The following is a 144,179-nucleotide window of genomic DNA, read 5'->3' as shown; positions in this document are numbered from 1 at the left end:
TTCTAACTTCTGCAGCTCCGAACTGCCATGGGGCAAGGAGGATTGGACACAGGAGCTTTCCTGAAGCGCTTGTCACCCGGGGCGAGTTGGGGGAGTGGGGAAGGGACGGTTATCTCACTCTTTAGGGCTATGCAAAGCCCGCCTCCCGGTGGAGAGCAGAGAGCGGTTTGGACCCTTTGCTTCCCTTCTCTTGACCTCATTCTGCTTTTATTCCAGGAGTCCGTGTCCTCGGCAAAGCCCCTCATCTTTCTTGGACCCTTGCCCAAATGTTGCCACCCTGAGTCCCAGCCCAACTCAGCACCACGTCCGCCCTGTGCCTCCCTGGAGATCCTCGGGGAAGCGAGAAGGAGGGGTGACCGCAAATTAGTTTTATTCTGAGCTGTCACACAGTGACAACTTGAACGAGTGACTTTTCAAACAAAATAAGACGGATGGCTCCAAACGTCTCCCTTAGACGCAGCCAAACCTTTTCCCGGAGCCTCAGAGGCTACAAAACAGGCTGCCTCCAGAAACCCGGGAGCGGCACGCGCGTCCCTCCTTTGCAGGAGGTTGTAGGAAATGGCAGCCTCCCTCCTCCACCACATCTCCGGATCACGTGGGGTTCGTTGTTTTGCAAGTGCCCACAAGAGCAGATTTCCGTGGGGTTCAATATTGCTTTCAATTCTGTGACAGCTTCCCCAGGAACCCCTTAGGCCTGGTCGCAGGAGGAGCTGCAGTGGTGGTCAACGTCTTCCATTCGTGCCTTCGGTCTTTAGAACGCAGGGTGGTGGTAGTGGGGGTTTTGTGCAACATCAACATCTCTATTTTAAGAATTTGTTCTCTTTTAAATTATAGTCAGAATGGATTTCCCCACCCCTCTCCCAAACAAACCACAGGCCACCCAGATAAGCTGTTTTTGCACATTTTCAGGAAGAAAATAAAATAATACGAATAATGAAACCACGAAATCTTTTGTTTTCGATTGCCCTAATAAGCATCTCCTAACAGAGATTCTGTGGCATTTTTATTTCCCTTCAGCACGAAGGCTCCTCACCAAATAAACTCAGAAAGGCAAGTGAACTTGCCATGCCTATCTCAAGTTCAGGGTTTGGACTTACAAAATTAATTTCTGGTGGCTTCTCTAGCCCCTTGATGCAGATGCTATCCTTTTAAGCTTTTGACTTTCTCCTGGAAAATTTCAATCACTTCCGATCAGCCAGCACTAAGATCTCTCCCTCTCCCTCTCTCCCCCTCCTCCCGCCCTCCAGCTCTCCCGCTCTCCGTCTCTCTTTTATTGCAAGGTTTTCTTCCCCTGCTCCACGCAGCCAGGAGAGAGGTGCTATTTCCAGAGACAGATGGGTGTGTTTGGCTGAGGGTAAGGATACCTGGGGCGACAGACGTAATAAGACCAGTCTTTCGGTGTCAAGCTGAAGGCAAAGGAGCGACAAGTACAACATGGGCAATTGAGGCGCTGGCTGAGGGTTCTGGTGAGCCTTCGGTGTGAGTGTGCGTAGCGGAGGCCTTGAGCCCTCTCCTTTCTAGTGCCACTTCCAGTTTGATTGTGATTCTAATTTGACTGCAAACATTTAGACCTCGGCCTAAGCCCAAACTCACGGTTGTGAAAGAGGTGCATTTACTCCTTACCGAGGCAGCGCCGCGCGCCCTCACCCTCTCTCTTAAGAAATAAGACTCCCCTATCCGCATTCATCCTTTCCAAGGTTTGCGACGCTCCGGGTTGGGTACGGGATGCAGACCCGGGGGAATGCGGGCCCTCGCGGGTTCCCTGAGGTGCCCACAACTCGCATCTGCCGAGATTCAAGGCCCGGAGCGCCGGGCAGATGTGGCAAAAGCGAGGCCCCGAGGCCCGCCGACTCCTTGCTGCGCCGCGAGCCTCCCTTTCTCCGCCAGGCCAGTGGCTGGATTGCAAGTTGCAACTTCGCCCGCGCGCCCCTTGCTCTCCCAGGCCTCGGCTTCCTTGCAATCGCATCGGCGCCATCCAAGGCCTTACTCCCAGCTCCCGGAGGCAAACGCGAAAAGCAAGTCTTTGGAGCGACCCCCGCCGCCCCCTCTACCGCTTCCCCAGGCCCAAGCCTGGCCCCTGCAGGCCCCTCGCCGAGTTCTGAGCCCGCAGACTCCCGCCCTCCTTACTCCCCACTCTTCAGAACCAAGAAAGCAGCAGGAAACCCTGGGCTCGCCGGAGTTCAGGTCATCTCCTGTTTTTTGATGGGCTCAAACTCGGACTAAATGAGCGGATGTGCCTGCGAGATTGGTCTCAAAATAGAAGCGGCCTTAGTATTTTAGGATACTGCAGAAATCCTTATTTCTTCCGGAGAAAAACTCTATAATGACTCCTAGCACTTCCCCTTTCAATATTTGTGCAACTTTATCTCCACCGGCAAGTTGCTCGGGTGACGCAAATCCGCCCTTGTGTATTACAACTACCAAAATAAATGCACGGAAATCAATTCCCTTCTAGCAATGAAAATATAAATATACAGCTGCGACTTTCCCCTTTAATCTTTGCTTTCCGAGCGGCTCCGGGCTGTGGCGAAATGAACTGGCCCAGAGCTATTGAGCCGGGCAGGGAGGTCCTGAGGGCAGAGGCGAGGGCTCCCCAGGGCCTGGTAGCCATGGGGGTTGAGGATCTAACAGGAAAGAAAAGCGCCTGGCTAAAACGAATTAACTTGAGCTTGGTCTACGCAGCGGAGACCCTAACTGTGGCTTCATTTTTTGGGAAAATGTCGCATTGGCTGGGGTTTCTGATCATTCTGACTGCTGTCTTTAATGCTTTCAACTCATCACTTCACTTTTCCTAGTTAGACATAGCCAAAGACGATTTCACCATACTGGGAATGGATAAGATCAGAGAAGGTTCTTTTTATAATTTAACAATATAGCTTATGGGTATTTAGGGTTTAAAAGGGACCTGAATCAGGGGTTTATGCAATGACTGAGGCAAGAGATGCGTTTCACCATCCTTTGGTTCTCCCTGTCTTTGGAGCTTCCATATTTAAATTATCAGTGCAGATTTTTGTCCCAAAACCAGAGTCACAGATCCACACTGAGCATAGGTCAATTATAATGAATGCTGGGCCTTGTATATTACAGGACCATAACTCTGCAAGGGCTTGAACTGGCTATATCTGCTATCTATTTTGCTTTTCTTGTACATTCTGAGCAAAATAATGTGCAAGGCAGATGCTCTGTGGACTTGGGAACCCCTCTCCTCTGAATTTCAAATATTCTTGCAAACATGGTACCTACTGGCTTCAAGAAAAGAGATGGAAATAATTAAATATTTACAATCAGAAAGAAAAAGAAACACAGCTTATCCAGCTACTTGAGAATTCAAGAAATTTACAGCAATGTAGGAATCTGTGTATACTGTGCCTGTCTTCTTGCCAGCTGGAGATTTATGGATCACTGGGCCCAGCAGTCATACTTAGTGGTGGATATGGGAGTTCTGTTCTTTGTGGGTGTCAGACACTAGAGATTAGGACCCTAATGACCCCCCACAGACATATCCCCTACCCACACACACATACTTTGGCCTATTCTAAGTGGGACACAACTCTCTTTTCTTGGAGATCTTAGAGTTATTCCAGAATTTCTGAGTTTTGAGGAAAGTTGGACTTTTCTATGGGGTGGGAAAAGCAAATAATGCAATAGAGCTACAAGCATCCATAGCTATTTGATTTATTCTTTTTCCTTTTCTCCATTTCCCAGATGTGGCAGATTTGCAGGTGGCCAGCTCTCTATTTGGCTGTGGCCCTGCCCTTGAACTTTAGCCATAGGTCTTGCTCTAAAGTTTCAGACAGGCTTTTGGCTCTGATTCCATTTGCCCTTTCCCCTCATAGGGCAATATCTCACATAGGAAATATGTGAGATATTTCCCTTCCCTCACTACTAAGATATACCACTTTACATATATGTACCTCTCTGTCTCTCTCTCTCTCTCTCACACACACACACACACACACACACACACACACACACATATTCTCTGGGAATCTTAGAAACGGTGGGGGGTGGGGAAGGGAAGGCAGGCAGTTTGGGATTTGTTCCTGTTTCAAAGAGCGCTTCTCTGCCTCTCCAAGTCATCCTCTCTACATCCAGCCAAGAAAGACCCCGAATCTCATAAAAACCTACGGCAGAACCCATTTCAGCATGGCACATTATAACAGACTCATATACGTTTGCAATGAAATCATAAGAGTAAAATATGAGAGCCTATCTGTAGCATATATGAGCTTACATACTTCTTTGCATAGGCTTCTGTTTAGTAGCTGTAAATGGTGCTCTCCCACTCCCAACACATTAGCCACTCATCTTGGATTTGTTGCCTGAATTATTGAATCTGAATGGCTGGTTGTTAAGGTAGGAGAAGGAAGAGTAGGTGAAAATCATATATCCAAAACAGGGAGGGATGAAAGGCATTCCCAAAGCAGTATTTCTCTAAACAAACAAATAAACCTTCTTCCCTTTGAGACAGGTTTTCAAGTTAGAGCACAGGTTCTAAGGCCAGAAGACGGACTCAGGCCCAGACTAAAAAGCAGTCATGGGAAGGGATCTTCCGAAGGGAAAGAATCCTGCAGTCAATGAGAGGGATTTTGCAGATAAAGCCAAATGGTTGTTGTCCCCATCTCAGTGGTCCTAATCTGCCCACCAGCACCCACCATAACTGGGACAGCCCTGGATTTAATGACGGACTCCCCCTAGCCCTGTCCCAGCCCACTACACCCAGGCATCTCCCTCCCTGGAGGAGCCCACCTAGTACTGAAAGTTGGTTCTCTGCTGACACCTGCTGGACCATCTCTACCTTGTTTTCTGGCAGTAACCATCCTGTGCCAGCAACATTGTTATGATGAAAGTTGACTCTTCCTTTTGCAAAAATGCAGGTTTCTAAAATTGGCTTTGACTAGCAGCTGTTTCCTTCCATATTGCAACAATATGGGAAGATCTTGTACTATGTGTTTAAAATCACTAGACCCGGCGAGGGAAGCAGTCATGGTTCAGGAATAATACTGTGTACATTTTACAGATCTCAAGGTCAATTCACATTTATTGTCTCACTTCTTTAAAATAGCCAACTGTAGGATACCGACGAGGGATTATTATCCCATTTGACTTTAGGAAGTTGATCCTCAGAAAGGTTAAGTGGCTTGCCCAAGGTGACGTAGTTGGGAAATGGTGTTGGAGGGAACAGAGGCTAGGTTTTCTGGTTCATCAACCAGTACTATACCATTCAGCCAATTTCTTCAGGGAAAATGGTTTATTCAGAGGAAAAACTCTTTGCCCTCAATCAGAATGTGTATTGACTTCAAACAAAGAGCTGGAGAAAAGAAGTATGTCTAACCCAGACATACTACCCTACCCTGAAATTTCTTTCTCTCCTCAGCATTAAATGTGGAGACTTCCTGCCTCCCAGTATCATGCCACTCGTTAAATTCTAATTTGGGCATCTACCCAAATGAGGTCCAAATTTGATTTGGGTAGATGCTCCAAATCAGAATTCAGCGAGTAGCATGATACTGTGTCCAATTCACATCTGCAAATGAAAATAAATCCCTCAGTTGATAATTCAGTTTTGTCTTTGCATTAATAAAAGTAAATCATTTTGACTATTTAAAATATCCAACCAACTAGATAGTTTGCCCAGGAAGGCATTTTTCTAAACCTTCTCACCCACCCTCCTTGCCCTCCATCATAACATCCTGGTCACCTTTTTCCATTGCAACTGGAAAGCAGTATATTTTGGTTGCCATCAAAGCCCTGGCTTCAAACTCTATGACTCTCTGAATGTGAGAATGTCTCTCAGCTTCCAATGCTTCATCTCTCTCTCTAGTATTACCTTCATCTCCCCACCCTACTCTTTTTCCCACAGCAGCCACGTGCAATGGAGATTTCTACAGGAAGCATGACATGTGAGGTGCTCAAGAGGCAGGAACTTAAGAAGCCTGTGAGCAGATTTTAAGAGGTTTCTATGCAGATCCCAGAAGCAGGCATCCTTGACAGCAGGGAGCCTCAAAGCAGACATAGTGTTCCCTGTTATTCTGGTCTGCTGGAAGATAAGAGGCTTTCAGTTGCTCTCCCCACTCCTTTGCTGCTTTTCCCTCCCCCATAACAAATATTATTTTAGTAATCAAGGTCATATAGAATCTTCTGAAATTTCTTAGAATTTTTCAAACTTACTGCCAACCTCCCTGGTTGAGAATTTCCTTTCGTCATGCCTAGATAGAGGGAAATGGTGAGTTCTAGGGCCATGCACTCCGCTAAGCACTTTACAGACATGATTTACAGACATCATATGATTCTAATTTTTTTTATTTTTTATTTTTTTTAGAGATGGGATCTCACTATGTTGCCCAGTCTGGTCTCAAACTCCTAGCATCAAACGATCCTCCCATCTTGGCATCCCAAAGTTCTGGGATTACAGGCATGAGCCACTGGACCTGACCCTCTCTCACGTGCTTCTAAAAACAAGTTCAGGAAGGAGCTGTCATTATTTCCATTTTACTTGGGGGTAAGGGAGGCCTAGAATGGTTAAGTAACTTACCTAAGGTCACAGTAAGTAGGGCACATTGAATTTGAAGCTGCATTTTTTAGCCACTAGGCTCCTTGCTCATTGTTAATGTTTAATTTTTATGTCAACTTGACTTGGCCATGGGATGCCCAGATAAACATGATTCTGGGTGTGTCCATGAGGGTGTTTCTGGATGACATTAACATTTGAGTTGGCAGACTGAGTAAAGCAGATTTCTCTCCCCAGTGTGGGTAGGCCTCATCCAATCCATTGGAGGCCTACATAGAACAAAAAGCTGAGTAAGGAGAATTTACTCTCTCTGCCTGTTTTCAAGCTGAGATATTGGTATTCTCCTGCACTGGGACTGGAATTTACACCATCAGTTCTCCTGATTCTCAGGCCTTCCATCTCAAACTGGAACTACACCATCAGCTCTCCTGGGTCTCCAGCGTGTAGGCAGTAGATCATGAAACTTCTCAGCCTCCATAATTGCTTGAGCAAACTCTATAGTTAGCAGGAGACCCCAGTTTCTGCATGCAGCAATGGCCTGCTGTGTGCACATGACTACCTACCTTTCCTGAAAGCTGAGACCTCACTCTGCTTGGTTTCCTTTTCAGCTCTTCCCAGTTAACTCTCTCAAGGTCAAATAAATTAAAACTGTTAAAAAAAAATGGTGAGGTAGAGGCAGTGACACTTAGCCTCAATCAAATAAATATCCATGGTTGATTCTATGATGAGCAGGAATTGATCATCACAACTCTTCATTATAGTTTGCCTTGAACTATATGTTTAATATGATAATAAGAATTTTTTTTTGAGTCAGGGTCTCACTGTTGTCCGGGCTGGAGTGCAGTGGCACGCTCATGGCTCACTGCAGCCTTGACCTCCTGGGCTCAAGCAATCTGCCCACCTCAGCCTCCCAAGTAGCAGAGACTACAATTATGCAACACCACACCTGGCTAATTTTTTTTTATTTTTTTTATTTTTTATTTTTGTAGAGAAGGGGTTTCACCACATTGCCCAGGCTGGTCTCGAACTCCCGAGCTCAAGTGATCTGCACACCTCAGTCCTGTAAAGTGCTGGGAATGCAAGCATAAGCCACTGTGCCCAACTGAAACATGTTTAATATAATTATTTGATAAACTTGGTTGTAACGTTATTTTTACGTGTTCACTGTGTTATTTTCAATAAATTCCTCTTCTTAATGCTTTCAACATAGGTTCCATTGTGAAAGCAGTTTGGTGTTTGTTTATTTGTTTGTTTGTTTGTTTGTTTGTTGAGAAAGAGTCTTACTCCATCATCCAGGCTGGAGTGCAGTGGCATGATCTCGGCTCACTGCAACCTCTGCCTCCCAGGCTCAATCGATTCTCCTGCCTCAGCCTCCTGAGTAGCTGGGGTTACAGGCGCCTGCCAACACGCCCAGATAATTTTTGTATTTTTAGCAGAGACAAGGTTTCACCATGTTGGCCAGGCTGGTCTTGAACTTCTGACCTCAAATAATCCACCCACCTCGGCCTCCCAAGGTGCTGAGATTATAGGCATGAGCCACCGCACCCAGCCAGCAGTTTGGTTTTTTAAAGCAGGAATACCTCTATAGATTTGTTAAGTTGGGTGTTACTTAAGAAACAGAGAAAAATCTGGGTGTTTACAGGGCTATCATGTGAACGATGTAATTTTAATCCTATGACTGGAGACAGTAATGGGGAATAGGTCTTGGAGAGACTGGGGGAATCTCAAATCCAGACCTAACAACTGTATATAATCCCAGTGGAGAAGTGAGGCATCCAAAGAAGCCCATGTGGCTGCACAGAGGGCTCTTCAGTAGGCTTCAATCTTTAAAAAAGCATGTAGCAAAACAGGAGTTTACAAAGACAAAGTCCAAGAGAGTGGCAGTAACCTCTAAGTGCACTTGCAGAATGCCTGGAGCCCATGGTGAAGTTAGACTTGTAAAGTATGTGACTGGTAGTAAACAGGACTTTTAAATCTATGCCTACACAGAAGGATGAAAAAGTACCAGGTTTCAGTGAACATGATGCAATTGCTGATAACAGAGAGAAGTAAGAATTATCCAACTCTTAGTTTACTTAGATCTTCTTATTCAGAGAGAATGTTTTTGAAATTATAAATAAATTTAAAACAATGAATGTAAATTTGAAGTTTCACTATAGTACATGCTTTTACTGTTCTCTCTTCCTTGAAAGTACTTTTTTGAAAAAGTAGTTGCTTAAAATTAGTTTGGTCCTTGAGAGTTCTGATTTACTACTTTTTAATCCCAAAGTACTAAAAAAACTTTCTAATGTGATCTTAGATTCACTGTTAACTATATCTTTGGGAATTTGTGAGGAATAAGAGAGATGCCAAAACCGAGAGGCAAAAAATAGGCCAAATTTTAAAGGGGTTTTAAACTTCAGATTAGTAAATATATTGTTCCCTGGAAATTTTGGCCTGGAGTATCAAGTACATGAATTGTCTGCTTTTTGAAAGGCTTGGAGGATTCCACTGAAGCAATACAGACTGTTTATAAATAACAAGTTATGTTAAACTAATAACTTTTTTTCTAAAAAGGTTATTAAGTTGATTAATTCATTCATTACATTCACAAATAATTTAATGAGCCAGGTACTACATGCCAGGAGTTCATCTAGACACTGGCAACTGAGTAAAACAAAATAAAACAAAACTTCTGGCTTTCAAGAAGCATGCATTGTAGTGGTGAAGCAGGCAAAAAGTGACCAGATATATGTTAATAGGGAAAAACGCTGGGAGAAAAATAAAGCAGGATAATGGAATTAAGAAGTAAGAGTAATAACACTGGAAAACTGCATTTTGACATAAGCGAAACACTTAACAGTGGCTGCATATTAGACTTTAGGACAAGATGATGAAATATGGATTAATGATGTGATGCTCATTGATTGAATTCTTCAACCTTGACACCCAGTAACTGACATGGACCCAGAGGGGTTGGTTCAGTCTGAGGAATATGCCTCAAACTGTTGCTGGTCCACTCTTGGGCAACACTGGTGTCTGTGATTTAGATGGAGATGTAGAAGGTATTAATATCATACTAAGTATGCAGTGCAACAAAGCTAGGAAGAATAATGGGACAAAGCCGATGGACAAAACAAATCCAGTCCTCTACAAAAGCAACAAGAACACTGGAAATAGAGTCAGCAATCAACTTTTTCAGAACTCTGGAAATTAACCAAAACCTCGTAACAATTTGAAAAGTGTTTGTTCAAGAAAAATGGCAGAATCTTGGTAAGAGTGACAAGATTTATAGCATTTTCACTTACTGTATTCCGATCTCTGTCTCCTCAGTTTTTGTGATAGCTCTGAAAGCCAACAGCTTCACCATCATGGTATCATGAAAATCTGAAAGCCAACAGCTTCACCATCATGGTATCATGAAAACCAGCAGCCTAGCAGTAACTAGAGCCGGGAGGCGGGGGTGGGGGGAATACTTTTGGAGGTACCCAAAAGTCTCATCACCAGAGAACTGTCCCCCTCTTTGATCTCTCTGGCAGTTCTCTGAAGACCCTCACTTGCAGAACTGACCTTTATTTCACCTAACTCAGAGCCCAGGGGCATTGGTCAAAATAATGAGCAACAATTTTCACATTGCAGGTGCCTGTGGCTGCTATAACAGTTGAGGGCAAACAAGAAGTTGACAAAAAAGTTAAAAAGATAGACTGGAGAATAAACTGTCCCGAGGAGGCTTTGTAAAATTCTGACATATTCCTGGGAATTTAGAAGACCATGTACATATGCAGGGCTGTGCAGATGCCACCCAAAACCTAAGGAGGTCCTAATCACTCACCTCTGACTGAAATTGAGGCTATGCAAAGACACACAATAAAGGCTAACATTTAGTTGTAACCTGTTTGCAAGACCATTAAAGTTGCACTCCTAACACATACACAGAGTCTCTTGACAAAGGTGGTAAGAGTTATTGATGCAAGACATAAGGAAATCTCTGTCCAATAATTAGTTGAATGGTAAGCTAACCAAACAGAGACTTCAGTGGCTGCATGTGAAAAAGAACAGTGACTTTACACAGCTAGTTCAGAGAAGTCACTAAACAAACAACTATAATAACAAATAATAAATATAACAAACCCTACTGATGGGTGGGATCTACTTTCCAGAGTTGTCACGTTATATTGTTTAAAATGTTGAGTTAAATACAGACACACACACACACACACACACACACAGGGCATGGTGAAGTGTGCCTGCAGTCCCAGCTACTTGGGAGACTGAGGTGAGAGGGAGGATCCCTTGAGCCCAGGAGTTTGAGACTAGCCTGGGCAACACAACAAGACACCATCTCTAAAACAAATACTGTAAGACAAAGAGGTCGGGTGCGGTGGCTCATGCCGTAATCCCAACACTTTCGGAGGCTAAGGCGGAGGGATCACGAGGTCAGGAGATCCAAACCATCATGGCTAACACGGTGAAACCTCGTCTCTACTAAAAATACAACAACACAAAAAAAATTAGCAGGGCGCGGTGACAGATGCCTGTAGTCCCAGCTACTCAGGAGGATGAGACAGGAGAATCGCTTGAAGACGGGAGGCGGAGCTTACAGTGAGCCGAGATCGCACCACAGCACTCCAGCCTGGGAGAGAGAGTGACATTCCGTCTCAAAACAACAACAGCAGCAGCAACAAAAATGCCCAATACTCAAGCAAATAAAGTAGTCAATAGAAACTGTCCCAAAGAAAGTCCACACATTGAACTTACTATGAAAAGTCTTAAAATCAGTTATTACAAATATGTTCAAAGAACTAAAGGAAAATGTAAGAATGATGTATCACCAAATAAAGAATGTCAATAAAGAAATAGGAATTATTTAAAAGAACAAAATAGAGATTCTGGAGTCAAAAAGTACAATGACTAAAATAAAATATTCATTAGAGGAGCTCAACAGCAGATTTGAGCTGGCAGAATAATAATAATAATAAAGTGGATTTATAGATAGGTCAATAGATGTTATCCAGTCTGAAGAACAGAAATAAAAATGAATGAAGGGAAATCAGCAGGAACTCAGACTTATGGGACATCACCAATTGCACCAACATGTGCATAATGGGGGTCTGAGAAGGAAAGAAATGGCAGAAAGAATATTTGAAGACAAATGACTGAAAACTTCTCAAATTTGATTTTAGGAAAAAAACATTTATCCACACAGCCAATGTAGCCGAAGCTCAGTGAAGTACAAGAGACCTGTACCTAAGCATATCATAATTAAACTGTTGAGAGACAAAGACATTCTTGAAGACAGCAAGTAAGAACCAACTTATCACATAAGAAGAATTCTCAAGCAGATAAACAGCAAATTTCTCATTTCTCTTAGAAACCATGGAAGCCAGAAGACAGTGGGATGGCATATTTAATGTGTAGAAAGAAAAAAAAAGTCAAAAAAATCATACCATAGACACCAAAAATATCCCTCAAAAACAAAATGGAACTTAAAACATTCCTAGGTCAACAAAAACTGAGAGAATCATCACTAGCAGACATGTCCTACAAAAAGAAAAAAAATAGTAAAGGGAGTTCTTCAAGCTGAAATAGAAGGACACTAGATGGTAACTTGAATTCACATGAAAAAATAAAATGCACTGGTAAAAGATTACTGCTTAAAAGATTACTGCATAAAACAATAATTATAAAAGTGTGTTGAGGAGCTTATGATGTATAAAGATGTAATTTGTGGGGTGGAGCAAGATGGCCGAATAGGAACAGTTCCAGTCTCCAGCTCCCAGCGCCTCGCGACACAGAAGACAGGTGATTTCTGCATTTTCAACTGAGGTACTGGGTTCATCTCATTAGGGACTGTCGGACAACCGGTGCTGGTCAGCGTTGCAGCCCGACCAGGGAGAGCTGAAGCAGGGCGAAGCATCACCTCACCTGGGAAGTGCAAGGGGGAAGGGAATCCCTTTTCCTAGCCAGGGTAACTGAGACACACAACACCTGGAAAATCGGGTAACTCCCACCCCAATACTGCGCTTTACCAAGGGTCCTAGCAAACGGGCACACCAGGAGATTATATCCCACACCTGGCCGGGAGGGTCCCACGCCCACGGAGCCTCCCTCATTGCTAGCACAGCAGTCTGCGATCTAATGGCAAGGCAGCAGCAAGGCTGGGGGAGGGGCGCCTGCCATTGCTGAGGCTTAAGTAGGTAAACAAAGCCGCTGGGAAGCTCGAACTGGATGGAGCTCACAGCAGCTCAAGGAAACCTGCCTGTCTCTGTAGCCTCCACCTCTGGGGACAGGGCACAGCTAAACAACAACAACAAAACAAAAACAACAAAAGCAGCAGAAACCTCTGCAGACACAAATGACTCTGTCTGACAGCTTTGAAGGGGCAGTGGATCTCCCAACACGGAGATTGAGATCTGAGAAGGGACAGACTGCCTGCTCAAGTGGGTACCCCTGAGTAGCCTAACTGGGAGACATCCCCCACTAGGGCCAGACCGACACCCCACACCTCACACGGTGGAGTACACACCTGAGAGGAAGCTTCCAAAGCAAGAATCAGACAGGTACACTCGCTGTTCAGCAATATTCTATCTTCTGCAGCCTCTGCTACTGATATCTAAACAGGGTCTAGAGTGGACCTCAAGCAATCTCCAACAGACTTACAGCTGAGGGTCCTGACTGTTAGAAGGAAAACTAACAAACAGGAAGGACACCCACACCAAAACCCCATCAGTACGTCACCATCATCAAAGACCAGAGGCAGATAAAACCACAAAGATGGGGAAAAAGCAAGGCAGAAAAGCTGGAAATTCAAAAAATAAGAGTGCATCTCCCCCTGCAAAGGAGCGCAGCTCATTGCCAGCAACGGATCAAAGCTGGACAGAGAATGACTTTGACGAGATGAGAGAAGAAGGCTTCAGTCCATCAAACTTCTCAGAGCTAAAGAAGGAATTGCGTACCCAGCGCAAAGAAACTAAAAATCTTGAAAAAAGAGTGGAAGAATGGGTAACTAGAATAATTAATGCAGAGAAGGCCATAAACGAATTGACAGAGATGAAAACCATGACACGAGGAATATGTGACAAATGCACAAGCTTCAGTAACTGACTCGATCAACTGGAAGAAAGAGTATCAGCGATTGAGGATCAAATGAACGAAATGAAGCGAGAAGAGAAACCAAAAGAAAAAAGACGAAAAAGAAATGAACAAAGCCTGCAAGAAGTATGGGATTATATAAAAAGACCAAATCTACGTCTGATTGGGGTGCCTGAAAGTGAGGGGGAAAATGGAACCAAGTTGGAAAATACTCTTCAGGATATCATCCAGGAGAACTTCCCCAACCTAGAAGGGCAGGCCAACATTCAAATCCAGGAAATACAGAGAACGCCACAAAGATACTCCTCGAGAAGAGCAACTCCAAGACACATAATTGCCAGATTCACCAAAGTTGAAATGAAGGAAAAAATCTTAAGGGCAGCCAGAGAGAAAGGGCAGGTTACCCACAAAGGGAAGCCCATCAGACTAAAAGCAGATCTCTCGGCAGAAACTCTACAAGCCAGAAGAGAGTGGGGGCCAATATTCAACATTCTTAAAGAAAAGAATTTTCAACCCAGAATTTCATATCCAGCCAAACTAAGTTTCATAAGTGAAGGAGAAACAAAATCCTTTACAGATAAGCAAATGCTTAGAGATTTTGTCACCACCAGGCCTGCCTTACAAGAGACCCTGAAGGAAGCACTAAACATGGAAAGGAACAACTGGTACCAGCCATTGCAAAAACATGCCAAAATGTGAAGACCATCGAGGCTAGGAATAAACTGCATCAACTAACGAGCAAAATAACCAGTTAATATCATAATGGCAGGATCAAGTTCACACATAACAATATTAACCTTAAATGTAAATGGACTAAATGGTCCAATTAAAAGACGCAGACTGGCAAACTGGATAAAGAGTCAAGACTCACCAGTTTGCTGTATTCAGGAGACCCATCTCACATGCAGAGACATACATAGGCTCAAAATAAAGGGATGGAGGAAGATATACCAAGCAAAAGGAGAACAAAAAAAAGCAGCGGTTGCAACACTAGTCTCTGATAAAACAGAATTTAAACCATCAAAGATCAAAAGAGACAAAGAAGGCCATTACATAATGGTAGAGGGATCAATTCAAAAGGAAGAGCTAACTATCCAAAATATATATGCACCCAATACAGGAGCACCCAGATTCATAAAGCAAGTCCTTAGAGACTTACAAAGATACTTAGACTCCCATACAATAATAATGGGAGACTTCAACACCCCACTGTCAACATTAGACAGATCAAAGCAACAAAAAGTTAACAAGGATATCCAGAAATTGAACTCATCTCTGCAGCAAGCAGACCTAATAGACATCTACAGAAATCTCCACCCCAAATCAACAGAAAATACATTCTTCTCAGCACCACATCACACTTATTCCAAAATTGACCACATAATTGGAAGTAAAGCACTCCTCAGCAAATGTACAAGAACAGAAATTATAACAAACTGTCTCTCAGACCACAGTGCAATCAAACTAGATCTCAGGACTAAGAAACTCAATCAAGGCCAGTCCCGCCACTGCACTCCAGCCTGGGCGACAGAGCAAGACTCCGTCTCAAAAAAATAAAATAAAATAAAAAATAAAAAAAAGAAACTCAATCAAAACTGCTCAACTACATGGAAACTGAATAACCTGCTCCTGAATGACTACTGGGTACATAACGAAATGAAGGCAGAAATAAAGATGTTCTTTGAAACCAATGAGAACAAAGATACAACATACCAGAATCTCTGGGACACATTTAGAGCAGTGTGTAGAGGGAAATTTATAGCACTAAATGCCCATAAGAGAAAGCAGGAAAGATCTAAAATTGACACTCTAACATCACAATTAAAAGAACTAGAGAAGCAAGAGCAAACACATTCAAAAGCTAGCAGAAGACAAGAAATAACTAAGATCAGAGCAGAACTGAAGGAGATAGAGACATAAAAAAACCTCCAAAAAATCAATGAATCCAGGAGTTGGTTTTTTGAAAAGATCAACAAAATTGATAGACCGCTAGCAAGACTAATAAAGAAGAAAAGAGAGAAGAATCAAATCGACGCAATTAAAAATGATAAAGGGGATATCACCACCGACCCCACAGAAATACAAACTACTATCAGAGAATACTATAAACACCTCTATGCAAATAAACTAGAAAATCTAGAAGAAATGGATAATTTCCTGGACACTTACACCCTCCCAAGACTAAACCAGGAAGAAGCTGAATCCCTGAATAGACCAATAGCAGGCTCTGAAAGTGAGGCAATAATTAATAGCCTACCAACCAAAAAAAGTCCAGGACCAGATGGATTCACAGCTGAATTCTACCAGAGGTAGAAGGAGGAGCTGGTACCATTCCTTCTGAAACTATTCCAATCAATAGAAAAAGAGGGAATCCTCCCTAACTCATTTTATGAGGCCAACATCATCCTGATACTAAAGCCTGGCAGAAACACAACAAAAAATGATAATTTTAGACCAATATCCCTGATGAACATCGATGCAAATATCCTCAATAAAATACTGGAAAACCGGATCCAGCAGCATATCAAAAAGCTTATACACCATGATCAAGTTGGCTTCATCCCTGCGATGCAAGGCTGGTTCAACACATGCAAATCAATAAATGTAATCCAGCATATAAACAGAACCAAAGACAAGAACCACTTGATTATCTCAATAGATGCAGAAAAGGCCTTTGACAAAATTCAACAGCCCTTCATGCTAAAAACTCTCAATAAGTTCATATTGATGGAACATATCTCAAAATAATAAGAGCCATTTATGACAAACCCACAGCCAATATCATACTGAATGGGCAAAAACTGGAAAAATTCCCTTTGAAAACTGGCACAAGACAGAGATGCCCTCTCTCACCACTCCTATTCAACATAGTGTTGGAAGTTCTGGCTAGGGCAATCAGGCAAGAGAAAGAAATAAAGGGTATTCAGTTAGGAAAAGAAGAAGTCAAATTGTCCCTGTTTGCAGATGACATGACTGTATATTTAGAAAACCCCATTGTCTCAGCCCAAAATCTCCTTAAGCTGATAAGCAACTTCAGCAAAGTCTCAGGATACAAAATTAATGTGCAAAAATCACAAGCATTCTTATACACCAGTAACAGACAAACAGAGAGCCAAATCATGAATGAACTTCCATTCACAATTGCTTCAAAGAGAATAAAATACCCAGGAATCCAACTTACAAGGGATGTAAAGGACCTCTTTAAGGAGAACTACAAACCACTGCTCAGTGAAATAAAAGAGGGCACAAACAAATGGAAGAACAGTCCATGCTCATGGATAGGAAGAATCAACATCGTGAAAATGGCCATACTGCCCAAGGTAACTTATAGATTCAATGCTGTCCCCATCAAGCTACCAATGAGTTTCTTCACAGAATTGGAAAAAACTACTTAAAGTTCATATGGAACCAAAAAACAGCCCGCATTGCCAAGACAATCCTAAGACAAAAGAACAAAGCTGGAGGCATCACGCTACCTGACTTCAAACTATACTACAAGGCTACAGTAACCAAAACAGCATGGTACTGGTACCAAAACACAGATATAGACCAATGGAACAGAACAGAGTCCTCAGAAATAATACCACACATCTACAGCCATCTGATCTTTGACAAACCTGAGAAAAACAAGAAATGGGGAAAGGATTCCCTATTTAATAAATGGTGCTGGGAAAATTGGCTAGCCATAAGTAGAAAGCTGAAACTGGATCCTTTTCTTATGCCTTATACGAAAATTAATTCAAGATGGATTAGAGACTTAAATGTTAGACCTAAAACCATAAAAACCCTAGAAGAAAACCTAGGGAATAGCATTCAGGACATAGGCATGGTCAAGGACTTTATGTCTAAAACACCAAAAGCAACAGCAACAAAAGCCAAAATTGACAAATGGGATCTCATTAAACTAAAGAGCTTCTGCACAGCAAAAGAAACTACCATCAGAGTGAACAGGCAACCTACAGAATGGGAGAAAAGTTTTGCAATCTACTCATCTGACAAAGGGCTAATATCCAGAACCTACAAAGAACTCAAACAAATTTACAAGAAGAAAACAAACAACCCCATCAAAAAGTGGGCAAAGGATATGAACAGACATTTCTCAAAAGAAGACATTCATACAGCCAACAGACACATGAAAAAATGCTCAGCATCACTGGTCATCAGAAAAATGCAAATCAAAACCACAATGAGATACCATCTCACACCAGTTAGAATGGCAATCATTAAAAAGGCAGGAAACAACAGGTGCTGGAGAGGATGTGGAGAAATAGGAACACTTTTACACTGTTGGTGGGATTGTAAACTAGTTCAACCACTACGGAAAACAGTATGGTGATTCCTCAAGGATCTAGAACTAGAAGTACCATATGACCCAGCCATCCCATTACTGGGTATATACCCAAAGGATTATAAATCATGCTGCTATAAAGACACATGCACACGTATGTTTATTGCAGCACTATTCACAATAGCAAAGACTTGGAATCAACCCAAATGTCCATCAGTGACAGACTGGATTAAGAAAATGTGGCACATATACACCATGGAATACTATGCAGCCTTAAAAAAGAATGAGTTTGTGTCCTTTGTAGGGACATGGATGCAGCTGGAAACCATCATTCTCAGCAAACTATCACAGGAACAGAAAACCAAACACCACATGTTCTCACTCATAGGTGGGAACCGAACAATGAGATCACTTGGACTCGGGAAGGGGAACATCACACACCAGGGCCTATCATGGGGAGGGGGGAGGGGGGAGGGATTGCACTGGGAGTTATACCTGATTTAAATGACGAGTTGATGGGTGCTGACAGGTTGATGGGTGCAGCACACCAACATGGCACAAGTATACATACGTAACAAACCTGCACATTATGCACATGTACCCTAGAACTTAAAGTATAATAATAATAATAATAAAAGATGTAATTTGTATGATGATAATACCACAAAGGAGAGCTATATAGGAGCAAAGTTTTGGTACACTATTGAAAATTAAGTTAATTTGTAAAATTAAGTAATTAAGAAAATTACTTAATTGAATTAAGTAAATTCAAATGAGATTGTTACAAATTAAGATGCTAATTGTAAACAAATATACATATGAAAGACATGATAATATAACTTAAGATGTTATACTAGAAAACATCTAAAACAAAATAAGACACTAATGGAGGAATAGAGGAACAAAAACAACATGAGACATGTAGAAAACAACAAAATGCAGGTATAAATCTTACCTTATCTTGGCCGGGCGCGGTGGCTCAAGCCTGTAATCCCAGCACTTTGGGAGGCCGAGACGGGCGGATCACGAGGTCAGGAGATCGAGACCATCCTGGCTAACACGGTGAAACCCCGTCTCTATTAAGAAATACAAAAAACTAGCCGGGCGAGGTGGCGGGCGCCTGTAGTCCCAGGTACTCGGAGGCTGAGGCCGGAGAATGGCGTAAACCCGGGAGGCGGAGCTTGCAGTGAGCTGAGATCCGGCCACAGCACTCCAGCCTGGGTGACAGAGCGAGACTCCGTCTCAAAAAAAAAAAAAAAAAAAAAAAAAATCTTACCTTATCTTAGTTACATTAAATGTAAATGGATTACATACTCCAATAAAGAAGTAAAAATTGGCACAATGGATTTTTAAAAATTGATCCAACTATGCTATCTACAAAAGACACACTTGAGTTTTAAAGACACAAAAAGATTGAAAGTAAAAACGAGAAAAGATATAGCATGAAAACAATATCAAAATTAACATCACACAAAATAGAAGTTGAAACAAAAATTATTACTAGAACCAAAGTGAAACAGTTTATTATGAGTAAGAGGTCAATTCATCAAGAAGATATAATTATAATCATATATGCACAACAACAGAGCTCCAAACCACACGTAGCAAAAATTGGCAGAATTGCAAGAAAAAATAGATAATTAAACAATAACAGCTGGAGACTTCAATATCCCACTTTTAATAATGAATAGAATAGCTGGACCAAAGATCCATGAGAAAATTAAAGACTGGAATATTCCACACCATAATTCAATCAGACTCAACACATTTCTATGAAACACTTCACCCAACAACAGCAGAATATATGTGTGCTTCTCAAGTGCACATGAAACGCCCTCCAGACTAGATCACATGTTAAGCCATAAAATATGTCTAGAAAATTTTGAAAGGATTTAAGTCATAAAAAGCATACTCTCCAACCACATGAAATTAGAAATTAACAACAGAAAGAAGTTGGAAAATTCACTACTATGTGAAAATTAAACAATATACTCCTAAGTAATCAATGGGTCAAAAAAGTAATCACAAAGGAAACTAGATAATATTTTAAGGTGAATAAAAAATGTATACACAACAAACCAAAATTTCCAAAATTTAACCAAAGCACTGCTTAGATGGAAATGTATAGGTAAACACCTATTTTTTTTTTTAAAGAAATCTCTTAAAAGCAAATCTTTCACCTGAAGATCCTGAAGAATAAAAGAGCAAAGCAAGCTAAATCCAAAGTAAGTAGAATGAAGAAAATAATAAACATTAAAGTACAAATAAGTAAATTAGGGGATCGAGAAACAATAGAGAAAATTAATCAAACCGAGTTTGACTCTACAAAAAAATAAAGTTGATTAACCTTTAGCTACACTGACCAGGAAAACAAGAGAAAAGACTCAAATTACTAATATCAGGAATGAGATATTACTGCTAACTTTACAGAAATAAAAAGAATTATGAATACAACGAACAACTGTATGCCAACAAATTAAACAAAATAGATGAAATGGGCAGATTTCTGGAAAAACACAACTACGAAAACTGACTCAAGAAGAAACAGAATATTTGAGTAGACACATAATGAATAAAGAGCTTGAATTAGTAATTAAAACACTTCCCACAAAAAATCTTGCCACAAAGTTAAGCATCAGAGAGCTTCACAGGTGAATTCTGCCAAATGCTTAAAGAAGCATTAACACTAGTCCTTCACAAACTCTTAAAAAAATAAAAGAAGAGGTTATACTTCCCAGTTCATTCTATGAGGCCAGTATTTTTATATCAAAATCAGACAAAGATGTCACAATAAAAGAAAATTATACAATATTTCCTATGAATATAGATGTAAAAATCCTCAACAAAATACCAGCAAATTTAATCCAGCAACACATAAATGAGATTACACACTATTCCCAAGTGAGATGCCTCCCAGGAATGCAAGGTTGTTACCACATACTAAAATTAAACAAATAATACACCTCCTTAACAGAATAATGGAAAAAACCCACACAATTATTTCAATAGCTAGAACAGCCTTGAAAAACACAAAGTTAGAGTGCTCACACTTCCTGAATGATTTTAAATCTTACTGCAAAGCTACAGAAATCAAGACAGTGTGGAACTGGCATGAAGACAGACATATTAATGAATACAATAGAATTGAGAGTACAGAAATAGAACCTTACACTGATCAATAGATTTCTTACAATATTTGCAGGTCAATTTAATGAGGAAAGAATGATCCTTTTAATAAATGGTGTGTGATAACTGGATATTTACATGCAAAAGCATGAAGCTGTTGCCCTACCTCACACCATATATACAAATTAATTAAAAATGGATCATTGACCTAAATATAAACAAAAAAAACTATAAAACTATTAGAAGAAAACATAGCAGTAAATCTTTGTGATTTTGTATTAAGCATTGATTTTTTATACATTCATCAAAATGCAATAAAAAATAGACAAATTGGACTTTATCAAAACTAAAACTTCTGTGTTTCAAGAGATATCATTAATAAAATGAAAGACAACCTATCATTGCTGTGAAGATAGCTGAATAGGAACAGCTCCAGTCTGCAGCTCCCAGCAAGACTGATGCAGAAGGCAGGTGATTTTTGCATTTCCAACTGAGGTACCTGGTTCTTCTCATTGGGACTGGTTGGACAGTGGGTGCAGCCCCACGGAGGGCAAGTCGAAGCAGGGTGGGGTGTCGCCTCACCTGGGAAGCACAAGGGATCGGGGCAAAGGGTCAGGGGATTTCCCGTTCCTAGCCAAGGGAAGCCATGAGAGACTATACTGGGAGGAACAGTGCACTCTGGCCCAGATACTGCACTTTTCCCACAGTCTTCACATGCAGCAGACCAGGAGATTCCCTCTGGTGCCTGGCTCAGGGGGTCCCATCCCCACAGAGCCCAGCAAGCTAATATCCACTGGCTTGAAATTTTTGCTGCTAACACAGCATTCTGAGGTTGACCTGGGACACTAAAGCTTGGTGTGGGGAGGGGTGTCTGCCACTGCTGAGGCTTGAGTAGGCAGTTTTACACTCACAGTGTAAACAAAGCTGCAAGGAAGTTCAAACTGAGCAGAGCCCATTGCAGCTCAGCAAGTCCACTGCAGCCAGACTGCCTCTCTACGCAGGGCATCTCTGAAAAAAAGGCAGCAGCCCCAATCAGGGACTTATAGATAAAACACCCATCTCCCTGGGACAGAGAAACTGGGGGAAGGGGCAGCTGTGGGCACAGCTTCAGCAGACTTAAACGTCCCTGCCTGACAGTTCTTAAGAGAGCAGCAGATACCCTGGCACAGCATTCAAGCTCTAATAAGGGATAGGGTGCCTTCTCAAGTGGGTCCCTGACCCATGTGTGTCCTAACTGGGAGACACCTCCCAGTAGGGGTGGACACACACCTCATACAAGAGAGCTCTTACTGGCATCTGGTGAGTGCCCTCTGGGACGAAGCTTCCAGAGGAAGGAACAGGCAGCAATCTTTGCTGTTCTGCAGCCTCCACTGGTGATACCCAGGCAATTGGTCTGGAGTGGACCTCCAGCAAATTCCAGCAGACCTACAGAAGAGGGGCCTGACTGTTAGAATGAAAACTAACAAACAGAAAGGAATAGTAGCAAAATCAGCAAAAAGGATGTCCACTCATAGACCTCATCCAAAGGTCACCAACATCAAAAACCAAAGGTAGATAAATCCACAAAGAGGGGGAGAAATAAGCACAAAGGGCTCAAAACGCCAAAAACTTGAATGCCTCTTCTACTCCAAAGGAACACAACTCCTCACCAGCAAGGGAACAAAACTGGATGGAGAATGAGTTTGACAAATTGACAGAAGTAGACTTCAGAAGGTGGGTAATAACAAACTCCTCTGAGCTAAAGGAGCATGTTCTAACCCAATGCAAGAAAGCTAAGAACCTTAAAAAATGGTTAGATGAATTGCTAACTAGAATAACCAGTTTAGAGAAGACCATAAATGACCTTATGGAACTGAAAAACACAGCATGAGAACTTCGTGAAGCATACAAAAGTATCAATAGCCAAATCGATCAAGCAGAAGAAAGGATATCAGAGATTGAAGATCAACTCAATGAAATAAAGTGAGAAGACAAGATTAGAGAAAAAAGAGTGAAAAGAAATGAACAAAGCCTCCAAGAAATATGGGACTATCTGAAAAGACCAAATCTACATTTGATTGTTGTACCTGAAAGTAACAGGGAGAATAGAATCAAGTTGGAAAACACTCTTCAGAATATTATCCAAGAGAACGTCCCCAACCTAACAAGGCAGACCAAGATTCAAATTCAGGAAATACAGAGAACACCACAAAGATATTCCTCAAGAAGAGCAACCCCAAGACACATAATTGTCAGATGCACCATAATTTTTCCTTCAAGTGAAGGAAAAAATGTTAAGGGCAGCTAGAGAGAAAGGTCAGATTACCCACAAAGGGAAGTTCATCAGACTAACAGCGGATCTCTCTGCAGAACCCCTACAAGTCAGAAGAGAGTGGGGGCCAATATTCAACATTCTTTAAAAAAAGAATTTTCAACCCAGAATTTCATATCCAGCCAAGCTGAGCTTCATAAGAGAAGGAGAAATAAAATCCTTTACAGACAAGTAAATGCTGAGAGATTTTGTCACCACCAGGCCTGCCTTACAAGAGACCCTGAAGGAAGCACTAAACATGGAAAGGAACAACCAGTATCAGCCACTGAAAAAACATACCAAATTGTAAAGACTATTGATGTTATGAAGAAACTGCATCAAGTAACTGGCGAAATAACCAGCTAGCATCATAATGACCGGATCAAATTCACACATAATAATATTAACCATGTAAATGGGCTAAATGCTCCAATTAAAAGACACAGACTGGAAAATTGGATAGAGTCAAGACTCATCAGTATGATGTATTCAGGAGACCCATCCCATGTGCAGCGACACACAGAGGCTCAAAATAAAGGGATGGAGGAATATTTGCCAAGCAAATGGAAAGCAAAAAAAGCAGAGGTTGCAATCCTAGTCTCTGATAAAACAGACTTTAATCCAACAAAGATCAAAAGAGACAAAGAAGGGCATTACATAATGGTAAAGGGATCAATGCAACAAGAAGAGCTAACTATCCTAAATAAACTATCCTAAATATATATTCACCCAATACAGGAGCACCCAGATTCATAAAGCAAGTTCTTAGAGACATACAGAGACTTAGACTCCCATACAATATTAGTGAGAGAATTTAACACCTCACTGTCAACACTAGACAGATCAACGTGACAGAAAATTAACCATGATATCCAGGACTTGAACTCAGCTCCAGACCAAGTGGACCTAATAGACATCTACAGACTCTCCACCCCAAATCAACAGAAAATACATTTTTCTCAGCACCATATCACACTTATTCTAATCACACAATTGGAAGTAAAACACTCCTCAGCAAATGCAAAAGAACGGAAATCATAACAAAGTCTCAGACCACAGTGTAATCAAATTAGAACTCAGGATTAACAAACTCATTCAAAACCGCACAACTACATGGAAACTGAACAACTTGCTCCTGAATGACTATTGGGTAAATAACGAAATGAAGGCAGAAATAAAGATGTTCTTTGAAACCAATGAGAACAAAGACACAACGTACCAGAATCTCTGGGACACATTTAAAGCAGTGTGTAGAGGGAAATTTACAGCACTAAATGCCCACAAGAGAAAGCAGGAAATACCTAAAATCAACACCCTAACATCACAATTAAAAGAGCTAGAGAAGGAAGAGCAAACAAATTCAAAAGCTAGCAGAAGACAAGAAAAAACTAAGATCAGAGCAGAAATGAAGGAGATAGAGACACAAAAAATCAATGAATCCAGGTTGGTTTTTTGAAAAGATCAACAAAATAGATGGCCAGCTAGCTAGACTAATGAAGAAAAGAGAGAAGAATCAAATAGATGCAATAAAAAATGAAAAAGGGTGTGTCACCACCAATTCCACAGATGTACAAACTACCACCCAGGAATACTATAAACACCTCTAAGCAAATAAACTAGAAAATCTAGAAGAAATGGATAAATTCCTGGACATATACACTCTCCCAAGACTAAACCAGGAATAAGTTGAATCACTGAATAGACCAAGAACACATTCTGAAATTGAGGCAGTAATTAATAGCCTACCAACCAAAAAAAGTCTAGGACCAGATTCACAGCTGACTTCTACCAGATGTACAAAGAGATGCTGGTACCTTTCCTTCTGAAATTATTCCAATCAATAGAAAAAAGGAAATCCTTCTTAACTCATTTTATGAGGCCAGCATCATCCTGATACCAAAACCTGGCAGAGACACAATAAAAAAATAAATAAATTTCAGACCAATATCCCTGATGAACATCGATATGAAAATCCTAAATAAAATACTAGCAAACTGAATCCAGCAGCACATCAAAAAGCTTATCCACCATGATCAAGTTGGCTTCATCCCTGAGATTCAAGGCTGGTTCAACATATGCAAATCAATAAACGTAATTCATCACACAAACAGAACCAATGACAAAAACCAGATGATTATCTCAACAGATGCAGAAAAGGCCTTCAACAAAATTCCCATCAAGCTACCACTGACTTTCTTCATAGAATTGGAAAAAACTACTCTAAATTTCATACGCAACCAAAAAAGAGCTCGCATTGTCATGACAATCGTAAGCAAAAAGAACAAAGCTGGAGGCATTATGTTACCTTACTTCAAACTATACTACAAGGCTACAGTAACCAAAACAGCATGGTACTGGTACCAAAACAGATATATAAACCAATGGAACAGAACAGAGGCCTCAGAAATACTGCCACACATCTGCAACCATCTCATCTTTGACAAACCTGACAAAAACAAGCAATGAGGAAAGGATACCCTATTTAACAAATGGTGTTGGGGAAACTGGCTAGCCATATGCAGAAAACTGAAACTGGACCCCTTCCTTATATCTTATACAAAAATTAACTCAAGATGGATTAAAGATTTAAATGTAAGACCTAAAACCATAAAAACCCTAGAAGAAAACCTAGGCAATACCATTCAGGATATAGGCTTGGGGAAAACCTAGGCAATACCATTCAGGATATAGGCTTGGGCAAAGACTTCATGACTAAAGCAACAAAAGCAATGGAAACAAAAGCCAGAATTCACAAATGGGGTCTAATTAAACTAAAGAGCTTCTGCACAGCAAAAGAAACTATCATCAGAGTGAACAGGAAACCTACAGAATGGAAGAAAATTTTTGCAATCTATCCATCTGACAAAGGACTAATATCCAGAATCTACAAAGAACTTAAATAAATTTACAAGAAAAAAACAAACAACTCCATCGAAAACTGGGTGAAGGATATGAATAGACAATTCTCAAAAGAAGACATTTATGCAGCCGAGAGACTTATGAAAAAAATGCTCATCATCACTGGTCATTAGAGAAATGCACATCAAAACCACAATGAGATACATCTCACGCCAGTTAGAACAGTGATCATTAAAAAGTCAGGAAATAACAAATACTGGAGAGGTTGTGGAAAAATAGGAACTCTTTTACACTGTTGGTGGGAGTGTAAACTAGTTCGACCATTGTGGAAGACAGTGTGGCGATTCCTCAAGGATCTAGAACTAGAAATACCATTTGACCTAGTGATCCCATTACTGGGTATATACCCAAAGGATTATAAATCATTCTACTATAAAGACACATGCACACGTATGTTTATTGTGGCACTGTTCATAATAGCAAAGACATGGAACCAATCCAAATGCCCATCAATGATAGACTGGATAAAGAAATGTGGCATATATATACCATGGAATACTATGCAGCCATAAAAAGGATGAGTTCTTGTCCTTTGCAGGGACATGGATGAAACTGGAAACCATCATTCTCAGCAAACTAACACCAGAACAGAAAACCAAACTAACACAAGAACAGAAAACCAAACACTCACTCATAAGTGGGAGCTGAACAATGAGAACACATGGACACAGGGAGGGGAACATCACATACCGGGTCCTGTCGTGGGGTGGGAGGGTTAGGGGAGGGATAGCATTAGGAGAAATACCTAATGTAGTTGACGGGTTGATGGGTGCAGCAGATCACCATGGCACCATTGCACATATATGTAGCAAACCTCCACATTTGCACATGTAACCCAGAACTTAAAGTATAATTAAAAAAAAAAAGAAAAGAAAGACAACCTATGAAAGGAAAAAAAATATTTGCAAATTATATGTGAGACAAAGGACTTGTATAAAAAATAAATAAAGACAGACTAATAAAAAAAGAAAAGAACCACATAAAATCAGAGATGTAAAAGGAGACATTACAACTCATACCGCAGAAACTCAAAAAGATCATTAGTGACTAGTATTAGTAAATACATGCCAATAACTGGAAAATCTAGGAGAAATGAATAAATTCCTAGATACATACAACTTACCAAGACTGAACCATGAAGAAATCCAAAACTTTAAAAAACTAATAACAAGACCAAAGTCATAATAAAAAGTCTCCCGGGAAAGAAATTCATGGGATCCAATGGCTTCACTCCTGAATTCTACCAAATATTTAAGGAAGACTTCCCACCAGTCTTACTCAAACTATTCTGAAAAATAAATAAGAAGGGAATACTTCCAAACTCATTCTATGAGGCTGGTATTACCCTGATATCAAAACCAGACGAAGTCATATCAATAAAAGAAAACTACAGGTCAATATATCAGATGAGTATTGATGCAAAAATTCTCAACAAAATATTTGCAAACTGATTTCAACAATACATTTAAAAGATCATTTACGATGACCAAGTGGTATTTATCCCTGGGATTCAAGAATGGTTCAACATATGTAAATCAGCCAATTTGATACATCATATCAATGGAACAAAGGAAAAAAACACATAATTACACTGGATGCTGAAAAAGCTTTTAATAAAATTCAACATCACTTTATGATAAAAATTCTCAAAAAAAAAAAAGATATAGAAGGGACATACCTCAACATAATAAAAGCCATATAAGACCCATAGCTAGTGTCATACTGAATGAGGAAAAACTAAAAGTCTTTCCTCTAGAATCTGGAACATGACAAGGATAGACACTTTGACTAGTGTTATTCAACACAGTACTGGAAGTCCTAGCTAGAGCAATCAGACAAGAGAATAATACAGGGCATCAAAATTAGAAATGAAGAAGTTAAATTACTCTTGTTTGCAGATGATATGATCTTATATTTGGAAAAACCTAAAGACTCCACCAAAAAACTATGAGAACTGATAAATTCAGTAAATTTTCAGAATCAACAAAATCAACATACAAAAATCAGTAGCTTTTCTACATGCCAACAGTGAACAATCTGAAAAAAAAAATTTAAAGTAATCCCATTTACAATAGGCACATATAAAATTAAATACCTAGGAATTAACTTAAAGAAGTGAAAGATCTCTATAATAAAAACTTTTAAAATACTGATAAAAGAAATTGAAGAAGACACCAAAAACTTGAAAGATTTTCCATATTCATGGATTGGAAGAAACAATACTAATAAAATGTCCATACTACCCAGAGCAATCTACAGATTCAATGCAGTCCCTATCAAAATACCAATGAAATTCTTCACAGAAATAGAAAAAACAAAGAACAAAACTGATGGAATCAGAGAACCTAATTTCAAATTATACTACAGAGCTATAATAACCAATGCGGCCTGGTATTGGCATAGAGACAGACACATAGATCAATGGAACAGAATAAAGAATTCAGAAACAAATCTACACACCTACAGTGAACTCATTTTCAAAAAAGGTGCCAAGAGCATACACCGGGAAAAAGACATTCTCTTCAATAAATGGTGCTGCAAAAACTGGATATCCATATGCGGAAGAATAAAACTAGACCCCTTGCTCTCACCATAGACACAAATCAAATCAAAATGGATTAAAGACTTCAATCTAAGACCTTACACTATGAAACTATTACAAGAAAACATTGAGGAAGCTCTCCAGGACATTGGTCTGGGCAAAAATTTCTTTGAGTAATACCCCACAATCACAGGCAACCAAAGCCAAAATGGACAAATGGTATCACATCAAGTTAAAAAGCTTCTGCACAGCAAAGGAAATGATCAACAAAGTGAAGAGACAACCTATAGAATGGGAGAAAATATTTGCAAACTACCCATCTGACAAGGCATCAATAACCAGAATACATAAGGAGCTCAGACAACTCTACAGGAAAAAAAAAAATCTAATATCTGATTTAAAATGGACAAAAGATCTGAATATGTATTTCCCAAAAGAAGAGATATAAATGCCAAACAGGCATATAAAAGGGTGCTTAACATCACTAATCATCAGAGAAATGCAAATCAAAACTACAGTGAGATATCATCTCACCCTAGTTAAAATGGCTTTTTTCAAAAGACAGGCAATAACCAGTAAGAAATGGGGGTGCCCCTGTGTAAAGAAAGCTACCGAAGCCTTACATTTGCACCTTAGCCTCAATAGCTAGTAACCCTAGAGAAGCAGCTTGTTGGAGCTCATCTGCAACTCCTGACTCTCAGGAGAAAGGTGGGTTTTAACCCAAAATTATGAGTGAGCTGTTGACTCCAAAATGTACTTGGGAGAAAGGCCAAGCAAGAGGTCATGGGTCAACTAAGCATTACCAAGCAGAAAACACAGTGCACTGCTTTTCTTTTAGTTTTTGTCTTTTCTTTGCTACACCTTTTACTATTTCCTTTTGGCTTAGAATGTAAAATCGATTGTTAAAATTTTGTTCTGAATAAATATTTATTTTTTGTATTGCTAAAAAAATGACAGGCAGTAACAATGCTGGCAAGGATGTGGAGAAAAGGGAACCCTCCTACACCATTGGTGGGAATGTAAATTAGTACAACCACTATGGAGAACAGTTTGGAGGTCCCTCAAATAACTAAAAATAGAACTATCATTTGATCCAGCAATCCCACTGCTGGTTATATACTCACAAAAAGACATCAGTGTACCAAAAAGATATCTGCACTCCCTTGTTTGTTGCAGCACTGTTCACAATAGCTAAAATTTGGAAGCAACCTAAGTGTCCATCAACAGATGAATGAATAAAAAACATGTGGCACTTATACACAATGGAGTACTATTCAGTCATCACAAAGAATGAGATTCTATCATTTGTAGCAACATGGATGGAACTGGAGGTGATTGTGCTAAGTGAAATAAGCCAGGCACAGAAAGCAAATGTCACAAGTTCTCACTTATATGTGGGATCTAAAAGCCAAAACAATTGAACTCATTGACATAGACGGTAGAAAGATGGTTACCAGAGGCTGGAAAGGGTAGCAGGAGGGTGAGTGGGAAATGAGGATGGTTAATGGGTATTTAAAAAATAGAGGCCGGGCATGGTGGCTCATGCCTGTAATCTCAGCACTTTGGGAGGCCGAGGCAGGTGAGGATCAACTGAGGTCGAGAGTTCGAGACCAGCCTGACCAACATGGAGAAACCCCGTCTCTACTAAAAATACAAAATTAGCCGGGTGTGGAGGCACACGCCTGTAATCCCAGCAACTCCGGAGGCTGAGGCAGGAGAATCGCTTGAACCCAGGAGGTGGAGGTTGCGGTGAGCTGAGATTGCACCACTGCACTCCAGCCTGGGCAACAGGAGTGAAACTCTGTCTCAAAAAAAAAAATATTGAAAGAAAGAATTAGACACAGTATTTGATAGCACAACAGGGTAACTATAGACAATAATAATTTAACTGTACATTTAAAAAAACTAAAAGGTTAAATTGGATTGTTTGTAACACAAAGGATACGTGCTTGGTAAATGGATACCTCATTTTACTTGATGTGATTGTTATGCATTGCACGTCTGTACATGTCAGGTACTCCATAAATACATACACCTATTATGTACCCACAGAAATTAAAAATTAGAAAAAGATTACATAAAGAACTCTTACAACTCAACAATAAAAAGGTAAACAATCAAATTTAAAAATGAACAAAGGATTATTTTCTCCAAAGACCATTTCTCCAAAGATATACATATAACCAATAATTATACAAAAATGTGTTCAACATCATTAGTCACTAGGGAAATATAAATCAAAACCACAGTGAGTCAACTGTGTGACATCCCTGAAAGCATAATGTTTCTTTCTCCTCATTTTGTTGCATTTGTACATATTGTATTCACTGTTTAGAGCATCCTTCACCTCACCCCATACTCTGTGTTCCTTGCTATATCCTGCTTGTCTTCAGAATTCATCCCACATGACTTCTCCTTATGGAAGCCTTCCCTGACTCACTCCTTATTTAATTTATACTGGGATAGTTCCTCTGAAGTCCCAGAGAAATCTGTATTTACCTTGGTCACATCCCCTAGCATACTATGTTGTTGTTGCCCTAACTTACACACTCCTAGTTAAGAGTCCTTTCCAGCAGAGGCTCTTATTCATTCTGCATCCTTCATACCCAGTACCTGGACTGACAAAGAGTGATGCTTAGTAAATTGTTGTTCAATGACTTATTGAGCCATTAGTCCCATCAAAGTGATAAAAAAAAAATGGAGTTGGCACCCCCCAAAAAAACAAAAACAAAACTGACTGCATTAAAAACATTGAGTGAAAAAGTGATTTCCTGGATTATACACTGACCAACCCATCAGATAAATTTCTACAAAAATGGGAGAACAACAAAAATATGGAGGGCCCAGGAAATAACACAGAATATGGACAGAAACACTTGCAGTTCAAAAATGGTGATTAAGAAGCAAGCTGGCTTCATTCCTCCCCCTGTTCACCCCCCAGAAAACAAAAGACAAATATATAGCACCAAGATTGTCACCAGTAATATCTCAGAACCCAAACATGAGGATGAAACAGTTCCCAGGGCCACAGAGAAATGAAAAAATCTCTGAGCAAATGGTAAGAAAATGAGACTTCCCTATCCATGACACTCGTCCTCCCAACCTGCCCAGCACCAAATGCACGGAAAATTTCCCAAGACTCACGGTTTCTACACTGGAAAAAAAGCGAGATCAAGATGGACAACAGATTCCATACCATCTTGAGTTCCCTGGCAGAACACCTGCCCTGCCTCATCCCACAGGAAGAACCAGGAAAGCCTGAAGTGGGAAATATCCCTGAAGACAGTCAGAGACTAAAAGAGGAGGCAAGACTACCATCTCCAGTCTGGGAAACTTGGCTCTGTAACTCATCCAAAGGAGATGCTAAATCAGAGTGGCTGTTCACCAGTAACATGCTGTAGGAGATTTGTTCCATAACTGTCCTGGGCACAAACCCCTAACCAGCCTTCCCACACTACTGGGATATACCATTTGATACTGCAATTCAGCACTGGCAGTACTCTGTTTATTTACTAAAACTCAGGCAAACTGGGTTTAAGGCACCATGACTGGTGCCAGAAAAGAGGCAGTGACCTAGAATTAAATAAAGGAAGGGGAAAAAGAAGGAAGGAAGGAAGGAAGGAAGGAAGGAAGGAAGGAAGGAAGGAAGGAAGGGAGGAAGGGAGGAAGGGAGGAAGGGAGGAAGGGAGGAAGGGAGGAAGGGAGGAAGGGAGGGAATTAACAGAAAAATTGCAAAGAATCGCTATGCAAATGTATATCATAAAAACCAGAACAAGGTGAGAGGTGACAATGTGCTAGCAGCCCTCACTCTCAGCACCCCCTCCGCCTCAGTGTCCACTCTGACGGCGCTTAAGGAGCCCTTCAGCCCGCCATGGCACCCTGGGAGACCCTCTCTGGGCTAGCTGAGGCCGGAGCCCCCTCCCTCTGCTTGCCAGGTGTGGAGGGAGAGGCGCCGGCGGAACCGGGGTGACAATGTGCTAGCAGCCCTCACTCTCAGCGTCCCCTTGGCCTCAGCGTCCACTCTGGCGGCGCCTGAGGAGCCCTTCAGCCCGCCACCGCCATGGCACCATAGCAGCCCCTCTCTGGGCTGGCTGAGGCCGGAGCCCCCTCCCTCTGCTTGCCGGGAGGTGTGGAGGGAGAGGCGCGGGCGGGAACGGGGACTGGGGGCTGCGTGCTGCGCTCGCTGGCCGGTGTTAGTTCCGGCGGGCGCGGGCGTGGGCTCGGCAGGCCCCGCACACAGAGCGGCCGGCGGTGCCGCTTAGCACCCGGGCCAGCAGCTGCGGAGGTTGTGCCGGGTACCCCAGCAGTGCCGGCCTGCTGGCGCCGCACTCAAAGTCTCGCTGGGCCCTAGCTGCCTCCCTGCCTGTGGGGCAGGGCTCGGGACCTGCAGCCCGCCGTGTCTGAGCTCCTCCTGCTCCCGCGCAGCCTGAGCCTCCCCGACAGGCGCCGCCCCCTGCTCCGTGGCACCTGGTCCCATCCACAGCCCATGGGCTGAGGAGAGCAGGCGTTGCTGGGGACTGGCAGGCAGATCCGCCTGCAACCCCCGTGTAGGATCCACTGGGTGAAGCCAGCTGGGCTCCTGAACCGGATGGGGACTTGGAGAACTTTTGTATCTAGCTGGAGGATTGTATGTGCATCAATCAGTACTTTGTGACTCTGTGTCTAGTTCAAGGATTGTAAATGCACCAATCAGCACTCTGTCTACCTCAGGGTTTGTAAACACACCAATCAGCACTCTGTGTCTAGCCCAAGGTTTGTGAATGTACCAATTGGTACTCTGTATCTAGCTAACCTAGTGGAGACTTGGAGAACCAGCACTCTGTGACTCTGTCTAGCTCCAGGATTGTAAATGCACCAATCAGCACTTTGTATCTAGCTCAGGGTTTGTAAATGCACCAATCAGCACTCTGTGTCTAGCTCAAGGTTTGTAAATACACCAACTGGTACTCTGTATCTAGCTAACTAGCACTCTGTGACTCTGTGTCTAGCTCAAAGATTGTAAATGCACCAGTTAGCACTCTGTCAAAACGGACCAATCAGCTCTCTGTAAAGTGGACCAATCAACTCTCTGTAAAATGGACCAATCAGCAGGATGTGGGTAGGGCCAGATAAGGGAATAAAAGCAGGCTGCCCCAGCCAGCCAGCGGTAACCCACTGGGGTGGCATTCCACGCTGTGGAAGCTTTGTCCTTTTGCTCTGCAATAAATCTTGCTGCTGCTCACTCTTTGGGTCCACGCTGCCTTTATGAACTGTAACACTCACCGCAAAGGTCTGCAGCTTCACTCCTGAAGCCAGCGAGACCATGAACCCACCGGGAAGAACAAACAACTCCAGACATGTTGCTTTTAAGAGCTATAACTCTCACCAGCAGCTTCACTCCTGACAGGGAGATCAGGAACCCACCAGAAGGAAGAAGCTCCAGACACATCTGAATGTCTGAAGGAAAAAACTCTGGACATACCATCTTTAATGAACAGGCAGTTCTCAAAAGAAGACATTTATGCAGATAAGAGACACATGAAAAATGCTCATCATTACTCGCCACCAGAGAAATACAAATATCAAAACCACATTGAGATATCATCTCACACCAGTTAGAATGGCAATCATTAAAAAGGCAGGAAACAACAGGTGCTGGAGAGGATGTGGAGAAATAGGAACACTTTTACACTGTTGGTGGGACTGTAAACTAGTTCAACCATTGTAGAAGACAGTAGGGCGATTCCTCAAGGATCTAGAACTAGAAATACCATTTGACCCAGCCATCCCATTACTGGGTATATACCCAAAGAATTATAAATCATGCTGCTATAAAGACACATGCACACGTATGTTTATTGAGGCATTATTCACAATAGCAAAGACTTGGAACCAACCCAAATGTCCATCAATGACAGACTGGACTAAGAAAATGTGGCACATATATACCATGGAATACTATGCAGCCATAAAAAAGAATGAGTTCATGTCCTTTGTAGGGACATGGAAGCAGCTAGAAACCATCATTCTCAGCAAACTATCACAAGAACAGAAAACCAAACACTGCTTGTTCTCACTCATAGGTGGGCATTGAACAATGAGAACACTTGGACACAGGAAGGGGAACATCACACACCAGGGCCGGTTGTGGGGTGGGGGGAGGGGGGAAGGATAGCATTAGGAGATATACCTAATGTACATGACGAGTTACTGGGTGCAGCACACCAACATGGCACATGTATACATATGTAACAAACCTGCACGTTGTGTACACATACCCTAGAACATAAAGTATAATAAAAAAAAAAGAAAGCTTATTCAAAGAAATAATAATAGAAAATTTTTCAAAACTTAAGAAAGAGATAAATATCCAGGTACTAGAGGATCAGAGAACACCAAAGAGATTCTACTTGAGAAAGACTACTCAAAGGCACATAAAAATCAAACTGTCAAGGTCAAGGAGAAAATCCTAAAAATAGCAAGAGAAAATAAACAAATAACATATAAAGAGTCTTCAATTTCTCAGATGACAGATTTCTCAATGGAAACCATATAGGCCAGGAGGACATGAGATATGTTCAGAGTGCTCAAAGAAAAATACTGGTATCCAAGAATATTGTATCCAGCAAACATAACTTTCACATATGAAGGAGAAATAAAAGTCTTTCCCACACAAACAAAATGGAAAGAATTCACAATCAACAAATTCATCTTACAACAAATGTTAAACGGATGCTAGAAACAGTGGCTTATGCCTGTAATCCCAGCACTTTGGGAGGCCAATGTGGGCTGATCATGAGGTCAGGAGATCAAGACCATCCTGGCCAACATGGTGAAACCCCATCTCCACTAAAAATATAAAAATTAGCCAGGTGTGGTGGTGCACACTTGTAGTCCCAGCTACTCAGGAGGCTGAGGCAGGAGAATCCCTTGAACCCAGGAGGCGGAGGTTGCAGTGAGCCAAGATTGCACCACTGCACTTCAGCCTAGGCAATAAGAGCAGAAAAGAAAGAAAAAAAAGAAGTAAAGGAATCTCCTCAAACAAGCTGAAAGCACAAAAAGCACTGAAGTCCAAAAAGGAAACACATGAAAATATAAAATCCACTGGTAAAATTAAGGACACAGACAAATCCAGAATACTCCAATACAGTAATTTGGTATACAATCCACTCATAGCTCTTGTATGAAGCCCACAAGACAAATATATCAAAAATAATAACACCTACAGCAACCTGTTAAGAGATAGGCAACATAAGAATATGTAAATAAAGACAATATAAAGTCAAAATATAGAGGTCCCCACATTTGCAGTTAACATGTTGGAGAGTTTTTTCATTTTTTCTTGATTTGTTTGTTTCTATTCTTTTCTTTGTAATCTAAGTTGTCATCTCTTTAAAATAACTTGTTATGTCTATAAGATCCTTTTAGTAAGCCTCATGATAACCACAATGTGAAAACCTATAATAGATTCATTTTTTAAAAGAAAAGAAACAAATGAAAACATACTACCAGAGAAAATAACCAAAAAGGAAGACAATAAGAAGAGAAAAGCCACAAAACAACCAGAAAACAAGCAACAAAATGACAGTAGTAAATCCTTACTGCCCAATAAAAATACTGACTTAGACTCCAATTTTCCAATTAAAAGCCATAAAATGGCTAAATGGATAAAGAAACATGACCCAAATATGTGCTAACTACAAGAAACCCACTTCACCTATAATGACATGCATAGACTGACTGAAAGTGAAAGAGTGAAAAAAGATATTGTGTGCTACTTGACACCAAAACAGAACAGGAACAGGTATACTTACATTGTGCAAAACAGACTACAAGTCCAAGAGACAAAGGTCACCATATATGGTAAAAGAGACAATTCAGCAAGAGAATATAAATGGAAAATCTATGTATGATAAAGGAGACAATTCACCAAGAGAATATATCCATGCACCCAACATAGGAGCTCCCAAGTACATAAAGCAAACATTAATAGATCTAAAGGGAGAGATAGATTTCAACACAATAATAGTATACAACTTCAACAACTCACTCTTAGTAATGGACATATCATCCAACGGAAAATCAACAAAGAAAATCAGAGTTAAACTACACACTAGAGCAAATAAGCCTGACAATAACAGATACTTTAACCCAATGACTGCAGGATACACATTCTTTTCATCAGCACAGGGGACATTCTGAAGAACAGACCATATCTTAGGCTACAAAACAAGTCTCAACAAATTCAAAAAAGTAGAAATCATATCAAGTATTTTTTCTTATCTTAATAAAATAAAATTAGAAATCAATAATAAAAGGAACCTCAGTAAATGTACAAACATATGAAAATTAAACAACATGCTCTTGAAGAACAAAAGGTTCAATTACAAAATTTTTAAATTTATTGGAACAATGAAAATGGAAACATAACATATCAAAATATAGAATGCAGCAAAAGCAATAGCAAGAAGGAATTTTATAGCAATAAAAGCCTATGTCAAAAAAGCAGAAAGACTTCAAATAAATAACCTAACAATGCACTAAAAGAACTAGAAAAGCAAGAGCAAACCAAACTCAAGATTAATAGAAGGGAAAGCCGGGCGCGGTGGCTCAAGCCTGTAATCCCAGCACTTTGGGAGGCCGAGACGGGCGGATCACGAGGTCAGGAGATCGAGACCATCCTGGCTAATATGGTGAAACCCCGTCTCTACTAAAAAATACAAAAAACTAGCCGGGCGAGGTGGTGGGCGCCTGTAGTCCCAGCTACTCGGGAGGCTGAGGCAGGAGAATGGCGTAAACCCGGGAGGCGGAGCTTGCAGTGAGCTGAGATCCGGCCACTGCACTCCAGCCTGGGCCACAAAGCGAGACTCCGTCTCAAAAAAAAAAAAAAAAAAAAATAGAAGGGAAAAAATACTAAAGATGAGAGTAAAAAATAAATGAAATTGAGACTAAAAAAACAGAGGACAAACAAAATTAAAAGTCTATTTTTTGAAAAGATAAAAATGACAAACCTTTAGCCAGACTAAGGAAAAAGAAAAGACCCAAATAAATAAAATCATAAATGAAAAAGGAGACATGATAGCTGAGAATACAGAAATACAAAGACCATTAGAGATTATTATGAACTACCATAGAGTAATAAATTGGAAAACCTAGAAGAACTGGATACACTCCTGGACACATAAAACCTACTAAGATTGAACCATGAAGAAAGAGAAAACCTCAGCAAACTAATAACAAGTAATGAGATAGAAGCCTTAATTTAAAAAAAGGTTTCCCATCAAAGAAAAGCCCAGGCTAGGCATGGTGGCTCATGCATGTTATCCCAGCAGTTTGGGAGGCCAAGGCAGGAGGATCATTTAAGGCCAAGAGCTCAAGACCAGCATGCACAGCACAGCAAGAACCCGTCTCTACAAAAAATAAAAATTAAAAAAAAAATAGCTGTATGTGGTGGTGCATGCCTGTAGTCCTAGCTACTTGGGAAGCTGAGACAGGAGGATCACTTCAACCAAGGAATTCCAGGCTGCAGTGAGCTATAATCACACCACTGCACTCCAGCCTGGGCAAAAGAGCAATGACTTGTCTCTATTTAAAAAAAAATTTTTTTAAAGCCATGACCTGATGGCTTTATTACCAAATTCAACCAAACATTTAAAGAAAATCTAATACCAATTCTATTCAAATTCTTCACAAAATGTCGAAGAGGAGGGAATCCTTCTAAACTCATTCTGTGAGGCCGGCATTACCCTGATACTAAAATGATACTAAAATCAGACAAAGACACAAAAAGAAAGAAAACTGTAGACTAATATTACTGATAAAAATAGATGCAAAAATTCTCAACAAAAACTACCAAACTGAATTCAGCAACTTATCAAAAAGAACATTCACTGTGATCAAGTGGGAGTCATCCCAGGGATACAAGAACGGCTCCACACATGCAAATCAATAAATAAAATACATCACATTAACAGAACCAAGAACTAAAACCATGTAGTCATTTCAATAGATGCTGAAAAAGTATTTAATAAAATTCAGCATCCTTTTATGAGAAAAAACCCACAAACTGGGTATAGAAGGAACATATCTCAAAGTAATTAAGGTCACAGTGACAAATCCACAGTTGACTGATCATACTGAACAGGCAAAAATTGAAAGCCCATACTTTAAGATCTGCAGCAAGTCAAGGATGTCAACTTTCACCACTTTTATTCAACATAGTACTGGAAATCCTGGCCAAAGCAAATAGGCAAAAGATAAAAATAAAGCATATTTAAATTGAGAGAAAGAAGTCACATTAGCCTTGTTGACAGTTGACATAATCTTATACTTAGAAAATCCTAAAGACTCCACCAAAAAAGGATTAGCACTGATTAACAAATTCAGTAAAGTTGCAGGATGCAAAACCAACATACAAAAATCAGTAGCACTTATATACCCCAGAAATCAAGAAAGTAATTCCATTTACAATAGCTACAAAGAATATAAAATACTTAGGACTCAATCTAATCAAAGAAGTAAAGATCTCTACAAGAAAAACTATAAAATACTGAAGAAAGAAATGGAAAAGGAAATGCAAAAATGGAAAGACATTCCAGTTTATGGGTTGGAAGAATTAGAATTGTTAAAAATGACAATTCTACTCAAAGCAATTTACCAATTCAATGCAATCTCTATCAAAAAATCAATGACATTTTTCACAAAAAATATAAAAAAGAATCCTAAAATTTATATGGACCCACAGAAGACCCCCAATACCCAAAGCAATCCTGAGTGAAAAAACGAAAGCTGGAAGCATCACACTACCTGATTTCAAAATAAACTACAAAGCTATAGTAAGTAAATCATCATGGTATTGGCATAAAAACAGGTATGTAGACCAATGGAACAGAATAAAGAACCTAGATATATATTCACTCATTTATGGCCAACTCATTTTCAACAAAAGTGCCCACAATATACAATGAGGCAAGGACAGTTTCTTCAATATATGGTGCTGGGAAAACTGAATAACCATATGTAGAAGAAAAAAACTAGACCCCTATCTCTCCCCATATACAAAACTCAAACAAAATGGATTAAAGACTTAAATCTAAGACTTGAAACTATAAAAATACTCAAAGAAAATATTGGGGAAATGCTCCATGGCATTGATCTGGGCAAAGATTATTTGTGTAAGACCTCAAAAGCACAGGCAACTAAAGCAAAAATCAACAAATAGGATTATCAAGCTAAAAAGCTTCTGCACAGCAAAGGAAATAATCAACAAAGTGAAGACATAACCCACATAATGGGAGAAAATATTTGAAAACTATCCATCTGACAAGGGATTGAATAGCCAGAATATATAAAGACCTCAAACAATACAGTAGCAAAAAAAAAAAAAAAAAAAAAAATTCAATTTTTAAATGGGTAACAGACCTAAACACAAATATCTCAAAAGAAAACATACAAATGGCCAACAGGTATATGAAAAAATGCTTAGCATCCCTAATTATCAGATAAATGCAAACCAAAACCACAATATGATATCATCTTACCCCAGTTAAAATGGCTTTTTTCAAAAATACAAGGAATAATGAATGCTAGCAAGAATGTGGAGAAATGGGAACTCTCATACACTGTGTTTGGAAATGTAAATTAGTACAGCTAGTATAACAATTGTATGGAGTTTCCTCACAAAACTAAAAATAGAACTACTATATGATACAGCAATTCCACTACTGGGTATATATCTAAAAGAAATGAAATCAGTATATTGAAGAGATGTTTGAACTGTTACGTCTATTGCAGCATTATTCACAATAACCAAAATATGGAATCAACCTAAGTGCCCATCAGTGAATGAATGGATAAAAAAAGTGGTATATGTAAACAGTGGAATGCTATTCAACCATAAAAAGAATGAAATTCTGTCATTTGCAGCAACATGGATGGAACTGAAGGTCATTATGTGAAGTGAAGTGAAGTCAGTCAAGCACAGAAAGACAAATATCACATGTTCTTGGAAAGGTGGTGAGTAGGAGGGGATGAAGAAAGGTTGATTAATGAGTATAAATAAGCAGTTTGATAGAGGAAATAAGACCTAGTGTTTGATAGGTGAGTAGCGTGACTACAGTTTACAGTAACCCATTGTATATTTCAAAGAGCTATAAGAGAATAATCTGAATGTTGTTAGCATAAAGAAAAGACAAATATTTGAGGTGATGGATACCCTAATTACACTGATTTGGTCTTCACAAATTGTATAAAGGTATTACATTACCACAGGTACATCCATATGTATATCCATTATGTAATCCACAAACAAATAAAATATTTTAAAAAGAAGGTGGAAGATCTAGATTCCTTTCCACTTAAGTAAGGAAAGATAAACAGTTGGCAATGTTTTGCCTGATAAGAGGAGTGAAAACTATGCACATGTTTAATAGCCCATTCTACTTGACCATATATTTGAAAAAGTGTCCTGTATGAAAGAGAGTACACTGATTCAGGTTTTGAGATTAGGGGAGTAGCGACAAGGAGTAAGGTAACCATCAATGGAACAAATGAGAGAAAGATAATATGAAAGTAGTTTTTATTCCAGTAAACTTAAAAAAAAAAAATTTTAACACTAAAGTGAACTTCTGTGATTTTCCTGTCACAAAAAGATATTTAATGGTAAGAATAGCAGCTAAATAGTAATTATTCCAGTACAAGCACTGCATCAAATCCTTTACTTGTGTTGTAATTTAATCCTAGCAATATTTTATGCAAAACACACCAGAAATCATCTTTACTGATACTTTTTTTATTTTTGTTTTTTGAGATGGAGTCTCACTCTGTCTCCCAGGCTGGAGTGCAGTGGTACGATCTCAGCTCACTGCAGCCTCCAATTGCCAGGTTCCAGCGATTCTCCTGCCTCAGCCTCCAGAGTAGCTGGGATTACAGGCATGCACCACCACATCCAGCTAATTTTTGTATTTTTAGCAGAAATGGAGTTTCACCATGTTGGCCAGGCTGGTCTTGAACTCCTGACCTCAGGAGATCCGCCCGCCTTGGCCTCCCAAAGTGCTGGGATTACAGGCGTGAGCCACCACAACTGGCCAATACTTTATTTAAATAAATATTTGACAACATCTATCCAGTTTAATGTATTCTACAAAAGAAATCCCAAGGACACAAAATATTTTCCTTTTAAAATGGTTTAATATATGCACACATAATGTTTTATGTTTTATTTTCTTTTTTATCTTTAATTTTGTTATTGCTATTATTCCTAAGTTGAATACTTTCATTATTTTTCAATCTTTTATTTTCTAAGAAAAATGCATTTTAAAACTGCAAAATTTCTTCTGAGTATTGCTTTGACTATGTCCCATTTGTTTTGATAAGAGTCCTCATAATTTATTTCTAAATAGTTTTGTTTTGCATTTATACCAAGAACGTAGAGGAATATTTTACACTTCCAAGTGGACAGATTTACATATGTGTGTTTATGTGGCTAGCACTTTCGATAATTTCCATTTTTATTGCATTGCACTTGGAGAATGCAACTTGTATGACCCCATTTACTTTGGAATTTGTTGATATTTTCTCTGTGGCTCAACATATGAACTGATTGTGTAAATTTCGGTATTTTTTTTAAATGTGTTGTCTCTGTTGAATACCAAGTTTTACATATATCTATGAGATATGTGTATGTTATTCAAATGCTATTATTATATAATACCTTCTTTTTGTGATTTAGTCTTAATTTTTATGCATCATTAAGTTCTCCTTATATTTCTATCAGTTTTGTATATTTTGAAGTTGTTAGATTCATGAAGTTAAGTGACTTCTTAGTGAACTCTACTTTTTTTTTTTTTTGAGATGGAGTTTCACTCTTGTTGCCCAGGCTGGAGTTCAGTGGCACCATCTCAGCTCACTGCAACCTCTGCCTCCTGTGTTCAAGCGATTCTCCTGCCTTGGCATCCCGAGTAGCTGGGATTACAGGCACCCACCATGCCCGGCTAATTTTTGTATTTTTAGTAGAGATGGGGGTTTCACCATTTTGGCCAGGCTAGTCTTGAACTCCTGACCTCGTGATCCGCCTGCCTTGGCCTCCCAAAGTGCTAGAATTACAGGCGTGAGCCACCACATCCGGCCATGAACTATACTTTTAATCAATATAAATATGTCTCATTTTTCCTTTTATGCATTTGGCCTTAAATTCCATTTTATTTTATATTGATACTCTAATACCAGCTTATTTAAACTTAACTTTAAATTTTTGAATAGTGTTATATTCACAGAGTTCAACCTTGAAAATGTACAAAAGCTATCTAAAGAAGTAGACTTTTCATTCTGGTATCCCCCAGACACAGAATTTCTCTCCCAAGACACAGTGTTATCTGTATGTTGAATATATATCTGGATTGGGGTTTGGGCAGGGAAAGCAGACATGTGCTTGAGCCACCATCTTGATTCAGACTGTGAATATTATTCCAGTGGTGTGAATGCAGCTAGAATACATTCTCTTGCATCAGCCTAGAGTTGCAAATTCACATGTTGGGCCCAAGGAGAATGTCTTGTGGTCTATCTTAGGCCCTGTGGTCTAGGGAAGCCATTCTGTATTCCGCAACCTACGCCATTTTCTAGCTTGGTGATGGGGAAGGGAAATAGGAAGGCGGGAGTCGCGGTAGAATCCGGGAGGTGTTGACATGGATTTGGGCCCTGAAATTATCCATTTTGAAGAAATTTATTTCTTGAAATACCCACTCATGAGAGACTTTCTGATGTTTCAAGACTATTAGGTTCAACAAAAATCAACCAATCAACAGTTTTGACTGATACTATTGTCTCGATGTGGATAAGCCTTATAGACACAAGCTGGTTTCTCCTCCTGAGGAGCTTAAAATTTAGAGGGGGCTAAAAGTATTCAGAAAACAAGTAATAACATGAGGAGACATAAAACCAAATGTATGCCTCAGGATCATCCTTTTGGTCTCAGAAAAGCGGTAAATTCACAGAACTCCTATATACATATGTGAGTAATATATATCTCTATATATCTCTCTCGTTAAATGGAGCATTATTTCCTGCTGGCTGTTCTTTGCACATAGCATTTGAAAAACAGCCCCATGATGTTAAAGGGAATCACACCCAAAGTTTGATTTGTATTAGCTGGCCATGGACAGTTGTACCACAGATGAAGAATTAACTCCTCTCTTTCATTTATCATTTTCTTATTTTTTCCTCATTCTTGATCTGATCCAGTCTTCCTTTTATCTCTCTCCCCATCCCTTTTCTTTCTTTCTTCACTATCCTTCTTCCACTACTTCTGATGAAGTATTCTCAACAAGCATTCTGAACAAACCCTCCTCTGTGGGCCTCCCCCCTGAGAAATTAGGTGGCTGTGTCAATGCCTCTGATGCCTATTTTTACACTCGTGTTTGTCCGGAGTCTGACGTGGTTTATCACAGTCTCTCCAAAGGCCTATTGTTCAGCACTTCAAGAAGAATGTTGTTATATTGACTGTTAGTGCGTCAGCCCGGCTCTCTCTGGAGGAGCTCTTGGATGAAATTAGATAATTTCCATTAGGAGACCGTGCATTATTAGTCCCCGGTGCCAAACTAGAGAATGAGCCAAGATGACTATTTCTGGCCAGGCTCACCCCAGGAAGGAACCTTCTTGGCTTTAATGGGATTTTGCTATTGTTGGTTGCCTTCTGTTTGACACCAGGCCAGCCCAGGGTTGAAAATTGTTTAGAAAGCTGCATGAAATATAATAGAGCCCCAGCCATTTGCTGAGGCACATTCCTGCACAATGTTTATTTTGAAGAAGGGAAAAAAATATATTGTCCTTGGCAGACAACAATTAAAAAAAAAGAAAGAAAGAAAGCAGTAACTTGAATCTCTGACCATATGCTTCTTGTTGCCAGTTGTGTTTAAAAACTCCCTGCTGGTATCAGAGAATTTCACACTAAAGTGATAAATCTTTTGTAATATTTATAAGCATCTTCACTACAGACCCAGGAAGATATTTGAAGTCATCAGGACTTTCAAGTTTGAGGCTGTTTTAAATGGGTGGATGATGAGGAGGGGAGGACTGAAAGAATATTCCAGGCTCACAGTGGTCCCAGTCTGGGCCCCAGATGTCGAGTTTACAAAAATCCCTCTGCCCTTCTCTCTGGTAAAAAAAACCTTTCTCACCCAATTCTAGGATCTGAGCCTTCGTGAGCTGGTTGTGTTCTGAGCAGAGTTAATCAATAAAGTGGTGGAGGATGGTAGAAATAAAACTCTTATTCAGTATTAATGACATTCTAAGGATCGGATTTCGATCAGAGTTGTGGTGGGAGTTTTAGGGCTTTTTGATTCAATAAAAGATGGCTCATCATGAGAGTTGACTATAGGGCAAAAGTTGTCTCTATTTTGGCACTGCTATGGCAAGAAATGCCTAGGAATATTGAAATGTTGGACACCTTTGAATGAGATTGAAAACTGCTTTCCCTAAATTGCTTTCTTACAATCGTGCTTAGTGTTGCAGGCTTAGCCTTCTTTTATTGTCCAGTCCCTTTGGCGCTAAGTGTGCATGCAAGAAAATGGTAAACAGAACAAGACAAAACAAAACCTAAGGTGGGGTCTCAATAGACAATCCTTGAAAAAGCAATTAAAATGTATTTATAAGAATTCCTTCGCTGAATTAAAATGCTGTTTCCCAAGACTGTTTAAAGATATAATCTTCAAGTCAAGAAGCCAATTCCATCAATTGACATTTAGATGTCTTCTGACTTGTTTCCTCTCAATTATTAGGCTTTAGCCTTGGCCGTTTCCTCTTTAGTTCTTTCAATAAATAATATGCACAACTAAGTCTTGACTGTCAACAACAATGGGGGAGAGGGGAAGCAGAGATAATTAAAAGATAATCACCAAAGCTAACCACCAAATCAACTTTAGACATAAATGTCATCCTTTTCCCATGAAATCTTTCATCAGAAATGCTGACCCATGGGCCAAAACTCACTGATGGGTGGTGTGTGACCCCTGCACAAGAGGAAAAGGAGACAGGCAATTCCAAAATGCATGTGGCTCATATATAGACTCTCCTCTGGCCCTGCCTAGATAACTAGGTCCTGTTTTAGCCTAAAGGAGACCAAAGCATCCACGGTGCTAGGAATGAGTTTCACATGGCAGACAGAATTCTAAGATGATTCTCAAATTCTTGCCCCATGGCAGGTGGAATTCTAAGACGATCCTCAAATTCTTGCTCTATGGTGTACTTGCTATACATAATTCCCTCCCTATGAGTGTGGACGAGTCCTATGAATAGGGTGGGATATCATTCCTGTGATTAGTCTACACTATATTTCAAAAAATGAAGAGAGTTTGCAGATGTAATTGAGGTCCCAAAAAATTTGATTTTGAGTGAACCAAAAACAAGGTTATCTTGCAAAGGTTTGACTTAATCAAATCAAAGTCAAATCAAATTAAAGGAGGCATGTGTCCTTCCTCAGGAAAGAGGCACTGCCTTAGTCCCTTGGAGCTGTTATGGCAAAGTACCACAGACAGAGTGATTTGTAAACAATAGAAACGTATTTCTCACAGTTCTGGAGTCTGGAAGTCCAAAATCAGAGTGCCAGCATGGTTAGGTTCTGGTGAGGGCTCTCTTCCTGTTTTGTAGACAGCTACCTTCTCAAATGACAGAAAGAGAGCTAAAGAGCTCTCTGGAGTTCCTTTTATAGAGGCACTAATCCCATTAATGAGGGCTCCATCCTCATGGCCTAATAACCTCTCAAAGGCCACATCTCCTAATACGATCACATTGAGGGTTAGGATTTCAACATACAGATCTGGGGGAGACCACAAACATTCAGTCCATAACAGATGCTCTCCTGCAGCTCTTAAAAAGCAAACAGCCATGCTGTCAACTGCCTCTGGAGGGAGGCAGCATCTAGGAGTTGAGGACCTTGGTCCTACCCTAGGGAGGAACTGAATTCTGCCAATACCCTACATGAGCTTGGAAGTAGATCCCAAGCTCCAGATGAAAATGCAGCTGACCAACACGTTGTGCCTTGTGAGATTCTGAGCAGAGGACATAGTTAAGCCATGCCCAGATGCTTGAATGATGAAACCATGAGATGGTAATGTATGTTGTTTTACACCACTAAACTTGCTGTAATTTGTTACACTGCTATGATAGATAACTAATAACAACCACCCTGGGGACAACGTGACCAGTTCCGAAGGTCTGAAAGCTCTGAGTCTGTTGATGCTGCAGGGCTCCAGTTGGCAGTTTATCTGTTGGGTTAAACCTACAGGGGGCTGGAGGCTTTTCAGAGACCGTGCCTGAGATCTCTCAATTGCCTTCAGATGGACATGGCTGGTTGCCTGGGTTTCCTGAGGTCTTGAGGAAGCATTAGCTATTTTCTACCTGAAGCAGCCTTGCAGAGAGTGGAAATGACACACCATGAGGCCACACCAGTCTGGGAAGGAAAGTGCCTTTTGATATTTATTAACCATGTAACTTGGTCAAGTCATTTAAGCTCTTGGAATCTCAGATGTGTCAAAGGGAGATAATATAATTTTTAGAGTTATTTATAGAAGTAAATAAATAATCTGTATGAAACACCTAACCCAGAGACTGGAATATAACATGAATTTTCTTTAAACTTAGCTTAAGTGTTGTCAGACAGCCTTAGTTCAATTCTGCCTCTGCTGCTTGCCAGTATGTTACTTAACTGCTCTCCGCTTCCATATGATCGTGAATAAAATGAAAATCACATTTGTACTTATTGTATACAGTTGTAAGTATTAAATAAAATAATTCAAGTAAAGCACTTATCATCTGCATGGCACATAGTAATGTTAATCTGTGTAGTTATTATCCCTTCGCTCCCAATGCCCAAACTGGAATTCTTCACTTCCTCTTCCATAGTCTCATGAACTTTGAATTTCTAAGATAGCACTTCTCATATTCTCAGATACCTGTATTGTAAGAAGTTGCATGCATTTCTTTCTCTCCCACTCTACCTTTCACTTTATGAGGCAGGAGCCATAACTGATTTATTTCTGCAATCTACCCAGAGCCTTGTCTATTACCTTCCATGTAGCAGATGATCAAAAGCATTAACTTGACTGAAATTTGAATTAAATTGAACAGAGCTAATGGCAGATAGGTGCTGCTTATGCACCCCAAGAAACACCAGTGACCTTGCAGAATCATTTGGTCTTTTATTCTTGGTAGATCAAGTTGGATCAGATCAATCTGTCCCTAGCTTTGGTTGAAATATCCCTACATAAAGAGTTGTTCATATCATTCATCAATGGACCAAATGAGCATTTATTTTCTGGGAGATATACATCTATAGCATCTAGTACATGCTTTGATGGTACAAACCAAGAGGCAGAAGTCAGATTCCTCTTCTCAGAAACCTCCATGATAATGCAGGGAACAGTCTCCTAGTCCAAAACTCCTTTTGCTCTAATGTTGCCCCTGCCCCAGCTCTGTTCATACCTTCTCCTCTGAACTCAGGAGAGACTCCCCAAAACAGCTGCTCGCCATCCTCAGCCACACGACCCTCACATAATTAAGACCCGTTACTGAATCACCCTCAGCCCTTGCCTCACTTAGGTTCTGCCTGGAAAACAAGGATATTGATGATGACCTGCCTGGTAGGGTGACTGTGAGAAATAACTCATTAAAATGGCTGCACAGTGCAATGAAAAGGCCAGAGAGTAAGATCAAGCAGCTCTCCCTGGCACTCCATTCATTTTCAAGGGAAAACAATTCCGGATCAGAGCTATAAAAAGAATGCCAAAGATAAAGCGAGCCTCTCTCCCCACCTCAGGTTATTTGTTTTCAGTGAGGACCCAGGCACTTGCCTGCCTCCTTTTCAGCCTTTATCACAGCACATTTCTCATCTGTTCTTTTATTCATGCTGGGTCATTTTCATTGTCTCCTGCTCAGAAATGTTTGATAAGAATCTAGCTGAGTGGCATTAGGAAAATCCGCTGCTCAACAAAGGAACCTGCCATTGTGACCCACGCACTTCAAAGCTCTCACAATATCTTATTTTTATTGTTTCTTTATGTTTTTCAAAAGTACGAACAATGTGGTTTGCATCCTAGACCATCTGTGAGAAAATATATTTCTCATTAGTTGGATCCTGAACTGCCAGTGACTAAAGAAAATGTATAGTAATTCATGTTAAGGTTTGTAAAAGTGCTTAATAAACTTTTTTCTTCAAAGTACAATAGCACTGATTAGGTACTTGGGTAGAAACCCAAGAGTCAAGATGTCACAGCTAGATTGCTCCTGAGTTAATTTAGCATATCTTTATTAATTCAATATAACTGAGAGTGTAACAAATGCAAAGTATTATGATAGGCCTGAGGAGAGCAGGAAGAGCCTATGCTTTTCATAGGAAGGGCCTGACATGTCTATCAAGTATTACAGAAAAGAGACCAATGAATGGTATGGACAGGCTTCACAATTATGAGGATTACTCTAAACAGTGCACAGGGCTAGTTTAACAGATCAAGTTAGTCAAAACAAAATTGATAATACATTACAGAGAATAGGAATTAAAGGAAATTCTCCAAATAGCAAGGAGGCATAAACTGAAAGGAAATGGTAAAGTGGCTCCTGTGATTTGTTCATAGAAGTAGAATTAATTGGGCAAACTCAGCAAAAGGTAGTTATTCTGAACTTTCCTCAGCTCAAATACCATCCTTGGCCTTCTCCAGTGATATACTAACACTTACTCACTGGGGTTAGTTTCCTGGACTATAAGGTGAGATCAGAGGATGTTCCTAGTTCCTATCTCATTCAAACTATTTTCCCAGCATCTAGCAAGGTGCCTGGTGCACAGGCAAGTATGTGTTTTATGAATGAATCAAATGAAACCCTGAGACTAAATGGCATCTTGAAAGGGACTCCACGTTATGTTTCCTTTCTTCCACCAACTCCTGTTTTTGGGACACCAGTGGCAAATATTTAACTTAATCATATTTTTCTGTCCATGTCATATCGTCATCATCATCCCTTGCAAGGCTCCTTTCTTATGTTATTTTCCTTTATTATTTTCTCCTTTTATTCTTCCAGACTGACTTTCATTCATTTCTCTCCCATAAGCCCCTACTCCTGGTTATCTAATTTATGTTCTTAGTTAGGTCCATACCTGTAAATATCATGATATTATTGCATATATGTGATTAATGTACACAAATAGTATTTACCTGTGGATCTCGTTATATTCATTACTTTTTCATGCAAAAATATATTTTTGAGATTTAGTCATGTTGTCCTTTGCAGATAGATAGATTGATTGATAAGATAGATGACAGATAGATAGATAGATACATACATACATACATACATAAATACATAAATTTAAAAATTCTGACTCCTGCATTGTATTCCATTATTTGTGCCTGACATCTTATAACTATTCCTTCCTTGGGAAGAGACTTATGGTTGCCTTTAACTACTCACTATTTCAACTGCCTCTACTAAACAATCTTTTCCCTGTGGATTTTGTTGGTAACTTATAATTTTGATACAATTTCAAATTTAAAGAAAAGTTGAAAGAATAGTGCAAGAAATGCCCATATACTCTTTACCTAGATTTATTAATCATTTAATATTTTGCCCCATTTACTTCATTACTTCCTATTTCTATCTATTTATATGTATGCACTTTTAATCATTTGAGAGTAAACTGGATATAGCAGCCCCTTTATCCCTAAATATTTCAATGTTTATTTCCTTAAAAACACAAACATTCTTTTATATGTCACAGTTCCATTACCAAAATCTGGATATTTAACACTGACATAATACAATACTATTATGTAATCTACATTGTATATTCAAATGGTAACATTTGTCCAAGTACTGGGCACAGAGCTATTCTGCTCTCCCAAACCAGTATCCAGTCCAGGATTATGCACTGTGCTGTATTGGCTTATCTCTTTAACCTCCTTTAATTTGGAACAGTTTCTCAGCCTTTTTTCTTCACCTTGACTCTTCTGAAGAGGACAGATCAGTTATTTTGTAGAATATTCTTCAGTTTGGGTTTATCTAAAGTTTCTTGATGTAAGGTGACAACTGCCATATTTCTCCACTGTAAGGGTAGTATTTTCGCCTTTGTGACTAATAAGTAATATTTTGCAAGATCCTTTGAGACAATGTAAATGTTCTTTTCTTCCCTAAATTTTCACTCTTCCGTTTTAGCACCCATTGATAATTTTCTAACTCCAACATTCCTTCTATTGTAAGGAAGAGCTTGTTCTTTACCCATTTTTATTTATTTATTCATTGACTGATAATATCAATATAGATTGATGGATTTTCATTTTGTTGAATGAGTTTAATTTATTACTATTCAATTATAAAATTATAATAGATTTGGTCAGTGACAGCCACTTCAGGTTAGCTCCAATATGGTTTTAACATATCCTCATTACTGGACAAGCACTTCCTGACTTTTTGGCACAAACAAGATGTTCTAGGCTCATTGTTGACCTCTGCCCCAGTCCTGGAATTGGCCTTTTCTCCAAAGAACTCTGATTTCTTTTAATGGAAGGTGGTATTTAGAAACCAAGATCTGGGCATTAGATAGAATCATTGCCACTGATGTGGCATGGCTTTTAGGTCTTTTCAAGTGATGGTGGCTAGGAAATACATATAATATGTAATGTATTTTATTACACTGATGTTCAGACTGATACCACTAATCTCAATTCAACAACACAGGGTACATTCTACTCATCCTTCTTGCTGTGTTTGTAACTCCAACAATGGGAAATCTGGCTCCCATTATCCTCAATCTTTTTGCTCTTTTGCTAACCATTACTACTTCAATAAGCAAACTTCATAAGTTTAATGTTTGCTTACAGTTCTTTTTCATATACAATCTTTAGAAGTGAAATGCACAGATCTTAAGTGTGCAATCTGATGAGTAATGGCAAATGAAATCACCCATCCAACCACACAGCTATCAAGATATAAGGCATTTCCATGATCCCAGAAAGTTCTTTTGTCAACCACCTTCCCACTAGCAGCCATTTCTTATATTTTATTTTTTTCACCGTAGATTTTTGTCTGTTTTCCTGTTCTTGGCCTCATATAAATGGGATCATAAAGTATCTATTCCTTTTTGTTTTGCCTCTTGCTCAGCATGTCTGAGACATTGATCCACGTTGTTGTGTGTGCTAACAGTTCTTTCCTTTGTATTGTTCAGTAGTGTACCATTGTATGACCATACCACATTGATCTATCTATTCTTCTATTCATAGACATTGGTTTCCAGTTATTGTCTATTATGAATAAAGTTGCTATAAACATTCTTGTAAAGTCTTTTTGTGGACTTACGTTTCACTTCATTAATCTTCCAAAATAACCAATTTTTTATTTTGTTAGTTGTCTCTATTATTTTTCTATTTTCTATGTGATTGATTTCTTCTCTTATCCCTAGCATTTCTTTCTTTATATTTACTCTGGGTTTAATTGTTCTTCTTTTTCTAGTTGCATAAGTAGAAACTTGGGTTTTATATGGCCTCCCAAAGGGCTGGGATTACAGGCATGAACCACCGCACCCAAATGACTGATTGTTTTTTAGCATTCCATTTTATCTCCTCTACTGGCTACTTAGCTTTGCCTCTTTGCAAAAAAATTTGCTAAACAAATTTTTTGTTTAGTAGTTGTTCTAGGGATTGTATATGCATCCTTAACTTATTACTTAGGGCTAATATTGCATGAAATATAAGAGCATTGCAACAGTATAATTCCATATGTCCACTTCCAGCCTTTGTGCTATTGTTACATACATATTATATCTCAATACATTATAAACCCCCAAAAAGAGTACTATAAGTTTTGCTTTAAACAGTCATATATTTTAAAGAAATGAAAGGAAGAAAAAATATTTTCATCCTGCTGAACTCTTTATTTCAACTATTATATTTTTTCTACCCTGTATTTCCATTTGGCTCCTATTCGTAATTTATATCTGCTTCATGTTTCCAACATCCTTTATTAGAACTTTGAAAATATTTATTACATTTATTTATATTCCTGTTCTTCCCAGACCCTTAATTCTGCTTCCTCTGGTGTATGTCATTCAGTTTTTGGCCTTTCTTTCCTGATGCCTGTGTTCCTCAGAATTCTCTTTTTTTTCCTTCTTAAATCCTATCAGCTACCTTTACGGTTAGTATATACCTTGGAGGAGAGTCAAATGCCTAGATTGTATAGCCTCCAAGTGAGTTGGGAAAGGGGCACGCCTCTAAGCACTTCAGGGTGATGTTGCATTCCGCTGTAATTCCTGGGTATGTAGTCATGCCCAGAACCTCCACTCAGGCACTGCTCTCTTCAGAGGCTGTCTTTCTCGGTGGTAATCTCTAAGCCCAAAGCATCAGCAGGACATTGCTTTCATATGTCATACTGCTCTTATATTTCATGCAATATTAGTTCTAAGTGATAAGTTAAGGATGCATATGCAATCCCTAGAACAACTGCTAAAAAAATAATAATAATAATACAAAGCGGTAAGTAAAGGAGGTAGAGGAGGTAAAATGGAATGTTAAAAAGGTTTTAGTAAGGGAATCCTCAGAGTGGCCTGTCCAGCAAACCTCTATTTACTATCCTACTCAGGATCTAGGATCTTATTCTGTTGCCTTTGAGAAGCACAACTATTTTCCTGTCCTGTAGGGTCAATGTGGTGGGCAGTGATCCACCCAAATAAACATGAAGGAAAGATAGAAACCAACTGGCAAGCACTTTTCAGGCACAACTCTAGTGTGTTAGTCAAGGTTCTCCAGAGAAACAAAACCAACAGGAGACTAACTGGCTCACAGGATTATAGGGGCTGGCCAAGAAGTCTCAAGGTCAGTAGTCAGCAATTGAAGACCCAGGAGAGCTGAAGTGTCATGAACAGTCTGAGTTCAAAGACCTGAGAACCAGGAGAGTTGATGGCATAAATTCCAGCCTGAAAACTGGCAGGCTCAAAGCCCAGGAAGAGCCGATGTTTTAGTTCAAATCCAAAGGTAGAAAAAGACTGATGTTCCTGCTCAAATAGTCTGGCAGAAGAATTTTCCCCTTTCTCAGTCTTTTTGTTTTAGCCAAGCCTTCAACTGATTAGATGAGGCCCACCATATTAGGAAAGGCAATCTGCATTACTCAGTCTACTAATTCAAATGCCAACCTTATCCAGAAACATCCTCACAGACAAACCCAGGATAATGTTTGATCAAATGTCAGGGCATCCTTGGTCCAGCCAAGCGGACAGAAAATTACTCATCACACCCAAAGTGTCTGTGACATTTTGCCCTCCCCCACTCTCACCCTTACCATGTCTCCCACCCTCACCATGAAAATCTCTACAGTTTTTCTCTTTGTTTTCAGGATCTGGCAACTTCCTCTCACTTTAAGATTGGGCTTTGGGAGGAAGCCAATATCCTGTGCTAGTTCACCACCTTTTTTAAAACTAGAAGCTTTCAAAGCATTTAATTTCTACCTGATATAGGAAACTCCTAATTGTAGGATTACTCTAAGACATTTCTTTAAAAGGTACAGAAGACTCATTAGCAGTTTTCCAACCTATCTGACCTGAAAGAAATATAAGACGAAAGCACCAACTTGTAATTAATCAAGTTGTGTCTGCCTGGTTTTCTGTGGGTGTGTTTTGTTTTTAATAAATGGCTGCTAATAGTTGAAATTCAATATACTAGCCATAAAAGAAATGTGACAGGTCATGAGCCAAAAGAAGTTAACTATAGGAAGTGGAAATTTTGAATAAGACAATGAGATTCAGTGAGTGATAAATATAGTATATCATGTGAGCTTTTAGTCCCAGAAGAAAATCATTTTATAGACTTAAAAGTTATTGATGGTGCCAGATTTCCCTTCCCCTGAGGGAGCACTTCCCAGCCTTTCATCCAAACCTTCCCTTGCTCCACACCCTCCACTCCTTTTCCTAGTGGGTTTCTGAAGTCCCAGTTAGAGAATGCTGCAGGGTGAACAGAGAGGCGCAGTGTGTCAGCCTAAAAAACAAATCCAGAGAAATCTGCCAAGCATCAAAGTGCTGTTAAAACCTGGAGCTGCACTCTGGTGTGGTCAGTTTGTGTTTTATGTTGCATTTCAAGATGTTTGGAGTCGCCCCTTGGTTCTTGAAGAAGAGGGAAGTAGATGAGATTTCCACTGCACTATTACTCATTCCTTTGTCCTGTGGAGAGCAGAGTTATGGCTACTGTTGCAGAAGGAGGCATGATTATGTTTACTTATATATTTCCTTGTGTTTTTCTTCCTACCAGACCAGGTGGTCTCAGAAGAGGCGACTGGTTGCCAGGATGCACAGTCTGTGAAACCCAGAAGTAACTCTGGAGATCCTCCAATTCTCTCTCACTTTACAGTGGAGGAAACCGAGGCCCAGATGGAGTCAGTAGTTTACTTGAGATCTCACAGTTGCAGAAGTGAACTAGAAGCCAGGTGATCTGATTCCTAAACCAATGGATTTTTCATTACGCTGAGACTTCACTTTAAGATTTTCCTTTAAGTCCTTTAAGACTTTAACCTGTTACATGAGAGTATGTTATTCATCTTGATTTGTTTGGGTTTTTTGTTTGTTTATTTGTTTGTTTTTTTGAGATGGAGTTTTGCTCTTGTTGCCCAGGCTGGAATGTAAATGGCGTGATCTCAACATACTGCAACCTCTGCCTCCCAGGTTCAAGCGATTCTCCTGCCTCAGCCTCCCGAGTAGCTGGGATTACAGGCACCCGCCACCACGCCTGACTAATTTTTTTGTATTTTTAGTAGAGACGGAGTTTCAACACGTTGGTCAGGCTGGTCTCAAACTCCTGACCTCAGGTGATCCGCCCACCTCAGCCTCCCAAAGTGCTGGGATTACAGGCATGAGCCACCATGCCCAGGCTTTGATTTTTTTTTTTTTTTTAATGAATTAATGGCCTTGGCTTACAGAAGTAATGCTTTTATTCCTATTTATTTCTACAGTTTGCTCCTTTAAATTATTCCTTTATTGGTGGTGGGGAAGTTACTGGGTAGAAATAAAGTAGCCTAATTTGAAACGACTAGCCTTAGCTTTTATTTTTTGATGCAAGGGTTTATAAAGCCAGAGTTGAGGAAAAGCTAGAGATGGGGCACAGAGACCTGCCTGTGCTTTCCCAACCCTGAACGACACAGTCAGTGGGCTGTTCACTCAGTTGTCAGCCTATGTGCTTTCCTAGAGCTACTGTAATGTGTCAAGTTGTGTACAATGCTGGGCATATAAAACTAGACTATATGATTTCATTCTTTAGGCAGCTGAGAAGACACAGTCCAAGGCATCAATTTCTTGCCAGCATGTTACATGCCATAATGGAAGTATACACAGGTGCTGTGGAAGCAAAAGAGAGACACCTAGCCCAGGAGACATTGATTATATCACACTATCGTTGTCATTTACACATGTGTTGGGTCTTAGTTATTTATTCTCCCCAACATCCTACATAATACCAGCTCATGGTAGTTGACAAATAATTGTTAAATGGAAAGAATGTATAGCTAAGCATTACAGATTTTGTAAATTCAGTCTAGAATCAGAAAGGACCCAGTACTTTGCTTACACCCACAGGTAGCCAACCGGCAGCCACAGGCCTGAATCTGATCCACTGTCTTCTGCTCATGCCATGGTTTCTGTTAAATAAATTAAAAATGCTAATTTCCAGCTTCTTGTGTAAGATCAGAATATCTGAAAACACTTTATGCTTATTCCAAAATGACTTCAACTGTTGGAGCTAAGTAGAACTTAGAGCCTATAATGATTAATTTTATATGTTGATTTGACTGGGCTAAGGGGTGCCCAGATGGCTGGGAAAACAATATTTCTGGGTGTGTCAGTGAGGGCATTTCTGGAACAGGTGTGAATCAGTAGACTGAGTAAAGATGATCCACCTTCACCAACGTGAATAGGCATCATCCAGCCCATTGAGGGATCAAATAAAGCAAAAAGGCAGAGGAAGGGTGAATTCTGTCTTCCAGAGCTGGGACATCTTCCCTTAGATACCAGAGCTCCTGATTCTCAAGCCTTTGGACTTTGGGACTTATACCATCCATTCTCCTTGATCGTATGCCTTTGGATTCAGACTTAATTACGTCACTGGCTTTCCTGTTTCTCCAGCTTGCAGACAGCAGATAGTGGGTCTTCTAGGCCTCCATAATTGCATGAGCCAACTCCCATAATAAATCTTTTTACATATCTATCCAATGGGTTCCATCTCTCTGGAGAATGCTGACTAACACAGATCCCCTTCGATTAAGCACGAGCCCTGAGTTGGCCATTGTCCTACCTGTCATAATGAGAGAACTCTTCTCATTTGTGTTATGGGTCCTGGAGGCATTTGATTATTGGTCTGGACATTCACAGGAAAGCCATGTAGGAAATGCAAGCATACCCAGGAAAACTAGGAGAGAATTCCTGGAGTTCTAAGGTCTTGTAGAAGTGCAGTGTCAATGAATGCAGAATTGAGCCAAGCTGGAGAGAGGAAGGCTGGCCTGCAGGAGAAGAGATCCTTTACTGGTACCTGAATTGGCTCCTGCCAAGGTTATCTCTCCCAGTGAGGAAGCTATGCCTCTAGTTTCTCTCCTGAAAAGGGAGATTTTCAATCAACCCTGGCTTTTCATAAACGACTTGGGGCTGCTGGCTGAATAGCCTGTTGTTGGGGTTCACCCATGGGGATCTGCAAGGAAGCCTGAATCTTCTGATCCATCCAACCCCTCTTTTTACACTTGAAGAAACTGAGGCTGAGAGAGGGGAAGTGACTTGGCCAAGGCCACACAGCAAGGTCAAGATCCAAGACTAAAACCAATTGTTTCTCTGTTTTGCTTATTACTACAGCACAGAAATAAAGAAAAAGGGAATGGGAGAGAAGAGGTAGGTGTGGGGAGGCGATATGAAAACATGGAACAAGTGCTCTGCTTTTAGAATAACTAGAACCTTGAGCCCAGAAGATTTCTTTTCTTTTAATAAATAAATGTTTTACAGTCTTACTTCTGTGGTTGGTGGGGGAAAAAAGTCCTTCAAGTCCCCAAGGAATGTTAGGAAAACCTCCATTAGATTCTAGTCTTCAAATCTGAGTCATAATAACTATAATAAACTCTGAGAGTGTTTCCTTAGGGTTTCTCTTTTAGGGTGGCGAGGAGGCAGCAAAAAGAATAGGCAAGTTTTCACAAGAAAAACTTGTAAATAGGCAAGTATAACAAGAAAATGTATAAACTGGGATGGCTTCACCATTAGGCACAGCCCAATTGTGCTTATGTGTCTAGTCAAGAAACTCTATCTCGAGTTCCAGGGGAAGAAGGTGTTGGGGATGAGGGAGTAGGATTGGGTTGGGGGTAGTAGACTACATAAGGCCTCATGCTCCTTCCCATGGAGGGGATGTGTGATGGTTAATATTAGGTGTCAACTTGATTAGATTGAAGGATGCAAACTGTTGTTCCTGGGTGTGTCTGTGAGGGTGTTGCCAAAGGATATTAATTTTGAGTCAGTGGACTAGGAGAGGCAGATCCACCCTCAATCTGGGCGGGCACCATCTAATCAGCTGCCAGCACAGCCAGAATAAAAGCAGGCAGAGGAACATGGAAGGAGTAGATTTGCAGAGTTTTCCGGCTTTCATCGTTCTCTCATGCTGGATGCTTCCTGCTCTTGAACAACAGACTCCAAGTTCTTCAGGTTTTGGACTCTTGGATTTACACTAGCAGTTTGGTGGGGGCTCTGGGGCCTTCAGAAGGCTTCTCCGTCAGTTTCCCTACTTTTGAGGTTTGGGGACTCGGACTGGTTTCCCTGCTCTTCAGCTTGCAGATAGCCTATTGTGGGACTTCACCTTGTGATCATGTAAGTCAATACCACTTAATCAGCTACCCCTCATTTATAATCTGTCCTATTAGTTCTGTCCCTCTAGAGAAACCTGACTAATATAGCATGTATATGTGCTGTTCCCTTTGCTTGGAATGCTTGTCCCCACTCTGACCCTAAGCACCACCGCATGCTTCCTTCCCAGAGCTCAGGCGGTTATCCTCCAGGGCTCTGCTGAAATGTTCCTGGGCACCCCGCACTCTACTTCACAGCACTCATCACATTTGTCACTTGTGTAATTTGTTGCTTATCCCAGGCTTCTGTATTACATGATAAGCTCCATTAATGACCGTGGTGTCTGCCTTGGTTTTGTTCATGATGAGCACAGTGCCTGGCCCACAGTACCAGTTCACTAAGTATTTAGCAAAGCGCTTTATGAGGTCATCCCTGGCTCCAGCACCTCACAATCTTTATGGTGACTGTTTAGAGGGCAGCTAAGCAGAAAAAAAAGTTTTCAACAAGGCTGTTTCTGGCCTGTTTTCCCTCTTAGTACTACATGGCAAGTCACATCTCCAAACTGAGGAGTGTGCCTGAAGAGTCAGGTCTGACAGAGAGAGGACTTATTGCCCTAGGTTTAAACAAGCAATCTCGACACAACTTCCAAAGGCACTGGCTGCTTGGAAGAAGTGAGTCCCTTGGGTCATTCCCTTCACTATTGTGGACTCATGGCTGAGCAGGACAGAAATGTTACACAGGTGGACTGAGAACAAAATGATTTCAGATATGGGAGCCCCAAAGTGGCATCCCAAGGACAGGTGCTCAGAATTACAGGACTTGGTTTTCTGTTGAGCTATTTCTGTCTTGGATAATTATAGCATGAGCTCTTGGCCAGTGGTGGGAATTAATCAATTTTAATTCTCCCATAAAGATTCTGTTAAGTAAAAGAAAACCATTCGCAAACTGGAGTTCTCTGAGTTATCGGTAACAACTTACTTTGCACACACCTCATAGCACACTGGTTAATAGCCCCCACCAAATAACTAATATTTAGGCACTGTGCAAATGTATGCAAAGTGCTTTCACGTATTATGTTATTAAATCTTCCCAACATCACAGTTAGGTATTAGCACCATCTTACCTATTTTGTGGATATCCAAACAGAGGTCTTCAAAAGTTAGAAAATCTGCACAGTCACAGAGCCAGTGGAGCCACAGCTGAGGCATGGACAGGCTCCTCTCCTACCACCTGCCAGGCCCCTCTTGCCCAGCTCATGAGGTCCAAAGTTTTCTCAACAAACTGCTTGATGTCGATGTTGGAACCCGGAGCATTGCCCTGCAGCAGAAAGGCAGGCCTGGACAATAGCATGTCAGCATGGGGCCAATCTGATAATTTCCAGTTGGGGTCTAAGAAAAAGAAAAGCTCTCCACATGCCAACAACATTGTTATTAAGCTCTCTTGACCCAGCTACCCAACAGTGACCCTAAACATTTGGTCTCTCCAGTGTGTGTATGGGGGTAGGGGACAGCTGGGCATGAAGCCTTGTACACTTTGCACTTGGAGAGGTAGGGACAGGGGTCTAAATTAACGGAAACCTTGCCCAGGGGCTGGCTTTGGGAAGCATGCCCTGCAGCCATGTGGAAGTTCACTGCATTAAGGTGAATTACACCAGGAGGGGTGAGTACAGGACAAGGAAGTACAAGTCGGGCCTGCTTTTCAAAATCACCCTGCAGGCTGTTGTCCCCAGAAGATCAACCTCAGGGGAGACCAGAGTCCTAGACACAAAACAAAAGAGTAATAAGGGAGGAAGCAAATGAAGTTGCTTATCTCATTTATTTATTTTTCTCTCCCATTTCCGCCTATGCTCCTCCAACTGAACTCCCCCTAGTCTCTGGTTTCCTGGCCGCTATCTGGCCAATAACCTCCACATTAGCATCCCCAGCCCCTCTGTGCCCCCTGTAATCTCTTCTCCAGGCCCTGCTGAGGACTGTATTTACCACCACACAGGATTTCCGTAGGTGATAACAGCAGGGCCTGGTTGGCTTTTCCCTCTGTTCAGAGCCAACCCTCGGCTTCTTGTGGTGTCGTCTTACAGCAAGGGAAGAATCTTAATTTCTCCCAAGAATGTGACTTTCTTTAAATGTCTTACCTACACCCAACAACTAAGCAAGCCTCTTGATGAGCAGCCCCTCACTCTCCCACTCTCAACACTGTGGATTGAGAATTTACATTTTTTTAAAAATGCAGGGCACAGTGGCTTATGCCTATAATCCCAGCACTTTGTGAAGCTGAGATTGGAGAATTGTTTGAGGCCACAAGTTTGAGACCAGCCTGGCCAACACAGGGAGACTCTATCTCCATAAAAAAATTTTAAAAATTAGCCAGGCATGGTGACACGCCCCACGTGCTACTTGGGAGGCTGAGGTGGGGGGATTGCTTAAGCCCAGGAGGTTGAGGCTGCAGTGAGCTTTGGTGACACCACTGCACTGCAGTATCCTGGGCAACAGAGCAGGACCCTGTCTCTAAAAAAAAAATAATAATGAAAGATAAATGTAAAACTCTGGTCTGTTCTGCTCTGTGTGTGTATGGTGCCCCACATGGAGAGCCAAGAGACATAAGAGGTGCTGAGGTGAATTTCCAAGGCAGGTCACTCACTTGCAAACCTCTAGTCTGAGGATCGGATTGTGGGACAGACCTCCAGAATCGACCCCTCCAGGACTCTAACAGGCATCGTCAATCCAGGTCCCCACAGGTAGGGGACCCCTGATGGCCATTCTCACAGAACGTGTCTACACCCTACCACATTCGCTCACCCCAGGCTGCTAGCTTTTCACTCAAAAACGTATGTGCCTTACAGGGTGATGTGTTCTGTTTTTCAGCTTCCTACTAATGTGTAATGCACATTCAGACAAGTACACAAGTCGCAAGCTCCATACATTTCCACAAAGTGAACAAACTTGGGTCATCAGCACCAGATCAATAACAGAGTATTTCCCATGGCCAGAAGCCCTTGTCTGAACCCTGGCCCCATCACTGCCCACCTCCTTCCCACCCAGTGTAACCACTGTCCCGACTTTGAGCACCACACATCAGGCTTGCCTTCTGGGGATCACTTTTCAGAAACTGATTCCAGAGATGCACAGAAAAGACTTCACTTTTTCGTCATCAACAATGCCTGAGGTTGGGAAGGCTTATGGAGCCTGATCTGGGTGTTCTATGTTACTTTTAACTGTCAAGATCCCTAACTCCTTAACACCACATAAACCAGAGGAATCTTAGGGACAGGATTATCTCAGAGAGAAACACAGCGGTGGGCAGCTGGCCAAGTGTGGAGGAAAGTGAGATGAGATCAACAAGGTGAAGGCATTGTCTAGAGGCAGGAGTTGCAAGAGGTCGGGGCCCCCAGGGACAGACTGCAAAGAAGGCAGGAAACTTAAATATATGCTCATATTTTTACCAAAGGGAGAGAGAAAAGAATTCCAACCCCTTCCTGCAGTCTTCATCCCATCATTGTCTCTTTCCATTTCTTCCCCATTCTAGAGACACTAGTGTAAGCAAAGCCACACCCATTGCAAAATAGAAATATAATGTGGGACACATGTAATTTTTTATTGCAGTAAAAGATACATAACATAAAATTTACTATTAGTGGCATGTAGTGCATTCACAATATTGTGTAACTGACACCACTATCTAGTTCCAGAACGTTTTAATCATCACAAAGGAAACCCCGTACCAATTACACAATCATTTTCCATTCTCAAAACCATGGTTAGATGCCACAAAGAAGGTGGCAATGCCGAAGTTATATGAGTGTACAGGCCTCCTCCATGCTTGTCAAGGGGAATGCTAACCTTCTCTTCTTTATACAACACTCATATATGTAATTTAAAATTTTTTAGTAACCACATTAACAGGTGAAAAGAGACAGACGAAGTTAATTCTAATGCTTTCTTTAACCCAATATTATACAAGCTATTATCATTTCACATGTAATCATTATTAAAAAATTACTAAAATAGGTAACGTTTTCACTTGTACTGAGTCTTTGAAATCGGGTGTGTATTTTCCACACACAGTGCATCTTAATTTGTACTGGCCATGTGCCAAACACTCAATGACCACACATGGTTAATGGCTACCATGTCAGACAGTGTAGCTCTAAACAATTCATAAGATGCTATCAACATCCTAAATCATCTAAAGATTCTAGGCTATGGTTTCAATACAAATTTTATCAATTTTAATTAATGACATTTTAAATGGAAAAATTAATATTAATTTTAACATAGGCTGGGCACAGTGGTTCAAACCTGTAATCCCACAGCATTTTGGGAGGCCGAGGCAGGTGGATCACTTGAGCACAGGAGTTCAAGAACAGCCTGGGCAACATAAAAAATCCTCATCTCCACAAAAAATATAAAATTTAGCCAGGCAGGGCTGGGTCCCAGCTACTCATGAGGCTGAGGTGGGAGGATGGCTTGAGTCCTGGAGGCGGAGGTTGCAGTGAGCTGATATTGCACCATGGCACTCCAGCCTGGGTGACAGAGTGAGATCCTGTCTCAGAAAAGAAATTTAATATAAATTTACTTTCTAATTATCAAAAATAAAATATTTGGAAGCTACAGAAAGAAAAAGTAGCTGTAAGTCCTAAAACAAGGGCTAATCACTTTTTAGCACCAGGTGTGTTAGGACTTCTTTGTGGTTCTTTGCTCATCATATAGCAAATAAAAACTAAATCCCAACACAGCCACTCACCCTGAGACAAACATGCAGACGTCCAAAGGGTCATGACTGTCAGCACACAAGGCCAGGCAGGGTGACATCTGAGGACAGTGGCAGGTTTGTCCCATGGCCTGACAACCCTCCTATTTCATCAGCAATTTTCTAGCAAACCAGGAGCTTGCACCGACCAAATCTAGAAACCTGGACTCAGCCTAGCATCATGGGAAGCTGCCCTGGAAGTTTTAGGGGATGTAGTTGGTCCGTTCCACCAGGGCCTTGTGGAAGATACATCTAGAATGGTCACACCTTTGCACCTCTGCAACCATGTGCCTAAGTGTCCCAAATCCGCCACCACCAGAGCTCCCTCCCTTGTGCTGCCTGGTGCTTATCGGGGTGTCCATGAAGGCTCCCTTTATCAGGAAGTCTTTAAAAGAAGGGGAAATGTCCCTTTTATTGAGGACTCAGGTGGGAAGAGGAGTGAAGGCAGTGGATGAATTCACTGCCCTTTCAAAACTCCTTCCAACCTCCAGATCTTTCCAGCATCCTCTCTCACACACATTTGGACCTAAGCTTAAAAATATGACCTGCGTAATGAGGAGGTGAGTTAACTAGTTTGTATCTAACAGCCTTTCCAACCCAAACATTCCAGGGTGCTAGGATGCCATTCATTCCTCCACCTAACAGACATACACACATACACACAGAAATCCATACACTTTGCCTGAGTCTCCAGTTTTACCCCATAGAGAAGCACACAAAGGAATGAGAATACGTCTCCTCAGCCCTGCTAACTCACAGGAAACACACAGATGGCTAAAAAGAAGCACTGTTATTTAGCATCCATGCTCAGAAAGAAGGAAATCTAGCAGAAACCAGAGCTGATATCCAAGAATGCAAAAACATTTTTTGGGGGATGCTTCATGCCACAATGCCCCAAGTCGGAAAAAAAACCGCACCATTTCATATGTTTATAACAACATCTGATTTAATATTATACAGTTTTGCTTCATCACAAACCAGAACAAATACTGTCAGATTTATTACATCCTTCTATTCTGAGACTTAAGTAATCATAGTTAGTAATGGAGCCATTCCACAGCTTAAGGAAAAGCTTTACAATTCTTTGGGACCTAGGATTCCTGAGAGGCAGGTTATTTTCTAGAAGAATTTAAGGTTTTAAAGCTCTCAACGGAGCTTGAAATTCATCCTTTCCATTTCACATGAAAAGAGTTTCCTCTGAAGCTTGGCTGGGAGGGAGGAAAAGAGGAAAACGAGTTGGCACAGACTCCCACTGAGCTCTTAGAGAATGGGGCCATCATTCGTCAACATTCTCAGTCTTTACCTTGCCTTTCTTTAAAAAGAAAGAAAGAAGAGGAAAAGAGGAAGAGAGAAAGAAGAAAGAAAAGAAGAAGGAAGGAAGGAAGGAGAATGAGAGAAAGAAAGAAAGAAAGAAAGAAAGAAAGAAAGAAAGAAAGAAAGAAAGAAAGAAAGAAAGAAAGAAAGAAAGAAAGAAAGAAGGAAAGAAAGAAAGAAAGATGGAAGGAAGGAAGGAAGGAGAAAAAGAAAATACCATTGATACTCATGCTTTTAAAATTGTTAATGCTGTATTTGGGACCCCCTTATTTGTTGATTCACTAAAAGAAACTAAATGATTTTTATAAGGAGATTAAATTTTCTTACAAAAGATGCTTTCTCATTTACTCCCCCACACATGCATGCCCACAAGGTCATTTGTTACATGATTTGTGCACAATTGTTAGGCCCCAAGCATTGCCTCTGCTTGATTGACAAATTCAGGATTTGTTAATGATGTGGTCATTGACTCTGTTGCATGGAGGCTCAGATTGTAGGTTTGGTGCCTTCAGAGATTTGTTCCCTTTCAGGCATACACCGTCCTCTGCTGTATCCAAAAGTGGGGCTGTGGTCCCCTGAGGGCTGGGAGCGGTATGTTTGGATCAGTGTGACCCTATCACCCAAAATGAGCACATCTATGCTTAGCCATGAAGTATTCTAATGGGTTCCATTTTTCTCAGAAAGCCAGAATTTGTTACTCCAGTATTCCTTTACATACCACTAAGAAGAATGTTAACATTAATGTGGGATGAGTAGGGGTGATGGAAACTTGGTCTACAGAAAATCAAGTAAAAGTTTAGAACAGCTTAGAGCCTTTATAAAAATGAAAAATTCTAGGTTCCATTGCAGAACTACTAAATCAGGATATCTGAGAATCTACCCATGGTAGATTCTACCCATGGTTCACAGGTGATTCAAATACACACACCAGTCTTAAAGGTCCTTTCAGTATTTGGGACCCCCTTATTTGTTTCAAATGACCCCCCTTGTTTCAAAACAAGATTGTAGGATCAAACTAGTTTCCGGATGAAGGTACTACCACTCTTTGAATTCATTCTTGCCAACTTATTTTGTAGCATTGCCAGAAGGCAAGAGCCTTGAGTTCTAATTCAAGCCCATCACCTGTAATGTGGACAAGTTACTTAACCTCCCCAAAGCTCAGTGACATGCGTTATGCATTCAGGAGAGTGATGATACGTAAGGAGCTTACAAAAGACTTTCACATCCATCCTATCTCACTGGGTCATCAGTAAGATCTAATCGTGTAGAGTGGATGAAGGTGCACTGCAGGTCATGGCACTTTACAAATGCAAGGTACATTTAGAATATGGTCCTATTGGGTTTTGTTTGTGGGTTTTAGTTTTATTTTGTTTTGTTTTGAGATCAAAATATCTGCTTTATTTCTGATAAAAATTCCATTGCTTTTGTATTCCTAAACTGCATCCTCCAGCCTACGTTTTATCAATAATACTGAATCCCAATACTGAATTTATCTCCCCAGCCTTAGGCAAAACTGGAGAACTACAGGTATCTCCCAACTAGGGAAGGGTCTTTTCTACCAAAATCACCACTTGGACTAAAGGGTCCAGGGTCCTAGAACCTTGAAGGCAGCAAGAGCCCAAGTAGGAAAGAGAAGGAGAAAGAGCAGAGCTCAAACTCCCTACTTCCAAATTTACCAATCAGATCTCCCCGAAACAAGAGAGTGTGAGGGGGCAGAGAGGGGCCAAGACTAAGGAATGTCTCTTCATTTGGACATATTAGGGATAAGTGTGATTATAACACATTTGTTATAGCTAAGTTATCTGTATCCCCAGATTCCTCAACTTTTTGTTCTTTGAGCCCATTGTGCTTACACATTTTGCCCAGTCATATATATATATATAAAATAGGGATAGCATCTTCAGAGAGGGAATCAACTCCTACCCCCATCTCCAGTGTCACTTGCATGTAGATCTTTCTAGAAAGGTACTGTTTTTGCCCCATAAGGTTCTGAGATGGGCCAGTACAGTACATTATGTTCTTCAAGGCCTTTCTGTAGTCAAGATAAAAATTGTCGATCCTTTTCTATTTTCCATCGCAAACTATGTCTAGACATCATACTGACCAACAGAACCTATCAGACTGTGCAGCAAAGTCAAGCTATATCACAAAGGTACCTCAACAATAAAATGACAATAAGATGCTCTAGATCTGAACATAAACCCCCTCAACACCAAATTACCAAGGAGTCTGTAGTACAAAATTAAATTCCAAGTTAAGAGCCAAAGAAGGCAAAATGAGAAATTAAAAATCTGAAGTTAAATTATCTCTCAAGTTCAAAAACATTACATTGCAATTTCTTATTCTTTTTGGTGTCAGCAAGAAGAGTTCTGAATGGGCTACGTGGGATTGGTGTTCTTTCAGCAGCAGTAGCCTAGTATGACTTTCCAGGAAGGGACTTTAGAGTTGGGATTAATGCAACTCCAAGTCTCTGAAGTGTTGCACTCTTTTACATTATTTTTTAACTGTGGTAAAATATACATAACATAAAATGTACCACCATAACTTCTTTTTTTATTCTTTTCAAGAAAGGGCCTCACTCTACCACCCAGGCTGGAGTGCAGTGGTGTGATCATAGCTCACTGTAACCCGTGAACTCCTTGGCTCAAGCTATTCACCCACCTCAGCCTTCCAAGTAGCTAGGGCTAAAGGCATGCACCACCATGCCTGGCTAATACTTTCATTTTTTGTAGACATAGGGTCTCCCTATGTTGCCCAGGCTGGTCTTGAACTCCTGACCTCAAGTGATCCTCTTGCCTTGGCCACCATAACCATTTTTTTTAAGTGTACAGCTCAGGAGTATTAAGCACATTCACTTTGTTTTGCAACCAGTCTCTGGAACTCTTTTCATCTTGCAAAACTGACTCTCTATATCCATGAAACAACTACTCCTTATTCTCCACTCCCCCATCCACTGGCAACTAGCATTCTACTTTTTGTTTCTATTTTATATCTAGAACAGTGTGACTGCTCTAGGTACCTTATATTAGTGGAATCATATAGTATTTGTCTTTATATGACTAGCTTATTTCACTTAGCGTAATGTCCTCAGGGTTCATCCATGTTATAGCATGTGTCAGAATTTTGCTCCTTTTCAAGGCTGAATAATATTCCATTGTATGTATAGGCTACACTTTGTTTATCCATTCATCTGTCAGTGGACCTGGGCTGTTTCTATTTTTTTTTTTTTTTTTTTTTTTTTTCTATTGTAAATAATGCTGCTATGAACATGGGTGCATGTACCTCACTTTTTAAACTGCTCAAGAAGTTCAAACAACACAGGAGATGATCACAGCACAAAATTAGAAAATAATCCAGTCCCCAGTCCCAGATAATTTATCCAGGCAAAACTCATTCCTAAAGCCCAATATTTGGTGGTGTCAAAAACGACAGCAGATTCAGAAGGAAAAATTGCTTTACGAGATTCTTCAAAGGGAAAAAGGGTAAATGGTTTTAATTGAAGTGCTTTTCATTCATTGCCAGGTGACCATAATCCTTGGAGAGGCTAATTATGGCACTATTTTTTTTGTTTTGTTTGTTTGTTTTTTACCATATCTGGGGGAAATGAACTCATTCCTGTAAACAGTCTGCTCTGACAGTAGCATTTGAGACATTGCTGCTTTAAATGCATTTTCATGGTTCAAAATAAAAGCACTATTAAATAGTTCTTCAATAAGGATTTATTTTCTCCCTAAGAAGCTTAAAATGTGGACACCACGAATAATGACCAAAGCTGCTGAGTATGGCATAACAAAGAGAAAACAAAGCACTCATCCTGTCCTCCAGATCATGCCCAGAACACTGTCTGCCGACATGTGGCTTGCCAACTGGAATGATGCAAATGTCAGACCCACATCTGTGGAAAGGGGGCTTGTCCCACAGGAAGCAAGCTATTGGGGAATGGGGAGAATGATATAATTAGAAATTTAAGACACAGTATAACTCAGAAAAATGTTGGCTGGGCAGCACATTGCTAAGACTTGAAATCTTTATTTTGTTCTCTTTTCAAAAGCCCTGTGAGCATAATGAGAAGAATATGGCTTTAAGAACTGAGATTCACCCCATCAGGCATTAATGGTGTCCAGAAACTATGTGAACAATCTTACTTGACATCCCCAAGACGTTTATATCTGTCCAGTGCAAAATCAGAGGGGGGAACATGTTAATTTTCTCAGCCTTTTGATAGCACATGTACAAGATCTCTTAGCCCCACAAAAAGCTCCAAATATATTCTCTAGGACTTCAACTGCCTTAAAATATAGACTTGCATTTATCTTGGCCACATTAATGAGATCTGTTTGACCAATACATTTATATTTATGATGACTAAGGGCAGATTATGGTTGTTAAAATTTGTCCTTGGGACATGAAAACACTCCTCTGTCATTAATACATTTTGTAATATAAACTATGATGTCAGGTCAACATAAAGGGTAAAAACGTTCCTAAAGTATGCACACATCATTTTTTAAAGCAATTGAGCCTAATGGAATAACAAAGGTCATCATAACAAACCATTACAGCCTTGGTCTTGGCAACTCTGGCCACAGAAGAACCTCCAAGAAACGATCATCATTTCTCCAATGTTATGGCATCCAGACGACAGGAATGGCTCGCAAATGAGTCATACGGGCTCAGATTCGCGGTAGCTATGTGAGCGCTGGACGATCAATTATTCATGTGTTTACAAAGAGCTTTCCTGGTTGATGTTAACCAGAGCTGCCTGCAACGAAGAGCTCTCCAGCTGTCCTCGGCCGTCCTGGGCCTCGGACTAACAAGCGGCTTTAATTGCTGGGCAGGTCATGTGGAAGGTACTCCTCCCCTAGACCCAGTAAATTCAATCTCTCTGAGACTTTATTAGGTGTAAAAATGTTAATCAGAAACAATTATGACAATAATACTTTATTTACAGTACTCCCAGTAAATTCTAAAGAGGGAGACAGAAGTTAGACTTAACTTAGTTCCCACAGGGATCCACCAGGATTGGAGACTGACCAATACCAGGTCAGGGATTGGTAGAAGGCATAACAAATGCCAGGGAAGGGGAGGGACTAGGGGTTGTGGGTTTCACAAGGAAGATAAGAGGAAGAGCAGTCTAGAATGCTCTCTGAAGGTAAAGGGGATGACTGAGGACCAGCAAGGGTGAATGCACTAGATTGGCCAACAAATAGTCAAATGTGAGTGAACTTGACCTGCCCATCAAAACTGGTCTTGGAAGAGGCTGAATGGGAAGTCACTTCTCAGTCCTTTTTGTTACTTTACACAACCTACAGCCTGTCCGGGAAGAATAACAATATAATTAAGGCAATTCTTCTCTCTGAGCCAGGCTATAGTGCATGGGAGCAGGTGCCCCACCACCCAATTCCTCAGCTGTGTTTGGAGGGACAGCAGGGTTATCGTCAGAGCTGTGGCCCAAGCCTCTTCCTTTGAAGAGAGTGTGGTCAGAGCAGACTAAGGGATGCCTAAGGGACTTTTTTATTATCCCAATTCCAAGAACATTTGTGGTACTGAGCCAGATTCTTCCTCTTGTTTGAAATTGGGTAACCTTAGATATCATCATAATTCATTTATCCATTCAGAGAAAGTGGTTGAAGCAAACAATCTCTGTTCTTGCAGATAGCAAAGCACAGTAGTGCTTTGTGCAGACATAGGTAGAGTCAGGGCCATAGGACCCCTGAGGTAATTCTGCTTTATATGGTGGAAGGCAACACTAGTTGAGAGGAGTTGCAATAGAAAGGAAGAGCTAGGGCCAGGTGTGGTGGCTTACACCTGTAATCCCAGCACTTTGGGAGGCCGAGGCAGGCAGATCACGAGATCAAGAGATTGAGACCATCCTGAACAACATGGTGAAACTCTGTCTCTACTAAAAATACAAAAATTAGCTAGGTGTGGTGGTGTGCACCTGTAGTCCCAGTGAGAGGTGAAGCCAGCTGGACTTCCTGGGTCGAGTGGGGACTTGGAAAACTTTTCCGTCTAGCTAGAGGATTGTAAATGCACCAATCAGCACTCTTTAAAATGGAACAATCAGCACTCTGTAAAATGGGCCAATCAGCACTCTGTAAAATGCAGCAATCAGCAGGACAAATAAGGGAATAAAAGGTGGCCACCCCAGCCAGCAGTGGCAACCCATTTGGGTCCCCTTCCATGCTGTGGAAACTTTGTTCTTTCACTCTTCACAATAAATCTTGCTGCTGCTCATTTTGGGTCCATGGCACCTTTAAGAGTTGTAACACTCACTGCGAAGGTCCACAGCTTCATTCTTGAAATCAGCGAGACCAAGAACCCACCAGAAGGAACCAACTCTGGACACACCAGCTACTTGGGAGGCTGAGGCAGGAGAATTGCTTGAACCTGGGAAGCGGAGGCTGCAGTGAGCTGAGATCGCACCACTGCACTCCAGCCTGGCAACAGAGTGAGACACTGTTAAAAAAGAGAAGAGAAGAGAAGAGAAGAGAAGAGAAGAGAAGAGAAGAGAAGAGAAGAGAAGAGAAGAGAAGAGAAGAGAAGAGAAAAGAGAAGGAAAGGAAGGAAGGAAAGAAAGAAAGGAGAAGCTAGCAGAAGAGAAACAGGGCACCCCTCCCTGTGAATGAAGCATCCTGGAGCACTTTCGTCACGGGTATTGTTGTAATTTACATCACAGGTATTGCTGTAAGAGCAAGATTAGAGAGAGTCTGGGTTCCCTTCCTTCACCCTGATCCACCCTATCCATCCAAAAATGCACGTTTAGAAAATGAACCCAAAGAAAGAGAGTACTTCCCCCAAGGCCTACAACAGGAGAGCTGGTCTAAGACACTTCTCCACACCTCATTAACCTATCAAGTCCCAGTTCCATCCTTTTACCCCAGCAAGAGGGACAAGGGAGAGGACAAGGGGCAGTGTCCCAAGAGAGAACTCCTTCACATGGCAGGAACTTTTAACTCCTTCAGTCTTCCCATGAGTGCACCCCTCCTGCTAATTGGGATTCCTTGGCTTGCTGGCATTCTGCCTAGAGATCAGAGGATCATTTCTCAAAAGACAGTCAAAACCAGACTTTTGGGAAGGGCAGCATTAAACACAGATGCCTTCACGAAGGTCTCTCCAGAGCCTTCTGCCTCTGAAGAGAAGGGAGGCACAAAGGACTTTCCAAACTTATTGACCCATGAAATTGTTTTTAGGAGCATCCCTAAAGGCAAACTTTCAGAATTCCATGGACCAATAAAACACTGGGAAATGAAGTGTTAGGGTGTGGTAGCAACACTCCGATTATACCCACAAACAAGGTCTGGTCTGAGAGCCACTCTGTCACTTTCAAGGAACTTTAATGTATCTGTTCTCCACCATCATGGGTTGGTTTAATTTGATACACTCTCAGAATGCTGGGAGCACTTGCCTGGAGTTTTAGCCTGCCATCACTGTTGGTGACAGCCTCACAAATGGTTTCCCAAAGTCTCATTTGGCTAATCTAATTTACCTAACCTCCCCCATGCACTCTTACCAAATTGGCAGACCTCCACAAGCTCATCTCTTCACCCTGCCCTGTTATCAGTAACGGGAGAAGGAGGGGATGAGTATTTCTCCCTGTAGGACAACTGCCTAAATTCCATAAGCCCCCCACCAATTTCTTTCTGCCTTCGTGTGTATCAGTTGCTGCTCTGGTCTTTTGGTTGCAAGTTTCTAACATTTTCTGCAGAAGAGTCACAAAAGCAAGCCTTTAGGTAGCCCCTCTCGAGCCTGGCCCACATTGTCCTTTTCAAGACCTCCAGCTCCGAATCTGTGATTCTCTATTGCGGCTGCAGCATAAGTTGCCACACAGAGAAGACGCCTACCGAGGGTGAATATTTTGGCCTGACCACAAACGTCTGTCATTCACTATTGTAAGATGTGAAAGTCTGGGATGGCCTACATTCCTGATCCTACATTTCAAGTGGAATAGTGTGCAAATGCTCAGTATCCAAAATAAATGGGACATCAGCTTTGTCTCTGGCATTAACCAACTCATTAAATATAAAATAAACACAAGTAAATGGCCTTTAAATCTCACTGACAGAAAGCTTGGCAACTACTCTGAGATTCTAGAGGTCACTGGAACTTCTCTCTTCAAACACGAATCTTCCTCACACTGTGAGGCACAGAAGGACAGGTCTGCCTCCTGTGGGTTTCGGGGTGCTCCCTTCCATGTGGGAGCTGCCCTGCAGAGCTAGCTACCCCAAGAGCCTGTCCATGGAGAATGATGGTTACTGCCTGAAGTATGGCCTTTGGCACTGATCAGCCGCGGAGAAATGGCTGTTAGTTCTTACAAGTGATTAGAAATTCAGGACTAAGGCTTTTACTTGCCACTAATTATAAATACCTAGGAAGAGCCACCAAACCTGACCTTGGGTTTCTGATTGCTCCCTACCTATTGGCTATTCCCAGAGAGCCAATATTCACATGGTTTCCTAAATCCTGTGTACACTCACTCTCCCACGGGTCCCCCGGTCCCATTAGTAATGCTACTTGCTGAACACTTCGCTTTGTCTCAATCTGTCTCAACATCAACTGGACTTGTTGGGGAAGGTGATGGCTCAGGTTCTCTGGATAAATGATGTAATTATTCACCTCATGCCAAGCATGCACAAAACAAATTGTAATAACTCTCCAACCAGAAAACAAGCACATGCACCTCTTTGCTCAGAACTTTACTTCAGAGCTCAGCTAGATTTCAGCAATTACTGACCTCTTTTATATAATCAAAGTGAAAAATGCACTGCTTTTGGTAAAAAGCATGTTGACTTGATAGTCCTTCAAAGGTGGGTGCTTGCCTGGGAGGCTATGGGTGAGCAGCTCCGTTATGCAGAAGACGCAGCTGTGGTCAGGCATCAGAATTATTGGCTTTGCCCATTCACCTCAGTCAGCTTTCTTTTTTTTCCCCCCTTTTTCTTTCTTAGAGATAGGATCTCACTCTGTCACTCAGGCTGGAGTGTAGTGGTGCAATCATAGCTCACTGCAGCCTCAACCTCCCGCTCCTGGGCTCAACCAATCCTTCTGCTTCATCCTCCCAAGTAGCCATAGCCAGGACCGTAGGCATGCGCCACCACACCCAGTGCATTTTAAAATTTTTTTTGTAGAGACAAGATCCCATTATATTGTCTGGGCTGGTCTCAAACTCCTGGGCTCAAGCCATTCTCTCACCTTGGACTTCCAAAGTGCTGGGATTATAGGCATAAGTCCCTGTGCCCAGGCTCAGTAAGCTTTCACAGTCTAACTTTATGCCAAGAAGTTAGTAAGATCTGAAACTAGTCAAAGTAGCTTCCATTTATTCACAGTTTTAAAAACATTTTTCAAGTTTAGTCAACTTCCCAATACAATCAAAGGACAAAATGGCAATAAAAAATATACTTCATCAGATCTTAGAGTTATGCAATCAGTTAAAAAAGTAGATATTGGGTTTTAAACAACTGACATACGCTTTCCTTTTCCCCCTTTAAAGGTTTTCAGTATCCATTTGAAATCACTGAATCACTTTTCTTCTCCTCCACAGACTTCAGAACTTTTTCACCCAGAACTGGAGAAGGAGCACTCAGTCATTAGCTGAGGGGAATGGCAAGGATCCAGGGGTCCTCCGTGACTACACAACCACCCTCCTGAGCACCTTTAGGAAATCCAATGCTGTCTGAGAAGCAGCGGGGCCAGATCCAGATCTATGGAAAATTAATATCTGAAGTGCTTCCTGAAGGTCACCTCAGTCTTCATGCCATTTCAAAAGCTAGCCCGGGGCTTCAGAAGAAAAGGCAAGTGACATTCCAGCCATATTTGGGGAGCTATTTAATTTTCATTGCATACCTCATGCACAGGGGTAATAACACATTCTAGGACATTCTTCTGGCCTACCCACTCTTCCTCTTTCTCTTCTTCTCTTTCCCTCATGAGTGGTAGTGACAGGATGGAAGTCTGCACTCTTGGTAGATAAATGGCAAAGCAGGAGAAAGAACTATTCCATAATCAGTTAAACAGGGAGTTTTCAGAATCCTGTCTTGTCACTTAAGTGTCTTACTGAAAGCCTACTAAGTTATCAAGACTATATTTCTTTGCTTTGTGCACTGGGACATTGAAGCATTGAGACACGAGAAGTCCAAAAGAGGAAAAATGTGAAAATCACAAATTTAAAGAAAATGTTGAGGTCTCAGTTCTGAAACACCATGCTTCAAGTGTTGTCATTTTTGAGAACATTTTTTAAAGGCATCTAATATTCCAGGACATACAGCTCCCATTACTGGCCCAGCAGGTACACAGGGTCTCCCACTTTGATGGTCCCTGGGTTTTCCAGCACAAAATACTGCCCAAAGAGTGGTGATTTTCCATATAACTTTCGTTCTGAAGGGTCACACTGGCGATAACTGCAATAGGAAAAGATCATGATGAGTCACAGCCAAGCGGACGCAAGAGCTCAACCAGAACGTGGCTTCCATCCCACACAGGGCCTCCACATGCACAGATTGAGAGGGCACCATCCTGTCAAAGCTCAACAGAACAACGCCTCCTGGAACGGGGCAGTGAACAGCCTGCCCAGCAAACAACTACAGAAGCATAAGCAATGGCCACATCCCCACATCTTTTCTCTACATTCATGTTCCCCCTTTCAGCATCAAGACATTAGATACTTGGCCGGGCGCAGTGGCTCATGCCTGTAATCCCAGCACTTTGGGAGGCTGAGGCGGGCAGATCACAAGGTCAGGAGATCCTGGCTAACACAGTGAAACCCCATCTCTACTAAAACTACAAAAAATTAGCGCGGTGTGGTGGCAGGCGCCTGTGATCCCAGCTACTCAGGAGGCTGAGGCAGGAGAATGCCATGAACCCAGGAGGTGGAGCTTGCAGTGAGCCGAGATTGTGCCACTGTGCTCCAACCTGGGCGACAGAGTGAAATTCCATCTCAAAAAACAAAAAAAAAAATTAGATACTCAATGTGTCTAGACATACTTTATCATCTTTCTTTGCCCTAGGCGTCTTTTCTCCTGTCTCCTCCATGTCTGTCACCTGAACCACTATCCTAGTCATCAGTTGGGCTGGGAGCCCATCCTTTACACCACTGTCCTCCCTTCCCACAGCCTGTCCACAGCTGACCAGTTCCAAGGTTCTTCCTGTACAACATTATTTGACTTGGCTTGCTTTTCCTCATTCCTACCATCAAGATCTTGCTTCCAGCATGCTCAGATTATCGTAATAACTTCTTAACCAATCTTTCTTCCTCGTTCTCTACCTGTTTTCAATTCATTGTTGACACTGCACTATATCACTGTTGTAATTGTATTCTGGTCTTATCATTCCTAGGCTCGAAAACCTTCCATGGCTCCCCAATGCCTAAAGAATAACATTCCAACTATTCAGCCTGGTGTGTAGGGCTCTACCTGGCCCCAGCCTGCTTTTTCCAACCTGTTGCCATCTGCTCCTTACTTGCACCTCTGCAGCTCTCTGCTGGATTTCACCTTGCTCTGCATTTTACTGACTCGGTGAGCCCTCTGTGATTCCTGTGGGATGCCCCTCCTCCAAGTCCCCATGCTTTACAATTATACCTGCCTCAAGGCCCAACTCAAACACCACATCTCCCGGGAAGGAAGCCCAGGTTCCCCCAGCCACGAGTAATTCCCCTCCTCAATTCTCTTTGCCCCTCCAACACTCACATGTCTTGTCCTGTAATGTCAGGGCACAAGTTTGACTCTACAAGGCAGAGTCCCTGGAGAACAGGAACTGTGATTAATGCCCTTGTACTGCTCATGCCCAATGCTGGGCCTCCTACGTCGCCTGTGACCCAGCATTGTTTGCTGGCTGGATTAGTATGCTCACGAGTAAAACCATCTGTCAGAGACAGTATAAATATGAATATTTTTGTCCAGCAGCAAATGAAAGAAGCCACAGGGAGAGGGCACATGAGCAGATGTGTGGCACTCACATGGCAAGATTCCCCTACCTTCCCCACTAGGAAGAAGTTAACCTTCAGTTTTTTATTTAATCTAACCCTAATTTTACATCATTTTTATATTTAAAACATTTTTAGATAAATCATTTATTTTATTCTGCCTTGCTTAAAAAAAAGTGACTGCAACAACTTGGTTGTAATGTTGTTCTTCAAATCAGAAACGGCAAAGGAGAAAACAGAGAGTCAAATCTAGAACCTCCTTCTGGAGACCCACAGCTCCTTCCCCAGACTGTAAACATCCTGTGGGCAGCATTGCGTCCACTCTGTTCTCTGTTGCATTCTCATGGCCTGGAACAGTGCCTCATACATATGCTGTAACCACTCAAAAAAAAATGTTGGTTGAACAATGAATGAACAAATGAATGAAAATGACGAGCTGCTGATGCAGGCTTCCCTGCCTTGCCAAGATAATTTCCTCTCTCTGTAATCAGGTTTCTGCAATGCCTTTGGACCTGACAAACCAGACATCTCTCCTAGCCTGGCTCTCCTCTGTCAGCATGCGACACCCACGACATTCTGGGATCTATGTGTCAGAGGGTGACCTCTTCAGGAACAGGCGACACATCAGCTGCTTGTATGGCTTGGGATTTCCGTGGCTGCCAAGCTCTGTAGTCTAGAGTCCAGGCTCTCATTATCTTGGGGAGAAATTGAGAGTTGGAATTCTGTGCACCACACATGGATAGTCTATAAGGAACTTTACACTTGTTATCTCTTTTAATCCTTACAAACTGCCTATGTGCGAATTTGTCTTTTCTCCATTTTACAGTTAAGTCTCAGGGGAGTAACAGACTTGCCTGAGATCACAGATCTAAGGGATCCAGCTGGGGCCAGAGCCCAGGCCTGGCTGACTTCAGAGTCTGGTGGACTCTTCCCACCCAGGATGTAACCCTGCCTGGTCATCAACATCCTCCTGAGTACAACCGCCGGCCTGAGAAGAACTGAGGGGCCTCACAATATAGTCATCTACACCAATTTCTAGCCACTTACAGTTTTCACCTATCCCTTCCTGCCAACCACACACATACACACTCACTCCCTCACCAGGTAATGAGGAGCAGAGGACCATAAAGAGCGGCTGCCCCTCCCGGCACAGCCTCCCTAAACTGCACAGGTCGGGGTGAGGGAGTTGCTTTGTCAAAGTGCAGGTGTGGTCACCGGCTCACAGGTGGCGGTCCACTCCACTGTCTAGGCGTAGAAGCGGGAAGAGCTATGGGAGTGGAGAAGGGGTTCTCGGCGGGCCGGCCTGCCAGGGCTTTCCTACAGCTGCCTGGTTTTGCTGCAGACTCTCACCGCCCCCTGCACCACCTCCTCCTGCTGCTGCCGCTGCTGCTGCTGCTGCTGAAGCCCGCCTCCAGGCTGTGTGAAGACTCAACGAGGTCACTAGCGGCCCTTACTGGCACTAAGAGGTATTGCAAGCAGTCTATGGATTCGTGTGCACACCAAGTTCAACCGACTGAAAGAAAATAGTGTTGTTTCATACATGGGCCTTCTACGATTTTTTTAATATATGACTTTTCATATATGTATTCCTGTTGGTATTAATAAATTAAAACTCATTTAAAATCTTCCTTAGTGCACTTTCTCCTTAAATGAATACAAAACATGACTATTCTAATGAGCAGGAAGCCCAAGACACTTTATTTAGCTTAAACCGAGGACTCCATTATTTACAAGGTGCAATGTAAATAGAAACAGTTTGTTACCTTTAAAGTGCTGTGCGCCACAGAGGGCTGCTCCTTGTTTACACTGCCTGGTTTACTCATACACTGGTCAACGTCCAGGCCATGACTCCAGGCAGAGTCTCTGGTCACTGCCCAATCCCACCACTGGTGTTCATGGGACCATAAGTCACCAGGGGCAGAAGCCATTCCTGAGGCCTCATGACTGCCTATCTCTACGGCCAGGTTAAGAATTAAACAGCATTGTTAATCCCAACACTTTGGGAAGCCAAGGCAGACACGTCAGCTGAGGTCAGGACTTTGAGACCAGCCTGGTCGACATGGTGAAACCCTGTCTCTACTAAAAATACAAAAATTAGCCAGGCATAGTGGCGCATGCCTGTAATCCCAGCTACTTGGGAGGCCAAGGCATGAGAATTGCTTGAACCCTGGAGGCGGAGGTTGCAGGGAGCCGAGATTACTCCACTGCACTCCAGCCTGGGTGACAGAGTGAGACTCTGTCTCAAAAAATAAGTAAATAAATAAATAAAATAAAATAAAATAAAAGAATTAGCATCGTGAACGTTCCCAGGAGAGGTGCCACACTGAACTTACAGAGGCTGGCTGTTGGGCAAGTTCGTGTTCGGTTTCATTTAAAGCAGCCTCTGAGTATAGGAAGAAGTGTGGTCAAGCTTCTCCTCCTCTCAGAAAGTGTCAAGTTTATAAATGGAGACTCTCAATGAACGCAGCTTACATGGTCATTGTGCACAGTATTCTATCACCTATAAAAATCCTATATCTTACATTATTCCAGTCTACCAGAAGAGGTATTACAAGTCCAGTTTATACCAATAAAGAAACTGTGACTTGAAGAGCCTAAGCAACTTGCCAGTGTCACACAATTAGGAGGTGACAGAGCCAGACAGGTGGAGGGTCTGTCTCCTCCCTTGGAGTTACCACTGCTATATCTTCCGTGTTTTGCTCAGCAGAGCACAGCCTGACACAAGTGGCTGCTGGCAAATGTCATTGCAGTCACAGTATTCGTGCATCCAGCAAAACCTTTTTTTTTTTTTTTTTTTTTTTTTGAGTCCCCATGCAGTAATTGTGCTATATTCTTTCCATTAGGGGCAAGATGTCATGGAAGCAACAATGGCAGACTCCAGCCATTCCTTCAACCATGGGGATTAGTGTGTACGTCACTTTCCCTTAAGCAAGAAAAGAAAAATTCCATTTTCCTATTTTCCTGTTAGCAGACAGGCCTCCACTGTGCCGCCCACTGTGAGCATTTTACAGACAAAGGCTCCCCTATGCCTCTGTATTTCTTTTTCTCGCACTGCTGTGCCACCCCGGGCTCTGCCTGTGGATGACTAACATCAGGAGGCAGGGCTGGGCAGGCAGAGAGGTCTCCCAGCTGAGCGCTTGCATTCCAGAAGCAACCCCAGCCATGGGACCATGAGTACCCAGAGGCAGAAAGCGGTGTGGCTCTGAGCAACCTGCCCAACAGCGGAGAGGCTGTGGACACCACTGTTTGCTTCCCTTCCCATGATTTATGCGATGCGGCCAGGCCTTTCTCTTCCCGATTTATGACCACCTGTCTTGGGAAGAACATAAATTAAACATCCATGGCAATTTAAATCTCAGTAAGAGATAGGAGAAGACACCTAGGCTGGCCGCACTGTCTCCTGGGGTATTAGAAGCAATTAGGGCTGGATTGTTGGGCTGCACAAAGCCTGCAGAAGATCAGGGGGGTGTGCTGGCTCCTTACGCCCCCCGCCTTCCCACCCTCACTCTGTGTTTAGGGTCAATTATCCTCCTTCTATAAACACAGGCTCCCAGTGGAGGAAGGGGGGCCCTGAAGATGCAGAGAACGAGCCCAAACACGTGAAGTGCTTTGCGGAGGCCGTTTCTGCAAGAGCATAAACCTTCTAAATCCAGAGGGAAGGATGCCCCACACCGAGCAACTGGGGGGAGAGAGAGAACAAGATGGACAAAAAAGGATGACAGCCAATTCCCCAAGCCACTTGGCTGATTTACACAGAACCATCTATTTCTGTCTTGCCTCCCTTATTTTATAGGGAAGAACACTCAGGGCCTGAGTGGGGGTGGGGGCAGGAGCACAGCAGTTGGTGTGCTGCAGATCCTGGTCTCCTGACTCCCAGCCCAGGATCTTCCCTCTGGCCCTCCCTGCTTTCTGCCCCTAGTAGCTCCTCTGTGGCCATGGAAAACAGGAAGACTGAGTTCTGGTTTGTTCTGATGGTGAGTGTGCACATTTCACAGAATAGCTATAACCCTGCTCTTCTCATCAATGTTCTGTCACACATAGTGACATTTCCCCCAAAATTTTACTATGAAAATTCTCAAACAGGCAATTGGTAAAATAATTTTACAGCAAATACCCATTTACTCACTGCTTGAATTCTGAGCTTAACACTTGACTATATATATATATATATATATATTCTTGACTATATTTATTCTTGACTATATATATATATATATAAAACACTTGACTATATATATCTGTCATCCAAACTGGAGTGCAGTGGCACAGTCTCAGCTCACTACAACCTCCACCTCTCGGGTTCAAATGATTCTCCTGCCTCAGCCTCCTGAGTAGCTGCAACTACAAGTGACCGCCACCATGCCCAGCTAAGTTTTGTATTTTTAGCAGAGACAGGGTTTCACTATGTTGCCCAGGTCTCGAACTCCTGACCTCAAGTGATCCACCAGCCTCAGCCTCCCAAAGTGCTGGGATTACAGGCATGAGCCATCGTGCCTGGCCTTGACTATACTTTCTTTATCACATATATATCTATTCATCAATCCACTGTATTCTCTCAGGCTGGTCTGTAGCCCTCCTCTTTGAAAGTTGCTGTAAATCACACCCAACGCTGTTGGAGTCAGGTAGAGACCAGCCACTTGCTATCCACCTCAAAGATTCCTTGAGTCCCACAAACCCCCTTCTCCGTAACTCCCTCCACCCACCCTGTTTGACTTCCCTGCTGACCACTGTATCCCTGCCAGGTGGCTTAGGCCCTCAAGGCCACCTGCTAACCTTGCTGCAGCCTGGCCCACACCCTGGGACTCATCTCCTATAGGATGACAGGTGCTAGCCAGAGAAGTCAGGCCATAGCCTCATGCTGAGGAGTGAGGTGACAGCAGGGATGACACCCCTCCAGCCCAGGGCTTCAGCTTGCCCAGAGAGGGGGTCAGATCTGGGACAGTAGAATTGTCAGGGAGGGATTGGGGCTGATCAAAGAAGACTGAATCGTTGGCCCCCAAAAAGGCATGAGGTTGGTGAAAAGTGGAAGGAAAGGGAGGCAGGGAGCCTCACGTTATAGAGAATGAGTCCTGCTCCACAAAGGCCAGTGCAACCTCTCTGTCATGCGCTCGTTCACGATGGTTTTGATACAAGATAGTCGCGTCTCAACTGCATTCCTTCTTCAAGGTTCCCAGGGCCCTCCCTTCTACAAGTTATACCTGGGGATGCCAAGTTAGGACCAAAGCCAAAGAAGGGTCTCAGGGACTGTAGAGATGAGGCCTGACACCTGGCCTGTAACTCAGTATTCAATGTCAAAGGAACCAATAAAGAGAAGCACCCTTAGTTCATTTTCAGTTTCAGCAATTTCCTGGGTCCCAAATTTGGCAGATAACAGCACTGAAGTGCTTGGATACTAAACTGTTATTGGTGTTGTTTTCACAAAAGTAATGCAGAGTAATTATAGAAAGTTTAGAGACTACATATAAGAATAACCCTTTTCCATAATTCTATCACTGAACCAAAACAGCATCTCCATTTTGCTTCATCTCCTTTCAGCCTTTTATCTACTCATGTGCATTTATGTTTTTTAAAAAGTAAAATCAAATAAAAATAAAAAGTAAATAGTGCTATTTTATAATCAACTTTGTAAAATCAACATGGCATCCTGACTATATATACAATTTAAAATGATTCTCGGTACTGTGCCTTTCACTTAAAATTTACCCTTAAGAAATTTTAAAGTAAACATAAAAGTAGAATAGTGCAATAAACCTCCCCATAATTATCACTCAGATTCTATTTATGAAGATTGTGACACATTTTTAAAATGTACTCATCTATCCTTTTTTTCTTTTTGCTAAAATAATATATAGCATATAGCAAGTTCCAGATGTCACATCACTTCACTCCTACACACATACTTCAAGCAGCGTCTCTAAAATATATTGACATTTCTAATATAACCACAATGCCACTAGGACACCTAGTACATTTTTTGGTATCATCTAATACTCAGCCCATAATAAAATTTGTCAAAATACATAAGCAATTTTTAAACATCGATTTATTTGAATTATGATTTCTAAATGAAAGATAAAAGTATTTATTTAAGCACACATGTTGGTGCTCAAAACACCAGCGAATGTTTCCCAAATGATCTCTTTGATGGGACCCCCTTGAGCTTCAAGACTATGTGTGTGGTGTTTTCACTGCTTCCTCTTATAAACATTAAGCAACAAATATTGCTTCTGTTCCAGGCACCTAAACCCGAGGATGAGCCCCGTCTGCCCAGTCCTACCTCTTCAGTGTTTCCAGCGGCTCCTTCCTGCTCATGACGCTGGTGTCTGGGTCCACTGTGGTTAAAATGCATCTGGAGACACATACAGAACATCATAAGGGGGACAGAGCAGAGTGGCCTTATCCCCACCCCCACCCCACAGGGACAGGAAAGCGCCTTACCTGGAACAAGCCATCAACCTTTTCAGTTCCACGTCACCAATAAGAAGCTCGTCCCAAGAATCCTAGGAAACAAAGCGCAAACTCCCATGAGCACCTCCAGGCCCCGCCCCTGACACGTGTGTAGAGACTTCCCAGGAGCGCCCGCACCTAATGATGTCACCCACATCAGCGATGGCAGCCTTCTGTTCTCCCCCAGCCCTGCTCTGCCAAGCCATACCCACACACCTTCGCGTTCCCTCTCTCTGGCTTTCACATGCCAGTTCATTCCCCTGAGATGAGATTTCTCTCTCCTCTCACTTGTAACTGTCGTGGAAACTCACCTCGCTCAGGGAGGCTCCCTGATGATCCCACTTGACTCCTGGTGGGGGTTGGGGTGCACAAAGTGGATGGGGTGGGTGAAAGTGGGGAGGGGGACAGAAGGGGACATTACTCATTACTTCAGTTCGTATCAGATCCTTTCGTGCCTGCCTGAAGTTATATGGCTCAAGAGCCTGAAGTCATTGAGTACGTGCATGTCTCGCCGGCCAGATACGGACACATCAGGAGCAGGGCCAGCAGCCTCATTCCTCTTTGATTTTTGCTGGAGCATTTACGAAGCACTGAAGCCAGGGGAGCTCTGCAGGCATCGCCTGTGGGCTGGGTCAGCGGAGCCTACTTTCCACAACAAACCGCATTAGTGGACCAAGGCCCTCCAATCTAGCAGCCGAGATAGGCCATCCATACATGGAATTCTAAAGATCAATATTCTGTTTTTAAATGCCACAAATATTCACAAAAAGCACTCCAAGGCAGCATGTTGTGTGTTGGTTTCACTGTGCAGGCAATACTCACTGTGGGGATTTAGAGGCACAGCTCTCCGGGCTGGTCTGGTTAGAGGAAGTTTTATGGAATAGGTAAGATAAGTGCTGAGTCTAAAAGGGCAGAGAATTTGAGAGGCACAAAAGAAGGGTAAGGGGACTCCAGGCAGAGGGGACAGCAATAAGAAGGAAGGGCGCTGAGGAGGCAAAGTTCATTTGATTATAGTCCTGACCTTCTTACCCTCGGAGAGAATTGCCCGCCACACAAGGGCAAAAGGCAAAGACCTGGAGTTAGAAAGCAAACTGCCTTGTCCTTGGTTGAGGATGAGCTGAGGGACAGAGTTTCAAGCTCAGAATTTTAACTCCAATAGTGTGTGTTATTCTTGATATATATGACACCGGGGTTTTGTTCTGTCATAAATCATAAAACGCGTCTCAGGTGCATATTTTCAACAGTCCAGAAAACTGGGCACAGCGGATTAGCACAGCCACAGCCTGTCCTGCGAACATTTCTCCACAAGGAGGCACTGTGGTCACAAAAAACACATAAAAAGAGTATAAAAGGAGAAAAACAAGGGTTCCACTTAGGAAATTAAGTTCTTATTAATTAAAGAAATATTTCCAGAGCCCCTTCTATGTCCAGTAAAAACTACTGGGGATTGAGTCATAAGCACTGATGAGCCCAGGAAAGTCTTCCTACAGCACCTGGAGGTGACCAGTTCAAACAGGACAAGCATGGCATGGGAGAGGCTCAGAGCACACCATAGCTTCAGAGACCGGAGGGAGCTCTTTGAGGTCCTGCCATCACAGCAGGCTTCCCAGGGGAGAGGGCTTTTAATCCAGGCTTTCAGAGAATGTCAAGAGTTTTAAGTAGGGAAGGGAGTAAGAGTCTCAGTGACCAGGAGACATCAGTTTGCAGTTTGGAGCTTTCACTGGTGATATGGTTTGGTTGTGTCCCCATCCAAATCTCATCTTGAATTGTAGCTCCCATAATCTCCATATGTCATGGGAGGGATCCAGTGGGAGATAATTGAATCATGGGGGCGGGTCTTTCCAGTGCTTTTCTTGTGATAGTGAATAAATCTCACAAGATCTGATGGTTTTATAAAGGGCAGTTCCCCTGCACGCATTCTCTCGCCTGCCACCATGTGAGACATGCCTTTGCTTCTCCTCTGACTTTTGCCATGATTGTGAGGCCTCCCCAGCCATGTGGAACTGAGTCCATTAAGCCTCTCTATCTTTATAAATTACCCAGTCTCGGGTATTTCTTCATAGCAGTATGAAAATGAACTAATACAGTTGGTAATAAAGGCTGGAAAAGCAGACTGTGGCAAGGTTACAGAGGAATGTAATGATTGAGTGGGAAGTGTGGACCTTTGTGACATGGAGAACCACTAAAGGCTTCTGAGCAAGGCAGCAACACTGATGTTTTGTCACAAACTTTTAGAGAGGGAGAGATCACGCTGATCAGCTCTGGGAGGCTTGGCTGTGGCAATATTCAGGAGGGAGCACTTAGTGGTCCAAACTTAAGGTAACAAACGTTGGATCTGGCTGGTGGTTGAGAATAGAAAGGGGAGCCGATGTGGCTGGGGCTGGGAGGAACACAGCAGAGGGAGGAGCCAGGGCTGACTGTCACCTTCCCAGACTGGGTGAAAGAAAAAAATGAGCTGCCTGGATAGAAACAGCGAAGTTAACAGAAGGAGTTTGGGGACCAGGCACGGTGGCTCATGCCTGTAATCCTAGCACTTTGTGAGGCCAAGGCGGGTGGATCACCTGAGGTCAGGAGTTCGAGACCAGCCTGGCCAACATGGCAAAACTCCTTCTATATTAAAAATACAAAAATTAGCTGGGCGTGGTGGCACATGCCTGTAATCCCAGCTACTCAGGAGGCTGAGGCAGGAGAATCGCTTGAACCCAGGAGGCAGAGGTTGCAGTGAGCTGAGATCACACCACTGCACTCCGGCCTGGGTGACAGAGCAAGACTCTGTTTCAAAAAAGAAAGAAAGAATGAGTTTGGGGAGGTGGGGTGAGGGTGTAGGGGCTGGAGTGTGAGCACCTAAGTCTGAGTTTCTCTGTCAACCAACAGAGAGTTGGAACTGTGACACGGCACTCCAGAGGGGGTCCGGGTGGACATTTGAGGGACCTACATCAGGTGACAGAGGGTGATGCTGCAGGAGAGTGTGATCACCAAGGAGGGGAGAGAAAAGGGTCAAGGCCAGAACTTTTGGAAGTAAGGAATGAGGACAAACAGCAGAGAAGTAAGGGCAGTGCAGCCAAAGGAGAAACGTTTCAGTAAGTAGTGCCCATGGGTCCTCAGGGTGGGGTGGCAGCGACTGAAAAAGTCACTGACTGTGGCAGGTGGGGTGGATGTCTCCACTGTGGCTCTGGGGAGAAATGAGGCATAAGAAATGAGTGTGGGGAGTGCCGATGATGAAGGGAGGCAGAGAAAAGCCACAGTTGCTGAGAAAGTAGGTTCTGAGATGCACTGTGGGTCTGCTTTCCAGAAAATTCCGTGCAGGTCCTCAGCCTTCCTCCATGCTAGCCTGCTCTCTCAGCTGCACCCTGGCCCCACCTGCTCTAATCCTTCTCCAGGCTCCTGGCAGAAGCAAATATGTACCATGCAAATCAGATTCAGTCACTCTCTGGCTAAAAATTCTTCCCAGACTCCCCAAAACCAGACACCACATACCTGTGCTCTCAGCTCCCCTCCTCTCCTGAGCCCCAGTGCTGCGAGATGACCATTCTCTCACACCTTCATAGCCCTGTGTATGCACCCCTGCCTCAGTGCTCCCCCTTCTCCTGGATAATACTTATCCGGTCATTCATTTAACAGATAAGTAGTGCACACCTACTGTGTGCCAGGGGCTCTCCTAGGGGCTGGAGATAAAGAGCTTGCATAGGGGAAACAGACAATACACTAAAACCTGAGTACACACGGCTTGTTAGGTGGGGTGTGTGCTGTGGGGGTCTGGATGAGTGGGGTCAGTGAAGACTGCAGCAGGGGACTGAAAGAGGCACTGGAGTGAGCCATGAGGCCTGTGAGGGAAGGTATGCCAGGCAGAGGACCCAGCCAGGACACAGAGAAAAGGCCAGTATGGCTGGGGCAGAATGAGACAGCAGAGGGGAGTGAGAGGAGAAGGGGCTGGGAGCTGGCGGGGTGTCATGTTGGGCCTTCAAGGCCATCCATAAGGATCCCATCTTTTACTTGAAGAAAGGTGGAGAACTGTGAGAGGGCTTTGAGCTGAAGAATCACATGATGTTACTTACATCAACAGGGTTACTTTGACAGATGTGCTGAGAACAGCCCATGGATGGTGGCAGGGCTGGGTCAAGAGTGGGGCAGGAAGGCCAGTGAACCCAGGCTATTGCAGCACCAGTGGTGACTACATCCAGGCAGGGAGGGGTGTGGGGAGGAGGGCCCAGCCATAAAGATTTGTCAACTGTAGGAACTTGGGATATGAGACAAAGAGAAGAACAAAGGGTGGTTCGCAGTTTGGGGCCTGAGCCAGCAGAAGTCAGGGCTGCTGTGTGCTGAGATGGGCGAGACTGGGCACAGCAGGCTTTAGGGTGGAAACCTGACCCTCAATTTCAGACATCCTGACATTGGATTAGACATCCACATGGAGCTATGGAGAAGCAGGGGAAAGCTCTGGCAGAAGGATATAGTTAGGAGTCCTCAGGGCAGATGAGGTTTTGAAAATGAAAGAAAGAAAGAAAAGAAAGGAAAGAAAGGAAAGAAAGAAAGAAAAGAAAGAAAAGAAAGAAAGGAAGGAAGGAAGGAAGGAAGGAAGGAAAGAAGGAAGGAAGGAAGGGAGGGGAGGGAGGGGAGGGAGGGGAGGGAGGGAAGGGAGGGAAGGGAGGGAAGGGAGGGAAGGGAAGGAAGGAAAAAGGAAGGAAGGAAAGAAGGAAGGAAGGAAGGAACAGATCAGAAAAGTGAGTGCAGACAAATGAGAAAGGTTCTGAGACCAGAGCCCTGGGTGCCCCACGCTTCAGCTCACCCCACAATGCAGGTGTTAGTCACGTCCCCAGGTCTGGCTGCTCACCACCCTCCTGGCCATGTCTTACTGGACTGTGACTGCTTGTTCACTATCTGACCACCCTGAGCTCCTCAGGAGAAGCAAATGCATTTCTTCAACTCTTGTTCTCAGGTGTCTATTCACAGCGCACACCACACAGGGGCAGCAACCCACTAGATGATGGGTGAATTACTAGATACAAGGCCGGCTCAGCCACCATTGTGTTACCGCCCAACTTCACATACAGAATGTTCTCAATTAGGAAACTCTCAGAGATAGAGAGAGAGATGCGGGTTTTTAAAGTAAGATTCAATTGAAAGAAATCTCCGAGATCTGAAGTTCTACTCTGGGCCGTCTCCTCCTCTCCTCTCATCCGAATCTTACTGTCACAGAATTTTGGAGTGGAAATGGCTTCAGTATGACCCTCGGTGCACAGATCACACCAGGGGAAAGAAAGCTTAAAGCCGATCATAGGGAGAAAGCTGGGGGGTCTGAGCCAAACTCCCAGGAATGAAACTCTTCCTTACCTTTCTGTGGTACTTAATGTCCTAGAACTTTTCCACAAATTGTCATCGACCTTGATTCTCACAGCTCCCATCAGGCGAGGGAGTCATTGGAATTGCCCATGTTTTACAACTGCAAGAAGCAGAGGCCTCGGCAGGTTCGGTGACCTGTTCAGGCTTGTGTGGTCACTTGCTGAAGCAGGCAGAGTGGAATCCAGCTGTCCCAGCCCCACGGATATGCCCTAGAATTCTCAGGGTTCCTCTGGCCTTGTACAATTGGGGTTCAAAACCCAGCCCCTCCTTGCTGTGGTATAGCCTAGGGCAGGCCACCTCACCTCCCCAAGCCTCTCTCTTCTCTCCTGTAAGATAGGAATAATAGCTTTACCCTGCTGGGCTCTGTGAGGCATAGAAGAGACAACATACTTAAGTGAAACACAAGTGTTTATTCAAAACCCTCCCCACTCATTTCTCTTTTCCTGAGAAGGAATGTTCTCAGGAAAAATGACTCTCCTAGCCATAGCTAGTGGAAGATGAATATCAAGGACATGGTCAAAGGCAACCAAACAGAGATTATTTTCCTGTTGTCTGAGTCAGGCTGGCCCATTGTGCACAGAAGCAGGACAGGCAGCGCTCCCTTGTCACAAAGAAGCACTGAGAGACGCCCAACCCAGGACCGTGGGGGATACGCACACAGTCCACCTGCCTCACACTAGGAAGTTCTCTGCCATCTTTAGAAGAAACGCTACCCTTGGAAGGTGGGAGCCAAGAGTATTTTATATAAAGCATTAGCAGTGGATTTGGGAGTACTTTCATTATCCTCCATCGATTGATACTGCATTTATACACCTCATAAATTACATTATCCAAATTGATCCTTCAACAGACCTTTAAGGTAACCCTAGGCAGAAATACGATTATCTCATCATTCAGGCAAGGTAAGTGGGACATAGCAGTGCTGCTCAAAGTCATGCAGAAGCCAGCACAGAAGCTGAAACCAGCCCTCACATCCTCTTGTTTGAATGTGGGAACCAAATTCATATATTATTTCTCTTTCAGCACAGCTTTGCCTCCGTACAGCAAAAGTGAAGAACAGAATTGGTTCCTCTGAGTATAAAAGGTTAAAACTCAATTGCTTTGACTCCATTTTTCCCTGTTATGGAGGAAATGGGCAAACGTAAGAACCACTATATTGTCCCTTTTACCTCTCCCTTCTCAACATAAACATGAGGCACAACAAGAGCTCCTGAATTCCTAGCTGGGGGTCAGGGCTTCTGTTGAGTATCCACAGCTGGTGGCCACTCCCCAAGCCTCTAGGCCACCAACCTCTGCCTTCATGGAAGCCCAGGGAGAGAATCAGGTTAAACAGCCAAAGGCTATTTATTACAAAGTAAATTTGCTGCCATAATCCTGCGGAATCCCGGACACCAAGCCTCAGGGCTATTCAAGCTAAGTCACCACGCAGACATCTGAGGGCAGATGGAAGGTGGCACTGCAGGCGTTTTAGGGCAGTGCCATCAAGCCCAGGGGCAACAACCTCTCCCAACCCTCACCCAGCAGCCTTGCGGTAAATGCCTGTCTTCTCCAAGAGAGCCATCTACTAAACAGGAAGACCATCCTTCGACAAGACAGGAGCACACACTTTCTTTGTTCCACGGCCCACACAGATCATGTAGTCTGTGCAAGAAAATTTGACTCAACCATGAACCTGTCAACTCAGAATTCTCCTTAGAAGCCACAGATACTGAACTGCTTCCTTGATGACAGTCTCTGACCCATCAATATTTGTATCCTCCACACAGAAGTCTGCACTTATTAGGTGAATAAATCTAAAAATCAAATTGTTATGTATTACAGAGTTGATAAATAATGCACCCTTCAGAATAATCTAATCCAATGTCAAAGACTTTCATACCTTAAAAAAGAAGTCAAATCCAAGGAAAGATGCAAAGGGGCATAGCGTTACCTCTGCATAGACATCGCATCCTGAAATTACAATATTGGGCCTGAAGTTGGTTGCTTTAACTTTCTTCTCTAGCCTGGAGTTGAGATCCGCTAGCGACGCCTCAGAAAGGATCATGAATGGGCTGGTGTCTGAGTAAGCAATCTGATAGGGAAATACACATTGTTATAACACATGGCACACCAACTTTTCAGTGGCTAGGTGTGCCTCGCTCCTAGACATACCCTCCGTGCTCCACCCCACCCCACACACAATCTTTCAAAGTAGTTCTCTTATTCTTGTAATAGAAGTCACAGTGACTCAGAAGCTTTAAATAGCCTTGAGACAGCAGAAACTGCATGGTGGAATGAAGGGAACAAGGACTCAGAATCCATCCTAAGCTGCCACAAGGCATGTGCCCTTGGGGACATCACTGCACCTTTCTAAGTCTCCAGTTTCTCGAATGTTTAATAAGTTGGTTGAGTTTGATGACCTCATTATGTTTGATTTAAATGCTCACTAATTCCATGAACACTTATTTTTATGCAACTTACAAATTAATATTTATGTTGACCATAATTTATGCATTTGCTTGTTTGTTTATTTATATATTTTGAGACAGGGTCTCTTTGTAGCCCGGGCTGCAATGCAATGGCGCCACCACAGGTCACTGCAGCCTCAACTCTCTGGGCTCAAGCAATCCTCCCACCTCAGCCTCCTTAGCAGCAAGGACTACAGCATAATTTCTTTTTTATGCGCATGGTAAAAGCAGTATATGGTGCTACCAACCCTGCTTTTATGATGAATCCTTAGAGCTTTATGCCATTAAGGCTGATCATTTGAGTCTGTGTATCTCCACACCCATGCCAACTCACATAGCTGGAATCTGACATACAACTGCAAACTAAAAATTCTGGACTCCACGTGCAATTACAGAATGGAATGAAAAAAAAAAAAAAACACTGGTGCAGGACAGTTTTGAAACCCTACTGGCATCAGAATGCTTACACAAATAGGAAGGTAGATGCTCAAGGGCAAAAATTCAAGAGTCCCCCAAATGAAGAAACAAATGATGCTTCCAAGGGAAGGGCTTTATTTCTGCCTACTGCTTGTGGTCTAAGCTACCAGAGGGCTGCCCCGAAAACAAGAGAGCCGAGGTCATCAGAGATGCCACCTGAGCCCGCCGGGCTGGGGGTGACTGCTTTCTACCAATAGAGGCAGCAGAACCTCTCACCTGGTCCTTGGGTCGGAACAAGTCTGCTATTTGGTGAGGATGTCTCGGTCGCATGTGAGGCTCGAAGTGCACCAGGCGGTAGGACTGTGACTTCAGGAAGCTGGTTATCCACTGGGCGGCGGCCTCACCACAGTCTCTGCCCTCAATCTCCAGGCCATGGACTCTGCAGGGGTGGCAGGAACAAAGGGCAGACATGTCTTTGAAAATCCATGCACCCTAATATGTGCCAGTTATATCAGAAAAGCTGCTTCTAGCTGTAACATTACTGTCATATCTTAATTACCAGAAGATGTAATTTTAGTGCTGGCTCTGACTCCAAACCTGCGTCAGCCCACATGAAAGTGAAAGCACCCCTTTAAGCTTTGCTTTCCCCATTTTAAAAAATCAAGTTTTGTACAACTGTGTCTCCCTACCTGGAAGGAATGCAGGGAGGATGAAATGAAATCATATATTTGAAAATGTACTGAGTTCTCCAGAAGAAAACTAATGTATCAGTGTAAACTTAGAATTACTGCAAAATCTAGTTCACCCAGCTGAATAGCGACCAGAAATCTTTATTCACAGGCCTGGCTATACTTTGCCAGTATAGTAACAGCAACAATATGAAAATGTTCTATAAAGTCTAAAACATTACAGATAATAACTTTATATATAACAAACATTAACAGTAATAGTCTATTTATTTTATAATAACAATAATAATCTACTAGATTTGATGGCAAGTTATAACTTTGTAGGATTTGAAGTTCCTACTCTCCAGCACATAGCCATGTGCAGGGCTGTTCGGCGTTATATGAATTTCACAGCTATAGAGAGGAAAATAAATGCTATGGTGTAGGCCAGCGTTTCACAAAGTGCAGGACCATTGCCACTGCTGGCATTCAAGATAACTGCAGATGGCACCTGGGTATAGCATTAAATAACAGTGAATTGCACAGAGAGAAATTTCCGTTTAGTGGTAATAAATCTTTACCTTTTAGCAACACTTGATAATCACCTCTTCTAACAAAGAAAGAACACACCTTAGGTCCAGAGACCTCTGTAGGCAACAGTTTCTAGCTAGAATTTAGTAATGTTTTAGCATATTGAGTGTTTGTTAATTTCTGGCAAATTATATAGGTAGCAATATAAAATTTGTATACAGGTAGCCATATAAGGTTTATAGGTAGCCACATAAATTTATATATAAACCCATATATATAAATTATATAGGTAGTCATATAAAGCCATATACCTGGCAAATGATATAGGTAGCTATATAAAGTTTCTTTTTTAAATAAATGTGTTTAAGATTAGTTTTTAAGCTGAATCAATTTAAAGAAAAACATTAAATAAATAAGAGCACAGGTGGTTTATGGTTTGGCCTACTGTCATGGTGGTGTTATGCAAATGCTGGAAGTTTGAGAAAGCTTAGTGGATCAAGTAAATCTACTTGGCTGGGCATTCCATTTCCACAAATGACTAGCTCCATGACCTTGGTGATAGTTTCTTATTCTGAGACTCAGTTTCTTCATCAATAAAATGGGGGTAGGAGCACAACTTTGTTGTGAGGATTAGGAACAATCTGTAAGAAGCCCCCAAACAATTCTTAGGACTGGGATGTGCTCAGTAGGCGGTAATGACCTAGGGTCCTCCAACCAAGTTATTTCAAGCTATCTTTGTATAGTTAGTCCACAAATCAAACATTTAATCAAACAAAAGCATCCATTCTCTAATAATAATGTACAAATGGATTTTTATATTGTGAAATAATATAGAGTATAGTATCCTATATGTTTTTATATAATTTTATTTTATTGCTTTATATCTAAAATGAGAAATCATTACTAACAGTGTCTGGGTTACATAAAGCAGTGGGATTAGTGTATTCAAAGGTTTCATAAATGTTTAAAAACTTCAGAAGTGTAACACTCATGTAGAAAAGTGCACTGCTGTAGTATATGACTTGATACCTTTTCGCACACTGTCACCCCACCCATTCTAAATTAACTTCCTGAGAATCAGAGGGCTGAAATATGCACCCAAGGCCTATGAAGTAATGAGAACATTTACAAAGACCAGGAGTGTTTGTGTTACCCTTTTCTGGATCAAGATGAAAAATAAATAAAATGAATAAAATAAATGTACCCAAATTTATACACCCAAATGGATATTACCTTTCAGAGCAGTCACCTTGGGAAGTAATCATTCTAACCTATTATTAATCATATCTACTTATTACTACTTTTAAGCCTAACCTCACTTTTTAACCAAAAAAAAAAAAAAATGGTCCTATCATTTTCTTATTCACAGGGTTTAGCTCCAAACAATTTTTTACTTTTCCCCAAAAATCAAATTCACCAGTTCTAGAACTGAGTGTATGTGAAGGGCTTAGCGTCTGTGTGTGTGTGCAGTTTAATGTCTGAAATGCTGATTTCAGAAGCATCTTGTGAAATGCCAGCATTACCAAATATCTAGGTATGGAGACAGCCTTGAAGGTCATTGCCTTGTTAGACGCCTCTTTGCTGGTGCCTAAGAAAAAAAAAAAAAATCAACCTCCTTTCTCCAGAGTCAAACCCTTACAGCTCACCAAGGTACCCTTTCAGTCTCAACTTGCCATTCGGCAGCCCAGGGCTTCCCTTAGTTGCTTTTACAGGAGGGTGTGAGGGCGCACAGCAGAGGATGTAAACAGGAAGGCTGCTTTGACTCCTCAGGGCTTCAGTTCGCAATAATTATTTTTACAAAGTCAAAACATTTGCATCTATCTTGGGCCATTTAGGCATCTGCCCTGTTAATCTGACACTGATTTCCATTGCAACCTCTATTTCTAGATCCTGGGGTTGAGGTTCATAATCACCCAGAACTTGAGGCCTTTCAGCGAGTAGAATTTGTTCTGCCTTCTTCCTGCTCCTCCCATGTTTGTCCTGAGTTCTCACTGGCCTCTGCTGTATCTTGGCCCCAGCACTCCACCTGTACACTGTCCCAAAGAGTGCAAGCAAAGAATTAAAATAAAATTCCAGATGCTTCTATAACCTTTGACCCTTTGACAAAGATAACGTAGGCATGGCTTGAGATGGTTTGAGGTTTGAGGCCGTTTGCCTGAATAATCCACAGCAAAAGTCCCTAATTCTCTGTATCTTATTAGTAGCAGGCAAGGCACGTGAGAAGATCAAGTAACATCTTCAACCATGAAAACAGGTGTACTGCCTGTGATCACGACCTTCTGAAAGTGACCCCAGAGCCCCAAGAACTCATCAGAAATCTTTAAGAAACTGTGGGCTGAGGTTACAACTTCCTCATAAGAGAATAGGTTGGGCTGTCAAAAGAAACCTGAGTCCAGAAGATCCTTGGAATCTTTGGATGAAGAGTCTGTATACTACCGTAGCATGTCTAAGCCTTTTCAGTTTGCAATTTCCAAGCATGCCCTTGTTTAGTCTTTTGGGCATGGACCAAATGCCCATATGGGACTGTGAAAAAAGTTTCGAAACAATTTCAAATGAATTGAAAATTAAACAAAAAATTAACTGTAAGAAAATATGGGTAAATATCTAACCATGGCAAATAAACACAAATCATGACATGGATAAACATGAAATACAAATTGCAATATAAATATTTAAAATCTTACCTCATTCAGGGAAAAATGCAAATTAAAGTAACAAGAAATTATCGTTTTTGCTCATAAAAATGGCAAAATATTTTTTAATATAATGGTTACAATGGAATTGGTGAAACCACTCTGCAAACAATTTAGCAAGATGTATCAAAAGCCTGCAGGATCCATATTCTTATTTCAAACAAAACCACTGCTAGAATTTTTTCCTAAGAAAACAACAAATGATATAAACAAAGATTTATGCCAAGATACTCATCACATTCTTCTTAATATCTGGAAAAAAATTAAGACAATCAAAATGTTTAATCATGGGGCATGTTAAAATGCATTAGAGGACACCCACACAATGAAATATTATGCCAACATGAAAAATGGTATCCTTAAAGATTTTTTAACAATATGAAAAAATACTCAACTTTATCAGTTTAAGTATATAAACAATATGAAAGGATTTTTTGTATTATTTCCATTTGTTTTCTAAGTAACAGGCATAGAGACAGAAAGAAAATATGCCACAATATTAATTACAGTTATCACAGATTTTGTTTCTTTTTTTTTTGGTATTTCCCAATTTTTCAACAATGAATATGTACCACTTTTTTTAATCTGAAAAACCACCAATTTCAATAAAAGTATATTATCATATTTAAAACTAAAATGTAGAAATTATATCAGTGTTGCATTTTGTGAACTTTTCTGGGTCTTTAGACATTTTTCAGATAACTACATTTTTTGAGGTGATACTACTTTTTTATGATAGGCTATAAACTACATGTAACATTCGCAGTGCATTTTTATTCCAAATGCAGAAACTATAACAAGAATATAACTAGACCAACTTTAATTTTGCCGTAATGAGATAAGAAATCAACTCTAGACATGACTGCTTAGAGGCAAAGCTAGTTTTCCTAGAATTGCTTCGCTGCAGCCCTTCTGATGTTGAGGGAAGGGCTTCTGTACACAACACCCTCCTGGGCTGCATCCCCAGCCTCATTCTGACACTGACCGCTGAGCAGCCACTGGCTGGATCACTCTTCTAGCTAGAGCTGTTCTTTTCTATTTTGGTTCTTTCATTAGAACTAAATCTTATGGGTCACATAGCCATTTGCAACTCCTTTCCTAACTCAGATTTGGAAGGTACCCAGTTTTTCCAAGCCAAGTAGAAAAAGTTCTATGAGAATACGTAGATCGAATCTCACCTCTGCTAGGACACTCGCCCCCACCACTCCTACCCCATTTTTGTGCTTGATCTTTGGGTGCTGTTATTTTTCTCTTGTTGACATGACAATATGCTTTTGTTCTCATGGGTTTCTACATAGCACTTTCAATGTGTTGTTGTCATCTCAACAACACAAGTTTCTGAAGCTGCTTCCTTCTTTCTCCTTCTTTTAGATCTTCATAATGTTGAAGACTTGGTTTTACATATGGTACACACACAATCAACAGTTCATTATTGATATGTTTCTCAGGATTCCCTCTAGAGTTTACGCTTTCTCAAAATTGCATGACTATTCATTCATGCAAGGGCTACGACCTGCCCTTTCCTTACCTGCACTTGCGCACTGCATTTGTGGTGGGCGTTTTGATGGGCAGTAGTAGATCCTTTGTGTAGGCTGCACTGAGAGTCAGGGTGTCACCATCACAGGTCAGGGAAATCAGGACCAGGCGAGGCTCCTGGCGAGCGGTAACCATGTTTCCCTCCTGGTTGATCACAAGCCAAAACCTGCCATTTTCAAAACACAGGATATATGTGAACTAGTATGACAGGAAGCCAGACTCTGGAGGAGCTCCAATTAGACACTGTTGTCATCTTTGACTTCTTCCCCATAAGCCTGGTGTGTGTGAGTTTGAGAGTGTGTGTCTGTCTGTCTTAAACATCAGCACACAGGACTCAGTCTGTCACTTAATTTCAAAGGGTTTAATAACCACTCAAGCATCCAACATATCTAGAGAACAGTTTGAGCTCTTTGATGGCACAGAAATCAAAGATGTTAATTATATTTTCATCTCAATCTCTAGAAAGCCTGAACGCTTTCATTAAACATGCTCCAAGCAGATGACAAGAATCTATTTTACAGAAAGACTTTAAGGGCAGGAGGAAACACAGTGCCTGGCATCCGGTAGGCAATGGGCTCTCATCGGCGGAAACAGGAGGGCTGTTGCTCATATTGTTCACAGAGCATGCAGTTTAGCTGAGCAACATGCATTGCCACTTATACTCTGCCAGTTCCAGCCCCCCACCTTTAAAAACTTTTTATGTTCCAATATTCAGTGCTGTCCATTCTGCAATTTGCTAAACTAGACAGTATTTTTTTCTCTGGCCCAGTATTCCTGGTCTACAGGTACTTCCTAGAAAAAAAGATAAATGGAGACATAAGGGCAATAGAAAGAGCCATTTCCAGAACAAGAACAATACGTTTTTGTAGGTTGTCTCTCAGCTACCAAAGAAACAAAACATATTGTCATTTCAATCCTTTCAGTACATGCTAATCAAATGATTACAGTTATAGAAGTGAGCATGTGCTTTTGAGATTTCCAGACATAAGAAAAAAATATGGCTGGTACTTTAGGTCGTTCAATATATTTCTTGCATCACTTCCAGCAGGTTATCATGGCTGAGCTGTTCAGCTACACTAGAAAAATATGCTCAGTATAAGCCCTTTCCCTAACTGCCCTTTTATCAGACTTCGTTTCTGCACAGACAGAGGCCTGCCCTGCCCCAAATCCTTGGGACCAGCAGGTGAATATTCTCCCTAATATTCTTCCTGGTAATGGCAGTTTAGATCTTTCTAAAATGCAAATCTAACTTTAAGACCCCCTCATTCAAAATCCCTCCACGGTTCCTGCTTTCAGGATAAAGCCAACTCCCAAGCAAGGGCATGCACAGCCCTTCATGATCCAGCTGCTGCTCCAGCCATTCTTACCTCCCGAGGTCTTCACACAGGCCAGTCTTTTATACATTTTTTTTAATTGCAGTAAAATAGATATAAAACATAAAATACCTAGCATACTCCTATGTACAGACCCAAAAGAACTGAAAACAGGAACTCAAACAGATATTTGTGTATCAATCTTTATTGCAGCTTTATTCAAAATGCTAAAAAAGTAGTAACAGCCCAAGTGTCCATCAACAGAGAATGGAATTTTTTAAATGTGATTTTAACCATTTTGAAGTATGCGATTCAGTGGCAGGAAGTACATTCACAGTGTTGTGCAACCATCAGCACTATTTGCAAAACCTTTTCATCACCCCAAACAGAAACTCTGTACCAGTTAAGCAATAACTCCTCATTTTCCCCTTCCCCCTGCCCCCAGTAACATCTAATCCACTTTGTCTCTATAAATTTATCTACTAGACATTTCATATAATCAGAATCATGCAATATTTGTCCTTTTGTGTCTAGCTTATTTCAATTAGCGTTATGTTTTCCAGGGCCATCCATGTTGTAGCACATATCAGAACTTCATTCCTTTTCATGGCTGAATAGTATTCCATTGCATGTATATATCACATTTTGTTTATCCACTCATCCATCAATGGACACTTAGTTGTTTCCACCTTTTGACTACTGTGAGTAACATCATAATGAAGGTTCCACACTCAATGCTGCAAAGAACATTCACCCTATTTATGTCACAGTTCCTTTTGGTAAATACCTTAGAGTAAGTTTGTCCAACCCATGGCCCGTGGGCCACATGTGGCCTAAGATAGCTTTGAATGCAGCCCAACACAAATTGATAAACTTTCTTAAAACATTATGAGATTTTTTTGTGATTTTTTTTTTTTAACTCATCAGCTATTGTTAGTGTTAGTGTATTTTGTGTGTGGCCCAAGACAATTCTTCTTCCGATGTGGCCCAGGGAAATTTAAAGATTGGACAACCCGGCACAGACTGTGCCAGCCTTTCCCCAGCATACACCATCCTCTCAAGCCAAGTGCCTTTGCCCAGCTTATTCTCTCTCTGGAAAGTTCTTCTCCCAACTTACTTGCCCAGCAAGTTCTGAATTATTTTCCGGTTTTCAGTTCAAGCTGTTACTTCCTCTCTGAAGTTGTCCCTGATGGCTCCAGCCAGCTTCCAGCACTGCAACCTCTATGCTGGCACGCTGGCACGTGTCACAACCTCTGTTTAGTTGGTTATCACCTAGGACTGTAAGCCAGTGTTGGCTTCTCTTGATCACACTTTCTGGGAGTGTGTGTTGAACGAAAATAAAGAATTTATCATAGTGTCTGGTACAAAGGCCAGCTCTTCTTATCATCTATTGTAATATGAGCTCAAAAACTGCTTTTTGAATCTACGTAGTAAAATTCCAGGGCCCTTTGCCTCTCGGGCCTACAAAAACTAATTCAGTAAATTCTACCACTTTTCAGAGTCTACTATACAAAACATGGATTTTTTTTTTTTTTTTTAGACGGAGTGTTTCTGTCGCCCAGGCTGGAGTGCAGTGATGCGATCTCCGCTCACTGCAAGCTCCTCCTCCCAGATTCACGCCATTCTCCTGTTTCAGCCTCCTGAGTAGCTGGGACTACAGGAGCCTGCCACCAAGCCTAGCTAATTTTTTGTATTTTTTAGTAGAGACGGAGTTTCACCGTGTTAGCCAGGATGGTCTCGATCTCCCGACCTCGTGATCTGCCCACCTCGGCCCCCCAAAGTGCTAGGATTACAGGCCTGAGCCACCGCGGCTGGCCCAAAACATGGAATATTTAGGATCCTTGGTTTTCTTCCTGAAGCAAAGATGCATGTATCACTAACGTTTCAACTATGTCATGAATTGCCCTCTGTCTTGGGAGCTGGTAGGAAAAAGGTTACAGCTCCCATGAGTCCTGTGTTACTTGCTGAGCTGCGAGGGCTTCTCTGGAAAGGAGTTTCAAGTGCAGCCTCACAATGAGACCCGGGGCTGGTCTGAAGCCAGACCCTAAAGAGGACAAAGCCGCCAGCTCCCGGGTTTTGCAGCCTTTGCTGAACCCCAGGAATCCACGCAGCTCTCAGAACCCAGACAGAACATTAACAAGATCACTCTTTACAAAGCCCCAGTGTGCTAAAGAAAATAAGAGTCCTGATTCCTCTGCTGTGTGGCTCTGAACTCAGCTTCTTTATCCACAAGGGTGCTTGAGACAATTGGGGAAAATAGCATCTGCAATGCCACCCCCGCCTTTTTTTTTTTTTTTTTTTTTTTTAACTTAGTCTCCCTCTGTCGCCCAGGCTGGAGTGCAGTGGCATAATCTTGGCTCACTGCAACCTCCACCTCCCGGGTTCAAGCGATTCTCCTGCCTCAGCCTCCTGAGTAACTGGGATTACAGGTGCGCGCCACCATGCCCGGCTAATTTTTTTTTTTTCTCTTAGTAGAGATGGGGTTTCACCATGTTGGTCAGGCTGGTCTCGAACTCCTGACCTCAGGTGATCCACCCGCCTCGGCCTCCCGAAGTGCTGGGATTACAAGCGTGAGCCACCGCGCCTGAAGGTATTCCTTGAACTGCAGTCATTACTATTATGAGCCCCGCCTTGGTGCGCTCTTGGAGGGCTGGACTCTACAGTTTCAGCTTTCCCCAAGATCTCAAGAAAGTCACTGAAAATAAAGCTACTGGGAACCAATCTCTTTAAGCTAGCCACCTCCACTAAATGGAGATTAAGAAGTTTGCTCACTGGCAGACACCTGGGAGCGATACCACACCTCAGCAGGAGCACATGACGCCAAAGAGCCAGTGAGAGGTGGAAATCCGCCCAACCCGGGAAAACGGGTCCGTGTGCTCAGAGTCCCAGAGCCCCGGGATCTGATGCTGGGGGCTGAGGGTTCCTTTTTCTCTTTGGCCTTTTCTCATCCAACTCCCAGTTTCTTTGTAATAGGAGGAAGGACCTGTTAGCAGACTCTGCAGACCTCCCCTGCACTCCTCCCTTCTCAGACCCTTGCCCGAGGCGGATCAGCGCTGCCCCGCGCCCGCGCTCGGCCGTACCTGTCCCGCAGGTTGCCGCTGCGCAGCCCCATGGCAGTGCACTCGGCCTCGCTCACTGGCACCCCCTTGCAGGATTTCACAGGGTAGATCCAGAGCTGCGCCACTGTGCCCACCTGCTGCAGCAGCCGCCGGCGCTGCGTGGGCCATGCGCGGCGCCAGGCGACAGCCCCCAGCGCCACCGCGGTCAGTCCCAGCACGGCGACCCCGAGCCACCCGGGCCGGGGCTGAGCGAGGAGGACAAAGCCGGCCAGCGCGGAGGAACCGGCGGCGCCCATGGCTGGCTTCTCCGCGAGGTGCCGGCGGCAAGGCCGCAGCGCGCTGGTAGCCCCGGGCAGCTGGGGGAAGGTGCGGCCTTTGGCCCTGAGCCCAAAGGGTGGGCAGTTCCCAAACCCTTCCGGGCCAATCAGAGCAGTGCGTCCTTTTGGGGGGCGGCGCGGGGAGTGGGAGGTGGCTGCTCAGCTTCCACTTGGTCTGCGCCCCATGGCTTCTGCAACCTTCCGTCGCCTGCAGCTCAGGGCGCCGTGCCCTCCCCCACGATCTCTGCAAGTGACCAGTTTATTTACTTACGTATTTATGGGGTTATTTGACCTAAAATAAACAATAGACAACATTTGCAGGACAAAGCGTGATTTTGAAATTAAAAATCAGACAGCGGGCAGCAGCTTCTCCCAGGAATAGTAGAGAGCGGGTTGGCCCTGCCTGGCCTGCGCAGTGTCCAGCTCTCTGCTGCGGCCGCCGTCCCCGCAGGCTGCCCAGGGTTTAGGGAGGTTCCAAAGAGTAGGGGTCTGGTGGAGGAGGATGCTACCAGGCCCTCTGCGCAAGCGAGACAAGGCCAGAGTTCTCCCAGCGGCAGTTCGGAGGGGCAATGGGCGTCTGAGAGCGCCTTCTACGCTCCCGGCGGGGAGCCTCAGCTGCAGCTGCATTGGCAAGGCCTTGGCTCAGAAGTTCAGCACTGCACAAGGTCCCCAGGCTGCTTCTGGCGGGAGGGAATGTCACCTGGTCCTGCAGGCACTCACCTCAGTCACTTGTCACTTCCAAATCAGGTTATATTCCAGTCAACAATATCAGCACACCCGAACAGCATGGTTTAGGAGTCAGGCTCCTGTTTGATGTACCAAGCTATCAAAGGAAAAAATTACTCAAACGCTTATTAAAAAGGTAAGGAAGACTATTCACGGCTATTGTAACAGGGGCATCACAATAGGGGAAAGAGATTAGGCTCAGCTCTGTATTACAGCGAAGACTGCTGGGGGTTTATAGCCAAAGAGCAAAGTTCCTGGGGGTCAGTGAATGAAAAATCTCTAAGAGGAGACATCAAGTGTAGAGGATTCTTGATAAACCCACTTAACAGGATTCTACTGAACTAGGCAAGGACTTACACACTGAGGGTGACAGATGAGGAATCTGAGCAGATATCAAGGATGATCAGATATCAAGGATGGGAGAATACTCTGGAAACTGACTAAGCAGGATTCTTGCTAAACTGGGCTCTGCAGGGAGTAGGGTGGCAAGGTCAAGGCCTCACGAAGAAAAGGGCTCAGAGGAGACTGAAGTTTGGTCGAGAGCCTGTGTCATCCGCAGCTCAGCCATGGTCCCCTGAGCCAGGAGTGTACATTTCAAGACTCAGCCAGAATTGTCCATGCAGGGCAAGGGTGCCTTGGAAGAGAGAAGCGGGAGTTCGCCAAGAGAAAAGAACAACCCTCTCCTCCAGATGGCAACTCACTGCAGAGCAGTTCCATGCTCAGGGAGGCTCTGTCTTTACTGGCCTGAACACTTATCTGTCCTGCTTTTCTGCTCTCTTCTCTTCTCTTCCAACCCCAGGTCACACCCTGTCTGTAAAGGACACAGCTCCGCAGGACGTACCACTTGATCCTCCTCGGAAAGGCAGCTCCGGGGCACCAAATATGTGTTTCTGTTTATCTCCCTCCTGAATTCCTCTTTGAAAATTTAAGAGGAAAAAATGGCTCCCCTATTTTAATGGTTGACTTTAAAGTTCTGATTCTTCCATTTCATCACTTCCAGAATTTACCCAGGGCTACAGCTCACTTACCCCTTTTTTTTTTTTTTTTTTTTTTTTTGAGACGGAGTCTTGCTCTGTCGCCGAGACTGGAGTGCAGTGGCCGGATCTCGGCTCACTGCAAGCTCCGCCTCCCGGGTTTACGCCATTCTCCTGCCTCAGCCTCCCGAGTAGCTGGGACTACAGGCACCTGCCACCTCGCCCGGCTATTTTTTTGTATTTTTTACTAGAGACGGGGTTTCACCGTGTTAGCCAGGATGGTCTCGATCTCCTGACCTCGTGATCCGCCCGTCTCGGCCTCCCAAAGTGCTGGGATTACAGGCTTGAGCCACCGCGCCCGGCCTCACTTACCACTTTTACCTCATAGGGTGCGGAGGATGGTGGTGAATTTCAGTCCCAGAACCCAGCAAAGGAAAATGGAGGAGGAGGGAACAACCACTCCTCACTGACCACTAGGAAGGCCCCTTGCGGACACTGGCCATCCTGCCACAGACAGGACACCGGTGTGCCTGCAGCTCACAATGCCCTCGCCCCCTGCCAATGACAGAAGCCAGTGTTTGTGGAGTCAGATTGTGTCTCTGGAGGCAATCAGAAAGGGTAAGGAAAAATAAATTGCAGTGACTCAAATTCTAATATAAAGAGAGAAGCCCAGGAAGAAGACTCATAAATACCAAAGATAAAGCAGGATTGAGATTCACGTTTATTAGTTACAAAGAAACCATAAAATTGTAAGTAGGTGAATTCATCCATATACTATTTCAGTGAATATTTTTGCTTAAGATCATACCAAAGTAGTTCGTTTTTTTTGTTACAAAAAAATTATTTGCATTGAAAAAAATACGTTCATGCTGTCTTCCTTGCGATCCTACCCTCAAAATTCCATCCTCTTTTAAAGGTCCTCTTCTTTATCTTACTTGGAATTCCAGGTGGTGTATCTGGCAGTTACACACAAACAGATTACTTTTATATGGCTTAACAAAGGTGTAATAGAATATTAAAACTAAGTCTATAAGAGAATTTCCATACTCAAGTACAGCCCAGATTCCATAATGCTAGAGCACATGAGTGAAAAGTCAACAGGACTCAATGGCCACGTAAAGACCAATATTAGGCATTTGTGAGTGTGGTATCATGTGTCCTGCACATCAGGTAATCCTGATAGGTAATAAAAGGAACACATTTTAAAAACATTTTTGCAGCTTTTTAGTTGATTCATTAAACTTACTTTATTCATCAAAAAGTCAGGAAGTAAAAGCATAATAGCCATGATAACATTCAAAATAGCATTTTTGATGATGTTAATTATTTTTAAAGCCTTCAGTACCTAAAATTTATACATATACCTTCATATTCCCACCTTTAATACTTTCCTTGCATTAACCTGGAGCATACACAACTTTGAAAAGTCAAAAATCGAGATTGTTTTCCAGGGTAAAAATAGTTGAAGGCTGGATAATAAGGATTTGCTGAGGTATTGCTGCCGCTGTTGTTAAGATCTCAGTCAATCCCTCCTGGGTGCTGAAGCCTGAATAAATAATAAGAATCTCTGGTTATTTGGTTATTTATCCTACTGTTCATAAATACTTCAAACTCCCACAAAACAGTCACTTATTGAGGTTATACATATAAATGTATGGTGCAGTGCTGTGCAGAAAGCATGGCCTATTAGCTCTAATTCACATCAGCTCCCAGACCGTACATCAGCTGACTTAGCTGAGCCTTTGTTTCTCATTCATAAAATGCCTATTATCATATCTATCTCACAGAGATCCTCTCACAGATAAAGATTACACAAGGCCTTCTGGGAAGCAGACACAATTGGAAATTGAGGCTGAGTAAACCACAGATGTTCGTTGCCTCCATCCACTGCAAAACAGGATCTGGTTAGATGAGTTTGTGACCAAGTGACATGGAAAACCCTCAGTTGTTAAGGTATCTCACAGCCACTGGGCTCCCTCAGATGCAGAGAACACGTGAAAGCCCTTGGCTCACACATTGATCCAGGTCCAGTCAATCATGACTGGAACAGCAGGACACAGGATCAGTTTCACTCAAGCTAGATGGCTCAGGCTTGGGTCCACTCTTCCCAAATGGGGCTTTTAGAAATGCCAGGCACTTAGGAGCTTCACAGTTTCCTCTCTAGTATTAATACTTATTATATTTCATCAAATCCAAGATATACCAATTGTAAAATGCACCATTATTTTATGCATCACTGATTCACTGATAATTTTATGCATCACTGATATTTTTCAAAAGGCACCCTGAATGTTATAAGAAGCTGACTGATATCAGAGATGTTAGAATAGGTCTCAGAACTGATGAAATATGGTAATGGTTATGCAAATACCTAGTCATAATAGTAGTCAATAGAGGTGTAGTTCCTTTTTGCCCACTTCAAGGGAAAAGCCTGTGTCATGTTTATATCCACTATGGAACCTAAGACTGGATCATGATGGAATGATGGCAATAAAAAACATAACTAATATTTACTGAGCACTTTATTTGTGTTGCAATGCTGAAACTTTATATGAATTAATACTCAAGATAACTTGTGTTGGTTGTTTTGGTAAGTGCTATTATTCCCACTTTGCAGATAAGGGTACTGAGACTTAAAGAGAAGTTAAACATCTCATTCAACTTAGGAAGATGCTTGGATTACCAACCCAAGTCTATCTAATGCTAGATCTAGACCTTCTAAGCCACTATGTTACCCTGTCCTTGAGGACGGTCAGGTTGTGGATGTCAGGACTGCAAGGGCAAGTAACACACGTGAGAAGCTCAGGCCAGAAACAGAGAGAAGGATGGTCAAGAGTTTTGGAGATGAGGTGACCTTAAGAACTGGGTCATGGATTTTATGAGACAACTTGCTTAAAATCTCCAACTTGAGGTCTTCTGACCAACTTTCTCATTCCTTTAATTTGGGAGTTAGGCTTTTGCCTCCAGGAGTCAGGGCTGTATTGGACACGATGAAATCAATGTGAGAACATTATTGTCTAACTCATGATTCAGGACCCAGTCACCTTGATGCACTGATTTTTTTTTTCAAACTTCAATTATACTTTAAAACTACATTTGATAAAAAGCATCCAATTTAAACATTTTCCCAAGTTGATGTTGAATAATTTAAACATTTCCTCTTCTGAGACAGAAAAAATAAATACAAAACTCTTGAGAATCAGTCACCTTCATTTCCCTATTCCTTAATGATGTTCTGTAATAAGCTGTGAACATATACCTGTCTTTCTGCTGAGCCTCTTCCATCAGCATTTTACCATTAAATGGGAAATAGGGGTGGAGAAGGCTGAGGTAGGAGTACACAGATTACTGCAGGGAACAGAAATTAAGGGCATTGTCCAACTCCAAAGATCAGAATACAAAACTGCTTATTCTCGCAAGAATTAAAGCAGCATAACATTAAAAAAAACAAACAAACAAAAAAACACACACACAAGAAAATGCAGCAATGGCTCCAAGACAGTGTATTCAGAAGCAAAGCTGACCTTTTACCATATCACCCTAGTGGATCCGTCGCTACACCATCCGATACACGGGGTCACCAACTCTCAGGCTTCCAATTTTTTCCACTGAATAATAGATCCCAAAAAGCGGAGACAACTTGTATAATTCCCTCTCAGAAGGATCGCACAGGCGGTAGCTGAAACAAGCAAAAATTCAATCATCAGACACAAGAAGGAAATAATAATCGAAATATTCTCAATAGAACTCAAGTTTGCCTTCCAATTTATTTATAAATACACAGCAAACCTTTTCTAAAATGTTGACAGAGAAGTCTGTGGACAATTAGTCAAACTGCAAATAATTCTAGCTTTTCTAGAAGTATCCTGAAAGTCTATGCAATTTCTCCATGGCTTCAGTTTCAGGCCAAAAAGAAAAAACGTATGTGTACGTATAAAATAAATACTTCGTCTATATGGGTACCTTCGACTTCACAACTCATTGAAACAAATGCCCCGAAAACACAAAATGGAATGGCCCTGAACTCTACAAATCTTCTGTTTAGTACATTTAAGCACCATGCTTTCAACCCCCTCCCGGTTTATAAGCCCAAAGCTGTGGTTCACTGGTGAGCAAAATTTCAGACAGACATGCAGTTGTCAGGTGGGTCTGGACTACTGCAGAAGTTAGTCTTTTCCCATTGTCCTGTCTAAAAAACACAATAAATTTCACAGCATCTTAAATAATTATCACTACATCTAATAGAATTGTAAATCTGAAAGCATCATGAAATAACCTCTTCTCTAAGCTAAACCCATTGGAAACAATCCACAAAACAGAGGAAAGAGAAACAAAATAGAATATAGCTCCAAAGAATGTTAAGCCTAAATTACTATCTTCATTGGGAACTAAAGTCAGCCAAACTTCTTTAAATAACAAAACAAGAGAAATCGTTAGCATAAAAGAAGTTCCTCAATAAAAAATCTCTGACAATTCATTACATTCATTTTTTTCTAATATTTCATTATGCAGTTTCAATTATTCTCATATTCCTTGATATTGATTCTAATGAAGGAATTTGAGTTGCAATAAACATGATTAAATAAAGTGTTTGAGGCCTAAATTTGGAAAGGCACATATAAATATTATTAAAAATTGATATGAGAGATATTAAAATTTCAAAATGTAGTATTATACAATTAAAAGTTTATCAAAGCTGGGCACGGTGGCTCATGCCTGTAATCCCAGCATGTTGGGAGGCAGGCGAATCACTGAGGCAAGGAATTTGAGACTAGCCTGGCCAATATGGTGAAACGCTGTCTCTACTAAAAATACAATAATCACCCAGGCATGGTGGCACACACCTGTCGTCCCAGCTACTCAGGAGGCTGAGGTTGGAGAATCACTGGAACCCAGAAAGCAGAGGTTGCAGTGAGCTAAAACCAAGCCACCGCACTCCAGCCTGGGGGAAAGAATGAGATTCCTCTCAAAAAAAAAAAAAAAAAAAAAAAAAAAAAAAGAGTTTATCCAAGGCACTAGAGTATCCATCCGCGAAAAGAGAGAAAGCAACAGTGCTCTCATTAACCAATAGACACAATTCAGTCAGAAGGTAGAGTGGAAGGTGCTCCAGAGAGAAAGGTCATATCTTCCCTAAAGCAGACATAGGTAGTTCTTCCCTAAACCCATAGGTAGTTCTGGGGTGGAGATAATATTTAAAATACACTGGCCGTGGTGGTATTCTACCTCTTCAGGGTGTCCAGTGGCTCTTTCCTGTCTATGACTCCAGTGTCTGGGTCCACCGTGGTCAAAATACACCTGTCATGCAATAACCAAGGGTTAGGTGATGGTTAGGAACCAATGGGTAGGCCACACCACAGTCCTGGGGTCTAGCAAGGTTCATTACCTGGGGCATGCCATTATCTTTTTCACTTCTACACTGCCAATTAGGAGTTCATCCCAGGTATCCTAAAAGAGAAAGTTATCTTTTAAATGGAGGCTTCATTAGTCTCTGAGTCTGTTTATTCTTTGGCTCATATTAAGTATGAAACTATTATAGCAGAAGAAAGCAGCACAAGGTGACACCAAGAAATATCTCCCAGAAGACTCAAAGGGAGGCAGCATACTGGCAAGCTCAGGTCCACCTCTTGACTCCCAGTCTCAAAATCCTGATTCCATCATCACAGGGATGATAGATCTTCTATACGGTGCAGTTTGCCATGAGAGTCATAAATTAACAGAAAAGTCAATGTGTGGATATACAATGAGAAATGTATAACTTGCAAGACAAGCCCACACTTTCCTTATAGCGAAGCTGCAGTGGAACCCAAGTTACAATCTGAAAGTTCTTTGAAGAGTGGGGACATCACCCAAGAGAAGGCAGTCATGATTCACACATTCAATGCTGCCACCTCCACAGACAGGCAGCCTGCTAATGGGGTCTTGATCCCACTGCCACTGACTGTGCCTTGCCTTCCCACCCTTGAATGTGGGCACCGCCAACACTTGCCTCAGGGATGAACTCAATCCTCACAACTTTGAGGGAGGCGCTATCATGAGCCCCATTTTACCCAAAGAAATGGAGAACTAGAGAGAGACAAAATTATCTCAAGGTCACACCAGAGGATGTAAAGCAGCTGGGTTTGAAATCTTTCTGATTCCGAAGGTAGGACTTTGAACCACCTAGCTTTTAACCATATATATTTTTATATGTGCACACACACATATACAGAAATATATATGAGGGATACGGAGATTGTATTATATATATAATATGATTTCTTTTTATACACACACACACACATACATATACATATATAAGGTGGTTATGTGGATTATATTGTAGGGAGGCAAAATAGCACCTCTACCCTCTTAGGGTTTTTCGGCTGGGCCTGATAATTGAATTGACATAAGACAGATCAACAGGAGAAATGTACACATATTTGTTGAATATAACCTTTATGTGGCACAGGAACCTTCATGACAAAATGAAGATGCAATTAGAGTTGAACACTTATATACAGAACTGGGCAAAGATGTGGCAGGACTAGGGTACTTAACGGAGTAGAGAGGGACAGGGAAGATGAGGATTGGTTTGACAGAGTTTGTACAGATTTCCCTCGGCCTCAACTTTCTGTCCTTGATAATAAGCATGACATTTTCCTTCTGGTACTGGGAGACACCTTTTACACAGGAATTTCATCTCCTGCTTGTAAGAAACAGAAGGAAGGGCAGAGGGATCCTCTTGCGCCTCTTTTTTTCAAGTGTCCTTAACTCAAAAAAGTCAATATGCTGGAGCGGCATGTTGGGGGTCATGTGATCTTAACTCCTTCAATATTACATATACATATATAATATGATACATGATATGGTTTGGGTCTGTGTCCCCACCAAATCTTATGTCAGATTGTAATCCCTTTTGTTGGAGGTGTGACCTGGCAGGAGGGAATTCAGTTATGGGGGTGGATCTTTCATGAATGGTTTAGCTCCATCGCCTTGGTGCTGTTCGTTCTCGCAATAGTGAGCGAGCTCTTGCGAGATCCGGTTGCTTAAAAGTGTCTGGCACGTCCCCTTAGCTCTCTTGCTCCTGCTTCTGCCATGTAGGAAGCTGGACCCCGTTTGTTTTCCACCATGACTGGAAGCTTTCTGAGTCCTCCCCAGAAGCAGAAGCTGCTCTGTACCCTGTACAGACTGCAGAACCATGAACCGCTTTTCTTTCTTTTTTTTTTTTTTGAGGCAGAGTCTCACTCTGTTGACCAGGCTGGAGTTCAGTGATTCAATCTCGGCTCTCCGCCTCCCAGATTTAAGCGATTCAAGTGCCTCAGCCTCCTGAGCAGCTGGGCTTACAGGCACGTACCACCGCGCCCGGCTAATTTTTGTATTTTTAGTACAGATGGGGTTTTGTCATGTTGGCCAGGCTGGTCTCGAACTCCTAACCTCAGGTGATCTGCTCCCCTCGGCCTCCCAAACTGCTGGGATTACAGGGTGTAAACTACCGCGCCCAGCCTAAACCTCTTTTCTTCATAAATTATCCAGTCTCAGGTATTTTTTTATAGCAATGTGAGAACAAACTAATACATATATCCAGGTAGATTACAACTTTTTGATTTTACGATGCGTTTATTGGGAGGTAACCCCATGGTAAGTCAAGAAGCATCTGCACACACAGGAGGGGTGTATGTAGAGCTATATAAAGGTTGCAGGCCCCTCCGTGAATAGGGAGGCCATCTGTATTCTTTATCTGTAAGGCACCATGCCTGTCTCTGCTGATACCTACTGATTTAAGGTTTGAATTTCACAGAGCAATCCTCTCTCCAGGTCTCAAGGTAGGAGGCATCGGGATACGGGGCCTCACTGCTGCCTCCGTAAATCAACAGCATAGACTGTGAGTCTAAGGAATTTGGAGAAAAAATCGTCTCAAGTTAGGAACCAAAGAAACCTATTCCTACTTACCTGGCTGCTTCGCTTGTGCAGGAGGCATAAGAAGTCTGAAGTCTCTGCAGGAGGCAGAGCAGGGCGGCGGGTAGGGGCTAACCCCATAACTTTTCCCCTTATACCACTGATGACTAGGCCATGTCTGGTCCTCCTTCAGCGGCAAGCCAGCCCTTCCAACCCCCTCCCGTGCCTACAGTGGTGCTTCAGCAATGCAAATGGTTCTCTAGTACCTACTGGGTCTTCAAAACTCAGAAATCTCCTACAGGGCATGACCACAGCTACAGACTGAAGTAAGGAGGTCTCCATGGATGCACTGGGTTCTAAATCGTCCTTTAGAAAACTGCTGCTTTGTGGAAATAAACGCCACGTTCCAACTAACCAGTTGAGGATAACTGTGTGTACACATCGTGGGTAAGGAATGGAATCGCCATGTCCTACTCAGGACTTATTACAAGCACTCCTAGCCAGTAACTTATTGCGCAAAACTGCAAGACAACCACAGCTGGTGGCTAACCTCCTGGCAGATCGTGACCTCCGATGGAGTGTGACCCAGGAAGGCAGCTACTGTACTGGAAAGTGAGGACTCATGGGAACGCTGGCCTAAAAGGCGGCCAGGAAGCCTGAACACCTTTCACCACACGAGGGCGCTGCGGACACAGGAATGGAAGCCGACCCAGCCGCCTTGTGCTGAAAGCACCCAGGCTCTCCAAGTATCTTCGGTTCACTTTTTGTTTTTTTCTTTCATGAGTGCTGATGAATTTAAGATTTCCAAGCCACATAACGGTGGCAATTCGGCGTCGTTATTATGATAGAAAGCAGGCACAAATTCAGTTAGTCATCTATTCTCACTGTTAGACAACCGCAAGGCCCCGTTTGGAAGAGCAAATTGTCTGGGTTCGTTAAGAATCGTCTGCAGCACCCACAGATGCCAGCTCTAGTTACTTCCTAAAATAGTAATCACCACATATAATCATATATATTCTAACCCTAATCTGATCATTGTCAGCATTTTGGCGTAAAGCATTATTTGCAATTTAAAAAAAAAACCCTATGCTAATTAAGTTTAAATGCAATTATTAATTCAGTTATTAAAAATGATACATTTTATACTATTAAAATAAATTTAATAACGCATGGAGTTAAAATTTCCATTATATTCTACTAGACATACATAACAGTGAAATAAGCTGTTTGGTAAGTTCCAGTGTTTCCTCAAAGGAAGACACACACGTGACCAACAAGCATATGAAAAAATGCTCAATATCACTGATCACTAGGGAAATGCAAATCAAAACCACAATGAGCTACCATCTCACACCAGTCAGAATGGCTATTACTAAAAAATCAAAAAATAACAGGTGCTGGCGAGGCTGTGGAGAAAAGGGAAGGTTTACATACTGTTGGTGGGAATGTAAATTGGTTCAACCACCGTGGAAAGCAATCTGGGGATTTCTCAAAGAACTTAAAACAGAAACGTCATTCAACCCAGCAATCCCATTATTGGGTATACACCCAAAGCAATACAAAGCATTCTACCACAAAGACACACGCACACGTATATTCATCACAGCACTGTTCACAACAGCAAACACATGGAATCAACCTATCAACAGTGGACTGGATAAAGAAAATGTGGTATACATACACTATGGAATACTATGCAGCCATTTAAAAAAAAAAAAAAAAACACGAGATTATGTCCTTTGCAGCAACATACATAGAGCTGGAGGCCATTATTCGGAAAGAATTACTGCAGGAACAGAAAACCAAATACCACATGTTCTCACCTATAAATGGAGGCTAAATATTGAATACACATGGATACAAAGAAAGGAACAACAGACACGCGGGCCTACTGGAGGGTGGAGGGTAGGAAGGGGTGAGAATTGAAACACTATCGGGTACTATGCTTATTACCTGGCTGACAAAACAGCCTGTACACCAAACCCCCAGCAACACACAATTTACCTATATAAAAAACCTGCACCCGTACCCCTGCACCTAAAACAAATGTTGGAAAGAAAAAAATAAATAAGTAAATAGGTAAAGAAAAAGATTCCAGGGTCTTCCCTAAACACAAAATCAGCTCGAGACGCTTAGTGCGCCCCCTGCTGGTAACCAAACTTTCCGCAGTCTGCCGAAATCCAGGTCCCAATGACATTTACTTAGAGCGATGGGATAAAACCATGGAGTTTCCCAGATGAAAGAAGCAAGGAAAGGAAGAGGAAAATGCAAGGAGGAGGGGGAGTACTATACATAAGGGGCTCAGCCCTGAGGAAATAATCCTGAGAATTTGCTATGAATGAATGTGTGCACATTTTGTAAATACTAAATTAAGACTAGAGGGTTTTCCATCACAAGCAGCACCCAGAGAGAGAAGTGAAATAAGGGTGGGGCGGGTGGGTGTTGTGGAACACACAAATGAGGGTGTTTGTCTGTTTGAAACCTTCATTAGAATCCGTATAGGCATTTGCCAAGCAAAAAATTAGATGTATGAAACTTAAAAGGTGACTACTAACGGAGAGTCTCCCTTCCTCTTTTCCTGTCTCTCTCTCCATAAATGCATATGTATGTGTATACACACACACACACACACACACACACACAGGTCTATATAGACACACAGATGCATGGCTATATCCATAGAGAGGAAGTAGATACAGATGTAGAGAATATATATCTCTACCTATATAGTCCATCTCTCTATGTATAGCCAGAGAGAGAGAGTGCAGAGTCAGTTGAAAATAGAGGCCAAGGCAAGTTCTCAAATACCAGCTGGCACAGAAGGCCAAGACCTCTGAGAGTGAGGTGGAAAGAGCCTGCATGGTCTGCCGTGGCAATGGGCGATGAAAGAAATCACTTGGAAGAGCACAGATCAGAGCAGCAGTTCAAATTAGATCCATGGCCACCAAGCCTCCGGGAGCCTGTTCCTGGAGCCTCCTGCCACCGCCGTCCAGGCCCCTTCATCTGCTTCATCTCAGTCGCAGGATTGGCGCCTCCCTTTCGCTGCTCCTGGTTTTCTACGCATGTGTTTATGATATTGTGTTGTACACACAATTGTTAGAAGCAACTTTAAACTATTTTGTGATAAATCAAGGGAGTAATAAACAAGACTGTTCTGTTTCTAAATCCATAGCAATTTTTCTGACTTGGTATCAATGACTCTACATGATTATAGAAAGCTCAAAGTCACCTACTGGAGAGTCGCTAAATATGCATGGGACACATGTGCAATAATCATTATTCAGGTATTTCAAAAGGGTGTGCCCAGTCTAGACAACACGATATAACCTCGTCTCTACCGAAATTACACAAATTAGCCAGGTGTGGTGGTGTGTGCCTGTGGTCCTAGCTACTCAGGAGACTTGAGGCAGGAGGATGGCTTCAGCCTGGGAGGCAGAGGTTGCAGTGAGCCGAGATCACGTCACTGCACTCCAGCCTGGGCGACAGGGTGAGACCCTGTCTGGAAAAGAAACGAGAATGTGAGTCTATATCTATTAACACTGAATACTTTTCAAGGTGTCACTGAGTGAAAAAAGCACAAGGCACATTTTAGGTGTGTGTGTTTATGTATAACAGAGAACGATTCCATTCACATAAAAAATCTGTGTACATAGTTATGTGTACACATTTATAGCAATAAATCTGGAAGGCTCCTCACCAACACCTAAACATTGTTTTTCATAATAAATCTTGATTTTTTCTTTTGCCTTTTTTGCTTTATTTTTTATAAGAGGTATAAACCCAACAGCACATCTTAAAAATAACTTTTGTCTAGATAGTTTATCAGATTCTCTCTGACATCAAATACATGATGTCTTTTCCAACACCAATTCTGCAATTCTCTGATACCAACTGGGTGTCCAACAATTCAACCCAATTCTGACACTCACTACTAGAAACAAGTAGAGATCCCTTGGGTAAGTCCTACAAGACTGCCCCCCATCCCAGATGCCAGCCAAGTGCAGGCCAACCATGCTTCTCACCAACCGGCTATAAATTGAGGGTTCCCACAACCCCCTCCTAAGGTTTGACAAGTTTCTAGAATGACTCCCAGAACTCAAAAAAGGCTTTACTGTTGTTCCCGACTTATTATAAAGGATGCAACTCAGGAACAGCCCAGTGGAAACGCTGTCTAGGGCAAGGGATGGGGACGGGGGCTCTCTGAGTTTTCATGCCCTCTCTGGGTGCACCACCTTCCTAGAACTTCAATGTGTTCTCCAACTTGGAAGCTCTCCAAACCCCATCTTTCAGGGGTTTTGGGAAGTTTTATTTCATGTAAATGATTGGCAAAATCATTGGCCATTGGTAACCAAACTCAACCTCCAGCCCCTCTCCCTTCCCCTGAGGTTAGGGCTGGGTAGGGCTGAAAGTCCCAACCCTCTAATCACGGCTTAGTCTTTCTGAGAACTAGCTCCCATACCAAAGCTGTCTAGGGACACCCCTCTTTCCCCAAGAGTCATCTCACTAGCATAAAGTCAGGTGTGATTGAAAGGGGCTTGCTGTGAATGACAAAAGAAACTCCTCTCACCCCTGTCACTCAGGAAATTCCAAGGGCTTAGGAGCTCGAGCCAGGAACCAGAGACAAAGACCAAATATATACTTCCTATTACACCAGAGTTAAATGATCTCAAACCAAAAGTTATTTTTTTCTATTCTTAAGACATACAAGCTAATGAATATTCCTTAATGTCATATTTCAAAATTTAATCACTCTTCTTACAAAGAAAGACCATGCCATGGTTCCTGCATTTGGATCCAGTTCATATCAAGCAAGTCTTCAGCATCCACTGCCCCCAAACACACACACACCCATGCACACGCACACACACACACACACACACGCACACACACACACGCCCTATCCAGAGTGCCTCTTTCTCACTGGGATCCTGCAAGTCTGATGTCCTGACCTCAGCTGCAGCCCTCTACCTACTGAAGCCTTGATCCCACTTGGCCCTGAGACCCTTGCAGGCAGACACAGTGAGGTCGTCTCTGTTGTCTTAGCATCTATCTCAGAGATTAGCACTAAGGAAACAAACATTTGCTGCAAATATGAATATTTCAGAATTTGGGGACTAAGACAGGATGCCATACACTAAGAATTACCAACTTAAATAAGACATTACTTTTCACTTAACAAATTAGTAAAAATTATAGCGATGTCGGCAAGAGGACAATGAAAAGGGCACGTTTATGCTCACCTTGAGGGAATATAAATTGGTACAAGGTTTCTGGAAAGCAATTTGGCAATATATACAGAGAGCTTTTAAAATGCTGCATTAGCATTTCCTAAGAATACTTTTGGAAATGTAGATACCGACCATTTTACAAAGCTGCTCATTATTTATGTAAGAGAAAATGGAAAACAACCTAAATGCTCAATCCTAAGGGAATGGTTAAACAAGTTATTGCAGAGTCAGTCACAGAATGGACTCATATGGAACCACTGGAACCACGCGAATGAAGGGTTTGCAAAGACAGCTGATTGCCATATGCCATTAAATGAAAATGGTGGAATTTAATACTATTTATACAATATCGCATAAACCATACAGGAAACACAACAAAATGTTACCACAGACTACATTTTAATAGTACGATCATGAAGAATTTTTTAATTTCACTTTAAGCTCTGGGATACGTGTGCAAAATGCACAGGTTTGTTACATAGGTGTACCCGTGCCATGGTGGTCTGCTGCACCTGTCAACCCATCATCTAGGTTTTAAGCCCCGCATGCATTCCGTATTTGTCCTATTGCTCTCCCACCCCTTAACCCCCACCCGCCGAGAGGCCCTGGTGTGTGTTGCTCCCCAGTGAGGAATTTTTATGTGTTTCTTCAATCTCTACTGTGTTTTTCAAGCTGTGCAAAGAAGATGAATTACTTTTAAAAATGTCTTTTATAATCAGAAAAAAATTAACTATCTGAAAAGTTTCTTGAAATTTGTCATTAAAATGTTTTCCACACCCCTGGTTCCAGACTCCCTGGGCTTTCTCATGACCCCATGTTTGAACGGCACTGTGTGGAGACCCAGTGTGCTTTATCCTTCAAGGATAAGTATCCTCACATTACACAATAGCTAGTGTATGCTCCTATGGAATCACATGAGACACATTTCTGTAAACCAATAATGTGCCTGGACTGCTTTTCAGCACACTTAGGCATATTAAATGTGCCTGGAGGCATCTGCTGTTTGGGACACTTGGACCTGGAAAATCCTAGCAGAAGAGAAAGACAGAAGCCTAAGGCTTTTTTTTTTTCTTTGAGACAGAGTCTCACTCTGTCGCCCAGGCTAAAGTGCAATGGCACGATCTTGGCTCACTGCAACCTCTGCCTCCCAGGTTCAAGCAATTCTCCTGCCTCAGCCTCCCAAGTAGCTGGGATTACAGGCATCCACCACCATGCCCAGCTAATTTTTGTATTTTTAATATAGATTGGGGTTTCACCATAGTTGTCAGGCTAGTCTCGAACTCCTGACCTCAGGTGATCTGACTGCCTCAGCCTCCCAAAGTGCTGGGATTATAGGCGTGAGCCATGGTGACTGGACTGCCTAAGGCTTTTTTAGAAGCTGGCTTCTGTTCTCTGGAGACCACCTACTCTTAAAAACACCAGCAACAGGCTACAAAAAGGGAATCAGAGCTCGAGATGTGGCTGTGTTGCTCTGAAGTGTATTCACTGGTTGGGACATTCTGCAGGGCTGATGTGGGTCTGTGTGTTCCACTCACATAGCAGTTTCCTCTCAGGGGAGGTTATGGCCACGAGAATTTTAGTGGCTAATGGACATCACACATCCTAGTCTCCCACTCCGGGCTTGACTGGGTGTCCCACATGACCAACGGCGGAGGTTGGGAGGGGCAGCTACCAATTGAATTGCCAAAGGCAGCCTGGGCTGTGCTGGATTGCTTTTCAGCACGCTAAGTCCATGCAGTGACTCACAGTCCTCCAGAGGACAGCGAGAGAAAGGTATGGGGGGGTCATGGTCTCTGAGATCACTCCTGCCTACCTCCACTCTGCCATGTCTACTCCAACATCTGTATTTGAAGGGCTTGTCTCTGGGGTAGCATTGTAAAGTGAATGACCACTCCTTACAAGTGATTGATAAGTGTGAGTTCATGTATCACACACACTTGAGGGGAATACCATGAACTACCGTCACTGAAGACACACTTCCTCTTTGTTCTGAAATATAATGTATTTAGAGTAGATGAGACCTGATAAATACAATTCAATGGCCAAATTCTTGCCTCGAATTCAGTTCAACAAGGTCTCACACAAAGCCTTGTTCACTCAGGACCAGGAATAAACTAGAAAAAGCATGGTGAAGGAAATCTCGAGAAATAGACTTTAAGAGACTGTTAATATTAAACAAGCTCACTTACAAAAAAGCTAGAACACAGCATGTGCAATATGAGTTTTTTTTGTTTGTTTTGTTTTTGTTTTTGTTTTTGTGAGACGGAGTCTTGATCTGTCACCCAGGCTGGAGTGCAGTGGCGCGATCTCGGCTCACTGCAAGCTCTGCCTCCCGGATCCACGCCATTCTCCTGCCTCAGCCTCCCGAGTAGCTGAGACTACAGGCGCCCGCCACCATGCCTAGCTAATTTTTTTTTTATTATTTTTTTTTTATTTTTAGTAAAGGTGGAGTTTCACGGTGTTAGTCAAGATGGTCTCGATCTCCTGACCTAATGATCCGCCCGCCCAAAAAAAAAAAAAAAGCCAATGCAGTGGTTCTATCAGAGAGGGGGTTCTGAGAGACATTTGTGATAAAGTGCCTTTACCGACCACACACACACACACACACACACACACACACACAGAAAGAGAGAGAGAGAGAAGAAAGTGCCCAGGGAATTAAACAACTTGAGCGCTGCAAAGAGCCTTTTAAAGTCCCTTGGTAGAACCTGTTAACTTTAAGATCAGAAAATCATGCTCAGGGAGGTTAAGGCCAAGCTCATGATGATTTAAGGGCCACGCTGGTCTCCAGGCACATCTGTAACTCCTGCCAGTTACGACTTTGTTCCCCAGGAAAACCCTAGCCCAGAGGTTCCCACCACTGGCTGCACACTAGAAACCCCAGGGGAGCTTCAAAAGCTCCCTCTGCCCAAGCTGCACCTGAGATGGAGCCACTAGTGTTGTTTAAGGTTGTCTGGTGGCCCAATGTGCAGCCAGAGGGAGACCCACGGGCCCAGGCAGATCTCACTGCATATCTGCTCTTAATCTGTCTTCCGCTGACTGCCTTAGCTGCGGACTTTCCAGTGGTGTCTCGCTTACTCACTGGGTGTAGTCATGAAGAAAGCTGTGTGAGGCTGTGTGGAAGGTACCCCCAGAAGCACCTCCTCCTTCTCCTTGATGAGAAAGAGGCGAAAGCCCTGTAGTACTTGGCTGTGCCGTCTTCCACTCCCTCTTGCCCAACTCCTAAAAGCCCCTCTGGAAAATATTTCAAATGACTCAGGTGTAATCAAAACAGCAAATGTAGAAGGAGATCTCCTTAAGTAAAGGAGTTCTGTTGGCAAATTCTTCAGAAATGTGAATGTATTCCTACTCCATCCACTCCTGATCTCTATCCTCCTGTTTTAATCATTGGTGCTTTTCCTAATCAAGGCAAACCTATCCAAGACTCCTGCTGAGGTCCGCTAACAATAGATGCATGTCAGGAGCTCCCCAGATGAGGACATGGAACTTTTACCTTGAAAGGCATGCCACAAACGTCCGCAGGGAGGGGACACCTGCATTCCCCAGGCCCCTGCTTGGTTCTTTTCGTTAAGAAAGAAAAATGACTTTCAGACGCTTTCAGCTTGCTTCTAACAGAGATAATGAACATGAAATTCAGGCTAATCTTCATTATGCCAAAGCTGATACCTGTTCTTCTTCTCTGTTTTTTCTACTGAGCACAATTGTCCTGCTTCTTTCAGAGGGCAGCCCATGACACCCATGACCCCAGCCCACCCACAGTGACTGGGGCCCAATACAGGTTTGCCAAATGACCTGAAAATGACTTTAACAAGGTCGCAGAGCTGATATTCATGGACTTTTGATAGCCAGCCAGAGTGCAAGTCCTCACTTGGCCACACACTGGCTATGCGACCTCGAGAGCAAGTGACTCAACTCCTCTGAGGCTCAGTTTCCTCATCTGAAAAAGAAGGATCAAAACATGACCCGCCTCAATGGCTATCAAACATTTTCCACCATGGCCCACAGTAAAAATTACATTTTACATTGTTTCCTAATACTCTCTCATGTGTACACATGAGAGAGTTTTGCAAGACAATTCTTAACCCTTCTATATATAGTTTACTCTGATATCTTTTATTCCATCCTATTCTTCTTTTAAAAGTGTTAGTCAGGACCCACTACACTGATATTAGAACCCAATAATGGGTTGTGACCCACAGTCTGGAAAGGGAACTAGAATTAAATGTGATAATGCATGTAAAGGGTCTGGCACGGTGCCTGCGACCTAGTAAGTGTTCAATAGCAATGAGTCATGATTCTTGCTGTTATTTTTGTATATTGTTATCATTACTGCTGCTTCAAGAAATCCCTGAAGCCCGGTAGAGACTGCTGTTCTTACGCCAGAAAAGAGACTCGTTATCTCATATCCTAACCCATCCAAACTCAGGTTCTGCGGACTGAAAAGTCTAGTGATCATGATTTACAAAAACTGTGTTTACAAAAACTGTGTTTACAAAAACAGCTGGAAAGGGTAAGACTGGGAGGACCCAATCCACACAGCCAGTACGCAGTGAGGCTCAGAGTCCAACCACAGCTGTCCAGCTTCAAAATCTCCCTCTCTGGAAGTTTCCTGGAGAAGCACTTCCTGAGTGAAAGATAACACACCAAGAGTTTTCTGCAAGCTTCTCCACAATTCTTTCATAATGTGGAGTGAGGACTGATACAAACAAGACATTCCATTAAAAACATCAAGTTTAGCTCATCAGGACAGTGAGCAAAGTTCAGTAAACACTGACCCCACAATGGCCAACTACAGAGATAGGAAGCATTGGTCGATTTTATTATTTCTAAACTTCGTCGTGCTGCATTCCCAGAACTCAAGCACACCACACTGACCCAAGGAAGCAGCCTTCCAAAAATTGCTTAACATTCTCAGCTACATGGACAAAGTACAGAGTACTTTAGGCCACAAACAGTAAATGTTACACAATACATTCTCCTATTACTCTGTGTTTTTGCAGTAAATGATGGCCTGAATTTCATGTTGAGGTTTGCTAATTTTTAATGATTAATTGGCATATTAAATATGTACAGGTTCTATCATTTTACATGAATATTTAACAGAGTCCTACTCATTGAAAGAATTACAGTTTTGTGAGGTACCAGGTAGACAGGTTAATGCCTTAGGCCTTTAACTAATGGGCTTCCTAATTTAAGGAAGAATACATCAGCAACATTAGCATCATTTAATAAGAATGATTTTTTTTATGCGCATGGCCAGAGGACTGTTTCAGAAAAATCAGAGTATTCTATCTTATTTGCTATTTCTGTAAGCCCATCATAGTGCAGGAATAAAATGACAAATGGACTTGGAGGCACAAATTCATTTAAGAGTTTATTTTTCTCACTTTTAATTAATTATTTTTTTGTAAAGGTGGGGTTTCACCTTGTTGCCCAGGCTGGTCTCAAACTCCTGGACTCTCACACAACCTGCCCGCCTTGGCCTCCCAAAGTTCTAGGCCACGCCTGGCCTGTTTTTGTTTGTACTTTTATTTTCAGTTTATTATTAAAAAAAAGAAGAAGAAGAAGAAGACTCCACTCTGCCTAAGAAAGCAGGATTAGGTTTTCATTAGCCTTAGGTTAAGTTTGACAAGTTATAGGAGAACAAAAATTAGAGGTTGGCAAGGTACAGGAAAGCAAAAACGCTTCAGCCAAGGACAAGAGTGTCTTTTTTTTCTTATTTCCTTGGCTCAAGATCTTAAACTAAAATTAATACCAAAATAATCTGTTCTTTAGTGGAAACAAATCAAGAAACATTTTATTCCCTAAAAGAAAGTTTCTCAGAAAATAATGGAAGAATTACAGGATTCCTGTGGAAGAACTGTTGCTTCATGGACTAATTTCTATTCCCCGAACTATTTCCATTCCAATCTTCAGTAACATACGTTCTTAAAACAGAGCATGAATTTCATTTGTTGTTTACCAAGCATTTAATGAATCCGATTGTATGTACATCCTACTAGACAATGTGGGAAACTAGAACTGGGAGGGGCAGGTGGGTGTACTAGGAAACCAGTGAGGCTTGAGCCTTAGGCCCCTTATTTGCACAGAACCTTTCAAGGCCTTGAACCTAATTTTATTTTTGTTAATTTTATATATTTTTGTTAATAATTTTATTTTTTTCTTAAAGGGACCCCCAAGTTGTATAAACTTCAGGTCCCACCAAGTCTAGATTCATTAGTTCCTTCCATCAAGAAACCAGTCTCCTGAGTATATCAGGGGCCTCTTCCTCTCTGGCATTCTCCATTGCCCTCCCAGCCCCAATCCCATATCATCTCTGACCCCTATGGTCCCTGCACTCTCCTAACTCCGTGCTTCTCCAGACACTGTGGACATGAGATTCACCTGGGATGATGCTGCCAGTGCAGAGGTGCAGGCCTTGTCGCAATGCTCATGTAGATTTCAGGTAAGGCCTACTAATCTGCACTTTAGAAAAAAGACTCTTAGCCAGGTGAGGTGGCTTATGACTATAATCCCAGCCCTTTGGGAAGCTAAGGTAGGCAGATTGCTTGAGTCCAGGAGTTCAAGACCAGCCTGGGCAACATAGGGAGACCTTGTCTCTACAAAAAAATACAAAAATTAGCCAGGCATGATGGCATATGCCTGTAGTCCCAGCTAGCTGGGAAGCTGGAAGGCTAAGGTGGGAGGATCACCTGAGCTGGGGAGTTTGAGGCTGCAGTGAGCCGTGTTCGCACCACTGTCCTCCAGTTTGGGTGACAGAGACCTTGTCTCAAAAAAGAAAAAAAAAAAAAAAGACTCTCTAGTGATTGGACCTGGCCTTGGTATTTCTGTCTCAGGCTTCCCTGCCTTTCAATGAGCATTCAAGAGAGTTGCCAGAATAATATGCGCCTGGCACGCTGTACAGGCATTCAGCAGATATTTGTTGGAAGAATGCAAATCATAATTACTCCCTTGCTCAGAATCATTGCCAGCTCCTCAATATCCACAGTATAAAATCTAAACTCTTTGGTGTGGTGGCCTCCAGCCAGCTCCAGTCCAGCCGCCCTGACATTTCTCCTTTACCCCCATGCTCCTGTGATGCTAAAACGCTCCCAAGCACCCCTTTATTCATGGCCTCTCATGCTTCTAGGCCTCCCAACCACCTGTCGCCTTTACCCATAAAGACCCTCCTCTGACGCTGGCCTGCACACGGTCCACACAAGTACCGGGTGAACAGCATTGCTTCCGGGGAGCTGGACGTGACCCCTCCCCATGCCCAGGCCTCCCTTCTCCAGGCAGAGTTAGGCAGTTCTACTTCTATACATCTCTGGTAGCTTCTAAGTATGTACACAAAAGCACTTCTGACACTGGGCTGTCATTGTCTCCTGGCCGTGCCCCTCATATTGGAACATTCTGAAGAGCAAGATCCATGCCCCTCATATTGGAACATTCTGAAGAGCAAGAGCCTGTATCCGGGCTCCTACAAACCATGCCTGACCCATAATAGATTACTGAATTTTTTTTTTTTTTTTTTTTTGGAGACAGAGTCTCGCTCTGTCGCCCAGGCTGGAGTGCAGTGGCCGGATCTCAGCTCACTGCAAGCTCCGCCTCCCGGGTTTACGCCATTCTCCTGCCTCAGCCTCCCGAGTAGCTGGGACTACAGGCGCCCACCACCTCGCCCGGCTAGTTTTTTGTATTTTTAGTAGAGACGGGGTTTCACCATGTTAGCCAGGATGGTCTCGATCTCCTGACCTTGTGATCCGCCCGTCTCGGCCTCCCAAAGTGCTGAGATTACAGGCTTGAGCCACCACGCCCGGCTACTGAATTTTTAAAATTAACAAAGGCACAGAGGAATTCAACTAGATAACAAATGACAAGACAACATCATCAAGTAGACAACTTCTGTATACATTGCTATTGCTCTTTCCCTTTTTCTTTTTTCTTTTTTAATAGACAGGTTCTCATTCTATCATCCAGACCGGAGTGTAGTGGCACAATCTCCGACCCCGGACTCAAGCCATACTCCCACCTCAGCCTCCCAAGTAGCTGGGACTACAGGCACGCACCACCATACGTGGCTAATTTTTGTATTCTTTTAGTAGAGATGGGGTTTTGCCATGTTATCCAAGCTGGTCTCAAACTCCTAGGCTCAAGCAATCTTCCTGCCTTGGCCCAAAGTGCTGGGACTATAGGCATGAGCGCCTACAGCGCCTGGCAGCTATTTTTCAAATTATCAGATAATACAGAGTGCCTACATGTGTGATGATTTATACTAGGCTCAGCGCAAAGGTTTATCCTAAAGAACAGTGTTTATCAACAAATCCAAGGGCTGGGCACAGTGACTTATGCCTGTCATCCAAGCACTTTGGGAGCCTGAGGCGGGTGGATCACCTGAGGTCAGGAGCTCAAGACTGGCCTGGCCAACATGGAGAAATCCCATCTCTACTAAAAGTACAAAAATTAGCCAAGTGTGGTGACATGTGCCTGTAGTCTCAGCTACCCTGGAGGCTGAGGCAGGAGAACCACACAAACCTGGGAGGTGGAGGTTACAGTAAGCCGAGAGTGTGCAACTCCAACCTGGGTGACACAGTGAGACTCTGTCTCAAAAAAAAAAAAAAAAAAAAGGGCACATTTTACTCACACAAAAGGAAGTATGGTCATTCAGGGGAGCAAAGAATTGAGAGGGTGTTTAAGAGCCTCTCCTCTCAGAGTTAACTACTTGGGATCTCTAAATTAGAATTGTCACCCCAGCTCTACAGATGCTGGAGTTACAAGTTTTGTGTTCTAATGCCAGCCACCATTTACCTGCTAGGCAAAGTGTATAACACCTCTGAGCTTCATTTTCCTTATAAAAAGGAGACAGTAACACAAATTTCACAGGGTTATTGTAAAGATCAAATAAAGTAATTTATCTCAAATGTTTATTTAGCTTAATGCCTAGCACCCAGTAAACACCCAATAAATGGTATTTGTCACTGAACTTCCACTACTTGGAAAGTTTAGCTTACCCCTCAGGCTTAATATGATGGCTAATGCTTCTTATTATAAAGCAACACCCAGCTATATGTATATTACGTACAGAGTTCAAGGTTTCTACTGGGTTCTGATGCAGTTTTCCCTTAAGACCACAAAGGTGTGTCCTTGAAAAGGGTGGAAATTTCTGGCTCAAACCCCATAAAAGAGCATGTACATGCCGTGGGAGAGAACTTGGGCCACAGCATGGTATGTCTCCAGGGGCAGATTGCCTGTGTCCTCTTGGTCTGCACTTTGGGGCATGGGGCTTCTAAAGGTCTCAAATCTTTGAGAGCACTGCTGAGTGATAGAGAAGTGGAAAATGGCTTTATCTTTCTCCTTTATCTTTGCTTCCCTCAGTTATCTCTGAGCTATGATTACATATTCCAACCTCAGACTTGCTACGATTTCAAGTTTTGACTGTTTGCTTTGGGGCCCAAGCATTAACGGGTGAGAGCAACGTGCCCCCGCAAGGCCGAGGCCGGCGCGTTGATGGCACAAGCAATGAGTGATGGCAGCAGCAATGAATGAACGACTCGACCTTGGCGGATCTGAGTTGGCTCTGGCTACAGCAGAGTTACCTTAGCACCGCGAGCAGCATATCTGAGCACGATGCACAAAAGCAGTGGGTCACTTACCTCCTCAAAAGCATCACAGCCGGTCACCACGATATTTGGCCTGAAATTCTCCATTTTCATTTTCTTCTCTATCCTGGTATTCAGATCTACCAGGGAGGCATCTGTCATGATCAGGAGCGGGCTGCAGTCTGGGTAGGCCACCTTGCCAAGAACACAGGATAGTCAGGCCCCCCCCACTCCACAAAATGGCCTAGACCAACTGCAAAGCTAAGTAATGTCCAGAAGCAAAATCACTTCAGTGCAGAAGAGGGGAGCGCGGTGTTCAGGAAGGAGAGAGACGTGACTTTGGGCTTGCAAGTGGCCAGGAACTGGAGCAGTCCATGTCCATACACAGGAACAGGGCTGCAGCCAGGGCCAGCTCTGGGCCAATGTCACCCACCACGCTTCCTCTTCCTGGGTTCCCACTCCGACTCCAGCAGCGACCCCTTCCCACATCATCCTCAAACAGCGAGGACCTACTGCCAATCAGCTATACTCCAGTAATAATTTCCTCAACAACACCATTCACTCCCTAAGCATTTACTGAGCACTACCAGGCACTGTTCTAGTAGGGAAACAGCAGTAAAGAAAGCAGATAAAAACCCCTGCCCTCAAGGAGCTTGTAGTTTAGGGGCTACTGAGAGAAACTCCCTGAGGTCCTTGTATTTTAAACCTTAGCTCATGGCAGAATCAGAGGCTTTGGTCTTTGGCTCAGGGGACAGTTTTCCTTACGGGGAGGCACCTTGCCAGCACCTGAAATAAGCACACCTCACAGATTGTGAGGGGCAGGTCAGAACAAAGCCTGCTCCTGTAATTCCAGGAAACTTGGATTTAGTCCCGAACAAACTTCTCACTTTTGTTTCTCCAGCCAGTTTTCTCTTGCATCTCCATCTACCTGGGAGTCACCCCGGCTCCCCGCTCCACAATATCTCTCATATTCAATCCTCCATATACCCTAGAGATCCCACTTTTGAGACATCTCTCATATCCACCTTCTTTTCCATCCCCCGGTACCTCTGCCCAGGCTGTGCCCTCATTATCACTCACCAAGGCCATTATCATATTTTGTTAACTGAGGTCCCAAGAGAGGCTCTTTGCCGACCGTGAAGGAAGTCAGAAAGAGAAGGGTGACTAGTAGGAGTGAAGGTAAACTCTCTGTAAGCTCACCTGGTAATTCTGATCAAGAGTAGGGAGAAGTTTTCTTGAGGTTCTTCCCTTCATGTTTGTCTCAAATTGAACCAATCTATACACTTCTGTTTTCAAGAAGTTGGTGAACCACTGAGCTGCCTCATTGCCACAGTCTCTGCCTTTAATGTCAAGGCCAAATATCCTGGAAAGGTCACAAAAGAACACCAGGTGACTTACTTATTTTAAATACACTGAGGGATGGTGTCAAAAATGAACAGCTGGACTGTTGGGACCTGACCAGCCCAGAGGGCTGTTAAGTGTTCCTTGGGTCAAAGCTGAGCAAAAGCACAGGAGAAAGGAGTAGAATGTGCTCTGGGGAAGAGCTACCCAAACCTTAATGTATGTGCAAATCCTCCAGGATCTTGTTTGGATGCAGATTCTGGTTCAGTAAGTCTGGGTTGGAGTCTGAGATTCTACATTCCCAACAAGCTTCTGGATACCTAAGCTGCAGTGTCCATGAACACAAGGATTTAGGACACTTTCACAAGAGGAGAGGGGTTGTCCTGTGGCAGATGTACCCTGAGCTTAGAATCCAACAGACCTGGGTCAAATTGGAACTCGGCCATTCTCTAGTTCTGTGGCCATAAGCAAATCATTTAACTTCTCTGACCTGTCTCCAGTTGTAAATTGGAGAAAATTATATGGTATCTACCTATGTCACTTGGTGGCAACAGATAACTTTACATAACACAGTGGCCCTCAAGGTTTTCTTGCTTAAATTCCCCAAAGGAGTTTTAAAAAGCTATGGACCCTTCACAGAACTATAAGTTGACAGGTAAACTTTTTCATCATAAGTTTAATTTGTTCTGAATGATATCATTTCCACTGAATTTTAAACATTGACATTTAAAATAAAATGATTGCAGTATGCTTTTAAAAGTATGTAATGAGATCTAAAGGCCATATTGGTTTGATATCCACCATTATCCATTTAAACATTTTTGTGTTATTCCTCTTTTTATTCATGAACACATATGCATATTATTTTATTTATGTAACTTTATCCTAATATATTTTTATGGCTATCAATCACTTACTGTATTTCTTTTGAAGCAATTAAATTTGCTTTGTTTCTTAAGCTTTCAAGTGTGAAGAAATGTTTTCAGGATTGAGTTATCATTACAATTATGATTTATATATCATAACAAAATAGATATGCTATATATTTTGATAATTACTGAACATTAAAAATCAGATTTTATTGGAAATTAAATGCTTAATGAACCCTATAGAGCATCCATAAAACTCTGAATGAATCTCACATATTGCTAGAATAAGACAAGGTTCAGTATTAATTTTAAATCTTTCCTTTAAATAAGCCCTGAGGAATTTTTCACACAAATAAAGAGACAGAAATGGGAGTTATAGTAATTTCACTTATTCCTTGATCCTCTAGGCAATGTATGTCACATAGCGATTTGTCATCAACAAGTATTTTTCATGATTTATCAGCAACAATTTGATTGGAGGCCTCTTCATTTTCATGTAAGACAAAGAGTTGGAACCACTGATTTGTACAACAAGTTTACCCTGTCATTAACATCACCCTCTTTATCAACACCAGCATTTTTCATTGTTTGGGACCCTGTATGATTTTCCCTCCACGGACAATGCCCCTAGTAAGACGTGGGGTGGACAGACAAAAGCCTTTCCTCTGTACAAAGAGGAAAGGTTTATGGTGAGACAGAAGAACTTGACGACTGTAGATATGATTCACAGGATCTGGAAATTGATTCCCCTACCCTCATCTACCATGGGAAGGGCTTGCCCCTCCCCGTGGGAAGGCTCACACCAGTGTGAGGACTCCTGAGGCAATGCACGTGAAGGAATTCAATGTGGACACCTAAGGTGCTCCCAGTTAGATGAACCCCTGTATACCTTGCCACTCACAATCCTGGTCTGAGGGTAGAGACTCCCTACCCTCTTACCTCCTCTCCCATCTACTGTCAAATCTCAATGCTGCTCCTTTCACATTGCTTGGGCCTATTCCTTCTCTCTAAACTCCCTTCTTGAAGCCACTGTTTCACCTCTGATTAATTCTTGGCTCTACGGACATCTCATGATCCTCTCCTGGCCTTCTGTCTTTCCCCTAAAACTGATTCCATCCCACTGTTCAGCAGTTCCCTAAGTATATGCTCCTCGATGGAGCTCTTCCCTTATCCCCTTAGCACAGCACTTGCACGTAAGTGCACACGTATTACCCACAGCATCCACCCACCTGGGGAAGCTTATGGGTGGCACTTTGAAAAGTAGAAAAGCCGCCAACAGGGCAAAGGAATATTGATCAACCAGGATCCCTTCCCCCCCCATGGAAGGCATCCCTCCACCGGCCCTGTCTCCCATCCCTGCACCGGCTGGTATCGTTCCCTCTGCCATGCCATCTTCTCCAATTCTTGCAGAATTTTCTGCAGAATACATTCTCTTCTACATTTTGACACAAAATGTCTCATCATCAACATTCCATAGAAAAAAACTGACCCTTGCTCTGTGGGTTCAATAAAACTTCATGAGTAAGCAATCTCTTAACTCACAAATCAAAAGCAACTCACTAAAAATTATGTAAGAGGGCATAAAAATTTGAATAGACTCTTACAAAGAAAATCTAGATACTTTTACTGGCAGGTTCTACTAATAATTAAAGAATAAATAATACCAATCTTACACAGCAAACAAAAAATGTGTTTTTAAGACTTGCCATGTAAAAGTGGAAGAAAGGAGTAAATGTTTAGTACTAAATCTAACACGGGATTTTACTAAATGTAAAATCCCATTACAGATAAAATTATAAAACTTTATTAAAGAGATAAAATAAGACATAAAGAAGTGAAGAAAAATAATATTTATAGATAAGGTGGATTAATACAATAAAGATAATAGCTATTTAAGAGCTAATATCTAGTTAAGTGCTTACTGTGTACCAGGTCCTCTTGCAGGTGCTTTAATACACACACACACACACACACCCCCCAGACGCACATACATATTTTCACATCAATTTTCTCTAAATTGAGCCAAAAATTCAATATAGGGTTGAAGTCATGTCTTACTTCCCCTTACTTAAAAGGAAACATTAGCGTCACCTTTTAAGACAATAATCAGGCTGGGGATGCTGGCTCACGCCTGTAATCCCAGCATTTTCGGAGGCCAAGGCAGGTGGATCCTTTGAGGTCAGGAGTTCAAGAACAGCCTGGCTAACATGGTAAAACCCCACTTCTACTAAAATACAAAAATTATCCCGGTGTGGTGGTGCCTGCCTGTAGTCCCAGCTACTCAGGAGGCTGAAGCAGGAGAATCACTTGTGCCCAGGAGTTGGAGGTTGCAGTGAGCCGAGATTGTGCCATCACACTCCAGCCTGGGCAACAAGAGTGAAACTCCATTTCAAAAAAAAAAAAAGACACTAATTATTCATAAATCCTTGTGATAATCAAGAAGCCATACTGGTCTATAATTAGTCTAAAAAAACTTCACACAAGGTGAACAGGGAAAGCTGATTCAAAACACTAACAGTGAAAGTTTAAAATAAAATAAGTGGCGAGACGCAGTGGCTCACGCCTGTAATCCCAGCACTTTGGGAAGCTGAGGGGGGTGGATAACGAGGTAAGGAGATCGAGACCATCATAGCCAACATGGTGAAACTCCGTCTCTGCTAAAAATACAAAAATTAGTCTGTGTGGTGGTAGGCGCCTGTAGTCCCAGCTACCCAGGAGGCTGAGACAGGAGAATTGTTTGAACCCGGGAGGCAGATGTTGCAGTGAGTTGAGATGGCGCCACTTCACTCCAGCCTGGGCGACAGAACAAGACTCCGTCTCAAAACAAAAAAAAATTAATACAATAAAATAAGTGTAGAATAATATAAAATTCATGACACTTCATTCAGCCTTGTCCAAATAGCTGTGAAGGGACTTCCTTTTCTTTTTACTAACTTGAGGTTGTTAGTTTATGTTATTTGATTCTGAGCTCTGGTGGGCTGGCTGTGGTAATCACTCTGTCACTTACCACCTGTTAGGGGTCAAATGTTTGTGTCTCCCCAAAGTTCCTTCGTTGACACCCTCAGCCCCAATGTGGGGCCTATGGGAGGTAATTGGGTTTAGATGAGGTGGAGCCCTCATGCTGGGATTTGTACCCTTATAAGAAGAGGAAGAAACACAAGAATGCTCTCTCTCTTCATGCAGGCACCAGGAAAGGTCATGTGAGGACATAACGAGAAGTGGCCATCTACAACCCTGAAAAGCTACCTCACCGATCTACCAGCACCTCGACCTTGGACTTCCCATCTTCCCAAACTATGAGAAATTAATGTCTGTTGTTTAAGCCACCCAGACTATGGTATTTTGTCATAGCAGGTGGCACTAACTAAGCACACTATCTATGTTATTTCTTCAGTTTTTAGCAGTTCCCTTGGCAACCAATCCATTACAAATAGCTTATAAATATAGGCTGAACTAGTTACAGCATGTCTAACCAGCTAGAGAGGGCAGTACACTGATTACACCTCTGTGTCAATCCACATGCACAGCTCTCAATCATTTTCACCTAACTGCCAGGGTTCCAGGCTCTCTATTCCCACCTCATCCAGATCTACAATTGATGCATGGAACAGAATGACATAAGAAAAGGCTGCAGGCCGGGCATGGTGGCTCATGCCTGTAATCCCAGCAGTTTGGGAGGCCAAGGCGGGTGGATCACCTGAGGTCAGGAGTTCGAAAGGCAGCCTGGCCAACATGGTGAAACCCCATCTCTACTAAAAAAAAAAAAAAAAAAAATTGGCCGGGTGTGGTGGCATATGCCTCTAATCCCAGCTACTGAGGAGGCTGGGGCAGGAGAATCATTTGAACCTGGGAGATGGAGATTGCAGTGAGCCAAGATCGTGCCATTGCACTCCAGCCTTGGCAACAAGAGCAAAACTCCGTCCCAAAAAATAAATAAATAAAAAAGAACAGGCTGCAATTGGTGTCTTTTTCAGACCCAGGCAACTCACCTACAAGGTCTTGCTCTTTCCCTCTTTCCATCCAGGAAGGTGTGCGTGTCTCTAGATTTCGGCCTATTTAGCTGGTAAAGAGACTTGGGGGAAAAGCTTGCTCACTGTCGGCGACATAGTGAGTCTACAGAGCAACACCTATATTACTCATGTGACACATGTCAGCCACGTATTTACCCATTGCCTTCACATGTCTTCCCATTAAGTCGAGATGGCTACACTCTTCCTCTTCAAAAAATTAATGGGCTCAAAACCTGTCATTTATGGAAAAGCATTTCTTCTCATTACACATACACGTTAAAGGCAAAAGCCTTAGGAGGCAAGTGGGTTCAAACCCCAGCTCTGTATTTTCATGGCAGTGATCTAAGGCTTGGTTTCCTCGTTTGTAAAGTGGAATTAAGGACCCCCCTCACGGGCTTGCTAAGATAATTACCTGAAGTGCTGAATTCAGTGAATTATTGCTTCAGACTTTTGAAAATTGGGAACCATGAGTGGTGGATTTCAGCTTAGACACTTTGCTTGAAAAAACATAAGATGAGAGTTCAGGGAGTGATCCGAGGCTCTCCGCTGAGCCCTAGGACCTTGGACAAAACCAACTTCCATACACTTAAAAAGCTCAGTTGGTGACAAGGGATCCAGATCATCTCATGACAAGCATCTAAGTCTTCTTAATGAGGAAGGACAAGACCCCAGCAAACCATGGAACTTGACAACCCAACAGAAGTCCCACAGGCCAAAAGGAAGCCAAGGCCTGAGGTATGCCTTTGGCCAGAAGTGGAAATCCCTTACACCCAAGGAATGTGCCTTCATCTCAACCACACACTTCAGAGGCTGCAGAGTCCATTTGAAAAGCTCTGGAAACTCCAGCATCCTTCTCACCCAGCCCTGAGATACAGCTGTTAAGTCTCCACTAACTCCCTTGTCTGCCTGGTTGGAGAGTTGACAATTCTGAATGAAGATTTGAACAAAAGGAGAAAAGCCCTAAAGATGAGCACATTGTACCACCTTTATACTTGTGGGAATCTTGCTTTCAATTTTCTGCATGTTTTATGCTTTGACATCTTTGAGTCTTGTTGACACTGAAGAAACTACTTCTCCCAGGGCCGACCAATTCCTAGAAATAATAGACTGATGACCTGCAAGTGTGCCTGTAATAGGAATACCAACCCATCCAGAGTCTGCACTCCCAGTCACCTCCTTTATTTGGTGCTTACATGCCGGGCCACTAGTCCCCTGCCCTAGTCAACCCCAGAGCCAAGTACCAGACAACCTGTGTCCCAGAGCCTGCTGAAGTTATTCAAACTAGCGAGCCCTAAGCCTGCCACCCCTGCCTTGCTTCTCCTTTCCTGTGGAAACCACAATAAAAGCCCTTGCCCCCATGTTCCCCCTGCTCCCTCTGCCTCCTGACCCACCCTGGTGCTTCTCCACTCGGCCTTGTGTGGCTTGGCGTGCCTCCAATTTCTAAGGAATCTGTAGGTATAAACATCTTCTTTTTTCAGGACAGTCATTTCTATGTCTGCGTGTCTAACCATACCTGATTAAAACAAATCCTAGGTACCCTTAAAACAATACCCTGCATCATCCACTCGCGCCCAATCCCAACCCAAACTGCACTTCTATTAAATATTTCCTTTACTGATGTCATCCTCTACTGTAGAAACTATAGCAAGACAGAATGCAGCGAGAAGCCTGAAGGGAAATCAAGCCTGTTGCAGTTCCCCAGATGCCCCCAGGCAGAACACCTGCAGTTGTGGAGTTTGTTTGAGGAAGGCTGCTTGCTAGGCAAAACCAGCTGGTCCATATCTGGAGCCTTGAAGATCAGGCAGTTGTTCTCATAAGTGATGGAGACCAGCACCAGGCGAGGCTCCTGCCGGGCAGTGACCATGTGTCCATCTTCCTTAATCACCAGCCAAAACCTGCAGAGAAACAAACCAGGGCACACTCAGAAAATCCTCCTCCACCTCCCAACAGCTTCCCTCCAGCTTTCTACTTCCTCAAAACTCTCCACCCGCCCCGACTTGGGACCTAACATCATTTTCCAGACAATTATCCAGGTCTGGCCAAATGATTTGAGTCTAAAAGTTGGTGACCCCGAAAAGAGCTTATTTGGCAGAAAGAGTTCTAGGAGAGCTTCTGGCTGATGTTTGGCAATCTCCAGTTTCAAAAACGACAACAGGAGGCTGGCTCAGACACTTCCCCCTCACTGCTTAGGCAACCCTGCTGCCTGTGCGGGGGCTCTGCTTTGGTTAGAAGCTTCTGTAGGTCTGCCATATATGTCTCTGTGGCCCTGGGAGAAGTAAAATAGCTTTCAGGGCCTTTTGTTGTAGAACAAGATGAGGCTGGCCAAGTGAATTGGAGTCTGAGACAAAGGTCTTGCAATGTTGCTGCCTCCAAGAAGAACCAGGCCGGCCTCTGCTCTGTTTAACTTGCTGTGGCATGTGGGGGTCCTACATCAGGAAACCTCCCAAACAGCCTTTCCTTTTCATGCACACGTTCTGACATAGAGAACAAAGACTCACAGAAGTACACATTAGATAAGAATCCCACTTATTTCCTAGAGATCCCACTGTGCTGGCCTTGGTTTTCATACTTTGTATTTCTAAGGGATGAGCTGAAGAGTGACGGAAAGCTGGCCAGGCCCAGTTTGTTAGACTTTTACCTACAGCCTAGCATATAGGTTGGGCCTACACCACACAAAACACTGTGTTGCCAAAAAGAAAAAATCTTCCACTCCTAGGAAAAATAAATGTCAATATCACAGTTTGGTTCCTTTAGTTTAGTTGTTCTGTTTCATTTTCTTTATTTTGAGACAGAGTCTCACTCTGTCAGCCGGGCTGGAGTGCAGTGGCACAATCTTAGCTCACTGCAACCTCTGCCTCCTTGGTTCATGTGATTCTCTTGCCTTAGCCTCTCGGGTAGCTGGGATTACAGGCGTGCACCACCATGCCCAGCTATTTTTGTATTTTTAGTAGAGAGGGGGTTTCGCTATGTTGACTGGGCTGGTCTCAAACTCCTGGCCTCAAGTGATCTGCCGCCTTGGCCCCCCAAAGTACTGGGTTTACAGGTGTGAGCCACTGTGCCCAGCCCAGTATCACTATTTTAGAAAGAAGATAGAATCTGCAAACAAGCAGGTGGGGAAAATGTGGGCACTGGTGAGTAAAAAGTGCCTGAAAGCCAGAGCCTTTCAAATGTGAGGAGGATAAAAAGCACAGCCCCTTCCAGAAGCAGGGATGGCTCTTCCCAGGAAGACATTCCAAAATATGACCAGAGTCATCAGGGAAAGCCTGAGGAGACCTCAGGAGGACATCCGGTAGCAGAGCACAGGGAGATCCGTCTCTGCCCTGTCCTGACCCTGACAGTCTTGCATCCGCAACCTCCTCATCAGTAGAGTCCTTTCCAGGTGCTGGCTAAACTGTCCCTTCCCTGCAACCATACCGGAAGACAATGGCTGGCAGCCTGTGCCCTGCTAGCTGGCATGACGATCGCGTGGCAGTGTAAAGGCATTCCCGTAACTGTCTTGGCTACCCCCTTCCAAAAGGCTGGCGACACTGGGTAGCAGCAAGTCCCCACCCCTCTGAGGAGACCACCTTTTCCTTTCTAAGTGTATAAATGCATATGTGTATTATTTATTCATATATATATTGATATTTAATTGATTTCGAGAGAGGAGACAGGGTCTCACTCTATCACCCAGGCTCTAGAGTGCAAAGGCATGATCTTAGCTCATGGCAGCCTTGAACTGCTGGGTTCAAGCGATCCTCCTGCCTCAGTCTCCTGAGTAGCTGGGACTACAGGCAAACATCACCACGCCCAACTGATTTTTTTATTTTTTGTAGAGATGGGGTCCCACTGTGGTCTGGACCTCCTGGCTGGTCTAGAACTCCTGGCTCAATTAATCCTCCCTCCTTGGCCTCCCAAAGTGCTGAGATTACAGATGCGAGCTATCCTGCCTGGTCAAAGATGTCTTTAGATCCCACAGTTCTCTGGTTCACTCAGCCTGGGGCTGGGTTCTGTAAATCAGAGGATGTCTGCCCAGAGAACGGGGCTACAATGAAATAGGCAGGCATCCTCTGATTTAGATGCCTAATAGGGCTGGGCCCTATTCCCTATCTCCAGCCTTGTCCCTTGGTGCACAGTTCTTTGGTTAACCTCACCAAAGCCTTCACCCTTAACTTCCAACATGCCCCATCCCCAGACAAGACTCCCTTTGAGATCTGCACACAACCAGAGCCATGTTCAAACAGGAGTGGCAAATCTGTTTGCATGTTATTTCTGACATTATTTCTCCATGGGCTGAATCTTCTCATCTCCCATTCATCCCTTACTAATGTTGCCCTTCACTGTGGCTCACAGCCTGGCCCGTGGCTCCAGCCTATTGTATAATAACACAGGCATTAACTGCTGGGGTTAACAGTGGGAAGTAGTCGCTAGAGGTTTCCCACTCATCACTGTCACTGAAAAAGCAAGTGGCAACTTGCCGGGAGTCCAATTTTGGGTCGGGATAATGACAGTAATCATAGGTTAAAAGGTTGCCATTTGTAACATACCCCAACCATCTCATTTCCCTGTCAACCTGGGCAATATTATTTTTCACCTCTTGTGCACAAAATGATGCCCAGTGAAAGAATAACTAGTTCTATTCTGCCAGATCTGAAAGAAGAGTTAAGTCTGGAGTATGGATTTCATCATGACCAAGTTACTCCAACCTAGTCTGCAACATAAAAGCTGGTGCCTTGAATTTACAGGTAAAACATGGATCAGTGTAGAAGCCTGGAGCCCCAATTCCCCAAAAGAGCTACAGTGCCCTGATCAACAGCAACGAGTAAGTGGAGCCCAAAACAATGGAAAAAAATCTCATTTCTCAATTACAAACTGGCCTGGGGAGCAGGAAGGACTGAAAAGTGAGGGAAAGCAGGAAGCCTACCACTGAGTATGGGACGAGAAAGACAGCAGGAATTGGGCAGGGAACAACATCTTGGATAATAACCTCAAGGGATTCCTTTCTCCAACAGTTAATCATTTGCGCAGAAGAAATAAAAAGCTGGCTTCAGTAAGGGTTTGGACAGAAAAAACTGATCAACTCACATATGGCTGCTAAGGACAGCAGAGATTTCCAAGGTAAGGGAGAACAAGCACGCCCTCCCAGCAACTGCACCAGGCAGCCAATGCCAGCATTCTGCTAGGTGGACTTTAACCACTCAATGCTTAGCGTGCTCAAGCCAAGTGTTCACAAGTATACTAAGAGCTTTGAATAAAATACCTTCAGAAATTTGAGACCCAGAGCACTTCCAGAGGAAAATCCCAGCTCCTTCAAACAGTTAGTTCCAAAGACACAGGTTCAGAATGGAATTCATTAAATGAGGCCTTTCCCTGAATTCTAGGAACATTTGTAGTAGTGTTATTAAATTATCAGGTGGAGAGAAGAGCAGTCATTGAACAGAGTTCTCTCCAGCAAGCCTGCTTTCAAATTGTTAATTAACCTTTGATAAATAAAACGTAGTTAAAATGGGGCTTTAGAGACCATGAAGTTCAACCTCATTCTTTTGCAAATAAGAAAACTTTGTAAACGTTCGTCCCAAGTCTCCTGATCCTCAGTGCAATCCTTATACTTTTATATCATGCACTGGTTTCATACAAACAGCGTAAGTACTGTACTCACACAGATCTGAGTTCAAATCCCCACAGCATACACTGATTTTCTGGACTTGGATGAGATACTCATTCTTTCTGATACTGTTTCCTTATTTGCATAGTGATAATTATACCAAGCCCACAAGATTGTTATGAGGCTTAAATATGCTAATCTATGCGACAGGATTTAGCTCAGTGTCTGCTGCATTTTACCACTGAATTAACATTAATTTCATTGCCTTTCTCTCCACCCCAGGCTTCACATCACCCCACCCCATCCTAAGCGTTTATTGTTTAAAACAAGGGAACGGTAATATAGTTGTATTTATGTTAGGATGCCAATGGGAGCAAAAAGCACAGGCAAAGGACACATATTTTCTTTCCATGGTTGCAGTAGTCAGGGCAAAGCAGTGACAAAGAGAAGTGGGAAAGAAACAGTTTTTCAGGTGATCAGAGGAAACGCAGATTAGAACTGGAAACTGTCTGTGAAACCAATCCTTCAAGTGAGGAAGGAAGTAGTGCAACCTAGTCTGCAACACTGATTTTCTCCGGACATGCATCGTGAGAACTTGGTTCTCCCAGTTTTTTGGAAGGTGTCCAATCCCACAGAGCCTGAAGTCTCTCCAGCAATAGGAAGACTTTTCTTATCCTTCATATTTAAATAAACTCTAAACATCCTCTTCTTCATGGTCTCAGATAAAACCCTTTAATTATAGCATCAAAATCACCAGGGGGAGATTTAAACATTCTACACGAGTTGGCCCCACTCTTGGTGATTCTGCTTCAGTAGTCCTGGGATGGGAATCTCAAGAAATTGTAGTTGAAAAAGCTCTCCAGGATAAGAAATTTGGGGTGGCGGTGGGAGAATGAAAATCCTCCCATGATTCATATGGTCTGTGTACACAACACTTCTCTAAGACTCACTGAAGTTTTCCAATACCATGGAAGCCCACATTTCTTTAAGAAGGCAGCAGTCTTCAGAAAACAGTGCATCTGTGTGTGCTGGAGTGAACACAGGGATGCAGATGGCTCTCTGCTAGAGGAATCCTTGAATGATCAACTTGCAAACCTCCCTCCCCTTGGACACAGGCCACAGCTAAACCATCTCAGCCAGATAAGAAGGCATCTTGGCTGGGCACAGTGGCTCACACCTGTAATCCCAGCATTTTAGGAGGCCAAGGCAGGTGGATCACCTGAGGTCAGGAGTTTGAGACCAGCCTGGTCAACATGGTGAAACCCCGTTTCTACTAAAAATACAAAAATTAGCCAGGTGTGGTGGTGTACACCTGTAATCCCAGCTACCTGGGAGGCAGAGGCAGGAGAATTGCCTGAACCTGGGAGGTGGAGGTTGCAGTGAGCTGAGATAGCGCGACTGAACTCCAGCCTGAGCCACAAAGTGAGATTCTGTCTAAAAAAAAAAAAAAAAAAAAAAGAAGAAGAAGAAGAAGAAGAAGGCATCTTAATCCTAAGTATGAAATGTCTATGTGTCAGACCCAAAAGTCTCAAAGTTCCAGGCTGTGAACAATTCTGCCTATGGGAGAAGGGGGGACACTATTCCCTTAATGGCAAGTAAGGGACCCCTGCCCCAGAGTCCCCATGCCACTTGCTCATCCTTAGTCAAAGTGTATCAGGCCCCCCTGGCACCCCCAGGATTGGAGAAATGTGAGGAACAAGGCCCAGCGACGCCTAAGCCAATGCCCTTGAACAACATTTGGTTTCCTTCTTGCTGCTTTTTAGTGCCAATAGCTTTATTTTTCTACTTTGGTATAATAAGATAGAATCACAAACTTTAGAGCTAAGGAGGCTTGGAGATACAGGTCAGACTCCCTCCTGTTACAGAGGAGGACTCTCTCGTCTAGGGAAGGGCAAGGGATTGCCCCTACATACTTCACCAAAAATAAATCTGACATGAACTTGGCTCTCCCAGCTAAACGACCAACGACTCAACAGTCAGCCCAGAAACTCAGGCGGCAAACCTTTATAGTCCTTCCCAGATAGGCCGGGTCCCACCTGCCTCCCCCTCCCTCCTCATCCCAGGCAGGCTCCGCGCTGCCCCGCGCCCGCGCTCGGCCGTACCTGTCCCGCAGGTTGCCACTGCGCAGCCCCATGGCCGTGCACTCCGCCTCGCTCACCGGCACCCCCTTGCAGGATTTCACCGGATAGATCCAGAGCTTCGCCACGGTGCCCACCTGCTGCAGCCGCCGGCGCCGCCTGGGCCATGCTCGGCGCCAGGCGACAGCCCCCAGCGCCACCGCGGCCAGTCCCAGCACCGCGACCCCGAGCCACCTGGGCCGGGCCTGGGCTGGGAGGCCGAGGCGGGCCAGCGCGGAGGAACTGGAGGCGCCCATGGCAGAACGAGGGCGGTCGCGGACCTGCGCACAGACCCCGCAGCGACCGGAGCCCTGGAGGATGAGGAGGCCCTTAACGATCCGGGGGAACGAGGAGGCCCTTAAGGATCCGGGCGTGTGGGAGGAGTCAAAGTTGACCCAAACACTGGCCCTCTCACCCTTTCACCGCCGAGATGGCAGAGCGGTTCCGCGGAGAGCGGGAATGCCTTAATGCGGTGACAAAGCCTGCGTGGTAATGGGGGAAGACACGAAGAGAGCCACTGGGGTACCCTGGGCGCTGTGGGAACGACGACGTCCAAAGCCAGCGAGCTCCGGGGTGGTCAGTGTCTCCTCCCTCTTCCCCGCCCCTACACCGCGACAGTTACCCGTGCAGCGTGACCTTTAGCGCCAGCACTCTGCCACCCCCTTCTCTGCTAATATGGCGCGTTTTCTCGCACGACAAGATCACCGCAGAACGTGAAGGCGGGTTGCAGAACGGAGGATTTACAAACATTTGGGAACCACTTTTTCTGGCAGGTCTCTGTGAGAACTGCAGGACTTTCTGCACACAAAGACAGTCTAAACCTCTGCACTCAAAGACGAGGAACTCTAGCGTGGCTTATAGGAGTATGACTCAAAGTCCTCCACTCTCCACTGCCCTCTAACCTCGACCCCAGGAAAATGTCTTCCCGAGAAAGCTCAAGGCAGCCAGGAGAATTTTCCGTTTATTCTAGCCAACACCCGATGGTAAGGCCTCTGACCTCCCTTTTTTAGGGTATTCCTTTCTCTGTTGTTTTGAGATGTGTATGTATCGCCTACACCTCAGAAGTGTCTTTCTCAAGGAGCTGAAAGCCATTGCTTTGAAATGCAATCATGGGGAGGATAGGCCTCTGTCCCCCAGTCTCTGTGGGATGGTACAATCCCAGCTTCATAACTGCCAGCTCCAGGCACAGCTGCCCGGTCATTGATACTGACCACCCCTTCGTGATTTTTCACTTGAGCCCCTGCTAGCTTCCCCCTCCCTACTCTCTCCTTCACCCTTTAAAACGCCCAGTCTCCTCTGCCAAATGAGAATGAGCAGCTTTTTCTCCTACTGTAAGTAGTTACTGAGTCAAATCTGTTTTCATGCTTTCACTAATGTCCAGCTTTTGTTGATCTTTAATAACTCCATTCAAGCAAGCTGTTGGGTTAACAGTGGATTTTCTTAGACAAATAAAGGTTTGAAGTCTTTCAAGTTTTTTGTGGTTGTTTTTGTTTTTCAAAAGTTTGTCCCTTAAACTGTGGCACAGTTCTAGGAAAGTTTAAGGAGGCCAACCAGTGGGCCACCTACCAAATCTGGGCTGGCCACCCCCTGGGAAAGGGGTGCCCTCTGGAGCGTGGGAAGAGACTCTGGGAGGGATGGAGAACCAGAGGAGCCAGGCTCCCTTTGGCTGTTCCTTGTGAAAAATGAAAGACAAAAAGGGCCTGAATCTCTCCCCACCCAGGGAAAAGCCTCAGGCCAGCAGAATTAGTCCCTCAATCCCCATATATTTACATCACGCTTGGCAGCTGAGACTTACAGATTTGTTTTTTAAGCAAGGTGTGGTGAATGTGATGTGTGTACACTTGGAGCTGACCCCCTTTGCCTCTCCCAACTCCTGAGGAGGGTCAGAGCCCTCGCTGCCCACAAGCCTACTGTCAGAGTGAGGGGCTTACAAAGCCATCGTCTCGCTGTATGTGAGCTCCCAGACAGGAAAAATGTCTTATTGATTAATCGTCTGTTTCTTTCACCACATAGGTATTGATCATTCACCAGGCTTTGTCCTAGATTGGCACTGGAGATTTAAAGTTTAGAAGAAGCTGCCCCTCCATCCAGTTCACTGACTCCCTGGAAGACTGACACCTCCCCCTGCAAGTCTAGAGGATAATGGCAGAAGAGAAGCAAGGTCAAGATACAGAGGAAGTGGAAGCAAAAGAGCAGCTGAATCTCAGGACAGTGCTGTTTTCAGAGCAGAGAGCTTTGGAGCTGAGACTTGAACATGAGGAGGGGCTTGGAGATGGGTAGAGGAGAGGATTCTGGGTAAAAGGAGCAGCATGTGCAATAGCCTAAAAAAAAATGGAAGGAACAAGACAGTGTGGCATGTTTGGGCAACCACCAGCAATCCAGCTGTATTAGGATGTACCTGTACATGCAGCAGGTGGCGGAAGCTGAGGCAGGACAGGTGGGCAGAAGTCAGATCAACATGCATCTTATCTCTAATTAATGTGGAGACACCTCAGAATTCTGAACAGCAGTCTGGCATGGTAAGACTTGGGTGCTAGGAAAGCCACTCTGGCTGCTCTGAGAAAGAATAACACCACAGATGGTAAGATGAATTGCAAATGCCCTAGTTCAGGCTGATGTAATTCCAAATCAAGGAAAAATAACAGTGGAGCTGGAGATAGACATGTGGTTAGGAGAGATGGTCAGGGGACAGAATTAACAAGAGATAGTGATGACAGAGCACAGAGCCAGAGAGAGAGGAAGAGCCCACAGGGTCTCCCAGCTCTGTGGCATAAAAGTCTGGGGTGGGGTGGGGATACCGTTCTCAGAGATTAAGAATTCAAGAGAAAAAGATAGTCTGGGAAAAAAGATGACGAGCCTGTTGTAGACAGTGAGTGGGAGGTATCTATGGGACATCGAAGAGGAAATAGTTACCTAGATAGATGGGTAACTTGACCTTTCCATGCTTCCACCTCCTCATGCGCAAAATGATGGGGATAGATAGCAAGTGAGGAACTTTGCCATGGTGAGTGCTGCCGAGTCTTTGCTGTCTTCACCAGCCATTACCTATCATAGCCTGCCCTGTTTGAAGATTCACCAATGCTGGGATTGGGGGTGCCTTCAAGGGAGCAGGGAAATTCCTTATCAATAATGTGTGCATTTGCAGCCCAGCATCTTCATTTGTAGAATTAGTGAGGGGTGATGAGAGGCTGTATTAGTCCATTCTCGTACTGCTATAATGAAATACTCGAAACTGGGTCATTTATAAAGAAAAAAGGTTTAATTGGCTCATGGTTCTGCAGGTTGTATAGGAAGAATGGCGGCATCTGCTTCTGGGAGACCTCAGGGAGCTTTTACTCATGGTGGAAGGCAAAGCAGCAGTGGATGTCTTACATGGTAGGAGCAGGACCCAGAGAGAGGGAGAGGTTCCACATGCTTTTAAACAGCCAGATCTCACGAGAACTCACTCTCAGGATGACAGCACCAAGGGGAATGGTATTAAACCATGAGAAACCACCCCCATGATCCAATCACCTCCCACCAGGCCTCAACTCCAACACTGAGGGTTACAATTGAACATGAGATTTGGGTGGGGACACAGATCCAAACCATATCAAAGATTGAGGATTCATTAGTCTAATTGGCTGTTTGCATATTTTTTTTCCCTTCTGATTTGAATCACCTTATCTATTTTTTTGGTTAATTTATAAGATCCTTTTGTAAATTAAGAAAATTACCCTTTAACCATGCCTTCCCGAGTCATAACTTTTTTCCCTAGTTTGTCATATTTTGGCAACTTCTGCTTAGGTAGAATCTCTCTTTCTAGTGAATAAGACATCATTGTCTGCCTAGAGGCACTGATATAGATAAAGAAAATTCTGTCAATTAAAATATAAACCAAGAAACCAGAGAAAAAAAGAAGCCTAAAGCCCAAATATTGCCTTGCCCAACCAGGCCTTCTTCAGGAAGGTGAGTACCCAGCAGCCAATGGAAGTGTTCATTAGGGTCATGCAGCAGTTTGTCTTTCCTGAGGAGATGAGCACATCAGATTATCAGGCTGTGAGGACAGTCAACCTTCAACTCATATAAAAAATCTCATGACTCAGGCTAAGCTAAAGTATTGTAACAACCTCAACATCTCAATGCTCTAACAAAATAAAAGTTTATTTCTCACTTACATCCTAGTTTGATGCAGGTCAAACATTAATCAAAGGTCTCCTTAGGCCAGGCTCAGTGGCACACACCTATAATCCTAGTGCTTTAGGCAACTGAGGCAGGAGGATCACTTGAGCCCAGGAGTTCAAGACCAGCCTGGGCAACATAATGAGACCCTGTTTCTACAAAAAATTAAGACAAAACAAAAGAGAGAACGAGTCAGGCATGGTAGTGCATGCTTATAATACTAGCTACTCTGGACACTGAGGCAGAAAGGCCACTTAAACTCAGCAGTTTGAATGGATATTAAGCATATACATAGTGGAAGAAGAACCATGGCTAGGAAGTCAAAGTGCCTGAGTGACTATGAAAATCCAGTCACATGACCAAGGTTCAAAGCACCAGATTACAAACTGAAGCTTGATAGTCAGTACGTTCAGCTTTGAAAGGAAGATGG

At 42.7% G+C, this 144,179-nt stretch overlaps 2 protein-coding genes, 2 long non-coding RNA genes and 1 pseudogene across 21 annotated transcripts; 2 read left to right on the top strand and 3 right to left on the bottom strand.

Moving 5' to 3' along the window:
* The first annotated feature begins 58,456 nt into the window (after positions 1-58,456).
* LOC141410036 (uncharacterized) lies at positions 58,457-74,329 on the top strand. The gene is made up of 2 exons (XR_012433338.1): positions 58,457-58,571; positions 74,146-74,329. It is a non-coding gene; the product is annotated as an uncharacterized lncRNA (long non-coding RNA).
* Positions 59,671-101,322, bottom strand: MTARC1 (mitochondrial amidoxime reducing component 1). 17 transcript variants are annotated; one of them, XR_012433303.1, is made up of 9 exons: positions 100,994-101,322; positions 96,593-96,766; positions 91,449-91,611; positions 90,188-90,379; positions 89,981-90,101; positions 88,300-88,634; positions 82,960-83,021; positions 82,799-82,870; positions 59,671-59,864 (listed from the first exon to the last, which is right to left on the bottom strand). XR_012433303.1 is itself a non-coding variant. In XM_074036787.1 (7 exons), the coding sequence occupies exons 1-7, from the start codon at positions 101,266-101,268 to the stop codon at positions 59,801-59,803; spliced, it is 1,002 nt and encodes a 333-aa protein (XP_073892888.1). In that variant the 5' UTR covers positions 101,269-101,322; the 3' UTR covers positions 59,674-59,800. The 17 variants fall into 17 exon arrangements, 10 of the variants coding, with proteins under 10 accessions (XP_073892888.1, XP_073892890.1, XP_073892905.1 ...); XR_012433299.1 differs by lacking the exon at positions 59,671-59,864 and adding an exon at positions 73,905-75,001; XR_012433306.1 differs by lacking the exon at positions 59,671-59,864 and adding an exon at positions 73,905-75,001 and having other exon boundaries at positions 90,239-90,379.
* LOC123571181 (U6atac minor spliceosomal RNA) lies at positions 62,290-62,404 on the bottom strand (annotated as a pseudogene).
* A 2,365-nt stretch (positions 101,323-103,687) lies between the features above and the next one.
* Positions 103,688-139,920, bottom strand: MTARC2 (mitochondrial amidoxime reducing component 2). Of its 2 annotated transcripts, XM_045397464.2 has the most exons (8): positions 139,574-139,920; positions 133,609-133,782; positions 126,868-127,030; positions 125,722-125,862; positions 108,373-108,434; positions 108,213-108,284; positions 106,514-106,668; positions 103,688-104,535 (listed from the first exon to the last, which is right to left on the bottom strand). In XM_045397464.2, the coding sequence occupies exons 1-7, from the start codon at positions 139,843-139,845 to the stop codon at positions 106,545-106,547; spliced, it is 1,008 nt and encodes a 335-aa protein (XP_045253399.1). In that variant the 5' UTR covers positions 139,846-139,920; the 3' UTR covers positions 103,688-104,535; positions 106,514-106,544. The 2 variants fall into 2 exon arrangements, with proteins under 2 accessions (XP_045253399.1, XP_073892912.1); XM_074036811.1 differs by lacking the exons at positions 108,213-108,284; positions 108,373-108,434; positions 125,722-125,862; positions 126,868-127,030.
* LOC123574695 (uncharacterized) lies at positions 139,528-143,744 on the top strand. Its single transcript, XR_006699868.3, has 2 exons — positions 139,528-140,571; positions 141,602-143,744. It is a non-coding gene; the product is annotated as an uncharacterized lncRNA (long non-coding RNA).
* The last annotated feature ends 435 nt before the right edge of the window (positions 143,745-144,179 follow it).

This window comes from Macaca fascicularis, chromosome 1 (assembly GCF_037993035.2).
Source record: "Macaca fascicularis isolate 582-1 chromosome 1, T2T-MFA8v1.1".
Classification (NCBI taxonomy): Eukaryota; Metazoa; Chordata; class Mammalia; order Primates; family Cercopithecidae; genus Macaca; species Macaca fascicularis.
The sequence above is the reverse complement of the archived record's forward strand: the minus strand, read 5'-3'. Positions and strand labels throughout refer to the sequence as shown.

What these genes read in the sequence shown, in the direction of transcription:
- MTARC1 (XM_065542183.2), bottom strand. Translation starts at nt 101,268, where the DNA reads ATGGGCGCCGCCGGTTCCTCCGCGCTGGCCGGCTTTGTCCTCCTCGCT. An exon ending in AGCGGCAACCTGCGGGACAG is followed by an intron (nt 96,767 to 100,993) that starts GTACGGCCGAGC and finishes TGAAAATGGCAG; the next exon opens with GTTTTGGCTTGTGATCAACC. An exon ending in CCGCTGGAAACACTGAAGAG is followed by an intron (nt 71,048 to 82,798) that starts GTAGGACTGGGC and finishes CTCTGTTGCCAG; the next exon opens with GCTGGAGTGCAGTGGTGCGA.
- MTARC2 (XM_045397464.2), bottom strand. Translation starts at nt 139,845, where the DNA reads ATGGGCGCCTCCAGTTCCTCCGCGCTGGCCCGCCTCGGCCTCCCAGCC. An exon ending in AGTGGCAACCTGCGGGACAG is followed by an intron (nt 133,783 to 139,573) that starts GTACGGCCGAGC and finishes GTTTCTCTGCAG; the next exon opens with GTTTTGGCTGGTGATTAAGG. An exon ending in GCTGTGATGCTTTTGAGGAG is followed by an intron (nt 108,435 to 125,721) that starts GTAAGTGACCCA and finishes TTTCTCTTTTAG; the next exon opens with GATACCTGGGATGAACTCCT.